The sequence below is a fragment of the Lepisma saccharinum genome, chromosome 7, assembly GCF_977018435.1.
Source record: "Lepisma saccharinum chromosome 7, izLepSacc3.1, whole genome shotgun sequence".
Taxonomy (NCBI): Eukaryota; Metazoa; Arthropoda; class Insecta; order Zygentoma; family Lepismatidae; genus Lepisma; species Lepisma saccharinum.
Window position 1 is genome coordinate 49,745,735 of NC_139235.1, and position 127,736 is coordinate 49,873,470.

At 36.8% G+C, this 127,736-nt stretch overlaps 1 protein-coding gene across 1 annotated transcript; it reads left to right on the plus strand.

Moving 5' to 3' along the window:
• The first annotated feature begins 38,459 nt into the window (after nt 1–38,459).
• On the plus strand, nt 38,460–117,042 carry mAChR-A (muscarinic Acetylcholine Receptor, A-type). The gene is made up of 4 exons (XM_083126155.1): nt 38,460–39,175; nt 51,320–51,464; nt 85,508–85,621; nt 115,569–117,042. The coding sequence occupies exons 1-4, from the start codon at nt 38,460–38,462 to the stop codon at nt 116,463–116,465; spliced, it is 1,872 nt and encodes a 623-aa protein (XP_082982281.1). The 3' UTR covers nt 116,466–117,042.
• Nucleotides 117,043–127,736: the final 10,694 nt, after the last annotated feature.

Consider the following 127,736-nt stretch of genomic DNA (forward strand, 5'->3'; position numbering starts at 1 on the left):
TTGAACCCGGGACCTTTAGCATGGTAGTCAGAAGCGTTACCGACTGAGCCACCGCGTGGGATTATTATTATTTTATACAAGAATTTAATTTGATGCCTTTTCATGTTTACTTATGTACTCTTACACATTCATAGCAAAGTTAAATTTTAAAAATTACTAATAAGCCTTGAAGGGAAATTATGTCTGAAATTGTATAATGGAGTTGCATAATTTGGTTTGATTTTATGTTTATGTCCGTTTTATGCACAGAAGGCTAATCCGGACTGGACCTACAGTTTAAAGTGGGATCCGAACCCGGGACTCCTTGATTGCAATTCGGCAACGTTATCACTACACCATTCGGGAGGTCCTTGGAGTTACATAGGATGTGTGAAGATACCAATATACTGAACAAAAAAGGAGTGACGTAGTATGCGAAATGGTTGAATTCGGCACTCTTGTATTAGTAATTAGTAGGGCTAGAATATTTATGACTTAGCATTTTTTTGGTAAGGGTGATGTGTTCCCTAATTATATAGAAATTCATATTGTGAAGAAACTAATTTAATTTAGGTCCTTTTTAAGGGCATATTTAAGCATTTGACCATTTCTACGTGGTAAAGCATATTTTGATGGATTTTCGGTCATATTCAGCATATTTTCGCTTTTCCAAGAAATATACAGTCATTTTCCAAGGGAATTCGTTCTTACTCCCATGTTCACTGGAGGATTTTTCTTTTTTTTACTACAGCAAAATCTTGTTCATTTTTAATTGAAAATTTACAGAAAGTATTCATTGTGCATTTCAACTCATCAGGGCCCATAAAGTGAACTAAAAAAATAGTATGTATATGAAAATATTTCAGCATAAGTTTGATATTAATGTTTGAAACAGTCTAGTTACATATTTTTCAAATTATAGTGCATATTTTTTAAATTTTTGGTCATAAGAGCATATTTTATTTTGCATTTTTTGGTGATTTTTAGGTCATAAAAATCCTAGCCCTAGTAATTAAACATGCTTTAGTCTCTGTTACAGAAGAAAGTTTAAATTTGTTGAGGAGGTTTACCCCACCCCGTCCAAATCTATAGTCGGCAGTGAAGGAATACACAACACTACGTATCCAACAGAAAGTCAAAGGTCACCTTTGATGTTTGTCCTTGTGGTGTGCCACGTGCCTTAGCGTCAAGAATTCCAGCGGTGTCTGTATTGTATGGAGAGAGGTACTTCCAGTTCACAAACAAAATACTCTTGAAACCGTATCTAGATTCACCATCAAGTTTTATTGTTTCAAATTTAAATGTTTACATGCGTATCGTATCGCGTTGAGTTTGAGGAATGCGTAAGAAATGCAGATCACAGAACTGTCCACAACACGGTTCCGAACGTTATCTGTGATAAGCCTCTGTGCCATCAGGTTGAACAAACAATTTAACTCATTTAGCTGCGTCAACGTCATTCGAAGCTTCTGTAGCTTTCCTTGTAACTCGGTTAACCGCTTAAGGGGAGCAAACGAACTCTCGACTCTAACTCCATGAAAAGTGGAATGCTTTAAGCAGAACTGACGAATATGTCACTGGAAAGCAAATACCCCCAGTCTCTCTGTCCGTTTGTTTCTCTGGCCCCTTTGTCTTACGAACCACAAGGAACGGGAAGCGTCCAGAGGGCAGTGACTTCACCTTTTCTATAGCTGTTTGTACACGATCAAATGATTCACGAACAAGTCGTTGAATTGATCGCTTAAAAGGAAATGACGTCAGAGACAAAGTCAATTTTTTTATTGGATGCTAGGTTATGTGCAAGAATTTCTATTTAGGAACGGTTCTAAATAACGCCATCCAAGCCTGATTGACCACCAATTAGAGCACATGCTATTGAAATCGATTTCGGAAAGAAGCATGGAAGTACAGAATGCTATACATTTCTATTCTGTGGTGAAAAGAAAGCGACACGGGAAGTGTAAACACTTATTTGTGACTTGCGAGAAAGCAAAGGAGGAGCGGTGGAACATTCTCGTCTGCATTTATTTAATCGCAATTATCCAACAAAGAATTATGTATATTTCTTCAGCAGTGAGTAAATAATGTGATAATAAAAATATATTCAACAACCAACCATAAGACAATTTAGATAAACGCACAATGAAAAACAACCTGAGGGGAGCTCCACCATGCAACATACAAATTCAACTTAAAGAAACACACACTGTCCAAACAATAGTGCCTGGCTTTGCATCTCCTGTAAACTACACAAGCTAATAAACCAATATCGTCAATTCATTTTCAAATATTTATTCAAAGATTTACAAAAATACAATAGGAAACAATGTTGAGAGAAGCAAATGAAGCAGAATTTTCAAACGTTGGAATTCCTGAAACTCTTTCTAAATTGTTTTTTTCCTGGAATCACAGCCAAACTTCCGACACCTCTACTTCCACTTGTGGAAGTCTTCATTCCGATGATGTTCCTTGTTCAAACTGAAAATTCCCTTCTCGACCTCAATATTTCATATATTGTTGGATAAGATTGAATTCTCTCTTTAAGAGTTCGAAACTGGCTTTCTAGCGCTTTGAGCTCACAATTCCCTCCCCACACAGTGGCCCACGTAGGATATAACTAGGTAGCTTTATTCAGTACCACATATGTTTGTGTAGTGACTGTATGTAATGCTGATAAGTATAGGATCAACTGAGAGATAACTTCCCCTCCCAGATTTTATTTTCTATCTGCAGTAATGCTTTATCGCCTTTTAATTTCAGTGATAAGAATACGCATTAAAATGGGCGAAACGAGTTGTTTTTCTTTCCACGAGAGTACAGCAGTGCCCTTTTCATCTGCGGAGCCTTAATAAACTGCACGTTGTTAATTGTCTGTCTTGAGTAAGTATATAAGTGAACCCATTTAAAAAACCCCTGCCAACAACCTGTCCTAGGAGAGAAACAGCTTGTGTCGCTCATTTCAACGCATACACATTAACACTGAAGTTAAAGCGATCAAAGTCGTGCTCATTTGCAGGGTGGGAGGCAGGGCTCATCCAGCTGCCAATAACTCTTCTAACCTGACAACGTAGTCCTTATTACAATTATGACTGTGAAAATAATGCATGTAATTTGATTACGAGTGTTACGTTTGGTGCTATCAGTTTTTTTTAGTTGTTTTTTTTTGTGGAGAAAACCGATTTTCGCGAAGGTTAGTAACTGTATGTGCCCCGCACCAAATCCTTCACATCACATGCATGCGCGACTTACCCTCGAAACAACCGTGTCGCGATGTAACATGAAGTACTCTTTTCTCCGTTTCATTACTTTGAAACTGATTGATTGATTGATTGGGTGCGTCGGCACATTAGCACCCGTGGCGGAGTGGTTAGCACATCGCGCTACGACGCCATGGGTTACTGGTTGGATTCCCGGCCTGGGCTTGGATGTATGTGTGTGCCTATTCGTCAATTTCATCATATTATTACTTATCCCCATCTTAGCCAAAAGTTGTACAAAAATCGAAGTGAAATAAAGGAAATCAATTAATCAAAGCGTTCGCACATTTGGCCATTTTGTACTCTTCAATGTATGCGGGGAAAATCCCCTTTTCTAAAAGCCTTTCCTGAAAATTAAAAGAAGGATGTAAAATGCCTCTTGAGAAAGGTTGTAAAAGGGCTTGCATAGGACAAACACAATACATTAAAGAAGGTAAGGGTAGTTGTACGACTTCAGAAACAGTGGAAAACGCCTGCTCTTCTCAAAAATAAAAAAAAAGATCGGCTAAATATGAAACGATAATGTAAGGGTATAAATACAGGAAGACAATGGAGTGAACTGTCTGCCGCCATTGATTGTACTCGACAGCGCCATTTTTGTGGAATTTCTCCTAAATAAGTCGGATATCAAGGCCTAAAAGCTTGAAATGCTTCCCGCGCAGGCACGGGTCCTCCCTACTTCGCCGGCAAGTTCCTTCCTCGTTTCACACTCCAAGAAGCCTTTGATTTGATTGATTGATTTAGTTTATTTTACTTCGCGTTTTGTGCCTCTTGGCTAATTTGCGAAGATGAGGATGAGTGATGAAATGATGAAATGGATGAAAATGGACATTCACAAACAACCATACCCGACCGGGATTCGAACCCGGGACCCTTGGCGTCGCAGCGCGATGTGCTAACCACTCGGCCACAGGGTCGGGCAAGAAGCCTTTGAGAAATCAGTTATCGAGACATATGAACAGCTTCTTTCGGATGTTCGTTTCTTATGTGTGTTCAGAGTAACAGGAAGAATCTTCGACCGACTGAGAACTAGGAAAATAACAAATTACCTCTATTTTGGAGTCCAAGCAGTTTCCTCAACATTGTTATTACATAATCAACTCTTTTTTTGAGGGGCTATTTAGAAATTGGATTTCCTGGTACTCTGAAATATTTCCTGGATGAAATTTTTTTAATATATCTTCCACAAAGGAATACATTTTATGGATATTACATTACGAACATGCAGCTACAAAAAGATTATCATTAGGGAGAGGTTTCAATATGCTTTCGTTAAAAGCGACACAACCATAAAACCAAGACTTTCTACAAATAAACACTGGTCTCAGTCCGTCAGTCGATATATAATATGTTTGTTATAGGTCACTGTATGGTGTGGTTTATGGCATGGTGGCATCATCGAACCAATCTTTTCCAAAACGAGGTAGGAGATGCAGTTACAGTGACTGGTGAGCGGTACCGATTGATGTTAACAATTTGTTTTGGGCAAATTTAGATGAGATTGATTTGGAGGACATGTGGTTTCAACAAGACGGTGCCACATGTCACACTACTAATGCCAGTATCGACGTATTGCAAGAACAGTTTGGTGAAAGGATAATTTCAAGAAATGCAACTGTTAGTTGGCCTCCAAGAAGTTGTGATTTAACTCCTTTAGATTGCTTTTTGTGGGTCATTTGAAATCTATAGTTTATGCAAACAGACCACGAACCCTTGATGCATTAAGATTGAACATCGAACGCTGCATTCGTGGCATTAGGCCCGAGTTATTGCACAAAGTCATCGAAAATTGGGTTCATCGAATTCACTCGTGTGCACGAATTCAAGGTGGACACTTAAATGATGTGTTATTCAAAACATAATGTAATAAACGATGCTTCAAAATAATATAAAAGTTTGGTTGTATCTGAAAAAGTTTTTATTTTATTTCATTTTAAAATCATATCGTTCTTATTGGAAAACCCTATATTTGTCCTACGCTTTAGCACTGAAGCACTGTGACACATCTTAGTATAGTAGTGAAGAAATAGTTTAGTGAATTGATGTGAACCTTCTCTGCTCTATAAACTTTGAAATAACGTCTTACAATACGTTCAAGGAAAAAGTTTCCTTTTTTTTTTTTTTTTGAGAAAGTACGAGCCCGATAAATGAAATGAAACTAACAATGTGTTCTTTCATCTTTCCTCTACATTTACACACAATGCAATGTTCGTGCGGGGTAACGCGCATGCGCGGCAAGTGATTAGCGTGAGTCATGCAGTGAGAAACGTGCCGTGGCCATAAGGAGTAGCCATGGAGTAGCGAGTCATGGCTGAACAACGTGTTTTGGCGGTGTGGAGTAAAGAGGAGATTCGTTCTGTGATCCGGTATGAGTGGGCAAATTGTCTTGCTCTTATCGACATCCACTGGAAGCTGGTTGTTGTTTATGGAGACTCTGTAATGTCAGTGTCAGTCAGGTTTCATCGCGTTGGGTCCCACGACAACTCACTGCAGAACATCTCTCATGTTGCCTGGCTTCTCTGACCCGGTACCACAATGAAGGGAACAACTTTCTCTGCCGTATTGTGACTCAGGATGAGAGCTTCGTTCATCACTACACTCCACAATTCAAACGGACGTCGATGGAATGGAAACAGACGTGAAAAGTGTTATTCGTTCCCTGGACCCCGAATTTTTTCCAGATGGCTTTCGAAAACTTGTGCAACGATGGCACAAATGCTTGTGCCGTCTTGGAAATTATGTTGAAAAGTGAGAAAGGACCATGCTACTTGGTGCAACTTCATTTTTGTCTGTAACTTAAGAAATACATTTTTGCAACATAGGGAAACTCTTTCCTTGAACGACCCTCGTATTAATTATCAAGGGCACATGCAGGATTTTTTCTCAGGAGGCAGAATAAGTTTTCGTATCTGGTCCTTCCGTGATATAAACTTATATTTTACTTTTATTGCTTTTTTACAAGTCGTAGAATTGAAATTTAATTGTTGTAAAATTCAAAATTGAATTCATTATGTAAATAGATATTGAATTCGCCTTGCTTTCTTTCCATAAACACTTTGTTCAAAAGTTCTCTGTTTTTTAAACTTTTTCACAATGCGCAGATATCAAACATGTGCACTTAATTGTACTTCATCGTACCTGTGATCCATGATTTTACCTTAACTATCACATTTAGTTTACCTAACCAGATGCTCCTAACAATGTTGTGAAATTTTGCTTCTGGAAAAACAGCTAACTCTATATCTTAATACTGGCAGATTGTCCGGCGTTGCCCGGGTATATATTTATCCCAATCTTCTATTAGACAGGAAAATAGTGAATTCTAACTATAGTGTAAAATGAACTTTTAGTTGAACGGCATTGGAGTGTCACTATTCATCTTAGCGAAATCGAAAACTATCGATTCCACTAATATCGGTCGTTTACATGTGACCCTCTTCCCACCCCCACCCCTAGAGTGCCAAATTATTGCCATTCTTGGAGTTGAATGGCATTGGGAGAATCATTATTCATCTTAGCGACCCCGAAAACTATGGCTTCCACACTAATATCGGTCGTTTTCGATTATCTTTACATGTCACCCCCTTTCCAACCACACCCCTAGGAGTGCCAGAGGTATCTTGGAGTTGAACGCCATTGAGAGTGTCACTATTTATGTTAGCAACCCCGAAGACTATGGATTCCATAATAATATCGGTTGTTTTACATGTCACGTTCGGTACCTTGTGATTCGAAAATACTCGATCTTAGCCGAAGAAAATTCAATTGATCGCTGATTCGCTGTTTCCCAGCTGCCAGTTGGAGTTGCGTTCAGTATAATATCGGTCGTTTTACATGTCACCCCCTTCCCATCCCCACCCCTAGGTGTGCCAGGGGTGTATTGGAGTTGAACGGCATTGGGAGTGTCACTATTCATCATAACGAACCCGATAACTATGGATTCCACACTAATATCGGTCGTTTTCGATTATTTTTACATGTCACCTCCTTCCCACCCCCACCAATAGGGGTGCCAGGGATGTCTTACCCCCACAGTATTTCATTCCAGATTGTAAGTCATATGTGTACCAAGTTTGGTTGAAATCGCTCCAGGCGTTCGAGAGTTATGCCAGAACAAACAAACACACACACACACACACACACACACACACACACATACATCCATTTTTAATATTAGATTAATAATATTATACTAAAATTACAGTAACTACCTGGTGTAGTTAAGTTCGCCAAACACACACAATTCATAAAAATATATTTATTAGTAATGAGTACAGTTTTGAAGTATTTGTGGATTGCATACATTCGTCGTTTTCAAAACGCAACTCCCGATGTGTAATGTCCCTGTGTGACTACATGAGCATGTTAGGTCGATCAAGTTCGGGGCTCTTAGCATTCCAATGCACCAACGTGATCTCGGTGTTTCTATTTGTATAGTATTTGAGTAGATTGGTTTTGTTAAGTTTGATTATTTAGTTTCCATTCTCTCCTTTCTTTTACACGGGGCTGAACACTAACTAAAATAACTAACTCTCTACCCTTCTTAAACTCGAAAGTTTGTGGCTGCATCATCACAGGCCGTCCATCTGTCCCTACCCTGAGCAAGATCTATCCACTCTTTAATATCCCTTTAGGTTCATCTCAACGTTATCTCTCCTTCTTCATCTTGGCCTTCTTATTCCTACAGGTTACCCAACAAGAATCCTGTAAACTCTTCTTTCCTCTTCCATTCGTGCCACATGGCATGCCCATCTAAGTCTTCTTGATCTAATAATATGTGGATATGAATACTCATTTTATGTAGTTCTAAATTATGTAACCTTCTCCACTCACCTGTCTCCTCATCCCTTTTAGATCCAAATATTTTTCTAAGGATTTTATTTTCAAACACGCTCAATTTATGTCCCTCCTTCAATGTAAGGGACCAAGTTTCGCATAAATATAATATTAAAGGCAATGTTACTGTTTTGTATATTTTAACTTTTAGTTTCTTAGATATTAAACTAGAAGATAAAAGTTTATGAAGAGAAAAGTAACATGCATTTCCTGAATTAAACCTGCTATTTATTTCCTCTTTAATATCATTTTCATTTGTCAGTATTACTCCTAAGTACTTGAATTTGGAAACTGGTTCAAACGAGATGTTATCAATATTTAAATTTTGATTATTACCTAACACTTCTGGGCTGAACACTTGCATTTCTATTAGTATTTTCTTATATTCCGTCGTTTTTCTACTATTTTCGCTAATCACGACGATGAGGAATTAGGTAAAATTTATGAGGCGATACTCGTGAATAGACACGTGTGTGAAGATTAGGGCTTCAAGCTAAAATCCTCGCTGACACTGCCACTTACGAAACCCACTTTTCAAGACATAATCTCGCACATATTTATATTCTATATTACTGTAAAATGAGCATTTTAATTTGTTTGAACATCAGACTTACTCCCACATTCATTTCCAGTTTTCTAAACCACTTTCTCAGCCTCCTGTGCAATTTGTTCAAATTTTCACATAATGTAAACTGAATTTTCAATATATTATCTGTACAATTTGAATTTTACTGATTAGATAAAAATATCTATAGTGCATTTATGATCTGAAGCTCTGATAGTATTGAAATACAGGAAAATAAATAATAAGCAGTAAATACAAAAGCAACAAAGTTTACGTAATATAAGCAATATGAAACACATTACACATGTTGAAATTGTTTATTCTGGAGTATCAATTCAGAATGCTTGACTCCGCCATATTTATAGCACCCCTTGCTATGAGCAAAAGAAGATGCGCGGCTTCATGCAAGAGAACATCATTTCCAGTCTGCTAATTAGAGGTTTCTGGTCCTACCAGTTTCACGAAGTGAGTTAGGTTACGACAGCCAACATGGTTCTAATGTTGCTGTAACGTACTAGTCAGAAAAAAGAAAACAATATTATTTCTACTGTTGCTGTAACGTACTAGTCAGAGAAACCATTATTATTTATAATGTTGCTGTAACGTATTAGTCAGAGAAACCAATATTCTTTCTAATGTTGCTGTAACGTACTAGTCAGACAAACCAATATTATTTCAAATGTTGCTGTAACGTACTAGTCAGAGAAACCAATATTATTTCTAATGTTGCTGTAACGTACTAGTCAGAGAAACTAATATTATTTCTAATGTTGCTGTAACGTACTAGTCAGAGAAACCAATATTATTTCTAATGTTGCTGTAACGTACTAGTCAGAGAAACCAATATTATTTCTACTGTTGTAACGTACTAGTCAGACAAACCAATATTATTTCAAATGTTGCTGTAACGTACTAGTCAGAGAAACCAATATTATTTCTAATGTTGCTGTAAAGTACTAGTCAGAGAAACCAATATTATTTCTAATGTTCCTGTAACGTACTAGTCAGAGAACCCATATTATTTCTAATGTTGCTGTAACGTACTAGTCAGAGAAACCAATATTATTTCTAATGATGCTGTAACGTACTAGTCTAACTAACTAACTCTCTAGCCTTCTTAAACCCGAAGGTTCATGGCTGCAACAACACAGGCCTTCCATCTGTCCCTATCTTGAGCAAGATCTATATACTCTTTTCCATCCCTACCGATTTCCTTTAGGTCCATCTCAACGTTGTCCCTCTATCTTCGTCTTGGCCTTCCTACAGGTCTCTTACCATCAGGTTTCCCAACAAGAATGCTGTAAACTCCTCTCTCCTCTCCTATTCGTGCCACATGGCCTGCCCATCTAAGGCTTCTTCATTTAATTATTCTAATAATATCTGGACATGAATACAAATTATGTAGTTCTAAATTATGTAACCTTCTCCACTCACCTGTCTCCTCATCCCTTTTAGGTCCAAAGATTTTCCAAAGGATCTTATTTTCAAATACTCTCAATTTATGTTCCTCTTTCAGTGTAAGGGACCAAGTTTCACATCCATATAATACTACAGGCAAAATTACTGTTTTGTATATTTTAACTTTTAGTTTCTTAGATATTAAACGAGAACACAAAAGTTTATGAAGAGAGAAGTAACATGCATTTCCTGAATTAAGCCTACTTTCTATTTCCTCTTTAATATAATTTTCATTTATTTATTTATTTATTTTCAGTAATGAACTCAACAGGCTGGCGCCCAGTTAGAGAGTTCAGAGATACAGGTTTTCATACATGCTTCAGTGACTGTTATTTGATATTGTTTTCATTACACAGTTTTTAAATTGTATATATGGCATAGAGAACAAATCAATTTTTTTGTTACGCTTTTCTAAGGCATTGTAGAGAATACTCATTCTCCAGATAGGGGATTTCTTGACAATGTTTGTTCGCGCTCTATTCACAAAAAAGGTTTGATGATTGGGTCGCGTCTTATTGTTAGGAACGCGTAATTTAAATTGTGAGATCAAATGAGGAGAGCGAAGTTTTCCATTATATATTTTCCAGAGCAGCAGCAGGTCGCGCACTGTCCTTCGATCGTCAAGCCTGTGCATTAGGAGCTCCTCTATTAGATTACTGTACGAATCAAATTTGGGATAAGTACCTTGAAGTTTATACTTCATATAACGTAACATCTTTGATTGTACTCGCTCTATTTATGTAGTCTGTATTATACTGTCAGTGTTCCATACAACAGACCCGAATTCAAGTTTTGAACGCACTAATGAGTAATATAATACCTTAAGTGTTTGGGTGTCTCGAAAGTCTCTGCCCATTCTAATAATGAACCCGATAAGTTTGTAAGCGTTGCCTATTACTTTGTTAATATGGTGAGTGAAAGTTAGCTTAGAGTCAAAATATATTCCTAGGTCCTTTGCTGTTTCAGATTTTTTTTAGATTGGTATTATTAAGTTTATATTGAAAATTTAAGATCGTTCTTTGTTTAGAATAAGTAACGGAATAGCATTTTGCTGCATTAAGAGAAAGACCGTCGCGCAAGCACCACGCACTCAACCTATTTATGTCTTGTTGTAGACACACACAGTCTTCAATATTTTTTATTCTTTGAAAGAATTTCAGGTCGTCTGCAAATAACAGTTTTCTAGAATTAATCAAATGTTCTGGTAAGTCGTTGATTAATAGACGAAAGAGAAGAGGTCCTATGTTGGACCCTTGAGGTACTCCGGAACGTACTAGAAATTCGCTGGATGTGTGGCCTTTATACGAGACATATTGTTTTCTATTCATTAAATATGACGCCATAAGTTTCCTGAGGGGAAGGGAAAAGTTGAAAGTGCCCAATTTACTTAGTAGTACATCATGATTTACAGTGTCAAAGGCTTTGGAAAAATCAGTGTATATTACATCCACCTGCCCCCCATCATCTAACACCGTGCTTATATAATGCAGTTTCTCGCCAAGGTTTGTTTCTATTGAGCAGTTGGGCAGAAAGCCATGCTGGTATTCAGAAAAAGGTTTTTAGGCATGGTTATATATGTGGCAATATAAGATTTGCTCAAATATTTTAGCAGGGGCAGATAAAAGAGCTATAGGACGATGGTTTTGTATGTTTCTGTTCTCCGAGGATTTCGGTACTGGACATACAGCAGTAACTTTCCACCGTTCGGGAAACTGCGTGGAAGATAATATCGCATTGTAGATAACAAAGAGTGGAATTTTTAAAATGTCTACACATCCTTTGAAGATGTAGGGTGGGATTTTCTTTGGCTTTAATTTTTTTACAGCTGCTTCAATTTCAGACATACTGATCATCTGAATGTTGAGTGAATCTAGCGTTTTGCACTCTGTGTGCCCCGCCATGATCTCGAGGTTATACTTTGCCGTATTGTTTGCGTACACAGATTGAAAGTATTTCGCAAATTCATCAACGACGGTATTCAGGTTTAATATGGGTTCATCGTTTGAAGAAACTGGAAACTGTTTGTTTTGCCTGTTGTGATTTATGTACGACCAGAAAAGTGACGGGTCACTTTGAATATTGCTTTCGATGTCGAACAAGTAATTATTATGGGCGGCTGATATTTCTTTTTTGATTGCTTTTCTGAGTTCTTTAAATTTGTTGCCATGGTGAACTGGGTTACCTACGTTTTGCTTCCATTTTTGGTGGTGGTGAGCCTTTGCTTTTATTTTTTTAATTATATTGGCGGTAAACCAGCATGGATATTTAGTAGGGGTTATGCGTCTCAAGGGGATGCACGCGTCAAATGCTTCGTATATTATGTTGTAAAACATATCTGTAATTTCGTTTACGTTATCACAGAGTTTTAGTGTATCCCAGTTAACGACCGATAGTTTGTTGTATAGTTTGTTAAAGTCAGCTTCTTTGAAATTGTACGAGAGGTTGTTTGGCGGATGGTTACTCTGTGTCCTTTTTCTGTGCTTTATTTCAATTACGAGACAAGGATGATGCTTATCCTCAGGCACGAGTGGCTGAGTTTCTCGTGTCAACTGCATGCCAAAAACGTTACTTAGCACAAGATCGAGAGTTTTGCCGTTACTATTTTGAATGTTATTTACGCTTAGTAATTGAAAAAAGCACATATGATTGTATAAATCGAGACATACAGGAGTGGCGTTAACGAGGTTGTATTTGTTGCTTGTTATGCAAGGGATATTGAAATCCCCTATGAGGAGAATGTTATGTGTGGGTCTACAATGCCTTTCAAGAAAATTATAAAATAAGTTGTAAGACTTGTCATTACAGCATGGAGTAAAGTAAACAATACAGATGTATAAGGTAGGCAGTCCATGAATTACAATTTTCACAAGCAATGAGTCGACGTTAGGGTCGTCGTCAAATTTGCCTATGAGCGTCGCTGCGTATTTGTTATGAATTGCTAGAAGAGCACCCCCGCCCAGATTTTTCCCAGAGTCGGTCGCGTTCCTGTCAGATCGGAACACGTTATAGCGATCATCAAAAAGTTCCGTGCTTAGATGGTTTTCATTAAGCCAAGTCTCTGTAATTGCTACGATGCTGTAATTGTTAGATAATATGTTCTGAGAGAACACTTGCATTTTGGTACGCAACCCGCGAACATTTTGGTACAGTATGCTAAATATTTTAGTCTGAGAACTTACGTGTTTATGTATCCTACTATGTATACTATATCCAAATACTCCTAAGTATTTGAATTTGGAAACTGGTTCAAACGAGTTGTTATCAATAATTAGATTTTGATTATTACCTAACACTTGGTTTCAGCCTGTAAGCATATATTTAGTTTTCTCTTTGTTAACTTCAAAACCTATCTCTTTAGCAGTTTTGAAAAATATTTTAGCATTATTCTTAATTGTATTCACATCATCCCCCAGTAAGTCTACATCATCTGCATATGCTAACAACTGAGTCACACCATTTAATTTTAGTCCTTCTTTCAGTGACGTGCGGTGACGTCGACACTTGGGGTAGCAGTCAGTGGCATGGTCAAGGGGGGGGGTCACACCCCTCCCCCTTTATGGCCTAGTAGCTATTTCTAAAAAAAGAATGTCAAGAACAGTAAAAGATTGCAAAATGATGAATGAGTACTAAAAAAAAGCATACGTAACCCCCACCCACATTCGCAAATAAAAAACGATTTGATTTGACTACTAAGCCAGAGATCCATGGGTATTCTTTTTGTGTGTCCCTTCATCAATTTTATCGTATCATCTTCGCGATTAGCCAAAAGTGGCGGAAAAACGAAGTAAAATAAACCAAATCAAGCAGTCAAAAAATTATTTGTTTTCATTTTTGTTACTTAGCGTCGCTTTTTGTCACATTTGGTTAATTTCGAAGATACGATAAAATTAATGAAGGGACAAACACAAAGAACACCCAGGTTGGGGTTCGAACCCGGAACTCCTGGTGTCGTAGCGTGCTGTGATAACCACTCCCCCACGGTTGGTTGATTTGGTGTTTTAAGTACACTTTACGCACAGAAACAAAACAGGTAACAAAACACACTTTTTTGTAGTTTCTTCAATAATATTCATTTGGCTTTTTGTGTACTGAGATACATTTTTCATTCCAAATTATTTCATTATTCACTGCAGAGTACAACACACAGGACAAGAATGTGCACTCATCAAGGGTTCGAATCCTGGCCTGGATTGTTCATATGAGGTCCTTTCATCAATTTCATCATATCATCACTTATCCTCATTTTCGCGATAACCAAATGTGGCAGAAAAGCAAAGTAAAATAAACGAAACCAACAACAATATGAACACGTATTCTCTTGCCGAAAAAAAAATACATCCGTATTTATGACTGTTAGAGGCCAAGAGTAGTATACTTAAATAAAACACTACTAAAACGAGAGCGAGAGAGAGCAAATATTTGTAATTTAATCATTATATATTCCATATTTGAAAAAAAAAAGAAAAAGAAAGCATAACATTATTGTCTGCACATAACACGTTCCCATTTCATAAATAATAAAACTACAGCCCATATATATTGTACAACGTGTAAAAGTTTGTGTAAATACAGAGAACATAAGTACTGCAGAAAATTTTACCCTGCGTTCTTTAGAGGATTTACAAAAAAATCTATGAGAAACCAATCCCCTATCTGTCCTATAGGAGATAGACTGGGGGACCTGAAAGCCTGGGCTTTCAACCATTGCAGCGGGGAATGAGGGGACAAGGGAGGTAGACGTAGAAATTTTCCTTTTCCTTCGGCCGGCCGTTTCTACCTGAAAACTGGTCAGGCGGAAGAAGAGCGAGCTAGGGTAACCAGCCAGCCTTGCCCGCACCGATGGACGAGAAGCGCGTGGAAAAGAAAGTGTTGCATATGAACTGTGGCTTTAACAAGACAATAAATGTTGTGATTTGAATATAATTCGAGATGTGAGATTGATTGATCTATCTCTGCTAGACTAGCTACTCCTCAGTGCACGTCACTGCCTTCTTTAGTTTCTTTTACCTTCCTAACACCATATAATAAGGCAAAATTAAAGAGCAATGGATATAATGCATCTGCTTGTTTTAATACATCATGAATTGTAAATTTGTCACACATATTAATACCCACACGAATTTTACTTTCTGTTTCACTGGTGCATATTTTTATCATACTAACAAGCTTCTTAGGTATTAAAAAAACTCTACTAATATATTATGTAATTTATCTCTTTTGACCGAATCATATGCTTTTTTGAAATCAATGAAAAGCTGATGAACATTTTGATTATATTCCCACTTTTTTCAAGTGTCTGTCTGATGTGAAACATTTGATCTGTAGTTGATCTGTTACGTTTAAATCCACATTGATAATCACCTATAATTTCATTGGCATATGGTGTTAGTCTTGTTAAAAGAATGTTAGACAATATTTTGTATGTTGTTGAGAGTAGAGAAATTCCACGGTAATTATTGCAGTTCATTTTATCACCTTTTTTAAACACAGGAACAATTATGGATTCTTTCCACTGTTGAGGGATTTCTTCTTTATTCCATATTAAACAAATTAATTTATGAATTTGACATATTAATGAATTTCCACCATATTTAATTAACTCAGCTGGTATTAAATCAGTGTCAGGTGCTTTGTTATTCTTTAGCCTTTTCATAGCATCTTCAACTTCAGTCAAGTTAGGTTCTGGAACTAAAGGTTCTGCTGTGTGTACTTCATTTACTTCTGATTTATCTCCTACATGGACATTTAAAAGGTCATTAAAGTAGTTCTTCCATCTATTTAGAATATCGCTTGGGTCAGCTAGAAAATCACCGTCTTTATCTTTTATCAAGTTTACTTTAGGTTGCCACCCCTTTCTAAACTCATTTACACCTTTATATAAATCTCTGATATTTTTATTTTTGCTGTTTGTTTGAATTCCGTTAATTTTGCTTTTCAAGTAATCTCTGTTTTTACTTCTAAACGTGCGGTTAACTTCTCGCTTTATTCTATTATAATTGTTTAGATTTGTATCATCAGAGTTATTTAACCACCTAAGTCTAGCCTGATTTCTTATTTCTATTAGATTATGACATTCATTATCAAACCATGGCTTACTTTTTCTCGGTTTATGGTATCCTATACTTTCTTTAGCTGCTGATTCTATTGCATTACTTATGTGTTCCCAATTCTTATTTACGTCTGTTTCATTTATATTTTCATCATCATTTAAATCCTGCAAAACATCGAATCTATTTGACAGTTTAATTTGGTAATCTTTCTTAATTCTTTCATCAGTAAACTTTTCTGTATCAAATTTTAGAACTTTTAGTTTTTGTTGCTAATGATTTATCACTGAGAGTCTTTCTCTTAATTTAAAGTAAAGTAAAAAAGTAAAGTGTTCCCCTGTGCATAGCACCACGCCATGAAGGCGTATAGGGGGTGTGAGGGTAACGCCCCACACTTTCTTGATCCGGTCGTGAGTGGGAGTGATGTGATCAGCATCACGCCCCTGACCGCCTTTACCCCCCAGGGTTTCCCCCAGGTACCCATGTTATTCGACGCTGGGTTGGCGCCGGGGCCTCTTCCAGCGTTAGAAAAGTTCTCGGATTTGAACCGGCCGGGGATCGAACCCGGGACCTTGAGCATGGTAGTCAGAGGCGTTACCGACTGAGCCACCGCAATTACTAAATAATGGTCACTGGCACAGTCAGCACCTCTATGTGTACGAACGTCAATTATACTATAGCTCTTTTCAGTCTTTACGGCGGGAGCTCTAGAAGCTGGCAGGGGAAGTGGGGAGCAGGGAAGCGACCAATCCAGCACAATAAGAAACGTAGCGGCCAGTAGAATGCGTTTCACGTAGTACTTTTCCCGGCCGCGTCCGTGTCTCTCGGCGCCACTGCTGTTGTCTGGTTGGTCTCCCCACTTCCCATGCCAGCTTCTAGAGCGCCCGCCGTAAGAACTGAAAAGAGCAATAGTATGCCTTCTCTTATCAATGAGAATATGATCTATCTGATTATGAGTTTTACCATCTGGAGAAGACCAGGTATATTTATGGATATCTTTATGTTTAAAAGTGGTACTTTTCACAATTAAATTCTTTGAGGTTGCAAAAGTAATCAATCTTATACCATTATCATTACTTAATTCATGAAGACTTTCTTTACCAATCGTGGGTTTAAATGTCTCTTATTTGCCAATCTGTGCATTACAGTCACCTAACAGAATTTTCATATCATACTGAGAAAATTTATCAAAGACCTGTTCTAACTCTGCATAAAAATTATCTTTAGTATTATCATCTTTATCTTCCGTTGGTGCATGTATGTATATTAATATAATTTTACACCACCTACCCTGTAAAACTGCATATGACATCCTATCATTAATAAATTCTACTGTTTTAAGAGCCGAGATAATTCTATTATTTATGAAAAAGCCTGTTCCAAAATTATGATTTTCAGTACCACCATAGAAAAAAGTATAATTTTTAGTTTTACAATTCCCTTCTCCTGGCCCCCTAACTTCCTGGACAGCTACTACATCTAATTTATACTTAACTATCTCATTAACTGTACACTGAAATGCCCCAGGCCGGTAAAGGCTCAGAACATTCCAGGTGCCTAATTTAATATCCTTATTCCTAACGTAGATCTTATCCTTAGTCCAGGGACCTCCCAAAGTAGTCCCCACCCGGAGATCCGAACGGGGGACTATTTTACCTCTGGAATATTTTACCTTGGGAACATCCATGGCCTTATATTGCTGATTCTTGACATGGCTTTTTACAGTGCAGAGTTGTCAGCTCTACGCCTAACCCCCAATATGCATGGAGGAACTACTACACAAGACAAACACAAACACATTAGACAGCACAATTACTACACAAGACGAACACAAACACATTAGACAGCACAACTACTACACAAGACACACACAAACACATCACAACTATAACACAATATAAACACAAACACACCACAACTACTACACAATATAAACACAAACAAACTACACACCACAACTACTACACAAGACAAACACAAACAGATTAGACAGCACAACTACTACGCAAGGCAAAACAAACATACTAGACAGCACAACTACTACACAAACATACTAGACAGCACAACTACAACACAAGACACATACATACACACCACCGATACTACACAAGACAAACAGAAACACATTAGACAGCATAACTACTACACAAGATAAACACAAACGTACTAGTCAGAGAAACCAATATTATTTCTAATATAATTTCACCATTCGAATTATACCCTGTCTCAGCTAACTGTGGAGCCGTCTCGCGTCACTACTTGTTCGCCTGCTCTGCAGTTAGCTGGTACAGAGTATACATGATTTGTTTTTCAGATATCTCAGGGGACAGGTTCCCCATGGACCCCTGCGGACGCACTTGTTACAGAATTAGTTGCATTATCAACATTGAAACACTAGTTTCCTCTTTCCCATCTTATATTCTTTAATTTTACCTTGGTTCCAGGAAAAATAATTATGAAAAGTTAGAAAGATTTACAAGTGCGAGCACATACAGTGTGAGGTACAGCACAAGTGCTTAACTGCACTTCTTGCGTGATGTATTTAATACATTCTTGCAGCTTTATAAAGAGTTTCTGTCACTCACGTACAATCATGCTTTTCCGGAGATTCCCGATAATTCGATTGCTTCTCGAAAGCCGGGCACATCCTGAGACAGTTTCCTCTAGTAACAACATTTCGGATATTGTTTGTAGCGGAAAAGACGAAAACCAGAAGCGAACCTTCCACTGTCATAATCTAATTTCTTCTTCTCCCAGGAGGTGGAGGTGTTATGCTGGAAATCGAATGACGGAGAAAGTGAAAAATGGATGAGCTGAGTAGACAGAAAAGAAAATGGCATTAGAGCTAAGATATTCAAGTGAGAAAAAGTGTGCTCAATATACAGGGTTTCCGGATTTTAACTCAGAGTTTTTAAGTAGTTATTAATTACATTTCAACAAACCAAGAATTTTGTTAACAAAGCATTGCAAATGCAATAGCATATTTATGAGTTTGGTTCAGTAAATTTTCATACATGTACAACTAGCGATAGCGGCACTAGTGTCGCTCAAACAAAAATGGCGTCAGTACAGGAAAAACCACACGTAGCTCACGGAAGTCAATACGGAAAGCAAGCAGGCAGCTAGGAATTCCAAGGCCCACTGTTCATACAAGGTGCAGTTATTGCACGAAATTAAATCAGATGGCAAGAAAAAGAAACATTCATTAGACATTGACTTTCTGCATAAGGTTGATGTTACCCCTATAGACTTCTTTCTTTTGGGGCACATCGAAGACATGGTGTAATCTGGCCAAAATATAGATGATCTACAAGAACTGAAGGACAGTATGCGGAATGCTATTGTTTCTGCAACTCCTCAGATGCTGCAAAACACGTGGAGGGAGATTGAACACAGGCTGGACATTCTACGTGCAACAAACGGAGCTCATGTCGAACTACATGTATATAGAGCTACTCCTTACCATATTAAAATAACACACTTTTAAAAAATCAGTCCCACTACGGACACCCTGTATTACACTGGCAGCATTTACTGTACAAAGGCGTGTGTTATTAACCTATTTATAATTTTCAACTCACTCAAAAACTGTACCAACAATCACTTTCAAATAAAAGTTATGGCTGAGCCGATACCGATATAGCGGTATAGGTATCGGAAAGTATCGGTTGGAGTTTATCTACCGATGCCAGCCGATACTTTTCAAGCATTTTGGTATTTCAAAAATGCCGCGCGACACTCTCGCAGAGTCTAATTATCGTCGAAACAGTGGCGGCGATTAGGAGGCGAGGGGGCAATTGCACCTCCGCCCTTTTGCCACTTTTGACCCAGAACTATGCGAAATCTTATCTACCAATACAAAGTAAACTGTACTTGCTCCCCCTCCCCCAATTTTGGCACATTGCCTGCCTAGTTTTGGAACCCAATCGCCACCACTGCCTGGAAATTAGGTAAAATTCAAACTTTCTTCATATTTAGCACGAATTTTGCACAATAACTATATTTTGAGATTACAAATATCTATTTTATTAATCTGATATAATTTTTGAATATTCTAAAGCACATTTCTTGGTAATTTGATGCATATTATTTACACAACAATAAATTTTGAACAAATTTTAATTATTTGAATTTTCAAATATCGGTAGCGGTGGGAATCGGTAAAAGTATCGGCATCCAGTGGCGGCGATTGGCTTCCAAAACTGTAGGAGCAATGTGCCAAAACTGCGGGGCGGGGGGCAGGGACAGTTTACTTTCAGTAGAGGTATTGTATACGTTCAAGTCCGTACTTGTTACGAGGCCTATTATTTTCATTAATTTAAGCACAATGGAAAACCTATTTTGACGATGTTTTTGTCGATTTTATGCTATTGCAACTCTGTGATTTTTCATCTCGTATTTCGTACGAGTGTCATAATTTCTTTCGAGTTAAAGTACGTAACGCCTACACCCACGCACACCTACACCCACCCACACCCACACCCACCTACACCTATTTACTTCCGGTCCACTTCCGGTCTACTTCCTGTCTACTTCCGGTCCACTTCCGGCCTACTTGACAGACACCTGTGGGTTTTTCCAGTTTTTTTTAAGTATACAAGTACAGTAATTTTGCCGATTCTAAGCCATACTTGGTACGAGGCCTATTGTTTTTATTAATTTAACTACAATGGAAAAAACCTATTTTGATGATGTTTTTGTTGATTTTATACTATTGCAAATCTGTGTTTTTTTCACCTCGTACTTGGTACGAGTGTCATAATTTCTTTCGAGTTAAAGTACGTAACACCCACGCATACCCATGCACACCTACGCATACCCACACCTACACCCACGCATACCCACACCTACACCCACGCATACCCTAGCACACCCAGGCACACGTACACCTATACCCACCCACGCACACCCACGCACAGCTACGTTATGCAACAAGTTATTACGCAATATTTACGCAACAAGTTATTACGCAGACCCGTATCTAGCGTGTTGTTGGTTATGGCGTAATGGGTGTCTTCTGATTGACTTACTGTTTTCGGATGTTTTCATCCGCGCTTAGGTTACTTAAAGGGTTTTCGCATTACAGATCAGTCAGTATTGTGAGAGTGTTTTGCAGAGTACGGATGTGTTGTTGCAGTGTTAAAAGTTAAGCATTTAATTTATTTTAAAGCTACCTACTATTTTATTATTTTTAAGTTTAAAAAGTGTATCAAGTGATTTTTTCCATAGTAATTTCGTTCAGTTTGAGTTTTGATGTGATCAGATGTTACTTGTTGTCTCCGGAAATTCTGTATAAATAACATAGTTGAAAATTTTATCGTAATAGCTAAAACTATTTTATTTTGAAGGTGGTTCAAGTTGTTTCTCACACAGATTGAATTTGTATAAATTTGTATTTGTATTGAATTTTGTAGTTTTTCCAGAGAAAATTTATATATAAATACCAGAGCTGAAAAAAATATTATAATTATAACTATTGTTTTTTTAAGTTACATTCTATCAATTATCGCAAGTTTAAAAGTGCTTTTTTTAGTAAATACAATCTTATTGAATTTTGAGTTGATTGTGCGTCTTATTATTATTTACTTAAAGCATATTAAAAAAAATGTCATCTACCACTTTCATCGAATGTGCTATTTGTGGGAAATTCATCTCCTAAACTAATATTAGCAAACATAGGGCAAGATGTAGCGAAACAGGTTCAAAAATAAATCGTTCGTTACCTACTAAGCCTTGTACTCAATGTGGAAAAATAATTAGCATTACTAATTTAAATAAACACATGAAAATTTGCATTGCATCAACCGGACATGGAACATTGAAAAGAAAAATTGATCATCCTGAAACTGAAGCTTCTACTTCCAAACAAATTAAGATGCCTAATGACCAAAAGCCGATTAGATCTGCATTCAACAACCAACAAAATTACATTAGTAGAATCAGAATTAGATACCGTCGTTTTTCATCGATTATCTGTCATTTTTAATTATGATTAATGTTCTTTTAATTCAGTATCGAGGGTGACGCTATTGTTATTTAATCTATCGCCACGTGTCGTGGGTGGAGGAGGAGATGAGTCATCGATGACTCATGCACACGTGTGAGTTTGAAATTAATGGTTTTCCGTTAGTGCACAAAATATACTATTATGTATTCCGTTTTCGGCCTAAGCTAACCTATTGTTGTATTTTATATGTGCGTTTCTGGCGGATATGAGTCATGGGTGCTTTATGCACACGTTGGAGTTTGGAATTAATGGTTTTTCCATTAATGTACAAAAGACACTTTCGGCCTATTCTAAGGCGTCACGTCCGGCCATTTTGGCGTCGGTGGTGAGTCATATTTAGTATAATTAAGGATCCGTATTTACCCGAATTCAACCGGTGCCGACGCGTTCGATCGGAGGTAGAAGACATTATAACACATGTTCGCTTTAAAGGCGAAGAAATTGAACGATGTAGCCTATATGAAAACGAAGTATGCGAGCAGAAGATATGTTATTAATATTAACCTGTTACGCAAGAACCTGCTTCGAGTTTGCATTCTTCGTCACCCCAAACTGCGAGCGTTCATGGACACGTGAGGGGGAAGAAAGGTTCTCCATTGTTACGGCCCCCGTCGCTCTTCTTCCGTAGTTGAATGGAAGCCTGGTCCCACCAATTCTTTTACACACGAGTATTGATTTTCTTTGAGGTTCCAATTTTATTTTATTTGGCAGAAGTAATATACGCGTTCTTTTTTCTTCTGCCTTTCGTAACATTGCAAAGATTATTTAACCTAAGGCGTAAGGAATTTGGCTGAACTAGGAACAATAAGTTCCTGTATCTACAGGTTAAAGTGGATGCGAACCACTATTTGCCCTTATTTCTAGCTTGCGAACCACGGACCCTTTGATTATTGGGTTATAAACATCAGGATTCACGTAAAATTGACCAGATGTTTTTACTGCGAGGGCCAATATTTCGCATTTTTTGTGTATTTTTACTCAGAAAACGCTATTTGAACGATTCAAGCAAGAGTTCGCATGGCAATTTAGACACACAAACTGTGTTTGTTCAACTTTAGCTGAAGTTTAGGTTTATTTTTTACTCTAATATCACAATTTCATCTATTCTGGCAGGAGTGTTTATTGCAGTTTAGACTTGCAAAGATAATTTTTTCAACTTTTAACTTGCTATTTTAAAAGTTTATTTCCATTTTTTACTCTAATATCACAATTTCATCTATTCAGGCAACATTTTTTATTAAATTTTGGACTCACAAAGACATTTTTCAACTTTTAACTTGTTATTTTAAAAGTTTATTTCCATTTTTTACTCTAATATCACAATTTCATCTATTCTGGCAGGAGTGTTTATTGCAGTTAGACTTGCAAAGATAATTTTTTCAACTTATTTTATTAATTTTTCTATTTATTGCCTTTTGTATCCTATATTTTTTTAATTTTTAACTTTGAGTTTTGTTCTTTATTTCAAAATTTCTCTAATCACTAAGGAAGAAGTACTTTTAAGTAAAACTGTACACACAAACTTTATTATTACTATTATTATTAGTATTATTATTATTATTGTTGTTGTTTTTGTTTTGATGAAGTTGTTGAATCTTGTTGTTGTTGTTAGGGTTTATTGACTTCCACTACGCTATTTTTGGTTTGCTTCGTAGGAAAGTTTGTTTATTTTAGAGTTTCCTCGGTATTTTCTTACTGTTAGGGTAGGTAAAGTTTCTTAAATATATGAGTAGGGTTCCATATATTCTTGTTCTTGCATGTTTTTTTCATATGATGTGATCACAACAACTCTCCAAGTGCTTTTACTGCATGTTTCCATTTTTATTGATGCTTAGTGATTCCTAGAGCCACTTTATGCATGAGAGAAAGCTTGAAAATTTCGATCTCAGATAACCATCAACCTTATGTCAGAGTATTTTCGAGTATATTTTAGACTTATTATGGGCCACTAGAATATCACGGCTTGCTTAATTTTTAAGTATGTTGCGCAGTTATTGTATTTTTGCTTTTGCTTACTAGATAAACTGTATGAAATGTTTAATATTTGTACTTTTTTTGCACTTATAAGAGGCCAAACTTTTACTGTAACTAAAATTATTATGTCTCTAAGCACTGAAACCCCTTTACCAAGAGTACTATAACTGAATGTTTATTAATATTGTTTCTTCCATCCCTTAAATATAACAATTTAACAATATAATGACAAATCACAGGACAAGTCGATGTTAGCAGATGACTACGTGGCTCTTAAGTCCACCTGCCAAACTTTTCTTACCATGCTATTTAGCCTTATAGTCTTTTATTCGGGGTACGTTTCAAGTACTATTGACTTTTTTGAGTGTTTGATTAATACCAGGGGTTATTTGTATCTGTTATGCTGTATTATTCGAGGCTTCTATTTTTTATTCTACAATCATTATATGTCCCTGAGAACTAAATTCCACTGACTGAAGCTTAAAGCTTAGGCTCTACAGCATGTTGAATGGTTAAGCACTGGTCAATATGAATTTTACAGAGGCTAGTAGGAGGCATAGGAACACACGCCAGAGCCTTATTAACGTGCAAGAAGCACTTTCAGGGAGTACTACGAGGAAACGAAGTTGATTTTTTGAGTGCTTTACCAGTTACACAGCCAATATTTGCTATTTCAAGTAACTACATGTACCAAAACATTTTACAGCCCAACACTAACTAGACTTCAATTTATACTTTATTTGGTGCTAAATATAGCAAGAACACTGATTGTACATACTTTTGAGAATCCAACTATATCAGGATTTTTTCTATGCAAGTATATTTTTATTGATTATTAACTTTAACAGCCCAATCAGGAAGACGACAAAATTCACTAAACTTAGTACTATAGTGTAGGTGATTGCATGAAAAGTAGAAATTATAACAACCACAAGATTTCGCTTTTTTGCTTTTGTGACTAATCGTGACGCTGAGGATGAATGGATGGCCAAAAATCTTAAGGACTGGATGTATTTTACCACTACAGACGCCTATGTAGAAACACTAGAGTACTGTTAGCTTTCAAAATTGAGGTTATACTGTACTGTTTCTTAAATATTTTGTATTTGACACGTTACACTTATATCCATTTCAGGACAAATATTGCTAAAACTCTCAAATTTACTGTGTACAAGTTGATATTTCTGCTATCTGAGGAATTAACAACCCTATTTTACAAACAAATGGTATTGTTTACACTTTATTTACTTCAATCTGAAACTAATATTTTACAGTAATTGAATCATTCAGCCCTAGTCAATACTTTACTGCATCAGAAAGTTTGTTATTAATCTAATAAGTATGCTATTTTGTGCTATTCTAAAGCAAACGTTGTTTAATTCACTGGTTATAATGCAAACTTTTGCACAAATTCGATATATTCACTACCTTCAAACCAAACAATTGTACTTATTTAGAGCATTTCATTTATATTTCTTGTAATTAACTTATGTTTCTTATAATTAACAAACTAAACTAATTACTTTGGCATGTTAAAAACCTTATTTTTTACTATTTCCTATTCTATCAGGTTCTATATTGCTGTTTTTATCAATTTATGTAAGACCACACTCTGGTAAATACACATATATTCTCTTTTATACACACGCACGCCACACACACACACACACATTTACACACTTATACGAACATACAACTGACGATTTTCAATATTTTGCTATGAAGTTTGCATCGACGCTATTCAAACAAGGGCAGGCAATGTAGTATTTATGAGTATTAGTAATCCCAAAGTGCTGTTTTTTGGGAGTCCAAGTTCAGATGAGAGTCTGCTATGTGCCTTTTGCAGGGGATTGCATGTGAAGTGTATGCATATTGAGCATTATTGAGTGTGTATGCTTCCAAGTTTTTCTATTATTTTCCTATAATTCTGCGAGACTGTAGAGAGTTCTCCCTTTTCAAGCAGTTTTATTTCATGGATTGGATACTTTTTGGGAACTTAGCAGTTTTTTATGTTATGAAGCAGATTGTTGTAGAATATTTTGCATAGTCTTTTGTGATATTGAGTGGCTGTTGTAATGGTAGTAAGTATCTTTCCTTCTTGTGTTGATGTTCTTGTGTAGGTTTCCTATTTTCGGTCAAGTTGCAGTACTTAGAATAATCGCTATTGTCTTATTGATCTACGAAGCTCCTTTGAATAATCATTTGCATGCGGCCCTATACTCCACGCTGTACTTTGTTCTGGGAGCTATCTTTTGAAGCCTTAGCATTCTGCTAGTACAGTATTATTAACCTAGAGGTAAATTAGTTCGTGAAAATATGTATTTTTCTGATTAACTATAGTCGCTTAGTTGTTCTAGCAGGTATAAGTAGTCACTGCTGATGTTGTTAATTTCCTATTCGCAGGTGCTATGTATGATGTAGCGTATTTGGGTAATTATAATTCTGTACTGTAAATAGACTTGGCTGTCCCTTTTATTCTTATGTTGTTGAGTTTCTCCATAAGCATGCCCTGTTTTACTCTATTCTATGCCTTGTTGCTGCTAGATATCTGAGGTATGTTGCTGGTTCATATCTGAGTTAGCTTGTATGACTAGCTATTATTTTTGCTATGGCTGTGGGTATTGATGAAAAAATTGTACTTTTAAAACATGAACCAGCAACATACCTCAGATATCTAGCAGCAACAAGGCATAGAATAGAGTAAAACAGGGCATGCTTATGGAGAAACTCAACAACATAAGAATAAAAGGGACAGCCAAGTCTATTTACAGTACAGAATTATAATTACCCAAATACGCTACATCATACATAGCACCTGCGAATAGGAAATTAACAACATCAGCAGTGACTACTTATACCTGCTAGAACAACTAAGCGACTATAGTTAATCAGAAAAATACATATTTTCACGAACTAATTTACCTCTAGGTTAATAATACTGTACTAGCAGAATGCTAAGGCTTCAAAAGATAGCTCCCAGAACAAAGTACAGCGTGGAGTATAGGGCCGCATGCAAATGATTATTCAAAGGAGCTTCGTAGATCAATAAGACAATAGCGATTATTCTAAGTACTGCAACTTGACCGAAAATAGGAAACCTACACAAGAACATCAACACAAGAAGGAAAGATACTTACTACCATTACAACAGCCACTCAATATCACAAAAGACTATGCAAAATATTCTACAACAATCTGCTTCATAACATAAAAAACTGCTAAGTTCCCAAAAAGTATCCAATCCATGAAATAAAACTGCTTGAAAAGGGAGAACTCTCTACAGTCTCGCAGAATTATAGGAAAATAATAGAAAAACTTGGAAGCATACACACTCAATAATGCTCAATATGCATACACTTCACATGCAATCCCCTGCAAAAGGCACATAGCAGACTCTCATCTGAACTTGGACTCCCAAAAAACAGCACTTTGGGATTACTAATACTCATAAATACTACATTGCCTGCCCTTGTTTGAATAGCGTCGATGCAAACTTCATAGCAAAATATTGAAAATCGTCAGTTGTATGTTCGTATAAGTGTGTAAATGTGTGTGTGTGTGTGTGGCGTGCGTGTGTATAAAAGAGAATATATGTGTATTTACCAGAGTGTGGTCTTACATAAATTGATAAAAACAGCAATATAGAACCTGATAGAATAGGAAATAGTAAAAAATAAGGTTTTTAACATGCCAAAGTAATTAGTTTAGTTTGTTAATTATAAGAAACATAAGTTAATTACAAGAAATATAAATGAAATGCTCTAAATAAGTACAATTGTTTGGTTTGAAGGTAGTGAATATAACGAATTTGTGCAAAAGTTTGCATTATAACCAGTGAATTAAACAACGTTTGCTTTAGAATAGCACAAAATAGCATACTTATTAGATTAATAACAAACTTTCTGATGCAGTAAAGTATTGACTAGGGCTGAATGATTCAATTACTGTAAAATATTAGTTTCAGATTGAAGTAAATAAAGTGTAAACAATACCATTTGTTTGTAAAATAGGGTTGTTAATTCCTCAGATAGCAGAAATATCAACTTGTACACAGTAAATTTGAGAGTTTTAGCAATATTTGTCCTGAAATGGATATAAGTGTAACGTGTCAAATACAAAATATTTAAGAAACAGTACAGTATAACCTCAATTTTGAAAGCTAACAGTACTCTAGTGTTTCTACATAGGCGTCTGTAGTGGTAAAATACATCCAGTCCTTAAGATTTTTGGCCATCCATTCATCCTCAGCGTCACGATTAGTCACAAAAGCAAAAAAGCGAAATCTTGTGGTTGTTATAATTTCTACTTTTCATGCAATCACCTACACTATAGTACTAAGTTTAGTGAATTTTGTCGTCTTCCTGATTGGGCTGTTAAAGTTAATAATCAATAAAAATATACTTGCATAGAAAAAATCCTGATATAGTTGGATTCTCAAAAGTATGTACAATCAGTGTTCTTGCTATATTTAGCACCAAATAAAGTATAAATTGAAGTCTAGTTAGTGTTGGGCTGTAAAATGTTTTGGTACATGTAGTTACTTGAAATAGCAAATATTGGCTGTGTAACTGGTAAAGCACTCAAAAAATCAACTTCGTTTCCTCGTAGTACTCCCTGAAAGTGCTTCTTGCACGTTAATAAGGCTCTGGCGTGTGTTCCTATGCCTCCTACTAGCCTCTGTAAAATTCATATTGACCAGTGCTTAACCATTCAACATGCTGTAGAGCCTAAGCTTTAAGCTTCAGTCAGTGGAATTTAGTTCTCAGGGACATATAATGATTGTAGAATAAAAAATAGAAGCCTCGAATAATACAGCATAACAGATACAAATAACCCCTGGTATTAATCAAACACTCAAAAAAGTCAATAGTACTTGAAACGTACCCCGAATAAAAGACTATAAGGCTAAATAGCATGGTAAGAAAAGTTTGGCAGGTGGACTTAAGAGCCACGTAGTCATCTGCTAACATCGACTTGTCCTGTGATTTGTCATTATATTGTTAAATTGTTATATTTAAGGGATGGAAGAAACAATATTAATAAACATTCAGTTATAGTACTCTTGGTAAAGGGGTTTCAGTGCTTAGAGACATAATAATTTTAGTTACAGTAAAAGTTTGGCCTCTTATAAGTGCAAAAAAAGTACAAATATTAAACATTTCATACAGTTTATCTAGTAAGCAAAAGCAAAAATACAATAACTGCGCAACATACTTAAAAATTAAGCAAGCCGTGATATTCTAGTGGCCCATAATAAGTCTAAAATATACTCGAAAATACTCTGACATAAGGTTGATGGTTATCTGAGATCGAAATTTTCAAGCTTTCTCTCATGCATAAAGTGGCTCTAGGAATCACTAAGCCTCAATAAAAATGGAAACATGCAGTAAAAGCACTTGGAGAGTTGTTGTGATCACATCATATGAAAAAAACATGCAAGAACAAGAATATATGGAACCCTACTCATATATTTAAGAAACTTTACCTACCCTAACAGTAAGAAAATACCGAGGAAACTCTAAAATAAACAAACTTTCCTACGAAGCAAACCAAAAATAGCGTATTGGAAGTCAATAAACCCTAACAACAACAACAAGATTCATCAACTACATCAAAACAAAAACAATAATAATAATAATAATAATAATAATAATAATAATGATAATAATAATAGTAATAATAAAGTTTGTGTGTACAGTTTTACTTAAAAGTACTTCTTCCTTAGTGATTAGAGAAATTTTTGAAATAAAGAACAAAACTCAAAGTTAAAAATTAAAAAAATATAAGATACAAAAGGCAATAAATAGAAAAATTAATAAAATAAGTTGAAAAATTATCTTTGCAAGTCTAAACTGCAATAAACACTCCTGCCAGAATAGATGAAATTGTGATATTAGAGTAAAAAATGAAAATAAACTTTTAAAATAGCAAGTTAAAAGTTGAAAAATGTCTTTTTGAGTCCAAAATTTAATAAAAAATGTTGCCTGAATAGAAGAAATTGTGATATTAGAGTAAAAAATAGAAATAAACTTTTAAAATAACAAGTTAAAAGTTGAAAAATGTCTTTGTGAGTCCAAAATTTAATAAAAAATGTTGCCTGAATAGATGAAATTGTGATATTAGAGTAAAAAATGGAAATAAACTTTTAAAATAGCAAGTTAAAAGTTGAAAAATTTATCTTTGCAAGTCTAAACTGCAATAAACACTCCTGCCAGAATAGATGAAATTGTGATATTAGAGTAAAAAATAAACCTAAACTTCAGCTAAAGTTGAACAAACACAGTTTGTGTGTCTAAATTGCCATGCGAACTCTTGCTTGAATCGTTCAAATAGCGTTTTCTGAGTAAAAATACACAAAAAATGCGAAATATTGGCCCTCGCAGTAAAAACATCTGGTCAATTTTACGTGAATCCTGATGTTTATAACCCAATAATCAAAGGGTCCGTGGTTCGCAAGCTAGAAATAAGGGCAAATAGTGGTTCGCATCCACTTTAACCTGTAGATACAGGAACTTATTGTTCCTAGTTCAGCCAAATTCCTTACGCCTTAGGTTAAATAATCTTTGCAATGTTACGAAAGGCAGAAGAAAAAAGAACGCGTATATTACTTCTGCCAAATAAAATAAAATTGGAACCTCAAAGAAAATCAATACTCGTGTGTAAAAGAATTGGTGGGACCAGGCTTCCATTCAACTACGGAAGAAGAGCGATGGGGGCCGTAACAATGGAGAACCTTTCTTCCCCCTCACGTGTCCATGAACGCTCGCAGTTTGGGGTGACGAAGAATGCAAACTCGAAGCAGGTTCTTGCGTAACAGGTTAATATTAATAACATATCTTCTGCTCGCATACTTCGTTTTCATATAGGCTACATCGTTCAATTTCTTCGCCTTTAAAGCGAACATGTGTTATAATGTCTTCTACCTCCGATCGAACGCGTCGGCACCGGTTGAATTCGGGTAAATACGGATCCTTAATTATACTAAATATGACTCACCACCGACGCCAAAATGGCCGGACGTGACGCCTTAGAATAGGCCGAAAGTGTCTTTTGTACATTAATGGAAAAACCATTAATTCCAAACTCCAACGTGTGCATAAAGCACCCATGACTCATATCCGCCAGAAATGCACATATAAAATACAACAATAGGTTAGCTTAGGCCGAAAACGGAATACATAATAGTATATTTTGTGCACTAATGGAAAACCATTAATTTCAAACTCACACGTGTGCATGAGTCATCGATGACTCATCTCCTCCTCCACCCACGACACGTGGCGATAGATTAATTAACAATAGCGTCACCCTCGATACTGAATTAAAAGAACATTAATCATAATTAAAAATGACAGATAATCGATGAAAAACGACGGTATCTAATTCTGATTCTACTTACATTGACTTATAGTTTACATGGTCTACTGTAGACAATGCAAACAACGGGGAAGAAAGAAATCCCAGTGCTCTTTCAAAGAGAAAGTATTCTTTTCTTCAAAAATGTCTGTAATCTGGGCCTATTAAGACCATCCGACGTAATGAAAGTTATCGAAAAAGGGGAAAGGGACTACCGGAAGAAAACCTAATGACAGCCGTAGTGAAAACTGACATTATTTTTTACACTGACAAAAGAGAAGGCTAAAAATAGTTTTTTGTCTTATTACTGCATAGCGAAAGCAGATTTTTCCACGTGTGAAATGGTGGGAATAGAAGTAAAACAAATCTTGTCATTCTACGGACATCGAATTTTTTGTGGGTATGTCCGACTAGTTTATTTTACAGTTCAATTAATACGTAGTGAATTGGTTGATCGTAAATAAATACTTAAAACACTTATTTGTGGACAGTGAAATACTTCACGCTCTCTATGCCCACCTGCTGATGCTGGTTGCTGCTTCTAGAACGATGTACGTGCCTTGCACGGAGAACGCCGAGCGCGTCATGTTGTCTACGTTGATTACGTAGATTACACAGTTTACATAGTCTTTATTGTCTACACGTAGAATGTAGACAATCGTTGTTTACGCGTAGAGGCACATCACTGCGTGAAAGTTAAAAAGGGGGTCTATAAAGCCACTTGGGAAATATTAAATACTGCATGGTTGTAAAGAGACCTCTACACGATATACACAGCCTGTTATAAGATAAAGAAACGCTATAAAGCTTTTTCAGAGACAGTGTAAAATACCCATGCGTCTCAAAAAGCTAAAAAAAACACGTATCATCATCTTCCAATGTGGATGACAAATTGACAAGTAGTCAGGAAGAAGAAAAGTTTGTCTGAGAACATTAAAATGGGCATATTCGATAAGGATATGCGAACACTTAAGGCAACGTTACAGCCCTTGCACCAAATGACGACTTGTGAGATAACTGTGTCCATTGCGAGGCTGAGTTGGGACGATTGGGACGGTACTAGAAACGTCATGCATCAATTGTGTGTTTCTTAGAGCAAAGATTGTTCCCCGTAACCTCACCTCAATCTTCCTGGCAGGTGTCAAGAAGGGAAGAATTAAAAACATTAGCCCCGTCTACTTCGCTGCACTTTTTGAATCTCTCTGCACTCGCGCTTCTAGTTGGTTACACGGTGCAACACCAACTCGTCTACTTCTTTGATTTGGTGTCAGGCAGTAGCGGCTTCTGCCTATTCGCACATTCGCACGTGCACACCCAAATAAATCTGTAACGAAAATCACTATTATTATACTTATTTATTGAACTCTATCTCCTTCGAAACATCCAGTGAGATGGTGGAGAATCCTGCGATCAGTGATATCAACCCGCGTAGACAAGGCCTCGATCGGGGCTTGAACACAATGGTAGTTCCGCTCGCTATGACGCTGTTCCAGCAGTCGCGTAGAGGACGCTGATTGGGTGTTTTTGTTTGAGCTCCGTGTGAGGGGAGGTTTCATCATTTAGGAAGGCTGTGAACGCAGCGATATGTGTGCGAGCAAATGTAGTGTTGCAAACCCATTCCATTGGAGATCGTGTGACGGAGTCGATGCAACCCATACATCATCGCAAATTGAGGGATTTTGTTTTTATGAAAGGGAAATTTCGATGGTATATTGTCCCGAGCATAACAGGGGAAGAAAATGAGGAGAGGGGGGAGGGCAACTGAAACCAAAACGGGTGTTTTAAGCATTCCTTTGCTTCGTGCATCTTGGTCAAAATAAACGGTCTCTGTGGCGCAGTAGCCAAATTAGCAACCCGCGGGGAGGGAGCGTACATAAAGTAGTCAGCTGTTTTGCATTGTGTGGCTGTTACTGCGTTACAATATTATTTAACGCTGTCAAAAGGTCGTTCCTGTTTCAGTGCAAAGTGTTTGATTTCATGATGAATAGGGAAACTGTACATAGCGATAGCAGACTTCACGTTATTGAATTTTTGGAGGGAAGTTAGCAACAAAGCCTGTAGCAACTGCAGTAATATATGGATACGGCGAAAGAGAAGGACAATTCTGAAGTACGATTACGAAGCAGGGCAGTGTGAACTTAGGGAGTACTGTTATTTGTTTTAACATTTATTATTCTCTTGACTTCGCTTGATTTGCTTGGTTTGATCAGGCTGTCATTAGAAATAAACAACAGCTAGATAGATTACAACTGATTTCCTCCATGTGGTAGTTGGATCGGCTTCTTTGGTGTACGCCAATGTTATTATTGTCCTTGTTCATTAATATCAGCAGAGCGGGGGAGAAAGTTTTTACGAAATATTTTGCAAATCGACAATAGTATTGATATTGTAGATCGGTATTTCTATGTTTTGAGTGGTTTTGTCAGGCTATCGAATGCTGAATTACATACTGCACAATAACATCTCTCTTCTCGTGATTGGCTGGATAATTTCCGAAATATTTGCAATTTGTAAAAAAAATTGTGTGAAAAAAATCATGACATACGTATAACTCTGTCATAGGCCCATTTTCAGTGAAAGGTGATCAAAACTTGGGTTGCCAATATATTAAGGTTCATTATGTACGCAAAAACGGGTGTGAGCCGCCACTGGTGTCAGGTAGTGTATTTGGTGTCTGCATCGTTTGCACTACGTTCTGGAGCGGTGTAGTGTGTGGTGTATGGTCACGTGGTGATTGATAACTAATCAAATGAACGCTTAAAACATCAGACAGGCATTTGATGAATCTTATGTACTTGAACACCGCTCTCCGTCTACTTGGTTGAACCTCATTTCCTTGCACCAGCCCGACACCGGGATACACCTAGTGTCATTACACTAGTGCATTACACCTAGTGTCAAGAAGTTCAGCAAACTGTAGGCCTATTCCTGGCAGAACGTAGACGAGAACATTGCCTTTGATAACCACATGACTGGAGACTAACGTTGGCGGATATATCATCCAAACGATATATCGCGATATTGAAAAAATATCGTCCAGTCGATATCAACTAGACGATATATCGTCACGATATTTTGCCGATATATATCGTCACGATATTTTGTTAATTTATATCGTGTCGGCGATATATCGTCACGACAGTTTAGCGATATACATCGTGTCGGCGATATATCGCCGATATCACTATACGGAAAAAATATCGTATCGTATCGTCTATGAAAATATTTTCTTGACGATATATCGCGATATCAAATTTCCGTACTGGAGACCCAGCAGAAGCGGAATTCGGTACTGACAGAGAAGGGCACGAGCGGTCGAAAAATGCGCTGCCCTAAACGATGCGTGGAAAAGGGTGATTCTAACGTATCGAGCCCAGGAATCGAATCCCAACAAATGAGGACTCTTTGGGAAGTGTGAACTTCATCACAAACTCTTAGGACTACATAGAGTTCTGCTGTGTAGATGGAACAGGCAGGATTTAAATGGTAACTTTGAGAGCCAGCAAGATAGGCACAGCTAACTGATTCGAGCGATTTGGATCCATCCATATAAAATATAGTAAATATGACCCAGTGTGTGAATTAACGGGGAGATACCAGGGATTTCTCCCTCCCCACCACAAAAAAATTATACGCAGCAAAATAAAATTATTTTGTCCCTGAGAGGAGTAAATCTCTCCGAGCAGAGACAACTGCAGGCTGTTTTAAACTTAAGTTTTCATGGCACAGTGCTGATATTTTACATACGTATATTGAAGGGTTCACAATAAACATGTAGGTAAGTTACATGGACATTAAGTTTGCAATAGGTTGATTGATTTGTTGTTTTAAGTCCACTTTATGCACAGTAAGGCTAATCGGAACTGGACCTACAGTTTATAGCAGGATCCGAACCACTATGTGCCTCCATCGGGTATTGGACCCGGGACTCCATTGATTACAAGGCGACGACTCTACCACTGCGCCATCGGGGAAGCCACGTATGAGTTTATTTGTCTTAATATATTGAGATTATTTGAATTTGCATTACATTTTTTTGGGTGCCTCAGCACTGAGGCTATTTTGCATCCGTCACACTATACGGGGTCCAGCCCCTTATCATAACAAAAATAAAAACGTGTCTGAAAACTAAAATGTCCTTACCTTGGTTAAAAGCTGAGGCTAAAAGGGGCGCTCAGCACAAAAAAGGACAAAAAACAAGACGACACAGAATTATACTGGCCATAGGGCCAGTCGCCAGAGCCTCATTAGTCTGTAGTCCAGGGTGTACTATGTGGAAGTGAGGTTTACTATTGGGTGCACTGCGTGGAAGGAGCACCCCTTACACCCCTATTAAGATTATAATAAGGATGATTATTTATAGATTGTTGTTGTAATTACGTGTCAATTTGAATGTAATGATATTTAACTGCTTGGTTATCAATTTTTTGACAAATATGCTGGGGTCCAGAACAGTTGTTTAGACTTAATGACGTATGGAGTGTTGTGAGGTGAGCGTATGTCACAGCTCTTTTCCACTCTTACGACGGGCGCCCTACATGCTGGCAAGGAAAGTGGGGAGCGGGGGATACGCTGCAGACCAACCAGATAACAGCGGTGGCGCCGAGAGTTACGACGTGGCGGGAAGAAGTACTGCAAGCACACCGTTCTACAGGCTGCTGCGTTTCTCATCGCGCTGGATTGGTCGCTTGCCCGCTCCTCACTTGCCTTGCCAGTGTGTAGGGCGCCCGCCGTAAGACTAGAGAATGAAGTGTTGGTGTGGAAATATTGGTTAGGTTAGGATTCGATTTGGCATATCCGGACCATCTGCACTCGCTCTGGATTCCAGAACTTGGACTAGACAAAGCATTTTTTCAGGGTTCGTAGTTAAGGGGAAAAGGTGACTTAATTCCATATCAAATCATCCAGAATATTGTGAAAATGCCACCCAGCATCTTTGATTTTGATGAAATTTAGTATACTTGTAGACCTTTTGATGCTGATTCCAAATATGACATTTTTTTTTTACAGTGGTCAAGGGATTCAGAAGTTACGCGCTTTTTAAATCTCTGTATATGCCACATGCGGCTCCACATTGATTGACACGCATTAGGCTATAAAGTATCGTATCTTCCTTCAGGTTTTTCTTCTTTTATTCAGAATAATGTAACCTTTCATTTAAATGAGGTTTCAGATGAATGTATAATTAAACATGTATTTTTATGTATAATGTTATGTATTTTCCTAAGAAAAACAAATGACTAACTTCAAAATCAAATTTCATGCAATGCGCCCCTTTATTTTCTCCCAAATTTTATATGTAGGTAGTTCAGAGTGTCTACTAATGCCTGATGAAAAAGTTGGGTTGGGCGGTTAAGAGACAGGGTCATAAAAATAATTTGCATCAAATGATATTAAATATTAATCTTATTAAAAAATGCTTATATTCTAGGAGAGTCAAATGAAAGCCTCAAGAGTCCAATAAAAATTTTAGGTCAGACTATACAGATGAAATTTACATGAGGTACCATACAAAACGACCTCAAGGCTGTAACACTAATCAAGTAAGCTTCACAATGTCAGTTTTGTTATTTCAAAGATGGCACCTCCTATACAGACGCACCAGCGAAGAGGAGTGGTTTCTTGCCCTCTGTCACCCTAAAACTTACAGAAATTTCTCGTCAAATTAAAATTCAATATCTCTGTGCATGCTTACCACACCTGTAAGTTTACTAATGGAGGAGAAAGTTCGACAATGGCCTACTTTCGCAGGCAGATGCAGGCAGATGCGCGGAAAGGCCTTGGCAAAATATTTATTTATTTATTTAAAGAAATGACACATCAGGCAAATGCCCATTTACAGTGTCTTGTATTATCACAATGTTTGTTACACAGAATATGCAATCAATAGAATCGATCAGGTACAATAATATGATAATATGTGTTAAAGTAATATAAACATTAATGTAAAAAATAATATGAATTTTGATTTGTTATTATTTTAAGTCCACTTTATGCACAGTAAGGCTAATCGGGACTGGACCTACAGTTTAAAGTGGGATCCGAACCACTTGTGCCTCCACCGGGTATCGAACCCGGGACCCCTTGATTACAAGGCGAAGACGTTACCACTGCGCCATCGGGAAGGCCCTAAAAATTAATATGAAGAATAATATGAAAAAATAATAGAAAGTTGCAACCTGACAAGTGAGGTTAAATCTTACTCAGGATATGACAAGAATAGCAACAGAGAAAAACAACCAACCAAGAAAAAACCATATGAGCCACACATTACATATAAATAATGAGGTATAGAAATAATGATAGTAAATAGTAAAAACTGGTCCTTAGCATTAATTCTTTAACCTCAACAAACTGACTGCACTACTAAATAACGTCAAATGTTATTTTGAAAGTAAGCTTCAATTTCCCTTTTGAACTTTCGTAAACTTTGGAACCTTATCATATGATTTTGCAATTTCGTTGTACAACCTACACATTTTCCGAGTGGGTGCCGCATTGGCTGACTTTATTAGAGCTCTCGGTACCTTGGAAGAGCTCTCTCCGCGGTCTTACCTTACTATAAGGTATAAGAGGGATTTCTGAGAGCAGTTGAGAGGAGTCTAATGAGTTGCTTAGAAGTTTATGTAAGAATAGCAACTGATGTACTTCTACTCTTCTATCATATAGGGATTGTACGCGGAAGTGTTTTTTTTTTTTAGGATGTCATATGGAGTATACTTGGGGTAAACGCCGTCTTTTTTCAGTTTTAGGAATCGATATGTAGATCAGCAATATGTCTGTGCTAAAATCCAGCTTTCTTGTGCAACCCTACATACAGAAATCTATTAGATAAGAAACAAAAACAAATTAAGGTTTTAATTTGACTCTTCCTTGTATTTGGCGCACAGCTTGAAATACAATGTATTTTAGCGTATAATATTCAAAATTTCTATTCACTATGTGTGAAGGTGGCTGTTATTTCTTTACAGGTGAGAAAGATGGCGGGGGTGAACGGCACGGAGTTGGATCTAGGGGTGGAGGTGAAGAGCCGATACACGATCGCCGAGATGGTCATCATAGCCTCCGTGGCCGGTTTCCTCAGCCTGGTCACGGTGGTTGGGAACTGCATGGTGATGATATCCTTCAAGATAGACAAACAGCTCCAGACAATCACCAACTACTTTCTGTTCAGCCTCGCCATCGCAGACTTCGCCATAGGCCTCATCTCCATGCCCCTCTTCACGGTCTACACGGTGCTCGGGTACTGGCCCCTCGGACCCCACGTCTGCGACACGTGGCTGGCGCTCGACTATCTGGCCAGCAACGCATCGGTCCTCAATTTGCTCATCATCAGCTTCGACCGGTACTTCTCGGTGACCAGGCCGCTCACCTACCGCGCCAAACGCACAACCAACAGGGCGGCCATCATGATCGGCTGCGCGTGGGGGATCTCCCTGCTGCTCTGGCCCCCGTGGATCTACTCTTGGCCCTACATCGAGGGAGAGCGCACGGTGCCAGACGGCGAGTGCTACATTCAGTTCATCGAGACCAACCACTACATCACTTTCGGGACGGCCATCGCCGCGTTCTACGTTCCCGTGACGGTGATGTGCATCCTCTACTGGAGGATATGGCGGGAGACGGAGAAGCGGCAGAAGGACCTAACCAACCTTCAGGCCGGGAAGAAAGACAACAGCAAAAGATCAAATTCCAGGTACGTAACCCTTTATAAATTTTCACATTCTCCCATTCCTGAAATTGTATTGTAGTTTTATTTTTTACACACCACAGTCGTTGACTGATTCAGAATGCCCCTCGTATATATACGAGGGGCATACTAAAAGTAATGAGTAGACCTCAGATTTTATGTTTTTAACCTATTTTTTCCTTTGCAGGTAAATAAGAAATAACAAGTTATATCGGCGTTTCATAAAAAAAGGAAACAACTAAGTTTTATAGTGCCTAAAATAACCTATTTTGCTTGTTAGGACCTATTTTAGGTTTATGTGCCTAAATAAAACCTTTTTTAGGTTTTACTGGATCTTTATATCTCTCAGAGGTATTTACTAAGTTTGGTGGCGAAATAATTCAATGACTGGCGTGTTTGAAACATGTTTTCTGTCGATTTCCCTCCCTCCAAGTATATGATGTTTATCAAAGATTTAAACAAAACAAGAATGTCTGCCGTCACTGTTACCTGCAGACAGTGGCGGCGAAAGGGAACAGTTCCATCCTACTTTTTACCCCTGCACTATAGACTCTTAATGCTAAGCCTTGCCTACTAAGATAAAGTAAACTGTCCTTGTCCCCCCCTTCCTCCTCCCCATTCTCAGTTTTGACACCCAATCGTCTCTACTTCCTACACAGTTCCAAGTGCAAACTTCTGATCTGTGTGGTCTTACTCACTTTCGAGTCAGTTTGGTCCTTTTTGGCATTTACGCCTTGCGAAGTAATATTTCAGCATTCAAATTAGCACTACTGACTATGTTTCTGTTGAAAGATAATTTTCAGCACATGAAATGATACTCACAGACAAAAGGTGGAGTTTGAGTGTGGATAACGCAAAAAGATTCATGGTGGTCACTAAGACCATGATAAAATTCAAGTATAATTCCAAGGTGAAGTTTCCAAAAATTCAAGGATACGAGCAGACGTTTTCTCTATTCCAACCTTACGTATTACCGACTCTCGCCCTCCCTTCCGCACACAAAAATATTGACAATATAAAGGGTTTGTATGATTCCAATGTAACAAAAAATTTACCTAATCAACATCAAGATATATTATCTTGTATAATAATCTTCCGTTTGTCAGATAGATTGTTATGTAAAAGACACTAGCAAAGTAAACGGATTCAGAAAATTTTGTTTTATTTTCTGTTTAGCTCTCTTTTTCATCCTCAAAAAAATGAATTAAATAAAAGCTAAACTGGGAGAAACTTGCCTCAGGGCATTTATAAACATGTATACATTTAATGGGATATGGATTAATAAAAGTTGCAATTTTTCACGCCTACGGAGAAAAAATGGAATAGAGAAAATATCCGCTTGTACCTTATTTCATGTCTTGCCAAAATTCATGAATATTCCCAAAGCCAATAATTCACACATAATTTTCGGTGCCAATAATTCACGTGTAATTCCCGGAATTGAAGGAATTCCAAGAGTGTAGCCACCCTGATATCGTAAAGCAAATTATACATATGTAATTCATTTTTCATATCAACAAGTAACTTTTTCTAACAGCACAAGTGCAGTATTATAATAATTTGTAGATAATTTTCAAAATGATATAAAGAAATGAAAATTTGTTTAGAAAATTAATATTTGGTTGTTACAGTTCTTGTGAAATTTTGTTTTTAACGATTGTATCTAATCAGTACTTTTCGGGAATTTTGTATCAAATTAAGTATTTTTGCAACCTATTTCAGGATTTCTCGAGCCTAATTTAAGGTTTTTAGAACCTAATTTAAGGTTTTTAGAATCTATTTTCGGATATTTAGAGCCTATTATAGGAACCTAAACCTTTTTAGAACCTAAAAATCCGAGGTCTAGTAATGAGCATCAATTTTTAAAAACATCAGAATCCATCATTACACGCAAAACAAAGTAAATCATCGCAAAATATAGACTTTACTGAACGCCTCGAGGTAGTGTGACGTCATTAGCTTCGATCGAGTGAGCGCAGTCAGTTGTTTAAAAATCGCTGACAGTAATTTTTTGTTTCGACAACGTGCTGTGATTGAATTCCTTGTTGAATTCAGCTTCGGGTGCTAGCAGTGTTAGAGGATGGGTAAAACATTTTTAGAGATGGAAACACGAGCATCAAAGATCAATCTTGGAGCATTCGCCCACGAACTGTCTCCATGGAACGCAACATTCAAAGCAGAGGGATGCATTCTGGTTGAATTTCTTGAACCTGAGGTAACCATAAATGCTCGCCATTATATCCAAACACTTCACAGGCTCCGTCGTACATTACGGTATAAATGTTCTGAAAGAAAATCATCCTTCAACATGAAAATGCACACCTGTACTCTGCTCAGTTCACCTGGGAGGAAATTGGGAAAATGGGGTTGGAACTTATGCCTCACCCTCCCTACAGTCCTGGCATTGCACCCTCTCGCTATCATCTGTTTGGCTTTGTGAAGGAACAGTTATGAAACCAACGGTACCAAACGACGGAGGACATACAGAAAGCAGTGTGTCAGTGTCTGCGAGCAGCTGGAACGGAGTTCTACCGTAAGGGTATTTTCAAGCTTCCAGAAAGGTGGGGAAAATGCGTGCAAGGAAATGAAGACTTTGTTGAAAAGTAAAAAAAAGTCTGTAGATTATGATGTAGTATGTTTTTCTTTAATTAAACTAAAACTCTGTTCATGAAAAATTGTTGCTCATTACTTTCAATATGACCCTTGTATATAAATGCAAACTAGCTTTCAATATAACCTATATTACTTATATTTAATGAGTTTTTCTTTACTACCTCATTTCAAAATGTGTATGATGTAGGCTAACAATCAGAAACCATGGCATAAGAAAAAATATCAGACGCACATAAAATGTCGGCGCTTGCGTCTCCTGACAAAATTTCGACCTGCAAAGGTGGTATACCCTAAAATGGCACTTTTTCACTTAACCTATATAACCATCAGCTCAAAATCCATCAAATGTTGCAAATGACAGATTGACATGGCATCAGTCAACAGACGTCTGATATGACCATTTGATAATTTATTCCATATTTTTCTCGCCGAAAAGTGGCATTAAAAAAAAAATTAAGGCTGCCTTCCGCCAGTTTTTAATTTATATAATTTTCTGAAAAAGCGTAAACTCATAACATTAAGCGCTACAAATATCTTAATGAAAGCTTTGTAATGCAGAAAATATATGTAAATATATATCTTACGGCTTTCAAGATATCAATATTCAAATTCGGGTTCCGCGACCTTGGAAACACTCTATAACATAGTCTCATAGGCATGTTCTATATGTCTGTAATCATTCCAAAGCAATAATAAGGGCTGGCGGAATGTGATATTCTATTGTTGTTGTATCGGATTTTAACTTCTAGACGCTATTTTAACGGTTTCTCTTGTAACCATTTGCTCTTGAATGGTGGTGACAAACTTTTGTAGTCTTATCGAAATTGGTACTTCGTTTAATTTAATTACATAACAGAAGTGAGAGAAAATTATAAAGTTTTCATTAGTTCATATTATAATTCGATGCCTGTGACATCTCCCACCCCCGCCCGGCCGTATTTAGGATCTGTAGACCCCTAGGCTGAACCTGTGGTGCGGGCCCTACCGTGGGGGAATTTTTTTAAAATAATATTTCATTTGAAAATAATATTTTTATTTTAAAAATAACATATACTAATTTTAAGTAAACATGTTTAGCAAATGCATCAGTTTTTGGATTGCTACAGTAGTTCAGATTACCTCCGATTGGTGTCTCTGTACACAATATGCAAATGGTGGACAATGGCATGGTTGTTTTGCTCTATTTTTACAGCAGTTGCAATTTATAAAACATTGTTCTTTGAACAGTTGCGGTATTTTCCATGTAATTTCGATCACTTTCCACCATTTACACATATAATGATATAAATTACCTAACCTACAGCATGCATTATTTTAAATTTCTGAATTATACACTCATTACATGTATAAAGAGTGCAATTCTTATTTAATTACCATATTTATAGTAAATAACCACAGTTTAAATATCACTGAACCATTATGAGTTCAATTTAAAGTGTGTGTGCTCAAGAAGCAGCTTGTAATAACTATTTTATCTGAAAATATAACAGTTTTTAAAGTGATACCACAGTTGTAATATGTATATTTGCTAAGTGTGCTTGTGTACGCACGTGCCCCATCCTTAATCTATTTATGGAAATTATGACCTGTAGTGGAAGAGTGTATGAATAAAACGATAGGTTTTTAGTTGTGAAATCTGCTATCCATTTATATGTACTGCCCGCAATATTAAATTGTTCCTATTCACTATTACAGTACAATTAAGGAGCTTTCTTCCACCGTATAACAACAAGTCATTCATAACGAGTCTCACTTGACTCTATGCTTCACCAACTGTTCGCGTTCTTCAATGAAGAAAGCCACACAACTCCATGTAGAATGATGGCTGTCGTGCTTCCTCGTAAAATAGGAATTAATGTCATTTTATTTCCCTCGGCAGTGAAGTTTTATATTGGGTCTTACGGTCTATGTATATCGATGTGGTTATAAAAATTTATATAATATATAGTATAGTTGCCACTACTAAAAAATCAGCCCTTAGATATATTTCTTCGTATTTCTTGTCCTGGTCATTGAAAAAGTTAAAGCAAGTATAAGGATGAGTTTAGTAGCTACCATCAATGTTACCTAACCTGGGACATATCGTAATATGCGACCAAAGCAGTTCCTTTGTTTTTGCTGCCTCTTGAAGACTTCTTGAGTTTGGGAGAAAGTCTACATGTACGTACATTTTGTGGTCAAAACAAGCAAACAAGCAAAACAAGTCATTAGCATATGTTCACAGAAGCCTACTAAAAGTTTATTAGTATTTGATATAATGCTTAAGAATACATGCACGTTTAATTTTTTCCATTTTTTCAACATCTCAGCCCCTAAATTTCATTCCTCACACGCTCAGCACAACTAGATGGCTAATCCTTGCGGCAGCTGTGCACATTGTTTAGAGTTCTCAAAAATGTCAAATTGACAAAGTTTAGTGACATTTTACATAACAAGATCATTTTTATAATTTTGGAAACTCATGGGTATATTTACTCTTTTAATTAGGAACAGAATAAGAAAATAGGAAGTTTTTTAGACTTAAATTACATCTTTTCTTTGTTCATTCTGCTAGAGGACGAAATGTACGGAGGTTTTTGTCCTGTTATGTTCTATCAAAATGTTTTTCTCTCTCTAATTCTAAATTTACAACGTTGTATTCCAGGGGCTTAACTAAACAGTTATCCCTCTCTTCTTTCGCAGCGTTAACACATTCTACACTATTAACCGAAAAACTGAAGTTGCTTCATGTTCAACAAATTGTGCCTTTTTAACGGATTATCAAAAACTGAATTTTCACACAATGATTTGGGAGCTACCTGGTATAATTTATGCCACTGGCAAAGTAAGAAAATGCCACCCTGCTTGCTTTATTTCCCAAAGTTGAAATCTACGTTCAAGGTAATGAAAATTCAGGAAATAGTTACAGGATCTACAGAATCTGCACATTTTCTACAGAGAATACTTTTCTGAAAGCGTTGCAAGACACGAGCAAACGTTACGAGTGGAAATATTGTTTTGCGTTTTCAATCGCTTTCTTTCCTCTCTACATTAGTCACGATGATGAAGATGAATTGTGATTTGACGAAATACCCAAGATTCTAACCTATTGGCCTCCCCGATGGCGTAGTGGTAAGGTCGTCGCCGTGTAATCAATGGGTTCCGGGTTCGATACCCGGTGGAGGCACGGTGGTTTCGGATCCCACTGTAGGTTTAGTCCCGATTAGCCATTCAGTACATAAAGTGGACTTACAACAATTTAATCAATCATAGTATCCATATTTTCTAGCAACTCCGTTATGGAAAGTGTCTGCCTTAGGAGAGGTGTATAAACGTTACAGAGGCTGAATAAGCAAGCATCTCGGGTCATTCTATGTGAAATTAATCAATGAAGAGACACCTTTCTACATCATATACGAGGGTTGTTCAATAAATACGTTTTTCTGTGTCATAAAAATTATTGAGTGACACTATATACATTGTTGACGAGCTCTATCTGTCGTCTTCAAGGAACGATAGGCATTTCTCCAGTAGACGTGAAGGCGCATGCGCGCAAAGGGGAAGGAAACGACAGAACATCGTGAAACGCCGGGCTCGCGCCATTAGAGAGGAGGGCAGCATGGCAGGTGCACGTGTATTGGACAGCTGGTGTCAGGAAGACGTGCGTGCCATGATTAGGTACGAATGGGCAAATGACTTGATATCCACAGGAAGGTGGTTGCTGTCTACGATAACACAGTAATGTCTGTGCAGATGGTCAGAATGTGGTGCAACATTTTCAGCGAAGGCAGAATAGGGATTTTTGATTAAGTTTGATCTGATCGTCCCTCAACTGGTTCCACTGATGAGAACATCGCGAAAGTGGTTGAACTGATCCGGGGAACAGAAGAATCAAGGTTCGTGAGGTGGCCAACACGTTGAACATTTCCCTTGGGAAATTTCACATGATGCCGAAGTCCAGGCCGTAGTAAGACGAGTGTTGCAAGGCCTGAGCCCGGACTCTTTTGCTCAGGGCTTGGATAAGCTTGCCTCAATGTGAAAGGCGATTATATTCAAAAGTAGTACGTACTTATCTAGACATGTAGAGTTTGCATGTATATATCACCAAATAAAAATAATATTACAACATAGGAAACGTATTTCTTGAACGACCCTCGTATTTTGATTTATTTAAAATTTGTCATACTGAAAGGGCCACCTTCGTATCTTTTGCAATTTCGCAATTACAGGGGTGGAAATTATGCGATATCGTTCAATTTTTTCACTATCTTGTTGATTTATATTGCAATATTTCCAGCCCGGTAACTAGATACTTTGACGCCCTAGGTAGAAAAGTGGTTTGGCGCGACCTCACACTACGAAGAACCGACATTTTATGTGCATTCTTCGATATTTTCTTCTTATGCCATGGTTAATATTTACATGCAACAAATGTTGAAATCAGGAAACAAAGAAAACTCATTAAGTATAATATTAGGTTATTATAATGATTCGTGGCTTACGATTCTGATATTAAAACTTTTAGCATATTTAATAATATTTCTAGTATATCTTAGTGTCTGATGAACATATTTAAAAATGTCATATTTCATGTATGTATCTCTATATAGGTCTGTAGATTCTTATCAACCTCCAAAATCGAAAAGGATTTATGATAGAGATCTTTGCGTGACGTGATCGAACAAGGAACATGATGTACGAGTTGAAGGTGACATCAATTTTTACATGGTGGTCTCCTAAATGAAGTATCTTGGACATCGTTTCTCAACTCATGGGGCGCGATCCACTGCCGGGTCGCGAGGGGCGTTTGGTGGGTCGCGAAATCGGGCTCGAAAATTTATTTACTGTCTCTTAAAAATCTAATCTGTGTGATATCAGCTATGATTCTGGCATTAAAACTGAAATTTTAAATTCAAACTTAACAAAGTTTTAGATCTCTCTAAGAGGTGAGTATTCTGAATTTTCGGATGAGGCATTAAAGTTGCTTTTGACTGTGTGAAAAGGGATTTTCATCTCTGATTCAAGTGAAAAGCAAGTACAGAAATACACTTGACGCGCACTAAGATTTACGACTTAAGTTAAGCCGGCCCCGGTGGCAAAGTTGTTAGCCTATCGCGCTACGACGTCAGGGGCCCCGAGTTCGAATCCTGGCCTGGGCATGGATGTTTGTGAGTGTCAATTCATCAATTTCATCACATCATCACTCATCCCGATCTTCGCAAATTAGCCAAAAGTGGCACAAAAGGCAAGTAAAATAAATCAAATCATCATCATCATCATCATCACGACTTACCCCATTGAACCCAACATACCCCAGCTTATGCGGAACCGTCGCATTAGTTCAGCGAGTAAAAAAAAAGTTTTTAATTTCATCATGTGTGTTTAGTTAGATATTAGACTAGAGTAAATTAGTATTTTAAATTACATATTTACTTTTCTAGAATGACGTATGTGTAATGTTTTTAAGCAAGCTTAAAAGATGGCTTCTTAAAGTATTCGATGTTAGCAAAGATATGATTATAAACTTGGTGCACAACCCTACAAGTAATTCTGCCGACGCCCATGCTTATGGGTTCCTTGAAGTGTAATATCCTTCAAGGTAGGTCCGCGGACTAAAAAAGGTCGAGAAACACTGATGAAGGAGCCACTTATAAAAAAGGAAGAAAAGAAAAGAGAAAAAAACTTTGAATGGCACCTTCTGATCATGTCGCCCTAGGCTTTAGTCCCTCTAGCCCACCCCTCGCTGTTGGCTTGAGCATTTCGACAATCATGGCGATGGCAGTGATTCAGATGCCTTTGGAAAGGTTCTCGAAGAGCTCTTTCACACGAGGTGTTATACCTATTCCTGTCAGGGAGGAAAATTTGAGAAGGTGATGTAATCTACATTTGGGTAGCCATTTTATCAAAAACGACTCTATTAACTTTTTCTCAATAATTATAAAACATTTGAAAATGGAATTCAAAGTTATGTTAGATTTAAGTTAGATCAGGGCAGGTTAGGCAATGCATGATATCCTATTGTGATAGAAAACTTCCTATAATTTAAAAGTAAAAGTTTTAGCTAACTAACTACTAACTCTCTTGCCTTCCTAAACCCGAAGGCTTATGGCTGCAGCAACACAGGCCTTCCATCTGTCCCTATCTTGCGAAAGACCAATCCAATCATTTCCATCCTTACCGATTTCCTTTAGGTCCATCTCAACATTATTCCCCCATCTTCGTCCTGGCCTTTCTACAGGTCTCTTACCAACAGGTTTCCCAACAAGAATTCTGGAAACTCCTCTTTCCTCTCCCATTCGTGCCACATGGCCTTAGAGAAATTCAAATTAAATGTAGAAACAATACTCTTGGAATTAATGCACTTGAAGCTGATATTTACATTTGCAACTCCTAGAAGAACTGCGTGTTCCGCTTAGAGGATCGAGAAATAAATGCTCATCGTTTAAAAACAAAAGAAGACATTGTTGTGATTTTCATTTTACAAGATACAGAAAATCTCCATGTTTATACACAAATAGTGAATACGTGTGCTTGCGCATGAGCGCCAATGTCTAATGCGGGAACACGCCTGGCACTATTCAGCAGAGCAACAGTATTTAAAAGACAAGAACTTAATTCAATACCGTTTAGATGTCTGCAAACCAACTCAAGGCGTACACATCGAGTTGCATTGACAACTTTCCTAAACTCGGAGAGGTGTGTAAAAAAGGTGTGTTAATAAACACCTATTTACACTTCAAATTATCTCAATACCTCTAACCCATCGTTTCTCAACCTATGGGGCAGGACGCACTGCTGGGTCCCGAGCAGGCGTTTGGTGGGTCTCCAAGTAGGGCTCGAAAATTGATTTACTGTCTCTTAAAAACCTATGACATTTAAATTACTATGATATATTTTTTTAACAATTTAAATTCAACCCGCGTTGTACAGTGTCTCTCAAAACTTTTAGGACAACGAAATTTTGAACTAGGCAACCCAAATTACGCAAGGCGCTGGTGGGTTGCGTGTAGAGTTAGGCTCAATTTCAGGGTTGCCATACGCGCAATAGATATTTATGAAATACGAGAAGGGAATGAAACCAAGTATTATTGTATAAAACTCTAAGAAAATATCAGTATTACATCTGTCGCAAATAAGATATACTTTCTGAAAGAAAGTAGTATTTTATCGCTGATGAGTCTACACTAAGGATAGGAGGAGAGAAGAAACGAAAGGGGACAACAAATGAGAGGAGAAAAGAGAGAGCGAAAGGGGAAGAGGAAAAGTAAAGGAGGGAAGAAAATATAGGACAGATGTGGATAGGAGAAGTAATGAGGAGAAAGGGAAGAGATGCGAGAAGAGATGAGGAAAATAGAGCAAACAGGAGCAGAGAGGAGGGAAACGAGATGAGAAGATGAGAAGAAAACGTGAAGTGGGGAGTTGAGAGTAGAGTAAAGGAGAGAAAATGAGAAGAACGAAAAGAAGAGGAGAAGAGTGCAATGGAGTCAGAAATCTAAGACAGGAGAAGAGATAAGAGTAGTGGAGAAGAATGGGATGGAGACAAGAGGCGAGAACAGGAGGGAAGGCGATATGACATATAAGTAGAGGAAATGAAGGGGAAAGTAGAAGGAGAGAAGAGAAAGGAGACGAGAGACGAGAGGAGAGAAGAGGTATTTGCAGAAAATATCGTCTCCGCGTCAAGAATTGATGCATTGAGCAAATTATCAATATGAAACATTCAATAATATTTTAAAATGTAGTGGAGAATAAATTATATCGGTGCAAAATGCATTTTGGCTGAGTTCAGACCAAGATAAAATCTTCCACGTAAGATCTTTGATTTTATCTGCGATTATACCACTAAAAACATGAATGTAATTTTCATATTCATAAGAATCATCCTATTTTTCTCCAAACACAGTTCGTTGAAATGGAGGTTTTGTTATTTAACATTTCTCCTCCCGCCCACATCATTAATTCCAAACAGAATCATTCCGTTTCACACTGCGTGGACAATGAACACAATAGGATATGTCTAAAACGTACGAAAATTTTCTGCCAACAGAGGGGTTTGAACCTACGACCATCAAGTTCACAATCCTTAACGGTAACCACTACCCTACAAACTTTCGTTCTTGAGAGTAGCTAGGAGCAGCTGACCGATGTGAAATGTAGATGCAACTCTCCTCCTACATGTAATGTGCAAAGAATACTTGTTTGTAACAAAGAAAACGAAGGTAGTACGAATCGGCGCAAACATTTAATGGAGAATTTCACACGATGAAAACTTTTCATTCGATATTTGCGGAGGTATCCTTGCATTGAACTGAGGTGGGCAAAGGGGCAAAATTATTATGTCCTGAATTACCACAAATATAAATAGTTATTTCATTAATATTTGTCAATGTCTTTGAAGCAGTACACAATTGTCTTTAGAGTATCATAATTCATTTAAACATAAAACATTTTATTCATACCTCAAAACATGCTGCATTTGAGAACTCTTGTATCCTTGTATGTATCGTAAAACGACACTCTTGAGTGCAGTTTACCACCATGAATAATACCAAATCACGGTGACTCGACATATCTTAAAAGGCACCGGGATCGAACCATGGGATGCGTTACTTCCCAAGAATTAACTTTGGCTTTAGTAGGACATGCGAAGGAAGTACAATTAACATAAACTAAATAAACACTGAAATGAAAGATGGCACACGCAGATTGCTTTATATATCTTCACGACTGGACCCGCATGGTCATTTTCATAAAATAGTTTGCCTGTCTCGTGCAGCAAGCCTCGTCAAATAGGTGGTCCTTAATCTCACACACACAGAAAGTCTGTTTAACTGGTTGTTGATAACTCCAAATGACATCTCTCTGTTAGAGTCAAAAACTTAATGTTCCTTCTGGACTTTAAACGACAAACTCACTCCCAACTTTTCCGTAAGATCAACCCTTTCTCTCTGTTAATCTCCCAAGCAACAACTGATCCTTTCAATCTCTCAAGCAACAACTCATCATCTCTCTCAAAAATCACCACTTCTTAACCTCTCTCCTACTCCAAGCATTCGGTCATTCCCCTCAATAACTTCTCCTCCCTTCTCCTCTTACCATTCAACACTCCCAACAATGTACAATCTTAGTTAGAATATTCTTAACTTTTCTGCCAGGTGTACTCGTAGAATGACTGAACTATACACTAATGCTTAAGAATGATACGGCATCTCATTACCAAAATAATTTCCTTTGAAATTTTAAAATTGAACAAATATCTAGCTAAAGTTAATCATTGGGGTTGATATGTGTGTGTGTGTTCGGTCCAGTCGAAAGAAATAAAAGGTAGGTTTATTGCAACAAAAATAAATGAAAACACAAGACAAAACAAAACAAAAATATCCAATACCAAGATAAAAATATGTATATTTGAGTATCATCAGCATATTGGTTATACTGATGATACTCATTTGGCACCCGGATTAATAGCATTGTCAAAACATTTTTCCCAATCTTATTGTAACTGTTTGTCCATTAGTTCATAAAAATACATCTACAATGACTTGTTTATCTTCGTTCCAGCGAGGAGGCAGTGGATCTGGAGGACTGGAAAAGATCCCGGTCCGAGTCCAGCACTGGAGCGAATGATCTGGAGACTACTTACGTACCTACAGCTGTCTGCATCAACTCGGAGCAGCAGCCACACCAGACACCGGTACGACCTTATGTATGTCTGCTTATCTTACTATTTATCATATGTGTATTTGTGTACTCACCCCTTATGTGTACGTGTTTTTCAAATATATTAAAGTAAAACCTCGTTAATCTGGACTAAGGGGGGGGGGATAAGTTGACCGGTTTAACGAGAGTCCGGATTAACTGAAATAACCTAAGAGAACAGTAGAAAGTTCATTAAAACTCCGTTTATAGCAACAAAACACGTTTATTATGGTGCATTTAAGGGCATAGGCCTAAATACACTATACACTACAGTAGAAAGTCTGCGGGAAACAGAATTTTATCAGTGGTTGACTGGTTTTCTTTGGGAAGTTCTCTCTTGTTGACTTCTATCCACATTTGAAATCTTGCATTTTGCTTTCTTTTTTGCGCCATTTGCCTGTCCGGATTAAGCGAAGTCCGGCTTATCGGGGTTTTACTGAACTTAAATATGGACGCTTGTTCTAATATCTTTCACAAAGGAATTTTTGCTCCTGAACTAGGTTTGTCAAGCCGAGATTCTTAATTTTTCAAAGGAACGGAACAGCAAGGTGGAAAAAATCATGACTTTTGTTTAAAAAAAATCATTTTTGTTGAATTCTTAAATTTAAATCGATTCTTTATATTAAAAAAGTGCCTAAAATTGCTTCTTTGTTTTTTTGGCACCATACATATGGATATCTCTATCTTCATAGAAAGGATTTTTCTTGTAAACGGCCATGTGAACACTTTAATTAAAGCAAATAAAAATATATCTAAATATACATTCTTCTCTTTCTGATAATGTATAGGATGAAATTACTATGGAAATGTTTGTTGAGTGTGTTAATGAAACAATAATAATTTCTGTAACTTTTCTTCTAGTGATAATATAACATTCTGGATGTACAATATAATTGTAACATAAAATATTTTTTATAGCCTTTGCAGCTCAATTTTGGCAATCATTTTAATGATAGTTTTCAAAATTTCAGATGCCATGTTTATCTACAGTTTAATTATAATGACACTATCTACTGTTCAACATGATTAGTATTTTGTATATTTTTCAACACAAAATGTTTGCTATTTTTGCCCATATCAATTATTGAATTTTAAATTAAGAGAAACGTAAGTGTGTTTACAGTTTACATATTACATTTCCTTTCGTATGAGCTTCACCCCATCAGCACATATATTTTCTTTCTTTCCTTTATTTTCCGCGATGGCGTAGGGGTAGCGTCGTCGCCTTGTAATTAAGATGTCTCGGATTCGATTTCCGGTCGAGGCACGTAATGGTTTAAACTGTATGTGCATTCACGACTAAGCTTACTGTGCATAAAGTGGATTTAAAACATAAACTCAATCAAACTTTCATCTCCTTTCTTTGAACATAATAAACATAATTAAATGGAGTTAATGTACTTTCACTAAAAGTGATTCTGATATGTACGAATTCCTTATGTACATTATTCTATAAATTATTTTTTCAAGTGATTTAAATCAGTGATTTAAAAAAGAAACTCAAATTTAAAAAAAACTGATATAAATCAATCCTTCTTGAGCGTTAGTTATCGATTTCATCATCTCTGCCGTGATTTGAAAGAAAACTAGGTTATGTCGGACATTCAGGCACCAAGTGTAGTCTCTCCCCTTGAAGATGTGGCTGGGTGGATGGTGGAGCCCTGCTGTTTGAGATATGGCACGGTCTGTTCATTTTTAATGCTCTCGGCGTCAGTTCTTGATTGGAAGCATAACTTGATATTTATCGATCCTCCGCGTCAGATAGTCACGGAAAGTACACAATTCTTGTCGGATTAAACCCTCTCTACCCAATCTAGAGATGAATAAATAAAGCTGACTCCAAGGTCCTGCTATCAAAATGACTTTCGTTGCGGCCACGGGCAAAGTGAAAGAAATATGGCCAGCAAGGCACAGTCCTTCCTACATAATTCAACATGATCTTCACACGTTTTTCTGTAAGGCCACATGTTGTTCCTTTTTAGCGTAAATCTACTTGAAAACGTTGACAGGAGTTAAATAAATAGAGTTCAAAGAATTGGTAGAGTGCAATTCATTTTATATATAAAATTTTGGAAAGAAATATGCATCTCACTTCCAAAATTTTTGAAATGTTTCCAGCAATTAGGTTTGCTCAATGGAACACATTTTAGCCAAAGAACAAAATGGCCTTTACATTTTTGAGTGGAAACGTTAAATGTAGTATATCAAGAAAAAAATATTTATTGTAACGAAATAAATAGTAAATATAATACATTCGTAGTTTTCAAATAATAATAATAATGCGCCAAATGCGCTGTCAGCCGATAGTCATTCAGTTCGTTATCAGTTCGTATGTCTAACCATGAGAAAATTAATTGTTCTCCTCGAAAGTTCTAAGAACAACCACATAGAAGGTAAAGAGGTGATTTTGATTAGAATATTATTGCTTGTGGATAGGTTAGCGTGCTGTTACTGAGAAACGTCTACTACATCTATTAGCTTTTCCCTATGCAACGTGGATTTGTCTGTCATAGCTCGATGGGGTGATCAAAGTTACCCAGAAGTTCATAATAATAATATTAAATCAAGTATTTCACGCGATTTTTAAATGGTAAACAGTCCACGTAATTCATGGTTGACATGAGATTTCTTTACAAAAGTTCTTGAACATGTTAAGAAACATACTAGATGTAGAAAAGATAATAATTATGTTACTAATGGATAGCCTTGAGGTACATTGTACTCTTGACCTATTCTGTTTGAGAAAGAGAATGGACCAGTTCTTGTAACATTGAATGCATGGACTCCAACCACTAGATGTTGGCCTGATGGGAACTTTGTGGCACAAAATTACTAGATGATATCCAATCCTAGAACACGCCTAACTATTCACGATTGGCACATTTAAGAAACAAAGCCTAGTTAACTTCATTTACGCGAAGAATATTATATCGGCATTTGCAAAGCCTGAGCTATGGCCCTTCTCTAAAGATTTTGAACACGTCTATAACTAGCACGAAGCGAAGGTCTTATAAAATAATAGGACGTACATAATATTAAACATTTCGTTAGTGTCTCATGTCTGTTTCAATGTCCCCCATGCAGTGGGCAATTTTGAACATATTACCGATGTTTTGTTAAACGCAATTACCTTGCAAAATAACTTTCATTTTTGTGTGCAAAAGTGTTACATGCACTAGAAGAACGTTTTTGCATATATCTATGTCCCTGTCTCCCCTTCTTGGACTGCGGAAGTCGAAGAATATAAATCCATCCACCCATTGTGGGTTTCTGGGGAGTTGTATCTTCCATCTGGTTAATATTCATCAAAAGAAAGGTAACTCTGAACGTTTGCGAAAATTATGTTGTAAATCAAACATTAACCCACTTTGAGAAGCATAATTTCTCTTACTATATTTCTGAGGGATCGAATGAACGTGGTTTTAAATCACCGAAGAAATTGAAGACAATATTTTGTTCGAAAAATTTATTCAAACATTGTTTAATTTGCTGAGAGTTTTACTTGATGAAATGATTCCAACTGCTTGCTCGAATTCTAATGAACCATAGAACTCATTCACAGATTTTCATCAATCATTATACATATTATTTTGTATCATCTGATCCCATTGCAGTCCCAGCATGATTTTTTTATATGTTTTAGAGTATGGCATAATGTGCCGAATATATTTTTTCACGGTTTTTGGCGATGAAAAGTTTTGAGGTTTTCAAGGTCATGGGACAAAATTTTCTTTTTCACCAAAGGTAGGGTTGTTACATATCATTTGAAAGCTTGTTCAATTCCCTGCACAATAAACTTTATTTGAGCTTCCGAGGCCAAATAGAGGCGGAGTTACAGCACATTTAGGATAGCTGAACGAGCTCGGAAAGGGCAATTTCTGCGAACTTTGACCTTGAATTATTTGACAATTGCAAGACACATGGAACTCAAAAATTTTCACAGTTACTACGTTTCATGCAGATTTCATGAAAATCTGAAATAGCCAGGTCTGTGCGCTGTGTTGATTTCGTATGGAATGACTCATAGGTTTAGTTATTAACATAATGCAAACGCTTGGAATAAAATAAAAACTATTGTAAAATAACATTTATTTTTACATCATAATTAACACTCTAACATAAAAAAACGCAGGTTATTGCAAAACAACAACCTTTGACTTGTCATTCTCCTAAATCAATGACATTCCTAATTTTTTCTAATTTTACTTTGATAATATTCTCCTCTAGCCCTCTTCTCTGAGGTAATGAAGATTATACTGTACTACAAAACTCTTTTGAAATTAATTCAATTTCGCTCCATATTCTGTTCAAAGATAATTTCTTAATGATATTGTCCTGGTAACATTGAGTGATTTTAAAATGAAGTAGATTTTGAACGATGTTCTAATTTCAGAATCCATGATTCACAAGGATTGAAGTTAAAATATTTTAATTTATTTTATAGTTAGTAACTGTGGTGTATGTGCGCAGAGGTTAATTTATGTACACACGTAGGTATTCATAATACCTAGGTATAATGATTATCACGAGAATTTATAAAAACAACGATTTAATACTAAACTTACAAAACCATTTCGAAGATGGCTGAATTTACAATTTCGTAATCAACAACTTTACAAACAATGGAATGTTGACTCACATATTATGCACACTTAAGAGTAACATTGATTAAAAAGAAGAAACGCTTGTGAAGAGGCTTCATATGAGCTTCCTCTCGTAATTTCAGTGTTCATGTTAATATAACACATGTCTATAATTTGCTACATCAGCTACAACAATATGAATATTTATTAATATTTTTATTATTATTATAATTATTATTATAAATGCATGTTACCTCTCTCTTCATAAACTTTTGTCTTCTCGTTTAATATCTAAGAAACTAAAAGTTAAAATATACAAAACAGTAATTTTGCCTGTAGTATTATATGGGTGTGAAACTTGGTCCCTTACATTGAAAGAGGAACATAGATTGAGAGTATTTGAAAATAAGATCCTCAGGAAAATCTTTGGACCTAAAAGGGATGAGGAGACAGGTGAGTGGAGAAGGTTACATAATTTAGAACTACATGATTTGTATGTATGTCCAGATATTATTAGAATAATTAAATCAAGAAGACTTAGGTTGGAGGCCATGTGGCACGAATGGGAGAGGAAAGAAGAGTTTACAGAATTCTTGTTGGGAAACCTGATGGTAAGAGACCTGTAGGAAGGCCAAGACGAAGAGGGAGGGACAACGTTGAGATAGACCTAAAGGAAATCGGTAGGGATGGAAAAGAGTATATAGATCTTGCTCAGGATAGGGAGAGATGGAAGGCCTGTGTTGCTGCAGCCATGAACCTTCGGGTTTAAGAAGGCTAGAGAGTTAGTTTAGTTGTTATTATTATTATTATTATTATTATTATATTACACTCTCTCTCTCTCTCTTTCAGACCAATAATTATATTAACAATGACTTGCTTTTTTAATTAGGATGCTGTGATCGGCCTTAGAAAAGTTAAAAATAACATTTTGTTTTTCTCTACAGCTATTCGCAGAAGTTGGATAATTTTTATTCTCACTTCCCATATGGCGTTGAAAAATGTTGTGTATGAGGCAAGGGACAAATAAAAGCCACGTACTCTTGGTTATTCATCTTATTGAAATATTTGCTGCACTATAGGATTGGTCATGAAATTAATGTTGAAAAAAAAATGTCTTCGTTAGTAGGACTTTTATCTGGACTATGTTTAGAAGAGACCTCGTGCTGCTCCCTTCCTGCTGTGGAAGGATTTGCACCCTTTCCTCCGCCCACATTTTTGTCTAACAAACAACAAGTCCGACTGGAACCGCCGTCCAAAGCGTAGAGTTTCCAAAGTACATCAAAGAGAGTCCCTTGACGAAAAATTCTCTGCTTGCAGGGGATTCGGTTTCTGCAGCGACCAAACTTTCGCTTTGAAAGTTCAGCTCGTATCACATCAAGTTCTCGGAAACACAACTTTATGTTATTTACATATAATTCCTGAGACAAGCAGACAACTTCCACATCTTCAAACTTTCCTTTGTTCAAAGCCCGTTTACATGTTTACGTGGTTTAAGTGCTTCTTTCTCGTACTAAAGAAGTAGCATCGCAATTTGTGCTCAAACAATCCCTTTATTTGAAACCGAGCAATGCAAGGAAATATTCTAATAGATGACTTGGTATCAGTGACAATAGTTATGGGGTATTACATATAAAAGTGCCATATGAACTTCAATTTTTGAAATTCAATGCAAGGCTTTAACTTTGTCCCATTTTATGAGTGATCAATCTAAAATAGTCATTTCCATGAAAATTCAAGTATCATGCAAGTTAGAAGGTAGTAGATATTTTACATATTGTTTCTTTATTTTAACTTTTCTGATTTAGTTGTGTTTTCTATTCTGTCTGACCCGTGTCACCAAAAACAATTAATTCATCCTTTAACTATTATTACATTTCCCCTTCAACTCCACTTGAATATTCAATGGTCAATTACCTTATCGTCGTAAATAATTTATTTCTCATCATTTGTCAATTCGCAGAAATTAAAATAAATGTCTTAAGTGAAGAGGCAGTGTTTCGTCTGTCCCGTGACACAAAATTGTTCACTTATAGCTATAAAAGTATTTTAAGGGTAGTTATGTTTAATCAAGCGTGTTAAGTTTCAAATTTCATTGCACAGAAACTGTAAGAAAAACGATTCTTAACTATCAATAGAACAGTTGGTTTAATATCAAAAATGTAGTCTGCATGTCCCACGCGTGACCCTCCTGAGATTTCTGGAAAGAGTTAATGTCATTCGAATGGTGAAATTCTAGAGATATTTTATAACAAATAGTATTTCTTTCTGTGACTTACAGGCAACTGTTATTATTATTATTATTTGAAATATGGTTACATTTAGGCGTACAGTCTATTTTTACACTGATTATCTAACTACAAAAAACAGCTTTTTGTCCTACATGAATTAATTTTAACTATACAGTTATGCAAATTGTATATTGGTATACAGAATGTGGAAATTACAAACGTAGGTAATTTTAAAGAACATAAGTAGTAGTAGTAGTAGTAGTAAAAGTTTTTTCTGTGATTGCCTTCCCTGAGTAAAATCCTGCGGATGTCCTTGAGTGACAATGGAATGTGTCTTATGCATTATCATGAAATCTTAATTTAAGATTTATATGTGGGCATATCTAGACTATACGTGGAAAAGACTAACACAAGAAACACAGAGGAAAAAACAAGGCGAACATCGAAATTGTGAGGTTACGTAAGGAAGAAATCTTACAAAATACACAGAAACACGGCGCAGCAAAATGAACCAACCTATAAAGAGAGGAAAAATCAAATCAGGAACCCTCATAACCTTATTCATTAAATACAATTATTATATTAATATAAGTTCAAACAAATATGGCGACAACTTCTTAGGGAAATGGTAGCAACTTGTCAAAAATTTGTTTAAGTCCAATTTATGCTCAGATAGGCTAATCGATACTGAAGCAGTACAGCTTAAAGTGATATCAGAAACACTGGTGAGTGTCCCTACACCAGGAATCGAACCTGAGACCCAATAATTAGAAGGCGACTGCATAACCACTGCAAAGTGGAAGATCGTTGGTTCAAAATTGCTTCTTGACAGAAAAGTTTTCGCAAGATAAACTGCAATGGACAAAATGCTCATCTATTTCCCTGAGAAATTTCCGTTGATATCTCTACAATTCACATGTTAGGACATGTTAACAGTTTCAGCATTTCCGGAAGACTTTTGAATCGTAATAGCCAATTAGATGCCACGTGAAACGTGCAGAAGTTTGTGATGTAGCATATATTCTGATGTGGGTAGTTGTAGCAGAACATTTTTGTTGAAATTATCATAAGGCCAAGTTGAAATACGACAAATATTTTATTGTCCAATAACTATTGCGCCTTCGGTTTACATGCTTATAAAATTATATTCCATAGGAGGAAAAAAGTCATATAAACCTTATTCGAAAGCCTCAAGTATCTACCTTTTAAAAGGCGTTGTCAGAAAATTATTATTCACTCCATTTTCTTATTGTAACAAACAATTCACTAAAAAGTGTAAGTTTGTCTTCCATTTTGCAACAATGGGGACATTAACACAGTATAATTCATAATCAACTTTATATATATATATATATATATATATATATATATATATATATATATAATATTGAGGTTCTGTGTACTTCAAATCGGACTATGTTTTCTAGCTCAACATATTTGATCCACAGCCAGAAGTTGGACGTGTGTATCTCAAAACGCGAGATCCGAATTTTTCAATAGCACAATGAGCAAAGATGAGATATGGAAATTTGATTTTTATTCCATGACCATCATTGTGATGTGTATTGAATTACACCTGAGCTCACAATCACCAAGATTGCAACATTGTAATTATGCATTAAGTGTGGCTGTTCCACATTTATTGAACCGTTATACTACCTATGTGATCCACATATGATTCTGAATGGAAGAAAGTTTTGTGCCTTAAATTGTGTCAATCAACCGAATAATCATTGGGCTTCTGGCAGTACCGTAGCTAAAAGGGGCCCAGAAAGAGTACTGCCCACTGTGAAATTTACAAACCGATACATATCTGTGTGTACATACACATTTCTGACATAATTTCTTACATTGAAAAAAAATGTTGCCCACCCAACTCTAGGATCGTGACTGTGATACTGGGAAGGCTTGTGATGCTGCAGCAGTAAACATTCGTGTTTAAGAAGGCTAGAGAGTTAGTTAGTTTATTTTTAAATTTCTGTAAAACATCTTTTCCACGATATGTGGAATGTACGAAGTTTTTAATATTGTAATATTTGTATAATTCTATTAGATTACTGTAAATACTTATGTCATGCATAGCCTACTTTGAGGAATGCTCTTTTCAGCTTTCTTTAATTTTTTCTCTAACCCAATACTTATCAGAAGCCAATGCCTCAGTTACGATTTTAGAGTTGGGCGGGCACTATTTTTAGCAGGTATCTGCAACCAAGAACTTTTCACGTGCCTTGTTCTTATAATGGCCAACTGAATTCGTACCTTTACTTTTTGAATACCCTTCGCACATCAATTTAAAGTAATATCATCTCAAAAACTGTATATCGTTACGAATGAAACATGTTTTCAAATGTACATGAAGGTTATGTCTTCTTCGTTATATCTTGGAAAACTGAACTGGAGAGTCTGAAATGCAAGGTGTAAAATCTGCGTTATAATACAACGCCGACATATATGTTTTGATTCATAACTTCGGAACTAAGAAAGATAACGTCCTCAAACAACTTTCAAAATAATTATGAGAAACTATACTTTACTTCTTATTATAATGATATTTTCAATATGATTGAAATTTACCATGTTATGAAACAAAATATAATTTCGAGAGCGAGAAAAATATACATCTAAAAGTTTTTTTCTACCTAGGTATATTCAAGTGATAACAAGAAAACGTAGTTTGATGTTAATTTTATACTTTGTTGGAGCTTTCTCTTTTGAATGGTACCAGTTTTGCAAATCTGTATAGAATACTAACGTTTTTATCGTGAGAAATAGTAAGCTAAGTGTATTTAACTTGCCACCAGTTTGTACATAATATGGCGGCCACCGTCCCAGGTTGCGAAGTTGGCAACACCACTTTTTTAGCTCTCCATGATGACATCTTTCAGAAAAATAGTGTTTCCGGTTGTGGCGGTGACGTTCCCACGAAGTGACAAGTTTTGGTCAGTTTGTCGTCCTACTATAAGCTCTTCTTTCCTCTCCAATTCATGCCACGTGGCCTGCCCACCTACGTCATCTTGATTTAACCATTCTAATAATATCCGGACATGAATTCAAATTATGCAGTTCTAAATTATGCAACCTTCTCCACTCACCTGTCTCCTCATCCCTTTTAGGTCCAAAGATTTTCCAAAGGATTTTATTTTCAAATACTCTTAATTTATGTTCCTCTTTTAATGCAAGGGACCAAGTGTCACACATATATACTAGAGGTAAAATTACTGTTTTGTATATTTTAACATTTTGTTTCTTAGATATTGTACGAAAAGATAAACGTTTATGAAAAGTAACATGCAGTTTCTGAATTAAGTCTGCTTTTTATTATTTTATTTAAAAATAAATAATGTTTGAACGGCGTCGATAGCTTTCACACTGGAGACAAGGAACATTCTCCATCCATACCACACCAATATCAGAAGCTCCTCAAATATAAACTAGGTTACTTGTCGACGACTTCAACCCGCATTACAAATGTTCTTCCCTATTGACCTTGCAACTACATTCCAGTTCAGCCAGACATAAAAGAAAAGGTTGATTAGGGATGCCGCAGGAGGTACGACGGTACGTTCTGGTTGTCTTTTGAAGTAGCCTATTATGGATATGAGTCATGAAATCGTGCTCCGATTCTTGCGATAGAAAGACTGTAAAGGTGTATCTGAATAAATTGAACATGAATAAAAGACTAGCAGTGATCAATTACTAATCTCGGCACAAAATTGCCTAGAACTAAAGAACCTAATACTCTATTATGACAGATTTGCTGACAACAATCTTGTGTAAACCGAACCGAATTCTGCGGTGAGCACGAAATGATATCGAGAAGCCGATGTTTGTTATTTTTCTTTTAAACGGTGGCGCTGGTTGTTTAGAATTGCACTAAATTAATACAGTGTCCCTCTGGCTTCCTGAGAGGTAAATAACCTAATTAAATACCAAATATTGACGGAATGTTTCTTCCGTCATGCATCGAGAACAAGTTTTGGATCGATGTATCTCTGGAGAATTCGACATGCTTGTATAGTTCAGCACGCACACATACAAACTCAGAGAAAGAGAGAGAGAGAGAGAGAGAGAGAGAGAGAGAGAGAGTTGATTGATTGAGTTGGTGTTTTAATTTCACTTTATGCACATTAAGGCAAATCGGGTCTTGATACACAGTTTGAAGTGGGATCCAAACTACTGTGCCTCCACCGCGAACCGAACCCGGTACCAGAGAAATAGATAGAGAGAGAAAAAGAGAGAGATAAAGAGAGAGAGGTGTGTGTGTATATATATATATATATATAGAGAGAGAGAGAGAGAGAGAGGGGGGGAGGGAGGGAGGGAGGTAGAGAGAGAGATAGAGAGGAATAGACAGAGATAGACAGAGAGAGGGAGAGAGAAAGAGATAGAGAGGAATAAACAGAGATAGATAAAGAGAGGGAGAGAACGGTAGAGAGAGATAGAGAGCGATAGAGATAGATTGAGAGATAGATAAAAAGAGAGAGAGAAATGGAGAAAGATAGAGAGATAAAGAGAGAGCGGGATAGAGAGAGAGAGAAATAGAGAGAGAGAGATAAAGAGAGAGGGATATAGAGAGATAAAGAGAGAGAGGGATAGAGAGAGAGAACGAGAGATATGGAGAGATAAAGAGAGAGATAGAGAGGGATAGAGAGAGATAGAGAGATAAAGGGAGATAGGGATAGATAGAGAGAGGCAGAGAGAGAGACATAAAGAGAGAGAAGCATACATGGAGAGGTAGAGAGATAAAGAGAGAGAAGGATACAGGGAGAGGTAGAGAGAGAGAGAGATAGATTAATAGAGAGAGAGAGAGGGAAAGAGATACAAATAGAAAGAAAGAGATATAAATAGAACGAAAGAGAATGAGAGAGGGGGTGAGAGAAGCAAATAAATAAAATAATATTATGTATTGAAAAAAAATTGTTTTAGAGTGTCCGTGATTTGTTCATTCAAATTACATGCTCAAACTTCTCAGCATGACGTAGGGAATGTCGGGCGAATAAAATGCTTATAATAATGAAAGCCCAACCCCGTGGCGGTGTGGTTAGTCTCAGATTCGAATCCCGGCCTTGGCATGGGTGTTTTCTGTGAATGTCTCTTCATCAATTTAATCATCTTCTTCCCGATTAGTCAAAAGCGGCAAAAAGCCAAGTAAGATATACAAAATCAAATCACTTATAAGAACGGTATAACGATTTGTACAAACAGCATCTGGTTTGTTAATAGACTTCATTTCCAAAAATTTGATGGCTGCATCGCAAGACACCCTATGAAATCGTTGTCACCCAAAACTTAGCCACTTAGTTAATTTTGGATAGTTCTGTAAAACTTTTAGTTAATTCCTAGTAGTGTATATTGGACAGTTCCACGCCATCCCAAGTAGATATCCCTTATTTCTATAAATTTAGCCTCAGTTCTATAATATTATGACGATTTTTTGTGGATTTTATGGCGTTCGAAGACGTTCCAGTACAATTTTCACCGCAACTCGTTTTTCTCCACATCATCCTTTGTAGGTATGCTACGATCTTATGTGATATAACTTAACCTATTCACTTTTTTACGATCTTTCACGAGAGCGTGGCTCTTACACTCTAGTTGTAACTTGTCAAGAGGGCTTTTTTTTAACGATCTTTTGAGGACTAAACTACAGTAGAGAGGAAACACCAATTCCATTCAAACTGCTAATTTTCCCTCACTGAAAACCCTCGACCAGTGAGTTAATTCCTATTACCCGACCGGCTAAAATGTGCCGCATTGAGATGAATCGATGGAAATTCAGTCAATGAAAGTTGGGTCTTATCTCATACCGACTCGAATATGAGAGTTGTTGTAGGTCGAAAAATGATAGCTTCTTCCCTTTCATACTATTTCTAAACCTACATGTATATAAGCGTTTAATATATTTTTTGTATTATTCTAAACATTTTTCTTACCCGTTTTTCTTGCAACTGCCCGAAAGTTGGCCCTCAACTCGCACCGGCAAGTGTTCATTTCGAAAATGATAGCTTGTCCACTTTCAGGCTATTTCTAAACCTACATGTATGTATGTATATAAGCGTTTTTGTATCACTTCTAAACCTTTTTGTCCTACTTACCTGTTTCTCTTGATGAGAGTGGGATTGTGAAAATAGAGAAAATAAACGACCGTTTCCTTTCGTTCCCATTTGTAAACCTATGCGTGTGTATATATAGCCGTTTTTGCATCACTGTTTAAACTTTTTTTCCGTTTCTCTTTTCTTTCTCCTGTCCCATTCTAAAAAAAACATTTTTTACAGAAGGGTCACGGAATTTTGATGGGCGACGACAGAGCAAAACATTGGAACTCTCGGATGTTGGAATTTTCTGCCAACTTTTTTTTCAGTACGTCAACATTTTTTCTTCTTCTCTTAGTGAATGGGTTAGGTGACTTGCAAAGATGAAGGCCTTCCAGCAACACGAACTGCGTATTTCACTAAAACATGTCTTTAACTATTGTCATTTAGGAACCGCCATCACCTTGTGGTTAATTTGGTTATGGTCAATTTTCAAATTGAGATGGCAATTAAAAGTTGGTAATTGGCTAATAGTTAGAGGTTTCCCCAATCTAGTTAGATAGGTTAGTTGAAATTTCCAAGGTGTATTTTGTATTTTTTTGTTACAAGGAATGGCAATGTGGGAAAATATAGGTATCGAAAAACAGCAAATTCTTCATGAACCTTGGTTAATTAACATGGATGAATGGAATGTGTGATAACTAAAGTTGCATATTTATTTTTTTCTAGTGTGATAGGAGGGAAAAAAGTTGATTTCTGCACCTTAAAAAAGAAAAGAAAATTAAATTTCTTTAAAAATTATATTCACAAGTAGCATTAGTGTAAAAAACATTTTTAATCGCTCATCCACATTGGAGTACTCTATGGTATTGACCATCATTATTTATCCTCGTCATTGCGATGTAAAGAGAAGATTTTTACATGAATGCTAACATGAGTTTTTGTATTGTGAATTAAAGAAGCATCTTTAAAATCAGAAAAAAAACTGACATGGGTTTTTTATGTTATCTGTAAAAAGCATGGACTATGACGAGAGTGGGAGCCGTGTCGGAAATAAAGCTTGCCCCCTATTGAACATTCTCTCTCCTCTGGTGTGCGTGCATTCACTGTTTATTTTATTGATTATTGAACATGCTTTTTTATTACATATTTTTCTCTTGCATCAATCGTGACGATAAGAATCTCAGTTTGGACAATATAGACTGTGAAAAAAGCAAAGTATTATATTCCTCGTCCCTTTTTTATCCTAAGGTTTGTCATGTACATTCAGACCCCGTGATGTGAGGTAATATGATTCGGACAATGTATATCTTCCAATGGAACTATTAGTTGGTTATATTATTATCTCATCATCCCAACGTGCATCCCAACTTCGCATTATAATTTAAAGTCTTCATGACCATGCTCTAAAGTTTCATTACTTTATTTCTGTTTGTGAATCCTTGTTTAAACAGAGATTTGAAAACACCAACAGAATTAGGAACTCGCTTGCAACATGGAACTATTAAAATTATCTATATATGCATTTTTTTTTCTAATTGAAGTCAGAACGAGAGGGTACGGGGGGCATGTGTGTGAAGAAAAGATGACACCGAACGAGCAAAAGCAAGATTGTAAAGAGTAAACATCGTGGCTGTGGATATTAATAATGCATTATTAGTTTGGAAAGAAAAAAAAAAAAGAAAAATTTTCTTGCTCTCCAAGAGTCATATTATATCAGTACTTATTACTACTACATCAGACAGGCAAACGCTTACTCACTAATAATTCATCAATGAATAGGCTCTCTTAAGATGAACTCCGACTTTCACCTACGACAATAAACCATACAAAATACAGTGTTTTATTTTGCAAGTGTTCCTAAATTCTTTTAGAATTGAATGAAATGATTTTTGGTAATACAAATTTTAATTTTCTGTTTTGTCAAACGATTGATTAAACCAAGTACCAAACATTATCGAAAAGCAATTCTCGAAAACGTTAGACTGAAATGTTAACATTATTATAAGTGTCCTTGCATAGCCGTTCTAGTCTTCACCGGTTATAATAGAAAAAAAGAGTGGATAGACAGATCTTCCTTCACTGCAACAATTATTTCCATCTTTTATTGTTATCTGTTTTCTAACTGCCTGTAAGAGGAGTCAGAAATGATCCCAATTCATACGAATCAGCAAACTCAACAAAAAGAACATTGAACATTAGAAACCTGTGTGCAAATCTCGCCCATTAACAGTCTTTCATGTATTGTAAACACTGAAGTGCAATCGCTGCATCGACAAGTTTTGCGGGATCACGGAATTAATTCAAGAGTTTATTTTTTAATGGAAAATTGTTATTATTGCTGTACGCTTGTGTCAGTATACAATTACATCATGCCATTTTTTTATTTCTCTTTGCAAACATAGCAAATCAACAGGCCTCAGACTCGGGTGGCTCCCCTATATAATGTGTATCACCTACAGCGATGACAGAATATAAATTGATTTAACAAATATAATTCGTCTAGTTAAAAGATCATAAGTTGTATCTCGTTCCTGCATAGATAAGATAGGGGCGGTCAAGTTTACGATTTAATGTAGTTCATAACATAATTTTAACAGCGACAATATGTTCTTCCCCCATGTGAAAATTTCGAATCTTTCAAGTCCACCAAAATTCACAGGTTAATCATCATTTCATACGACAATACCTTTTGTGACGTACACGTTCCGTTCTGAAGTTTTTTTATGATCTTTGACCTAACAGGATTTAATATCGTTTACAATAATACCTTCAGTTTAAAGCGCAATGCAGTAAACGTCCTTTGTTGCTACTTTAATTCAAGCAATGAGATTTGAACGCCAACTAATTTTGATGATGGAGGAGGGCGGCACATTCGTATCCATGTCCAAGACCCCATCACCTGTTTGCAAAAAAAAAAGAGGTAAAAATATTTTATACTGTAGAGCCCAATCCATACAAAGAAAAAAACTCAACATAAATAATATTGAACTTTATGTAAATCTCATTCATTGGCAAGGTGAAACAGAGAACGTGGCGAATGATTTATCTCTTCCGCCGTCGATGTAAAAAATAAGAAAAAACATTCATTTGTATGACCTTCAAACCTTGTTCCGTGGTAGAAATGTCAATAACTGTCACTTTAAAAAACTATAGCTTCATTTGCGATTAACTTTTTACTATACATAAAATGAACTTTCTTCTTTAAGACTTTTTACAATTCTTCATGCAGCATATGCAATCTTTTAATTTCACACATAATTACGATGACGATACTTTTTGATAGCATGTTGTAGCTTTTAGGGAAGAAAGATAAACAAATACATTTTCATACCCCTTAGCTTCAAAAATTCCACTCAATTATTTTTCTTAGTGTCTGTGACAGTTAGCAAAAGTGTATAGAAGTATGTTATTGAATCATATTCTCTTGGCGTGATGTGGCACAGAAGTAAATTATTAGCGTGGAGCACGCACATACAGGCCGAAAAAGAGAGACTGAGAGTGTAAACTGCACAAAGTTTGGCATCCTTGAACTTGTTGAATTGATAGATTTATTCGGAACATGCAGTTTTTATAGTGACGTGCACCTTCGCCAGGTATCAAAGATTCTACATTACAAAAATACATTAGAATCACGTACTTTTTGTCTTGGGTTATAAGTGTATTCTACAAGTGTATTATTCGATACAAAACTGTAAATTCTCATCAATATAAAATTTTTGAGCTCCACATTATTTGTACTCCAACCGATGATTGTATGGGGGATAATACAAATGGGTGATTTGATAGTAAAGAATAAAACGTTGCAAAAGTTGATCCTTTTATCCCCTTGTCTTCGAACCCCGACAAAAGGAGGTTTGTTTCTATCACGATAGGGAACTCAAAATGTAAAATTTTCATTATCCTCTCTTACACATTTTCACTTTTCTCACGATCCCACTCGCATCGATCTATCTTGATCAATTATCTCCCTACCTCTTAGAAACATGTTCTCTACCCCTCTGCAGTCGACTGTTGTCCGTCACAGCAAGGGAATAATATTTCTCAAGGAGGGGCGTGGTGGTTCAATTGTTGCGGTTTGACACATATGTAGGTTACTCACAAAAAGCAATCGTAAAATGCCAGTGTGTATTACCTGTTGCGTCAGTTTCCAAATTCAAGTACTTAGGTGTAATACTAACAAATGAAAAAATGATAGTAATGCATGCAAAGCAGGATTAATACGGAAAACGTGTGTTACTTTTCTCTTCATAAACATCAATCTTCTCGTATAATAATTAAGAAACTGAAGGTTAAAATATATGCAAAGCAATTATTTTGCCCGTATTATTATATGGATGCAAAAAACTTTGTCTCTTTCATTGAAAGAGGTACGTACATTAAGAGTGTTTAAAAAATAAAATCCTGTTGCATTGAACAAAAAAATAAGAACAACGTTGTTGCTTGTAGAATTGTTAATACGAATATGAAACAAGATGAGAGGGAGATAGTTAATAACAACAGTTAATGTAAAAGGGAAGAATGAATAAGAGAATATATGTATAATATCGGAAAAACTAAAATTCTTTTATTATAAATACATAAAATCCTAAGAAGTTGGAAGACAGATAAAAAGAAAATTGTGTCCCCTAACAGATCTTAATACAACTAAATGATGAGACAATAGTATAACCAACTAATAATTCCATTGGAAGATATACATTGTCCGAATCATATTACCTCACATCACGGGGTCTGAATGTACATGTACCTTAGGATAAAAAAGGGACGAGGAATATAATACTTTGCTTTTTTTCACCGTCTATCTTGTCCAAACTGAGATTCTTATCGTCACGATTGATGCAAGAGAAAAATATGTAATAAAAAAGCATGTTCAATAATCAATAGAATAAACAGTGAATGCACGCACACCAGAGGAGAGAGAATGTTCAATAGGGGGCAAGCTTTATTTCCGACACGGCTCCCACTCTCGTCATAGTCCATGCTTTTTACAGATAACATAAAAAACCCATGTCAGTTTTTTTTTCTGATTTTAAAGATGCTTCTTTAATTCACAATACAAAAACTCATGTTAGCATTCATGTAAAGATCTTCTCTTTACATCGCAACGACGAGGATAAATAATGATGGTCAATACCATAGAGTACTCCAATGTGGATGAGCGATTAAAAATGTTTTTTACACTAATGCTACTTGTGAATATAATTTTTAAAGAAATTTAATTTTCTTTTCTTTTTTAAGGTGCAGAAATCAACTTTTTTCCCTCCTATCACACTAGAAAAAAATAAATATGCAACTTTAGTTATCACACATTCCATTCATCCATGTTAATTAACCAAGGTTCATGAAGAATTTGCTGTTTTTCGATACCTATATTTTCCCACATTGCCATTCCTTGTAACAAAAAAATACAAAATACACCTTGGAAATTTCAACTAACCTATCTAACTAGATTGGGGAAACCTCTAACTATTAGCCAATTACCAACTTTTAATTGCCATCTCAATTTGAAAATTGACCATAACCAAATTAACCACAAGGCGGTTCCTAAATGACAATAGTTAAAGACATGTTTTAGTGAAATACGCAGTTCGTGTTGCTAGAAGGCCTTCATCTTTGCAAGTCACCTAACCCATTCACTAAGAGAAGAAGAAAAAATGTTGACGTACTGAAAGAAAGTTGGCAGAAAATTCCAACATCCGAGAGTTCCAATGTTTTGCTCTGTCGTCGCCTATCAAAATTCCGTGACCCTTCTGTAAAAAATGTTTTTTTAGAATGGGACAGGAGAAAGAAAAGAGAAACGGAAAAAAAGTTTAAACAGTGATGCAAAAACGGCTATATATACACACGCATAGGTTTACAAATGGGAACGAAAGGAAACGGTCGTTTATTTTCTCTATTTTCACAATCCCACTCTCATCAAGAGAAACAGGTAAGTAGGACAAAAAGGTTTAGAAGTGATACAAAAACGCTTATATACATACATACATGTAGGTTTAGAAATAGCCTGAAAGTGGACAAGCTATCATTTTCGAAATGAACATTTGCCGGTGCGAGTTGAGGGCCAACTTTCGGGCAGTTGCAAGAAAAACTGGTAAGAAAAATGTTTAGAATAATACAAAAAATATATTAAACGCTTATATACATGTAGGTTTAGAAATAGCATGAAAGGGAACAAAGCTATCATTTTTCGACCTACAACAACTCTCATATTCGAGTCGGTATGAGATAAGACCATTGACTGAATTTCCATCGATTCATCTCAATGCGGCACATTTTAGCCGGTCGGGTAATAGGAATTAACTCACTGGTCGAGGGTTTTCAGTGAGGGAAAATTAGCAGTTTGAATGGAATTGGTGTTTCCTCTCTACTGTAGTTTAGTCCTCAAAAGATCGTTAAAAAAAAGTCCTCTTGACAAGTTACAACTAGAGTGTAAGAGCCACGCTCTCGTGAAAGATCGTAAAAAAGTGAATAGGTTAAGTTATATCACATAAGATCGTAGCATACCTACAAAGGATGATGTGGAGAAAAACGAGTTGCGGTGAAAATTGTACTGGAACGTCTTCGAACCCCTTAAAATCCACAAAAAGTCGTCATAATATTATAGAACTGAGGCTAAATCCATAGAAATAGGGGATACTCTACCACTGCGCCATCGGGTAGTCCTCAAGTACACACGAATATAATCGTATGTTCCGAGAACGTGGCTCCCAGTCGTAGTACATGAACACGTTACCCAGTAGCTGCTCACTCATTGTTTTTGTGCGAACAGTATTTTCAATGGTACTATGATGTGATTTGGGGTTAAGTATCTTTGTGTAAGTATAGAGCGTTCGAAAAGTCCCCGCATTCAAAGTTTGAGAATTTTTTGCTTCTAATTTATTAAACTTGTCAACATAATGAATAAATACATATTTTAACTATATCTTTAAATACACACAACAAGATTGTAAACTTACTGTGATTAATACTGCAATCTTTGTGCTCGGTAACACACTGACATGGCGGGAATCAATTTCCCGCGCGTTAAAATACACAGAAAGAATATTGAAACTAAATTTGAAACAATCATCCGTTGCGGTTTTAGCTGGTGCAGGACCATCGTTAGATAGACTTCTCCATTTCTCCACACATCTTTCATTTGACGTACTCAAAATATGCTTCCAACATAGCGATTCGCTTTGTGCGTGTAAAGCTTAACGCCCACTTAGACGAGGAGAAACGCGGCAACAGAACGCAACTGACGCGTTTCCGGCGTCTCATTGGGCGATAACCCTTAAGATATCCTGCAGATTTCTAGCCGAAAATTCCGTGCTTTCCTTCCGCATTGTTTTCCTGTAGTGGTGGGAGTTACACAGTTCGATTTAAATAGAAGTAGAGAACAGGAGCTTTTTTTGCCGCATTTCTTCGTGTTTCCTCGCGTCTAAGTGGGCGATGTGCATAAAACGCATTGTTGACATACTGTGACTGTACGTCTCATACCGAGGACTGTAACAGCATCACTGCTGTAAACATAACATAAATATCTTTCTTCAAGTTCATACCAATCCTTACTGACAGTCTTGCCAACTCATACTTTTTTTTAACCCTGGAACCCTAACTGGGATTACCAGTAACCCCAACGAAAAAATAAACTCTGAGTTATTAGTGTTGGAACTATTATGTATTCCTCCTCTACTGTTTGCACTTTTATATGTTCGAGTCATTGATTCCTATCGTTCACGTCAGTAAGACCTCTTTTTGTAACAGTTGCGTTCTTAGGATGATAAGTAGACCTCGGATTTTAGGTTTTTAACCTATTTCTTCCTTTACAGGTATGTAAGAAATAATAAGTTATGTCAGCGTTTCGTTAAAAAACGGAACAACTAATGAAGTTTTATAGTGCCTAAATAAAACATATTTTGCTTGTTAGAATCTATTTTAAGTTTTTGCGCCTAAATCATGACTTTATTTACGTTTTAATATATTTTTGAATATTTTACAGAATTTTATGTCACACAGAGGCATTTGCTTTGTTTGGTCACGAAAAAATTCAATGACGAACGTGTTTGAAACGTACTCTCTGTCGATTTCCCTTCCTCCAAGTCCATGGTGATTTTTCAAAGCTCTAACCGAAGTAAAATGTCTGGAGTACTGTCCAAAGTGCAAACTTCTGACCTTTGCTGTCCTGCTGACGTTATGCAACATAGTGCGTATTTCAGGATATAGGTGTCCCATTGTCATTGCCGGTGACTATACCTAATCAGCATTTTCAGGAATTTACAACTATTTTAAGTTATTTTGAACCTACTTCAAGATTTTTCGAGTCTAACGTAAGATTTTTGGGACCTGTTTTAGAATTTTTAGAACCTTTCTTAGGGTTTTTTGCCTATTTTAGGATTTTTAGAGCCTGAAAGCACTTTTGCCACCATCTCCAAAGTTTGGTTTTCAATATTGTGTAAGAGATCTTTCAACCCCTGTGCTGGGCCTTCCAAGTGCAGCAAAACAACCGTGAATGTGCTTCATAGAGAAAAAAATAAAACGAGGTGTGTAAACTGCGGTACCCCAATTTACAGTGAACTTGGCCATGCCATTTGTGAAAAATGCTTATATACTGTACACTGAATTTTCATTATATTATATTGTATTTTATTATATTACGTTTTATTTTCTTGTATCTTATTATTGCTTTCGTCATTACTGGTTGTGCCCTGGGTGAGGAAATCTGCAGTGCGAGAAACAACTTGATATTTCGTAAACATTCTTGTGATCTGTCCTTTTATTGTATTGTGCTGTATTATATTGTATTGTTTGTTGTATATCTAGTAATGAAGGCATGAACAGTTGAAAGTAGTCATGGAAACAATAAACCAGCCTGGTGGGATTGCTAAAACACATAACACTTCATTGTATTATGATTACACCTCGGATTTTTAGGTTCTAAAAACGTGTGCTTTTAGGTTCCTAAAATAAGCTCTAAAAATCCTAAAATAGGTTTGAAAAACTTAAAATAGGTTCTAAAAATCCTAAAATAGGTCCTAAGAATCTTCCGTTAGGCTCGAAAAATCCTGGACTAGGTTCAAAAGAGCTTAAAATAGTTGAAAATTCCTGAAAATGCTGATTAGGTATAGTCTCTGGCAATGACAATGGTACATCTATATCCTGAAATACGCACTATGTTGTATAACGTTATGTGTGTTGCCTAACCCTACGGCGATGGCAGAACTTACCCTTGGAAATTTGCTATTAAAATCCACTCTTCGCCGTATAGTTAGGCAACAATCTCTTTCATGTTATCCACACTCAAACTCAGCAATTTTGTGTGTGAGGATCATCTTATATGTTGAAAATAATCTTTCAACAAAAGCATAGTCAGCGGTGCAAACATCAATGCTGAAATTTTAGTTTGGAAGGCGTCAATGCCGCAAAGCACCGAAGTGAAGTGAAAGTGAACAAGACCACACAGATCAGAAGTTTGCACTTTGGACTGTGCAGGTAATAATGGAACCAGACATTTTGCTTTGTTTAGAGCTTTGAAAAATCACCATGGACTTGGAGGAATAGAAATTGGCAGAGAGTATTTTTCAAACACGATCGTCATTGAATTTTTTCGTGACCAAACAAAGCAAATGCCTCTGTGTGACATACAAATCCTGTAAAACCTTTAAAAATATATAAAAACCTAAGAAAAGGCTTGATTTAGGCGTGTAAACCTTAAATAGGTTCTATCAAGCAAAATAGTTTATTTTAGGCTTTATAAAACTTCATCAGTTATTGCGCTGATATAACTTATTATATCATATATACCTGTAAAGGAAAAAGTTTGTTAAAAATGTAAACTCCGAGGTCTAATTGTGATGTATTTTCTATTATTGCATTCGTGTATTACTACTCTTTTATTAGTCAAAGAAACAAACGCCCCTTAAGTGTAGAAGCTATTTTATGTACATTTGAAGCAGGCCTGCTACAAAACTAAGGTAGACCTTAGTGTATATTTAAGTGGGGTTACAGGCGACCCCATATTAGTGTTAGAGAGTGCTAATTTCATGTTAGGATTCCAGGGTTAAAGTATGAGTGCGGCAACTTTTCGAAGGCAATGTACAATATCTTTACTCTGTTTGGAAACGGTCAATAACAGTTGTCTGAGGGTTGGATAGTGCCCAGAGCTGTCTTTATTACAGTTGGGTATTCGGTGACGCAGGGGAACGAATACTTCCATACGCCGCTTCCCTCTGTAGGGGAATATAAAGAACCCCAGAGAGGTTTTTTCCTCTGCGGTTAAGCCTGTTATTAAACCCTCGCTTATTGAACGCATTTCTAAGAACTGATGATAAAAATTCTCCTGCGCTTTCCGTTGCCCGAAGGTGGATTTGATTTGGAGCATCCCTCCACCTCTGTCTCTCTCTCTTTCTCTCTCTCAAGATTCCGTGGCCTGCATTCAGCACATTTAATTACTCCTTTCCTCTGTAGGCGTGGTCAAAGCCTTTCTTCGTCTGCAGAAAATATAAGGATTTCACTACCTTAGGAAGGCAAAGAAAAATTGAAAATTCAGTTTTCACTATCCTTACGTCGTTACTAAGACATTGTTCAAATCAGGGTTGTTAAAGGTCCAGGAATTTTAAATAAATTCAATTCCGGTCCAGTTAGCAAGCTTAAATTGGTTCTGGACCGTAGAGAACTTTGTACAAAGTATTTCAATTCGGTCCAGGAACCTTTTTTTCAGCTGAATTTAAATACGATTCAGGAACCCTTTTTCCGAATGAATTTAAATACGGTCTAGGAACCGTTTTTCCGGTTCATTTGAAACGGTTCAGGAACCTTTCTTCCAGCTCAATTTAAATACGACAATGGACCCCTTTTTTGCGGCTCAATTTAAATACGGTCCAGGAACATTTTTTTGGATGAATTTAAATACGGTCCAGGAACATTTTTTCGGATATATTTAAATACGGTCCAGGAACCTTTTTCCGGCTCAATTTAAATACGATCCAGGGACACATTTTTTTCGGATGAATTTAATACGGTCCAGGAACATTTTTTTTCGGATGAATTTAAATACGGTCCAGGAACCTTCTTTCCGGATTATTTTAAATAGGGTCTAAGTTCCGTATTGAAATGAAACAATGCAAAATTTGGAGCGAATATAAATTGTGCGAGAAAGAAGGTTCCGGTCCTGCAGAGGAGCCCAATAGATCCCATTAGAATTTATGGGTTCCTGGACCTTTAACAACCGTGGTTCAAATATCGTGCATATCACTGCTCTGAAATCTGCTTCTTGTACAGAAATAGGAAAATCATACGTTTAAAATATTCAGAACTTTTTCTATCTACAGTTGCAGATTAGCAAGTTCAGGAAAAAATGAACAACCAAGTCAATGTCTATTGTTGACATTACAAACTTTCCAGTTTCCTAAAAAGGTCGAGATAACCTTTACACACGTTGATAGAAGTATAATTTTTTATGTCATTTCTTGTCTATAGAGTTTCTGATTTGATTTATTATTTATTTATTTATTTATTTCTGGTTGAGAAATATGCTGCAGTACTACCATCAGCATTTGTAGGGCCTATTTCATCCGATACACTTCTGGCAATACTACGTAAAATGCGTTACTGCCATTTCTAATGACAATCTACAACTCCTTTATTTAATATTCGGTGTACGTGTGGGCTGCGGCACAGATTATGTTCTGAGAAACAATTATTACTGTTAAAGGGTCCAATATCGCAACTTATAATAGAAAGTAATTTTTTAAGTTCTTGCCGCTGTTAATTACTATATAGCAACTCAGCTCCCTTCGGGAACAAAAGAAGGACAAATAAGAAAAGATGTAACGTTCAAACGAATACGACCAAAATATCCAATCAACTTTATTTTCTAAAAATAGTTCATTCACTTACTAGCATTGCTCATGGATCTTTATGCAAAAATCTATTACATCCAGTGGCGGCGATTGGATTTCAAAACCCGGGGCGCAAGGTGCCAAAACTGGGGGCAAAGACAATATATTTCCCTTTGTAGATAAGGTTTAGCATAGTGCTGGGGCAAAAGTGGCGAAAAGTGGGGGCTACTGAACCCCCTTCGCCTTCCCTAATCGCCGCCACTGATTACATATATGATCTTGGCCGTTAGAAATCTTATTTCTAAAAAAGAGTACATATAATGTAAGGTATTGTATGAATCAACTCAATCGATTATTACATTTTAAACCAGCCATGATTACAAAACACAAGTATAATTTATCTAAGGCTAAGCTAAGTTTTTCCTCGTGAAACACAGCTATTCCTTCTTACTTTAGGAACGTAAAACACTATTTACAGTATCCTACATATTTGTCAGTTTCCATTAGGTAATATTTTTATACTCTTTCACCTTAGACAGGCGTTACACTCTCACGTTCCTCTTGAATTCGTACGCACCTTCTGTTTCAATTGTCTGGCGTTCCCGTCTACGCATATCTCCTTTATACAGTTACTAAAATAATATATCCAAAGAAAACAACGTGTTGACAAGCGTCTCGATGCAAAAGTAATCACAGGGAACTTTCTACTGGATAGAAACCACAATATCAAATACGAGGGTCAGTCAAAAAGTAAGTTGTACATTCCCATGACATTTTGTCGGAAAGTTACATTTTGATTAACGTTCCTGGAAACACTGCTCACACTTCCCTTGCAAAGGTGGAATAGTGGCCGGATGTTATGTCAGGTGGAAGGCCGTCCAAACCGGAAGTGCGAGCAGTGACTCGCTTCCTGTGGGCAAGAAGGTGATAAAGCAATTTCCTCTCATGCGATTGGCGTTGTACGAGAATGGACGTACATATATTCAGGACGACTACCAACAAGATGCCTGTCAACTGCAACGACCAGGGATAGTGTTGAACATGTTAATGAACTGATTCATAGACCAGACCTCGTGCGATATTCATACCTTTGAGCCTATGCAAGAAGAACGTGCGACGCAACGATATCATTTCGATGAGAAAGTTAAAACCGCAATGGAAGAATGGTTATCGAAAGTTGAACGGGAATTCTTAGAACAAGTATAGAGAAACTTGTGTCACGCTATGACAAATGTTTGAACAGACTTAGGGATTATGTGGAAATATAGTTTTGGTAGTTAATTTCACGTGTGTATATATACGAACTGTCCTTCACATTCCATATACTATTTATTTCATGCTAATGCAAACCCACGATTGGTGAAGAAAGTCTTCATGAATTAAGTAATGATAATGGTATAATATTAATTACTTTTGGAACCTCAAAGAATTTAATTGTGAAAAGTACCACTTTTAAATATAAAGATATTCATAAATATACCTGGTCTTCTCGAGATGGTAAAACTCATAATCAGATAGATCATATTCTCATTGATAAGACAAGGCATACTACCTAGGTAGTATAATTGACGTTCGTTCACATAGAGATGCTGACTGTGCCAGTGACCATTTTTTTGGAGACTAAAATTGGTAAACGCTGTAAGTGCCACAATAATTGAGGGGTCCAGTGAGAGAGGGAGCTATGCCACAAATCTTAAAAATTTTATTTTTTGGCCATTTTCAGTCTTCTCCTACCATCTGTCATCTATCATGTGAACTACAACCATGTGGCATAGCTCCCGCTTGTTCTGCAGCAGATTTTATGAGTTCTTGAATACGTCCTCATCAGTATTTTGAGTGAGAGAAGGAGCTATGCCACTTACTAATAGTGTCTGCAATAGGAGTGGCAGAGGTTGTGTTGAAATAACCGGTGCTAGATTTAATATCAGCCCTGAAGTTAAAAGATCTCATGGCAATAATGCCTTATATTCCTCCAGTTCTTCATGGTGTTTACCAAAAACTAAAATCCACAGAAACAATGGACAGTGAAGATCCTCCAAAAGACATATAAAGTTGTCTTTATGTAGATCATATGTAACCCTGTGAACATGATTTCCACTTGTGCAAAAGTATTTAAGTCTTGTTCAAAGTATTTGATGTGCTACATTGATTTTTCCACATGGGTATACTACAACAATATACCACACATGTTCATAATAAATGGTATTTATATTGAAATTCATATTTTTCCTTTTGAATAATTTACCTAACAATATGTTCAGAAAAAAAATACCCTTTGTTATACAAATTATGACTCAACGCAATGCTTTAGAAAACTCAATTTATTTCCATTTCTTGTCAAAGTGGCATAGCTCCCTCTCTCACTAGACCCCTCAATTCAAACACCGTTTTCCACGTTAAACTGTGAAATGTGCCATGCTTTATAATGTGGCAAACGTGAAATGTGGCTGGTAGCCCTCTAAGTAGTTCAAAGAGCGTGTAAAGAGGTCACTAGTCTGCACATTCTTACGGGCTGATGTGCGGAACAATGCGATTTCCCAACACTTTCGCTTTTGGCACTTACAACGTTTACCACTTTTAGTCCTTATTTAGTAATTGCTAAATTAATAGAAAGACTCTCAGTGATAAATCATACGCAACAAAAATTAAAAGTTCTAACATTTAATACAGGAACATTTTCTGATGAAAGAATTTAGAAAGATTTCCAAATTAAACTGTCAAATAGATTCGATGTTTTGCAGGATTTAAATGATGATGAAAATATAAATGAAACAGACGTAAATAAGAATTGGGAACACATACGTAATGCAATAGAATCAGCAGCTAAAGAAAGTATAGGATACCATAAACTAAGAAAAAGTAAGCCATGGTTTGATAACGAATGTCATAATCTAATAGAAATAAGAAATCAGGCTAGACTTAGGTGGTTAAATAACTCTGATGATACAAATCTAAGCAACTATAATAGAATAAAGCGAGAAGTTAACTGCACATTTAGAAGTAAAAAAAAGAGATTACTTGAAAAGTAAAATTAACGAAATTGAAACAGACAACAAGAAACAAAAATATAAGAGATTTATATAAAGGTGTAAATGAATTTAGAAAGGGGTGGCAACCTAAATTAAACTTGATAAATGATGAAAACGGCGATATTTTGGCCTATCCAAGCGATATTTTAAATAGATGGAAGAACTACTTTATTGACCTCTTAAATGTTCATGTAGGAGATTTCATGTAGGAGATACGCGTAAATCAGAAATAAATGAAGTACACACAGCAGAACCTTCAGTTCCAGAACCTAACTTGACTGAAGTTAAAGAATAACAAAGCACCTGGCATTGATTTAATACCTGCTGAGTTAATTAAATATGGTGGAAATTCGTTAATATGTCAAAATCATATTTGTTTAATATGGAATAAAGAAGAAATCACTCAACAGTAGAAATAATCCATAATTGTTCCTGTGTTTAAAAAAGGTGATAAAATGAACTGCAATAATTACCGTGGAATTTCTATACTCTCAACAACATATAAAATATTATCTAACATTATTTTAACTAGACTAACCCCTTATGCTAATGAAATTATAGGTGATTATCAATGTGGATTTAAAAGTAACAGATCAACTACAGATCAATTTTTCTCATCAGACAGACACTTGAGAAAAGTGGAAATATGATCAAAGTGTTCATCAGTATATTCATTGATTACAAAAAAGCATATGATTCAGTGACAAGAGATAAATTATATAATATGTTAGTCGAGTCTGGAATACCTTAGAAGCTTGTTAGTATGATAAAAATATGCACCAGTGAAACAGAAAGTAAAATTCGTGTGGGTATTAATGTGTCTGACAAATTTACAATTCATGTTGGGTTAAAACAAGGAGATGCATTATCTGAATTGCTCTTTCATTTTGCCTTAGAATATGCGGTTCGGAAGATAAAATTAACTAACGAAGGACTAAAAGTAAACAGTGTGACTCAGTTGTTAGCATATGCAGATGATATAGACTTATTAGGGGATGATATAAATACAATTAAGAATAATGCTAAAATATTTTTCAAAGCAGCTAAAGAGATAGGTTTGGCAGTTAGCAAAGAGAAAACTAAATATATGCTTACAGGCTGAAACCAAGTGTTAGGTAATAATCAAAATCTAATTATTGATAACAACTCGTTTGAACCAGTTTCCAAATTCAAGTACTTAATAGTAATACTAACAAATGAAAATGATATTAAAGAGGAAATAAATAGCAGACTGCATTCAGGAAATGCATGTTACTTTTCTATTCATAAACTTTTGTCTTCTCGATTAATATCTAAGAAAGTAAAAGTTAAAATATACAAAACTTTTGCCTGTATTGTTATATGAATGCGAAACTTGGTCCCTTACATTGAAAGAGGAACATAGATTGAGAGTATTTGAAAATAAGATAAATAAGATCCTTAGGAAAATATTTGGACCTAAAAAGGATGAGGAGACAGGTGAGTGGAGAAGGTTACATAATTTAGAACTACATAATTTGTATTCATGTCCAGACATTATTAGAATGATTAAATCAAGAAGACTTAGGTGGCAGGCCATGTGGTAAGAATGGGAGAGGAAAGAAGAGTTCACAGGATTCTTGTTGGGAAACCTGATTGTAAGAGACCTGTAGGAAGGCCAAGACGAAGATGGACGGATAACGTTGAGATGGACCTAAAGGAAATCCGTAGGGATGGAAAGTAATATATAGATCTTGCTCAGGATAGGGAGAGATGGAAGGCCTGTATTGCTGCAGCCATGAACCTTCGGGTTTAAGAAGGCTAGAAAGAGAGAAGGAATGCAACTAAGTTTTGATCGACCCACGTACATTGGCATTTAATGAGATATAAAAATTTGTTAAGTACAACATTCTTACACCTTATATCAACTAGAATGTTCAAGTTTCTTCGGTGGCACAAAATACGTGAAAACAGGTTCGCCTGTTCCCCCAATATACTGTATAAGCTTGACAGTTTAGTCAAATGTAAGGGCCGACCTTCATAGCACAACGTGTTATGGCTCCAGGGGCTCCGGTCTCGAATCCCGGCCTAGGCATGGATGTTTCTCGTGAGTGTCGCTTCGGTAACTTCATCACATCATCATTCATCCTCATCTTCGCAAATTAGCCAAAAGTGGCAGAATAGCGTCATAAATTAAACCAAATCAATCAAGTGTAAGATTTGTGCTGATTTTTCACTAGAGGTTGTAGGGACGATTTGGGCGTGTCCAATGGTGAACTAAGCACAAGTATGGCCATGCAAAATTTAAAACGTTGTTATGAAACGTTTGAAAGAGGTGTTAGAGGGCACCAGGGATATGTGGTCGCACGTCTGGAAGAAATAAAAGCAGGGTTGTTAAAGGTGCAGGAATTTGAAATCAATTAAATTCCGGTCCAAGAGAGAAAATCAGCAAACGCAAATTGGAACCTTTATTTCTGTAAAGTATTTCAATTCGGTCGAGTAATCTTTCTATCGAATCAATTTAAATACGGTCCCGGAACCTTCTGTACGGATCAAAATAAATACGGTCCAGGAAAGTTTATTCCGGCTGAATTTAAATTCGGTCCAGGAATCTTTATTCCCGCTGAATTTAAATACGGCCCAGGAACCTTTTTTTTTCGGATAAATTTAAATACCATCCAGGAACATTTTTTCCGGTTGAATTTAAATTCTGTCCAGGAACCTTTATTCCGGCTGAATTTAAATTAGGTCCAGGAACCTTTATTCCGGCTGAATTTAAATTAGGTCCAGGAACCTTTTTCCAATGAAGCAATACGGAATTTGGACGGAACTTAAATTGTGCGAGAGATAAAAGGTTCCGGTCCTGCAGCGGAACCCCAATAGAATCCATTAGAATTAATGGGTTCCTGGACGTTGAACAACTGCCTAAAAACCAGAAGCCAATACTGGATAAATTCTTGCATTGACTTTGTGACAAAATTTTAAGAAACGCGACATTTTAAAGACAGTAATAGTTTCATCCCTTCAATTCCTGCGACTAAGCGAAAATTTTACTTATTCGCTTCTACAATATCCGCACTTGTAAAAGCGACCGAGAATAACACGAAACCTCGAGAACAGGGAATTTCTTCTTCCAAAGAGCAGCGTTTTGCAGGGACCATGTAGATGACAGCACAGGACAACAGCGATGCCCGAGGGAGGAAAAATTCCTGTGGGATTATTGGCTGCCAACAAGGAAAAATATTTTCAAAGGGAAGAATTGGTGCTGAGGTTACTGAAATATTTGCAAAGGCCTCTGAAATGTGGTTTTAGTTTCATTTATATTAAACCCAGAGGAGAACAAATTTTCTGCCTTTAAAACTCCAACATTAATACTAGAGTTATAAATACATTATGTAAGTTTCTTAATGTTTTTATTCCTTTAATTTTGTTATCAATGAAAATGCAATAAGAAATACAATACATATATTTTTAAGTTCGAATACATTAAACTTTTCTATCGGGTTTATTCATGTCAAATGTGTAGAGAATTCAATGACTAACTAACTAACTAACTCTCTAGCCTTCTTAAACCCGAAGGTTCATGGCTGCAGCAGCACAGGCCTTCCATCTCTCCCTATCTTGAGCAAGATCTATATACTCTTTTCCATCCCTACCGATTTCCCTTAGGTCCATCTCAACGTTGTCCCTCCATCTTCGTCTTGGCCTTCCTACAGGTCTCTTACAATCAGGTTTCCCAACAAGAATCCTGTAAACTCCTCTTTCCTCTCCCATTCGTGCCACATGGCCTGCCACCTAAGTCTTCTTGATCTAATTATTCTAATAATATCTGGACATGAGTACAAATAATGCAGTTCTAAATTATGTAACCTTCTCCACTCATCTGTCTCCGCATCCCTTTTAGGCCCAAAGATTTTCCTAAGGATCTTATTTTCAAATACTCTCAATTTATGTTCCTCTTTCAATGTAAGGGACCAAGTTTCACATCCATATAATAATAATAACATAATAACCCATAGCTCTACAGCCCGTGAGGGCCTTGGCTTACCTACCGACTGCTGGTCTCCCTCCCACACTGTTCCTCCGTCACCTGTTATAGCGTGGAGATCTTAGACCAGTATTGGAGTGTCGGGGGATCAGCCCGACGAGCCCCCAGCCGTTGCAGGTCTTCTCGATCGGGTTACGCTCACTCACTCGGAGCTTCCCAATTTCCTCACGATGGTGGGTTGCCACCGGCCCTATACGTAGGCCGAATAAATTCCGACCAGAGCCGGATTCGAACCTACGCCGTCCCGCAGCGAACGATCTCAAGACGAGTGAACGCCTTAACCCGCTCGACTACGGAGGAGGACACATCCATATAATACTACAGGCAAAATTACTGTTTTGTATATTTTAACTTTTAGTTTCTTAGATATTAAACGAGATCACAAAAGCTTATGAAGAGAGAAGTAACATGCATTTCCTGAATTAAGCCTACTTTTTATTTCCTCCTTAATATAATTTTCATTTGTTAATATTACTGCTAAGTATTTGAATTTGGAAACTGGTTCAAACGAGTTGTTATCAATAATTAGATTTTGATTATTACCTAACACCTGTAAGCATATATTTAGTTTTCTCTTTGTTAACTTCCAAACCTATCTCTTTAGCAGTTTTGAAAAATATTTTAGCATTATTCTTAATTGTATTCACATCATCCCCCAGTAAGTCTACATCATCTGCATATGCTAACAACTGAGTCACATCATTTAATTTTAGTCCTCAATGACAATTCACCCAATTATGTATTTTCAATTTCAATTTCCCTTTATTAAAGGGCGAGATTCAGCCTACCTGTTCTACCACCTAACCCCGATGGATACAAATACATACTAAATACATACTAAATACATTCTACATACTACATCCCCCGATTTCACGCCTTGCGACTTTTACATTTGGAGCCACATGACAAGACAACGGTAAACTTGCAACAAGAGCTCAGGGAGGGGATCTCAACAGTTGGTCAACACATCAAGGACAGCATCACATCACGATTTAAGAGACCAAATGTCAGTAAAAACCTGCGTGCCTGCATTCGTAACGGGGGTGCCCACTTTGAGCAAAATGTATAATGTTCTTTAATTGTATTGTTCATTGTTTCCATTCACATGAAGATGAATGAAGTATTATTTCTTGTACACAAATGTGAATGTTAGCAACATTTGTTCCTTGTTGGATAGCTGACGACTCAAGGAAGTAATTTAAGTAATTTGTACGCTTCGTGTCATACCATTTTTGTTATTAATACGTTGCCAAGTAAACTAGGAGTGCATTTTTTTATCATCACTTGTAAGTTTAGACCCACCCGTTACTTACATGTGATTGTTACTTGGGAAAAACTTTTTTTTTCAACGAACCACTTATTTGTTAGCTATCAGAAAACGCTGAAATATGTTCCATACAATGAGCAGTTTTTTCTCAATTCATCTTTTTATGTGGAAAATTGTAATTTTTTAAAAAAACAATTGAAATTCGATTATCTCGAAAACTACTAATTTTCGGACGGGGTATCATATGGTCAAATTTATTGAAAATTGTCTCTACTTTAACCCCTTTCAGGGAATACATCTAATTACCAGTCACCCTGTATATATATATTAAAGATCAATACATATGTTTTGTCACTGCTGTTTACCTACTAATTATTCATACTGTGCTTTGGCTCTATTTTAAAGACGGAGTCTCATACTCGATCTCGTGTCCCTAGGCTACGCAGGATCTGATCTTGTTCTTCAATGTAAATTAATATCAAGATGTCCGTCAAAATAGACCTTTCCGATAAACTATGGTATTTGTGGTGAATGCAAACAGCGAGTGACATTAGAGTCATGCGCTTACTAATATGCTACACTGGTTGTTCTCTAAATTAATTCTTCTTAAAATGGCATTTCAAATTATTAACTAATAGTTATTGTCAGTTTAAGAGCATATGTGCTAAAAGGCTAGAGGCGGCTGCAATGGTAGGACCTCTTTCTATGGATCACGTAAAATTTGAATATCAAAATATATTTATGTAAAGATGTGGTCTACCCAGATCTTTGACAGATTTGACAGTAGTTCTCCCACGCAAGAAAGTCTGGCGCTATCACTGCTGTTTACCTACGACCTTGGGGTATCCGCCAGAATGATCAGATCTCTTCAAACGGCATATGAAAAAGTTAAGTTTTGCGTAAAGTGCGGGAATGAGGGCGTTACAAGTGCAAATCAATCAAAACTGTGGGTGAAGCAGTAGTGCGTTCTCTCCCCTCTGCTGTTTATCCTCTTCATCAACGATATCGTGGAGGAAATAGCGCAGAGTGACACGGATTCACCAACGATATCCGACATAAAGGTACCGCTTCTGTTGTACGCAGATACTGGTACTGATTTCGAACACAACAACGGGTCTACAGAACTGTCTCGACACATTACATGGATATTACGGGAAGTGGACCATGCGAGTAAATATCAAGAATACCAAAATAATGGTATTTAAGAATGGGTATGTATTTGGTAAGGATGAACAATGAAAATACGGAGAGACAAGTGTCGATAGGGTGAAACAGAACCATTATTTAGGCATGATGATAACAATAACGGCCAGGTGGGCAAGGCACGTACACAGGAATAAATGTAAAGCAATGTTTGCGTTGGAAAAAAACAAGAAAAATAAAATACAAAGTAGAAAATATACCAATCAAAATTCTGGAGGGGTCTACGGGGCCACAGTTAAGGCGACACTGTTCTATGGCATCGAAGTATTGGTCTGGGAGGGAGGAGAAACCGTAAACGTCGTACAGTCTAGATTCCTAAAACAAGGGCTAGGAGTAGGGAGGGGTGTGGCAAACATGTCATGTGGGGCACTTAGAGAAATAGGAAAATTAAGAGAGGAAGTGGATGCCAAAATGAGGAGCATTTAATACTGGGCAAAACTGATCACCATGGAGGGCGGAAATTTGAAGAAACTCTGTGTACAATCGCAGATAAGTGGGGTAATGGGAGGCAATGGGTAGGAAAAATAAAGACAGAATTATACAGTATAGGGCTGGGATGGGTGTGGGAAGAGGGAATAGAGAGGAGAATTGATATGCAGATGCTAGGGGCCATACGTGCCAGACTGGAAGACATTAACAAACAGAAAATGTTGGCACAATGCGACGCAAAAATATCATTACCTTCAGCGAAAATAGTGGATAGCCTACGGACCGAGAATGGGGAAGGAGGAACTATGTGGATTTATGTGGGGAAAAAGAAAGGGCAGGATTGGCCTGGTTCGGACTGGGGGATGGGCACATGTTAAACTAAAACGGGAGGACGGGAGCGTAGAATGCGGTGAAGACGAGACAAAATTTCACATTCTCCTCCAGTGCAAAGATACAGGGGAGGCAAGACAAAAATATATCAAGGAAATAAATGAAGATAACATTGAGAATATAATGACAAGCGTTATTAGGAAGGAGAGACCGAGAGGGTGGGGGGAGACGAGAATAAGGAATCTGAGAACTTTCCTACACTACGCCAGGGCAAAGAGAGCAAAGAAGCTCAGTGGAGATAGCGAAGATGTGTGAAAAGGGGGAGAGTTACTAAATAAATAAATTAATAAATGAATGTGAGAAAATTTAGGAATCACTCAGGTAACAGTGCAAGTATAGGGAAAGAGTTGAAATGAAATAGTGTTTGTGAACTCCCAAGCAGTGTGAATGTGGACGTAGACTGAGAGGAGGAAGGGTGTAGGGAAATTGTACAAAACTTTTTCATCCTTGTATGGTATGTACAGCTGTAAAAGCTAATACTTGAAAAAACATATTCTATTCTATTCTATTTTACTAACTATTCATACTGTGCTTCAAAAGCTGCTTACTTTTAGGGAGATTTCATATCGAAGCAACACGCGACAAGCGCCTCTTGGTAACTGGCTCTCAGTAATAAATGCAACTAACCATTCAGCTTGTGTTGTCTGTTGCTTGTGTGTCCCTCGGACTGAGTTTTCATACCGTGCATCATGTCCCCCTGGCGTGTTGTTCGCGCATGGGCAGTGAATATTTTGCTTTAGACGGCGTGAAATATCCGTGTCGCTTGGGAATTTCACCAATTGAATGTAGGCATGTGTCACATGTTATCCCACAGCTATGTGAAACGTTGCTGTTGACTGGCTCGTTCCCAAGCGACACGGAACATTCACATTAAGCAACAGGAGCCTATTCAGTCTAAAGTAAAACATGCACGAACAGCAAACCGAGGCGACACGATACACGATATTGAGAGAAAGGCCCAGTCCGAGCGACATGCGACACGAGTAGCTTCTTTCAGTCATGAACAAGCTATGAAGATGTAATTGAATTCATTGTCACTCGTCCTCTTAGGGAGACCTCACACCGGAGCGACACGCAACACATGTCGCTTGGGAACGAGTCAATCAGCAGCAAAGTTTCACACCGTAGCGGTATGACAGGCCGCACAAGCCTACGTTCGATTGGTGAAATCCTCAATCGACACGTGTCACCGGTCACTTGTCGTTCCGGTGTGATTTCTCCCTCCATCACGATTAATGTATTCACATAATAGCCAAAGTAAAATATTAATGAAACTAGAATTAAAAAATTTGCAAGATGTGGGTTCCATTATTATATATAACTTAACATTACATATAGTATAATTGAATGTGCAGTGAATTATTTTTAGAATTTAAATATCTACCTTCAGCATAGTTGTCTTACCTCTTCATGAAATAGATCGCTGTTCTCTAAATGTGAATGTATTGCCCAAGCGTGTTCTTTATATAGACACAAATTGTATTTTTAAAATGCGTTGAAGTTAATGTGACTATAATTGAAATTATATTCAGAGATCGAGACGAGAACGAGAGAGCGTTTACATAACTTGGGACAAGAACAAGATTTATAGTTTGAAAGAGAGCCAAACTGTCTTACTTCCTTTCACTGTAATTTCTGTAGGGCCTCCCAAGGCACGTATCTAGAAATACACCGAACCAATTGTGTCATTAATAATAATAATATTATGTTTAAGTTAAAATAAGTAAAAAGATCGAATAACAGCACGTATTCATTATCTAGCTTACCTGTAGTTAAGATCGGCACAATCTGCATAAAAACAAGTGGCCTGGCAAAGAAATTCATTTCAAATTGATGAAGAATTGAATATTTATTGAATGAAAGAGAATGTTAGATCCGGTTGGCGAAAAGAAAAGTTTCTCATTAATACTATATGCATATTGTTATAAATAGTAGCGTTCAAGCATAAATCTTTGGTACTGTCCTTCGAAGCTCCATGATTCCAATCTATATTCCAATAGGTTCAAAGAGTGGGCTTCCTTGATGGCGCAGTGGTATCGTCGTTGCCTTGTAATCAAGGGGTCTTGAGTTCGATACCCGGTGGAGCCACGTAGTGGTTCGGAATCCACTTTAAACACTAGGTCCAGTCCCGATTAGCCTTTCTGTGCAAAAAGTGGACTTAAAAACAACAAATAAATCAATAAGTTCAAAGGAAATTATAACCATCGATTATGTAATAAATGCTTCACAAGGATATTTTCATTATTAAAGTTTTGCACTCCGGACCCACCTCTCAAATAAATCCTTGAGTTTCCTCGATGAAATTAGTAGTAATTATCTGGCCCTGTATTCAAGTAGTCTCACTTTCGATCCCCGGTGGAACTACACAGTGGTCTGGATTCCACTTTACCCTGTAGGCCCAGTCCCGATTACCCTATTTGGGCATGTAATTGACTTAAAACAAAATTTTGCTATAATTTATGTAAGATTCAATTGGGACAGTCTCTGTATTATTGTATTTATCCTTTTGGAAAATAGAAATAAGACAAATGAAACACAATAAAAAAAACAGTTGGGTGAAGGAAATAAACTTTGGATTTTCTGAAATGGGCGGAGCACGGTCAAAAGCCGCCCCCAAGGGAAAGGACAATGCCAAGGGTAGAAGAAGAAAGCCAAGCCAAGCCACTGTAGTAAAACCTGGTCAGAGTCATCTATCGGCAGATGGCTGAACTTGTAGGACTTGAACGTAACACCACCAGACCCCGCTATGGCTCGAATAAAGCCATTCTCAACGGACATAACATGTTTGAAAATGCATAAAACTGTTTGCAATGGCGTATTGTCACAATGGGCATCTGAATTTGAAAAAAATAAAAACCAGTTTACTCAGGAAGGATGCAAGAAAGCCTTGCAATGTTAAATTTTGACACGCCGATCCAAAGACTGAGATACTTGACAGCTAATATCTTTTAAAATATAAAAGTATTAAAAAAATTTCAATATTCACTGTTAAGATTCATTCTTTCTAATCAATGTACCACACAGCTCATTCAAATGTCTCAAATGGTTTTCGAGTAAAAATATACTGAATGAAGGTCTTTTTTCCCGCTGCCCATGATATGGCCTCTTTAATTGCGGAATAATGATGTAGGTGAGGGAACGTCATTAGTTTTATGTCTGATAGCATACTTGTCAAGAAATCAACAGCAGTAGCAGTATTTTGCTGATGGAACTTGCAGTGACACAATGTCGACTGTTGTCGTTACACTGCGAAGGTTTGGACCTGTTCTGTCCATAGCCTTGTCATAATAAGTGATTAAGATAAAACTGTAGCTGGAATAGAGACTCTGGAAATAGTTTCATGTTTGTCAAGACATCTGAAGAATTAAATAAAATAGAATTTAGTGAAACATCGAAACGACATAACAGTTGTTTAAAAGTAACAATGGCAATGCACGAAAATTGCAACAACATTTCAGTAATGAACCGTAATTGTTCCAGGCTGTTCAATGGCAGTTGATTGCAGTCAACTAACGGGACTTTAGGGACACCCTGTGCTTTGCCGTGTGTCAGAGCGTTGCTGTTATTTTAATATCTAGATACCTCACGGGACGTAATTTGCATTTCATTGGTCAACAAGTTTCAAAATGACGCATTAAAATTCTACAACGCTTTTCGCTATCGATGTGTGATATAGCTATTTAACAATTTGTATACGAGTCACACCCGTTTTGAAATTTATCGTACAAAAACTAACCTACATTAAATTTCAACTCTTTTCTTTCAGCTGAGTATTGATTGAATAAAATAGCCACATGTCGGGCACACCTCGTACTGCCGTCTAACGTGAAAAATGTTGCCAATACACCTCGTAGTTTTGAATAAAGCATACTTTTTTATGAATATACCATAATTAACCCCATAAATCGTTTCTGATGCATAAAATGCGTAAATATTATCTTTCCTTTATAAATTGTATAATGCCGGCCCCCGTGGTGGACGGCAGGGGTCCGGGTTCGAATCCCGGCCCGGGAATGGTTGTTTGTGAATGTCCATTCATCAATTTGATCATATCATCACTCATCCCCATCTTCGCAATTAGCCAAAAGTGGCAGAAAAGCGAAGTAAAATATACTAAATCAATTAAATGAATCAATTGGATAAATACTCACATCTACCACCGACACACATCGAAAACTTTTTGCAAGCTACCCGCAGTTGTCCAGGCTTGTTTTTATTTCGTAGAAAACTCTTTTACACCTTAGTAAATTCTTCCGCATACTGAACGTTCATGCAGAGCACGATTTTCTTGTTTAATGTTTCAAAAATATCCACATAGACAATGTTAAAGCCAGTGAAGTTTCAAGACTCTATTTCTTCGTACAGTCACGGACACTGCTGGGTTGTAATGGATATATTGATTGTCAATGCAATCGTTACAACCCAGCAGTGTCCGTGACTACAAGAGTTACGCACGTTTAATGCAGGCTTGTTGAAGGTCCAGGAACCCATAAATTCTAATGGGTTCTATTGGGTTCCGCTGCAGAACCAGAACCTTTCTTCTCGCGAAATTTAAATTCGTTCCAAGTTGCGTATTGTTTAATTCAGAAAAGGTTGCTGGACCTTATTTAAATTGACCCGGGAAAAAGGTTCTTGGATTGTATTTAAATTGAGCAGGAAAAAAGGTTCCTATACCGTATTGAATTTGATCTGGAAAAAGGTTCCTGGAACGTATTTAAATTCATCAGGATAAAAGGTTCCCAGGGCCTCCACGATGGCGCAGTGGTTACGTAGTCGTCTTGCAATCAAGGGGTCCCGGGTTCGATAACAGGTAGAGGCACATAGTTGTTCGGATCCCACTTTAAACTGTAGGTCCAGTCCCGATTAGCCTTACTGTTCATAAAGTGGACTTAAAGCACCAAATCCATCAATCAATCAATAAAAGGTTCCTGGACCGTTAAATTGAGCCGGAAAAAATGTCCCTCCGCCGTATTTAAATTGATCCGATAAAAACGGTTCTTGGACCGTATTTCAATTGAGCTGGAAAAAGGTTCCTGCACCATACTAAAATTGATCCGGAAAAAAGGTTCTTGGACTGTATTTAAATTCATCAGGATAAAAGGTTCCTGCACCGTACTTAAGATGATCAGGAAATAAAGGTTCTTGGAACGTATTTAAAATGAGCTGAAAAAAAAGTTTCTGCACCGTATTTAAATTAAGCCGGAAAAAGTTTCCTGGAACGTATTTAAATTCATCAGAATAAAAGGTTCCTGGACCGAATTGAAATACTTTACAGATAAAAACGTTATTTACGGTCCACAACACATTTACGCTTGCTGTTTTTCTGTCCTGGACCAGGATTGAATTTATTTAAAATTCCTGGACCTTTAACAACTCTGCTTTAAAGTGTAATTTGAGTGACTTTTCGGGCAACTTGTACAGTGTCTCTCAAAAGTTTTAGGACAACGACATTTTAAAATAGGCAACCCAATTTACACAAGCCGTTGGTGGGTTGCGTGCAGAGTTAGGATCAATTTCAGGGTTGCCACATGCACAATAGATATTTATAAAATACGCGAAAGAAATATAAACAAGTATTATTGTATAAAATTATTAAAAATATCACTATTATATTGCAAATGACAAAATTCTTTCTGAAAGAAAAAAATAGGTTTTCTAGTATTTCATCGCTAGTGAGTCTACAGTAAGGAAAAGAGGTGAGAGGGAGCGAAAGGTTACAAGGGAGAGGAGAAAGAGAAAGCGAAAGGAGAAGAGGAAAAGTGGAGGAGAGAAGAAAGAGAGGATAGACGAGGAGAGGAGATGTAGTGAAGAGAATGGAAAAAGATTCGAGGAGAGATGAGGAAAAAAGAAGAAAGAGGAGAGAAGAGGAGGAATACGAGACGAGAAGAGAGGAGGAGACGAGAAGAGGGAAGTGGAGAGTAGAGTAAAGGAGAGAAAAAGAGAAGAACGAAAAAATAGAGAATAGTGCAGTGGAGTCGGAAATCTAAGACAGGAAAGGAGATAAGAGGAGTGGAGAAGAGTGGGATGGAGATAAGATGCGAGAAAAGTAGGGAAGGCGATACGAGATAAAAGCAGAACAGAAAGAGGGGAGAGAAGAAGGAGAAGGAACTGGAGAGAAGAGGTAGTTGCAGAAAATATCGTCTGAGCGTCAAGAATGGATGCATTGGTCAAATTATCGACATGAAACATTCAATAACATTTTGAAATGTATTGGAGAATATATTAGATCGGTGCGAAATGCCTTTTGGCTGAGTTCAGACCAAGACAAACTCTTCCACGTAAGATCTTTGATTTTACCTGCGATTACACCACTAAAAAAATGAACGTAATTTTTAATATTTATATAGAATTATTCAATTTTTCTCCACTTCTCGGTTCGTTGAAATGGAGATTTTGTAATTGAATATTTCCCCTCCTCCCATAGTTAATTTCAAACTGAATCATTCCGTTTCGCACGGCGTGGACAATGAACACAATGGGATATGTCTAAAATTTACGAAAATTTTCTTCCACCGGAAGGGTTTGAACCTACGACCATCAGATTGACAGTCCTGAACGGTACCCACTACCCTACAAGCTTTCGCTCCTTTTAAAGCAAGTAGAAGGAGCTGGCCAAAATGTGAAATATAGATGTAACTCTCCTGCATGTAACGTGCAAACAAGTATTGTTTGTAACAAAGAAAACGAAAGTAGTACGACTCGGCGAAAACATTTTAATGGAGACTTGCACATGGTGAGAACTTTTCATTCTATATTTGCGGAGGTATCCTTGCATTGAACTCGAGTGGGAAAAGGGGTAAAATTAGCATGTCCTGAATTGCCACGTAGTTATATCATTAATATTTGTCAATGTCTTTGAAGCAGTACACAATTATCGTTAGAGTATCATAATTCACGATCTTATATATAAAAATTTCCCGTTGAAAGTGTGTCAATTCATTTATTTGTTTACTATTTTTTTTATAAATTCCATATGCAGAACAATGTAGCCACTATATACTGCTATTACAAATAATGTTACCATGCTCTTGTTTAATGGAAGGGAGTTTTTTTTAAGGAACATCTAGTATGGAGGATCGAACGTTTTGCAAGTCTTGTGTGCAGTACAGTCTTATGAAATATATTTGCTGTTGCGTAAGGTAACACGAAATAATTACACCGTGTGCGAACTACCAAATCTGCGCAACGTTATACGTAAACAGGCTGAAAATTTTATTAATAAAATCATCTCACATTTGACAGTTTTAGTCAAGAGAGACTCGTGGGACACTGTGTTAAGGTGCTGGACTAAATCCTTCTTATTTTTCTTCCTCGAAGAACAACAATTTGTAAGGAAAAGCAACAGTTATGCTCTTTCTTATTTCTTTTAAATTATTACACATTCCTTTAATTGGGTTAAAATTAAATAAGAATATTGCTTGCATTTCTGTCATTGACGTAGACCAGGCCCGTACGCAGGATTTATTTGAGGGAGGGGCCAGACCCAATTATATTACAAAATAGTTCAAATAGTTCGAGCGCCATTAAAAAGTCATGATAATTCTAGGTTTAGAAAATAATATATTTATAAATTAAATGTTGCGTACTTAGAATTATTCATACAATAAAGAACATGTCTAATTGTGAGTTTACAAAAAAACAATAATAAAAAAGAGACATTTTCGCATCACGATTGCAGTTCGAAAAAGTCGGGACATGGATTGAAAGTAACGCACTGTCCTGACTAAATCGGTGAATCGGACGTCTGGTAGCCTTGCATCAATGATTATAAAACTAAACCCACCCAATATTGCAGCTTGAAGACTTTTGCGCAAGAAACAGATTCATTTATGCAAGAGCAAAATTGAAATTTTTACACATTTCAAAAATCGACGATGTTATTTTCGTATTTATTTATTTATAGGTTCACATTTAAATATTTTAGGGTTCAAGGGGGGAGCATGGCCCACATGGCCCCTCCCCTGGGTACTGACCTTACGTAGACAGTGGAAGAGAAATTTTGGAGAACCTTTCTATTAAATTTCGTATTTACATTCACCTTATGCTCAGATAGGTTAAACCGTTTATTGACAATCGTGAACTTTTCGTTTAATAGATAATATTTGGTTTTAAACGACGGGTGAACATTGGTCGAATTTCCTTTCTTGCTCTTTTGAGAGAATATATACTTCTACAATAGCAATCGCGTTCGGAAACGGTGGAAAAAAATGACTTGGTTTTCAAAGGCAAACAAGCTTGGTAGCGTAGCTTGCTCGCGTTCAAAGTTACTCACTCACGCTAATCAAGGTCGCTTCTTATCGCAAAACACAGTGCTTCGATGCACAGTGTCTGCACCCAGCACGTTACAAGTGACCAGAGTCGAATTTTAAAGAGAATCTGAACAATGGTAGATTTCATCAGAGGCGGCTAGGTAGGCACCAGCTCAGCATGCAATAGTTTAAGTGATAATTCCTGACAAACAAAAAACCGTATTGAATAATTATTGGGATATACGCTCCTTTTTAACAATGTAAGCTCGAAGACAATCTGTATTCCATTTATTTATATTGGCAACTTGGTCAACCGGAGGTTATTTTATCGCCTTCGATAATCGAATTGTCTGATCGATTATTTTTTGTTTACCCAGGAACATGCCCCATAGGAGATTTCCGAGACCGGGTTACGCTACTCACTCGTAGCTCCCCAATTTCTTAAAGATGGTGGGTTGCTACCGGTCCCATACACAGGCCGAGAACCTAGGGAGTGAGCATAGGCGGACTCGAATCCATACCGTCCTGCAGTCGGAGTCCAAAGCACAGCTGCTTAGATCGCACCCTCACGGAGTAGGACTTTTCTTATTTTACCTTTGGCTAATCGCGACGATGAGGATGAATAATGAAAGAAAAATAAAGAAGGTCACGCACCAAGTAGAGGACGATCTTCAACCTCTTAGGTGACGAGTTCAAGCCCTAAATATGAAGATTTCAACTTTAGACGATCTGAATTTCAAAATTATAAACAAAATGCCTACTTACACTAAACTTCTCATCAAGGCCAAAATAGTTTGTAACTGTGAAACTACCCCTGAATACAAATTGACATTTTTTTTCCATGTGAGTAAGAATTAAATGTGTCGCATACAGAGATAGATGATACCTTTTGAGAAATAGTTAACTGTACCCTGTCGCAGCATCTCTGTAGCAAAGCCGCGCATAGCGGAAGAGAAGTGGAGAGAGGGGAGAGGGGATCGAGTGGACAGAGCGAATCAGTTAACGCTGCTGGAAAGGCTGGTAACCGAAGTGGCTTTCCTCCCTCCAAGCAATCCCATTCCTCTCACGTGTTCATCGCTGCTCAGATACTTGTTTTCGTTCACCTGCTCCAGAGATAAGTGGGACAGAGTGTAGTTCGCATACATGTAGCAAGTAAAGAAACTTATCCCAGAATGAAAATTCCACATAGTTTTAATTTTTTTGTTTAAGCAATGAATGACTGGAAACGGATCACACATAATTCCCTTGCCAAAATCTAGTGGTCGAAAATTAATTTCAAGACGTTTCATATCTATTCACCAGATTCCAAGTTATAAGGTACTATTTCGTAGATGTTCATGAAACCGTTATAAAATTACAAATAAAATATATTCACTAGCTTAGATATACTAATACGAAGAAAGAAATTCAGAGTTAAATTTCAAATGCATGTGTATAGACCGTGTTAAAAATGTAAACATAAACATTGGTGAGGTCTTGCCCGGTCCCCCCGGAACTTTCGGTTTAGGCCAGTCCCCGTTGTTGCCAGTGCAGTTTCACCGGCATACGAAGTAAGAAATGAGCGCTTGTTTTCATCAGTTGTGCGACGATAGTCAAGAAAGGTATTTGTTAAAGTTTTACTATGAAGGAGTGGACGTCTAGAATCCGTCGGATGATCAACTGCAGAGCAGATTATTAAAATATGATGTGTCTTTGTGGCCGCCAGTTGTATAGCACACTACGTACTACAGAATCTACGTACATACAAGTATCTCATATACACACACGACGAACGTTTAAATATATTGAATTATTTTGTAAATGGAAAAGTGAAAGAAAGATAATTCTATAAAACAAGTGATATTATTATATTATAAAGTATGCTTAAGTGAATCTTTGCCAACAAATCTGTCGCCTTTCCGCCTGAGCGATTTAGGGAAAACCTATGATATGGCATGACACTTTCACTTGTACGAATTTACTTCAAGCAAGAGAGTTTTCAGATTTAAGTGACAAGCGATATCGGGATTTCGCACAGAAGCATTCGATCTAAAGCAAACCATTCGCCAGTCACGCTTGCGCAAATAACAGGCCGGGCCAACACAATGCACGGTATTGATAAAGCGGCCCAGTCCGAGCGACAAGCGACACCTGCAATTTGTCGTTCGGAAGGTTTTGTTTATTTTTTAATATTGATTTCCAAGAGACACGTATCGCTGCAGTCTGAAAGCTTCCTTACGTGTCGGTTGGACTGGACTTGTTTTCTCAGTACCATACATCGTGTCGCCTCGCTCTGTTGTACTCGTATGCAAGATGAATTGTTTCCTTTAGAGTAAAGGGGCTGTTGCTTGTCGCTTCGGTGTGTAATCTCCGTGCCACTTAAAGTAAAGTGAATCCTCCGTGATCAATGAAATTTTTCGAACCGAAGTGACGCACCAAGCTGCACGTGTCGCTCAGATTCCCAATGGCGTGCATTGTGTCGCCTGAGACTTGATTTCCCATGAGCGGTAAATGCTTATTTATAGACTAAATGGGCCTGTGTTGCTTGTCACTTCGGTACGAACCACTGCTGTTGCGTGTCGCTTCGGTTTGAAACCTCACTAAGAGGCGTGCTTTTCACCACAACACAATACGCAGATAAACGATCAACATGCTTGTAACAAAATGCAAGTCGTAAAAATCCTTTCGGGGCACCAGTCCTTTCTCGTTCTGCTTGTATCAACAGGTTTCGTCTCTCTACATCCTTCAGAAACCTACGAAGTGATACTTGACTCAATAAATTTGTTCCCGATCGAACTGTGCAACCATATGCTACACAGCTGACACCCTATTTCCTTGTAAAAGAATCTCCACTTTGCCCTTTCATATTAACGTCCATAGCATCCTAAGCGTAACCGGATGTTCGAGGGGGCCAGACGAGTGCGCATGCTCGGCAGTAGCTCCGCCTTTAACACCGTCTATAAAGTAATTCTAGAAGTACAGAACTATATCTGAGTATTTAACTTCTTTCTTGCAGATAACGTTTACAATATTGAGGCGACAGAATAATTAGGAACTGTAGCTCCAAGAGAAACAAAGGGCGTAGTGTATTGGATACAGTTCTTGAAAGCATTACGGTCCCACGTTCGATCCTCCATACTAGATGTTCCTTAAAAAAAAAACTCCCTTCCATTAAACAATAGCATGGTAACATTATTTGTAATAGCAGTATATAGTGGCTATATTGTTCTGCATATGGAATTTATAAAAAAAAAGTAAACAAATAAATGAATTGACACACTTTCAACGGGATATTTTTATATATAAGATCGTGAATTATGATACTCTAACGATAATTGTGTACTGCTTCAAAGACATTGACAAATATTAATGATATAACTACGTGGCAATTCAGGACATGCTAATTTTACCCCTTTTCCCACTCGAGTTCAATGCAAGGATACCTCCGCAAATATAGAATGAAAAGTTCTCACCATGTGCAAGTCTCCATTAAAATGTTTTCGCCGAGTCGTACTACTTTCGTTTTCTTTGTTACAAACAATACTTGTTTGCACGTTACATGCAGGAGAGTTACATCTATATTTCACATTTTGGCCAGCTCCTTCTACTTGCTTTAAAAGGAGCGAAAGCTTGTAGGGTAGTGGGTACCGTTCAGGACTGTCAATCTGATGGTCGTAGGTTCAAACCCTTCCGGTGGAAGAAAATTTTCGTAAATTTTAGACATATCCCATTGTGTTCATTGTCCACGCAGTGCGAAACGGAATGATTCAGTTTGAAATTAACTATGGGAGGAGGGGAAATATTGAATTACAAAATCTCCATTTTAACGAACCGAGAAGTGGAGAAAAATTGAATAATTCTATATAAATATTAAAAATTACGTTCATTTTTTTAGTGGTGTAATCGCAGGTAAAATCAAAGATCTTACGTGGAAGAGTTTGTCTTGGTCTGAACTCAGCCAAAAGGCATTTCGCACCGATCTAATATATTCTCCAATACATTTCAAAATGTTATTGAATGTTTCATGTCGATAATTTGACCAATGCATCCATTCTTGACGCTCAGACGATATTTTCTGCAACTACCTCTTCTCTCCAGTTCCTTCTCCTTCTTCTCTCCCCTCTTTCTGTTCTGCTTTTATCTCGTATCGCCTTCCCTACTTTTCTCGCATCTTATCTCCATCCCACTCTTCTCCACTCCTCTTATCTCCTTTCCTGTCTTAGATTTCCGACTCCACTGCACTATTCTCTATTTTTTCGTTCTTCTCTTTTTCTCTCCTTTACTCTACTCTCCACTTCCCTCTTCTCGTCTCCTCCTCTCTTCTCGTCTCGTATTCCTCCTCTTCTCTCCTCTTTCTTCTTTTTTCCTCATCTCTCCTCGAATCTTTTTCCATTCTCTTCACTACATCTCCTCTCCTCGTCTATCCTCTCTTTCTTCTCTCCTCCACATTTCCTCTTCTCCTTTCGCTTTCTCTTTCTCCTCTCCCTTGTAACCTTTCGCTCCCTCTCACCTCTTTTCCTTACTGTAGACTCACTAGCGATGAAATACTAGAAAACCTATTTTTTTCTTTCAGAAAGAATTTTGTCATTTGCAATATAATAGTGATATTTTTAATAATTTTATACAATAATACTTGTTTATATTTCTTTCGCGTATTTTATAAATATCTATTGTGCATGTGGCAACCCTGAAATTGATCCTAACTCTCCACGCAACCCACCAACGGCTTGTGTAAATTGGGTTGCCTAGTTTAAAATGTCGTTTGCTTTTAAACTGTGCTTTGGACTCCGACTGCAGGACGGCATGGATTCGAGTCCGCCTATGCTCACTCCCTAGGTTCTCGGCCTTTGTATGGGACCGGTAGCAACCCACCATCTTTAAGAAATTGGGGAGCTACGAGTGAGTAGCGTAACCCGGTCTCGGAAATCTCCTATGGGGCATGTTCCTGGGTAAACAAAAAATAATCGATCAGACAATTCGATTATCGAAGGCGATAAAATAACCTCCGGTTGACCAAGTTGCCAATATAAATAAATGGAATACAGATTGTCTTCGAGCTTACATTGTTAAAAAGGAGCGTATATCCCAATAATTATTCAATACGGTTTTTTGTTTGTCAGGAATTATCACTTAAACTATTGCATGCTGAGCTGGTGCCTACCTAGCCGCCTCTGATGAAATCTACCATTGTTCAGATTCTCTTTAAAATTCGACTCTGGTCACTTGTAACGTGCTGGGTGCAGACACTGTGCATCGAAGCACTGTGTTTTGCGATAAGAAGCGACCTTGATTAGCGTGAGTGAGTAACTTTGAACGCGAGCAAGCTACGCTACCAAGCTTGTTTGCCTTTGAAAACCAAGTCATTTTTTTCCACCGTTTCCGAACGCGATTGCTATTGTAGAAGTATATATTCTCTCAAAAGAGCAAGAAAGGAAATTCGACCAATGTTCACCCGTCGTTTAAAACCAAATATTATCTATTAAACGAAAAGTTCACGATTGTCAATAAACGGTTTAACCTATCTGAGCATAAGGTGAATGTAAATACGAAATTTAATAGAAAGGTTCTCCAAAATTTCTCTTCCACTGTCTACGTAAGGTCAGTACCCAGGGGAGGGGCCATGTGGGCCATGCTCCCCCCTTGAACCCTAAAATATTTAAATGTGAACCTATAAATAAATAAATACGAAAATAACATCGTCGATTTTTGAAATGTGTAAAAATTTCAACTTTGCTCTTGCATAAATGAATCTGTTTCTTGCGCAAAAGTCTTCAAGCTGCAATATTGGGTGGTTTTAGTTTTATAATCATTGATGCAAGGCTACCAGACGTCCGATTCACCGATTTAGTCAGGACAGTGCGTTACTTTCAATCCATGTCCCGACTTTTTCGAACTGCAATCGTGATGCGAAAATGTCTCTTTATTATTGTTTTTTTGTAAACTCACAATTAGACATGTTCTTTATTGTATGAATAATTCTAAGTACGCAACATTTAATTTATAAATATATTATTTTCTAAACCTAGAATTATCATGACTTTTTAATGGCGCTCGCACTATTTGAACTATTTTGTAATATAATTGGGTCTGGCCCCTCCCTCAAATAAATCCTGCGTACGTGCCTGGTCTACGTCAATGACAGAAATGCAAGCAATATTCTTATTTAATTTTAACCCAATTAAAGGAATGTGTAATAATTTAAAAGAAATAAGAAAGAGCATAACTGTTGCTTTTCCTTACAAATTGTTGTTCTTCGAGGAAGAAAAATAAGAAGGATTTAGTCCAGCACCTTAACACAGTGTCCCACGAGTCTCTCTTGACTAAAACTGTCAAATGTGAGATGATTTTATTAATAAAATTTTCAGCCTGTTTACGTATAACGTTGCGCAGATTTGGTAGTTCGCACACGGTGTAATTATTTCGTGTTACCTTACGCAACAGCAAATATATTTCATAAGACTGTACTGCACACAAGACTTGCAAAACGTTCGATCCTCCATACTAGATGTTCCTTAAAAAAAACTCCCTTCCATTAAACAAGAGCATGGTAACATTATTTGTAATAGCAGTATATAGTGGCTACATTGTTCTGCATATGGAATTTATAAAAAAAATAGTAAACAAATAAATGAATTGACACACGTTCAACGGGAAATTTTTATATATAAGATCGTGGATTATGATACTCTAACGATAATTGTGTACTGCTTCAAAGACATTGACAAATATTAATTATATAACTATTTGTATGTGTGGCAATTCAGGACATGCTAATTTTACCCCTTTTCCCACTCGAGTTCAATGCAAGAATTCCTCCGCAAATATAGAATGAAAAGTTCTCACCATGTGCAGGTCTCCATTAAAATGTTTTCGCCGAGTCGTACTACTTTCGTTTTCTTTGTTACAAACAATACTTGTTTGCATGTTGCATGCAGGAGAGTTACATCTATATTTCACATTTTGGCCAGCTCCTTCTACTTGCTTTAAAAGGAGCGAAAGCTTGTAGGGTAGTGGATACCGTTCAGGACTGTCAATCTGATGGTCGTAGGTTCAAACCCTTCCGGTGGAAGAAAATTTTCGTAAATTTTAGACATATCCCATTGTGTTCATTGTCCACGCAGTGCGAAACGGAATGATTCAGTTTGAAATTAACTATGGGAGGAGGGGAAATATTGAATTACAAAATCTCCATTTCAACGAACCGAGAAGTGGAGAAAAATTGAATAATTCTTATAAATATTAAAAATTACGTTCATTTTTTAGTGGTGTAATCGCAGGTAAAATCAAAGATCTTACGTGGAAGAGTTTATCTTGCTCTGAACTCAGCCAAAAGGCATTTCGCACCGATCTAATATATTCTCCAATACATTTCAAAATGTTATTGATTGTTTCATGTCGATAATTTGACCAATGCATCCATTCTTGACGCTCAGACGATATTTTCTGCAACTACTTCTTCTCTCCAGTTCCTTCTCCTTCTTCTCTCCCCTCTTTCTGTTCTGCTTTTATCTCGTATCGCCTTCCCTACTTTTCTCGCATCTTATCTCCATCCCACTCTTCTCCATCGCTCTCTTCTCGTCTCGTATTCCTCCTCTTCTCTCTTCTTTCTTCTTTTTTCCTCATCTCTCCTCGAATCTTTTTCCATTCTCTTCACTACATCTCCTGTCCTCGTCTATCCTCTCTTTCTTTTCTCCTCCACTTTTCCTCTTCTCCTCTCGCTTTCTGTTTCTCATCTCCCTTGTAACCTTTCGTTCCCACTCACCTCTTTTCCTTACTGTAGACTCACTAGCGATGAAATACTAGAAAACCTATTTTTTTCTTTCAGAAAGAATTTTGTCATTTGCAATATAATTGTGATATTTTTAATGATTTTATACAATAATACTTGTTTATATTTCTTTCGCGTATTTTATAAATATCTATTGTGCATGTGGCAACCCTGAAATTGATCCTAACTCTGCACGCAACCCACCAACGGCTTGTGTAAATTGGGTTGCCTAGTTTAAAATGTCGTTGTCATAAAGCTTTTGAGAGACACTGTACCATGAACACGTCATTAGTTGTTGTTTTTTTAAATTTAACTCAGAAACGCCTGTAGGTATGCAACCTTCGTTTAGTCAGTGCCATGTTTGTTGTCAGCATACAAGGCGCACGCACATCTCTACCAGTCCTCAACGGCGCCAAGAATATTTTCCAAAGTCATATCACAGACAAGTTGATAGGGGAATTGCATTTCGGTGAAGATGGTTTGCTACCTGGGGTAAATATCAGCCTATTAACTTGTCTGTGGTTATATTCTCTGGAGCAAGTGAAGGATAACATGTCTCTGCGCAAGTATTGACGCGAGACGGCTCCACCAATGAACAGTGAGAGGTAAAAGGATTTTGTGGAAGGGGAAAGATACTGCAGTTACCAGCCTTTGCAGCAGCGTGTACTGCTTCGCTTTGCTCACTCGATTTTATCCCCTTCTCTTCCGCTATGCGTAATCAGTGGGGCACCTTGTGACGTTCACAACTCAATCATTATACTGTGACGTTCACAAGTCAATCATTTGCACGATTACATTTCGTTCATAAATATTTGAAACTAAAACGCGAAGGTGAAGATACAACTTCTATGGGTCTATTCTATTAGTGAAATAACTGAGCAATATGCAGTTCACTATTCCCTATATTTCCATTTTTTTGTCACACATATTACCACATAATGACTATTGATTCTCGTTGCTATAGCAACGTTAGAATTCCAAATATCTCGTTTATACAGCGTATAGTACAATTAATAACATAAAACATAATTAACGTTGTACAAAGTAATTGTACAGTTTCAAAAGACGATATGCATGAACTAGGGTAGTGGATGGGACGTTTGGGCTATAAATGGCTCTAACATGACATTCAGAACGAGATCATTGATATATTAGGGAGATCTGTTTTGCGCTCCGTGGTAGCAGATATTAAAAATCTGGAATATTTTGCTATTATAGTTGACGAAACTTGTGACATATCCATCTGTGGACAATTAATATTCTGCATTAGAACTGTGAATAAAAATTTTGATATTTTTGAGGAATTCATGGGCTTTTATGAGATTTCGAACACTGAGGCCAAAAATTAAAAGACTTAATTTATTTCAATGATCAGAGCCCCCCGAATAATTTTGACAAGTCGGTGCCCCTGAGGGGGCCTCCTCGATGGCGCAGTGGTAGCATTGTCGCTTTGTCATCAAGGGATCCCGAGTTCGATACCCGGTGGAGGGACAAGTGGTTCGGATCCCACTTTAAACTGTATGTCGAGTCCCGATTAGCCTTACTGTGCATAAAGTGGACATCAAATCAAATAAGGGCTGCAACATATTTGCTGTGGTGTTTATGTCACTTTTCATCACATCCAATGGTATGTTGTCAATACCTGCTGCTTTACCATTACATATCTCTTTCAGAGCCTGTTTAATTTCTCCTACTGTTGGAAAATCAGTCCTAATTCTTACCTGTAGTCAACATCACCATCATTATCATTTTCCTCTTCCCCATGTGGTCTATCTGAACATCCACAGAGCGATTAAGGATTACAGAGAAGTGCTTCTTCCGTTTCAGTTGGTCCTCAATATTCGTAAGGAGGATACCATCTTTACTTCTTACTCGTCGATTTCTTTGCATCTGTTTCCTTGACAGAACTTTTGTGATGTTGTATAGTTCTTTAAGATTTATCTTTTTTGCTGCTTTCTTCCGCCTCTTGGGACAGATTGTCTACCCAATTTCTTTGATCCCTATGAACACTACTCTTTACTTCTCGATCCTTTGTTTGCAATACTGCCTTCCTTGCCCTTGTCCTGCTTCAGTTCATTGCCTCCTTAATTATTTTTAGCTCATTAATTTTTTTCCAGGTCTGCAGAGACATCCAACCTTTTGCCTCCTATCCTTAATCCTTTTAACCTACTCCTTTTTAACCTGGATTTTAAAATAAAAATAAAAACATCGTAAAAATAAATACAGTCCAAAATTAAAGGTATTTGTAACAGTATTCGTTATACCATCCTGACTTTAGCTTCAGATGTGATTTTCCTTAGTTGCTTCAGGCAAATGTTTGTATTGCATCCTATGAAGGATGCAAATAAGTTTACTGGCATTTCCACGTTTCCTTATGTCTGTAGTTTCCTCTATGGTTGTTGAAGTTTGTATTCCAACAACAATTACAGTGAAACTCTGATTTTACATTTTTCAGGAGATTAAGGTAAAAAAAAACTTACAATGTGGTTAAATGTAAAATATGGAAACATTTTGTAACATTTTGCTGTGTCGGCACCATTGAGGATTGAATGTATAATGCAGGAAAATGTGATGTTCAAGAACATAAGATTGGAGTTCCACTGTATATTGTACTATAATTTGTAATTTGAGTTGATATATCATTATAATTTAGGGATGGGACGATATGAAATTTTGGCCGATACTGATTAAGTACCGATATAAAATTTACCGATACCGATAACCGATATTCTACCGATCTGATATAAAATTAGAAATGGTTCTTAAAGAACCTGAAAGGTTCATTGACCTCCTTAATAAATGTGTTATTCAAGGTGACTGCAGTGAAAAAGAAATTACATATTAAGACATTAAGACTTGCAAACTCACTACATTTATCCGCAGATGCATAAAGGTTACAAATATAAATAAAAGTTTTCTGCTTTTTACGGTACTTTTGATTAGAAATTTATGAATATGTTTTTTGATTTACTAACAATTAACTGATTGGCATTTACCATGTGTCAAGTGATCTGCTGCCCCTTAAAGAGATCAAGTGGTATGTAGCATGAAACTTTTTAAAGAAACAGTTTGGCTCTATACGTAGAAAGTATAACTTAGGCTCATGTAAACATGACTGTTTATGGACCCTGTTTGCCCCCAGGCTTGTCACTCATGTATTCAAACCTTTAAAACTCCAAAGGAGCAGATTTGTCTTAGATCAAGTCAAGGCTGATGACCAAATTGTATCTGATACCTCCCTGTGCTTGTCTGAATGCCTATGGAGACTTGAGGAAACTGATTCCTGTATGAAACCATGCTTCTGTGTGTAGTAGTTTTCTGCTTTCAAAAGAAAGCGTAAAGTCCACTTGATTCAGCTTAACCTGATCACACTTTATGTAAAGAGGAAGAGGATCGTTGAGAATGAGAATGTAAGTCAATATTATAGATATACTGCTTAATGTTTACATTTTCTTTAAATGTTTTTTCCACTTTCGTTATTTTAACACTCTTGACACTGAGTATGTCCATACTGTCAATATTATACTTTTTCAAAATTAATATATTGACACATATGAAGTTCATGTCACCGATGTTCTAAAACTATTTCAGGACAAATTTAAACTTGTTTAGTGTAATGCCCAAAGTCTAGCAAATTTATCTGAAACTTGTATGAAAATTTTAATAATGCACAAAAGCTTCATGACTTTTGTGCTTGCTTAACTTGGAAAAGAAAGCTTTTGTGACTGCTCTTTCACCATTTGACTGTTTATAAAACTAAAAAATTTCGAAGGAAATATTTTACATATGAACAATTACTTGGGTCAGATTAATTCCTAGAATAATACGCAAGCAACCTACAGATATGGTAAAATTGATTCCAGAGAATACATTTGTTTCCTTTATAACCTAGAGAGGAGGGGTGGGTCTTTTCCAATTGAGATTTTGTGAATAGGTTGCAACTAAGAATAATCACGCAACAGAATTTATAGAGCACACAAACTGAATGCTACAGTATATCAATCAAATCTTTGAAATGAAGAAAGTATATTGCATACAAGGAACAAACTGAACACACCGAATCATGTTAAAGGATCTTTACAAGTATGTGGATACCTACACATATTTTCATTTATTCTCTCCAAATAACAAAAATCATTATTTGAAACCTACTGTGTTTAAGCCACATGAACTTAACTTACTTCCTGGCAGCATATTCCTGATCTGCAGTGACTGCTACAAGATCGACCTCATCTTTCTCAACTGCCTTTAAACATTCATCTGAATCCATTTGGAAGCAGACCAGCTCTGGCTCCACTCCATATGTTACAGCTGCTTCTTTAAGCCACAAGCATTTTGAATTTTCAATGTTGGAGGAAGTGCAGAATCTTATTTTACCAAGAGGATTGCAATGAGTTCTTTGGTTTGCACTGAGGAAGCCAGGCACTATAAAATAATTACATGCAAATTTACATAAATTCATATGCACTTAAGAGTGTTCTCATACTAAAATATATATATTCAAGGTTATACAAGTACAATACATACAAGTACATCAACAAAGGAGGATTCCATTTATCATTTAATACTGCTTAGGTATATTGCAAATTCAAATTTTACATGTATTCCACTTCTGGCATATTTTGGTATTTACAATATTTTTACTGTCACCACTATTAGGCAGAGTGATTTTTGAAGCTTTCCTGGTCAACATATCAACACAAATTTACATATCCGAAGAATGTAAATGCAAACATGTGATTCATGGATGAAATAAATTAACTAATCATGAGAACCTTTTGAAAATAAGTTAATCACATTGATAGTTGAAATTGTTAAAACAACATGTGTCAGAAGTGAAATAACTAGTTTCCACAGGATTTACATTCTGCATTAGTATGCTAGTATGGAAAGTCCAGCGGCAGCTCCAGGGGGAGTGCCGCCATGCCATGGCACTACCCTCAGAAGAAATGCAAGTATTGTTAAATTAATACATTGATAGTTTACAGACAAGGAGATTCGAATCTTGCAATCGGTCAAGCTGACGTGATGACCGCCCCAACCACAGACTAGATATGAACCGCCCCAACCTCCTCACTGCATCGCCAGCTGTTTCGTACCCTCAGCGAGGCAGCGATCCGCACCACGCAAGAGCTGGCCTAACCAAGTTGAAACACATGCAGAGGGTTGGAGAAGTCTCAGCGAGTAACATTTCCACCATGAGCCGGGAAGAAGGTGGCGGTGTTAGCCAATTGGGTTAGCCCATAAGACACCAGCCGTGCCCCTTTTCGCTTTGCACAGCAAGTGAACTTTCGCAGTGTTGACACAGTTGCCATCTTCAGAGATGGGTCGCTAAATACAACTGATTTGTAAGACCCGTTGGGGAAGTAATTCGTGGAAAAGGTACTATCTACTTTTCTCCCAACTTTTGGAGAAACGAACCTAGTATTTTTCCAAAGTTAAATGAACATTTTGATAATAGATAGATGCGCCTAGAGGGCCATCCAGACTTTTTAAAAATATAAAAAGTAAAAAAATCTATGATGATGCGAGTTTCCTTTAGCATTTCGACAATTTCTTTTTACATCAAGTGTCTAGAAAATTTTCAACATCCAGTTGGAATACGTGTGCATGGGAAGGGGGGAGAAGGTGAGAAGATTTGTTTTCCCTTCCTCTTGTAATTGTGTTTTTAGTAAAATGTCCTGTAGTGTATAAAGATAGGTTAGTGAGTAAAGATGAATCGTATTAGTGTGTTATTACTTAAAAACACACTGTTTTCCACGTTACCAAACAAGGATAAACATCTTAGCCAGTGGAGCAACCTCAAGTAGGGGGCGGAGTTTTTTTGTTTTTTTTTCGATTTCTTGATCACGTTTGCACTACCCATCATACTTGCCACCGGCTGCCACTGGGAAAGTCTACATTTTAAATGAAGTATGTGGTTTGCCTTAAGACATTTCATTTGTTCTTTCCTCTTTTACAAAGGATATGCCACCTTAGGATGTATAGAGGGATCTGAATGTATGGGAATGTGATATATAGTGGAACTTCAATTTTATGTTCCCCGATTTTAAATTTTCTTGCATTATGGATTCAACCTTCATGGTCCCGGTGTCGCAAACTGCTATAAAATGTTCCCACATTTTAAGTTTTTCACTTTGGTCTCCTGAACTTTTGAGGTTCCAGTAGTCTGAAAATTGCTGTTACAGGAAAGTAGCTAAATATTCCTACAGTTTTTCTCTACCCTGAAAAACATTATTTTATTCCTTCAGATTTTTAGTTACTGGACTATCAAAATTGAATATGTCTTTTAGGAATCTTAGGGTATGCTTTAATAATTCCATACCCACAACCATTTAGATACACACAAGTTACTGACATTGTTCAAGTCAAATCTAAGTGGCTGAAGCTTATGTTCCAACGAAACGTAATGATCTGAGAAATATAAATGGGTATCGTCTGAGTAAAAATCTGGAGTGATTTTTCTACGTTGACATTGTACTCCTTTTTAATATAAGTAGGATTAAGGAAAGTGAAAGTGTCTCGCGGCATTTTTGCGCGAACCTGTGATAGACCATAATGACGGAAAAGTATCGGCTGGTATCGGTAGATGAAGCAAAAGGGGGAAATTATAGTTAAATACGACAGCAAGGGAAGAGAAAATTTTCGTCTGCTGGGAGTGGGAGAGGAGAAAACAAATGTAGTTGTGCTGTCTAGTATGTTTGTGTAGTAGTTGTGCTGTCTAGTATGTTTGTTTTGGGTAGTAGCTGTGCTGTCTAATTTGTTTAGATTAGATTACAAACTGTCTTTTAATTTGTTTGTGTTTGTCTTGTGTAGTAGTTGTGGTGTGTTTGTGTTTATATTGTGTTATAGTTGTGTTGTGTTTGTGTGTGTCTTGTGTAGTAGTTGTGCTGTCTAATATGTTTGTGTTTGTCTTCTGTAGTAGTTCCTCCATTCATATTGGGGGTTAGGCGTAGAGCTGACAACTCTGCACTGTAAAAAGCCATGTCAAGAATCAGCAATATAAGGCCATGGATGTTCCCAAGGTAAAATATTCCGGAGGTAAAATAGTCCCCCGTTCGGATCTCCGGGTGGGGACTACTTTGGGAGGTCCCTGGACTAAGGATAAGATCTACGTTAGGAATAAGGATATTAAATTAGGCACCTGGAATGTTCTGAGCCTTTACCGGCCTGGGGCATTTCAGTGTACAGTTAATGAGATAGTCAAGTATAAATTAGATGTAGTAGCTGTCCAGGAAGTTAGGTGGCCAGGAGAAGGGAATTGTAAAACTAAAAATTATACTTTTTTCTATGGTGGTACTGAAAATCATAATTTTGGAACAGGCTTTTTCAAAAATAATAGAATTATCTCAGCTCTTAAAACAGTAGAATTTATTAATGATAGGATATCATATGCAGTTTTACAGGGTAGGTGGTGTAAAATTATTTTAATAAACATACATGCACCAACGGAAGATAAAGATGATAATACTAAAGATGATTTTTATACAGAGTTAGAACAGGTCTTTGATAAATTTTCTCAGTATGATATGAAAATTCTGTTAGGTGATTGTAATGCACAGATTGGCAAAGAAGAGACATTTAAACCCACCATTGGTAAAGAAAGTCTTCATGAATTAAGTAATGATAATGGTATAAGATTGATTACTTTTGCAACCTCAAAGAATTTAATTGTGAAAAGTACCACTTTTAAACATAAAGATATCCATAAATATACCTGGTCTTCTCCAGATGGTAAAACTCATATAGATCATATTCTCATTGATAAGAGAAGGCATACTAGTATAATTGACATTCGTACACATAGAGGTGCTGACTGTGCCAGTGACCATTATTTATTAATTGCTAAATTAAGAGAAATACTCTCAGTGATAAATCATAAGCAACAAAATCTAAAAGTTCTAAAATTTGATACAGGAAAGTTTACTGATGAAAGAATTAAGAAAGATTACCAAATTAAACTGTCAAATAGATTTGATGTTTTGCAGGATTTAAATGATGATGAAAATATAAATGAAACAGACGTAAATAAGAATTGGGAGCACATACGTAATGCAATAGAATCAGCAGCTAAAGAAAGTATAGGATACCATAAACCGAGAAAAAGTAAGCCATGGTTTGATAATGAATGTCATAATCTAATAGAAATAAGAAATCAGGCTAGACTTAGGTGGTTAAATAACTCTGATTATACAAATCTAAACAATTATAATAGAATAAAGCGAGAAGTTAACCGCACGTTTAGAAGTAAAAAAAGAGATTACTTGAAAAGCAAAATTAACGAAATTGAAACAAACAGCAAAAATAAAAATATCCGAGATTTATATAAAGGTGTAAATGAGTTTAGAAAGGGGTGGCAACCTAAAGTAAACTTGATAAAAGATAAAGACGGTGATTTTCTAGCTGACCCAAGCGATATTCTAAATAGATGGAAGAACTACTTTAATGACCTTTTAAATGTTCATGTAGGAGATAAATCAGAAGTAAATGAAGTGCACACAGCAGAACCTTTAGTTCCAGAACCTAACTTGACTGAAATTAAAGATGCTATTAAAAGGCTAAAGAATAACAAAGCACCTGGCATTGATTTAATACCAGCTGAGTTAATTAAATATGGTGGAAATTCATTAATATGTCAAATTCATAAATTAATTTGTTTAATATGGAATAAAGAAGAAATCCCTCAACAGTGGAAAGAATCCATAATTGTTCCTGTGTTTAAAAAAGGTGATAAAATGAACTGCAATAATTACCGTGGAATTTCTCTACTCTCAACAACATATAAAATATTATCTAACATTCTTTTAACAAGACTAACCCCATATGCTAATGAAATTATAGGTGATTATCAATGTGGATTTAAACGCAACAGATCAACTACAGATCAAATTTTTCACATCAGACAGACACTTGAAAAAAAGTGGGAATATAATCAAAATGTCCATCAGCTATTCATTGATTTCAAAAAAGCATATGATTCGGTCAAAAGAGATAAATTATATAATATATTAGTAGAGTTTGGAATACCTAAGAAGCTTGTTAGTATGATAAAAATATGCACCAGTGAAACAGAAAGTAAAATTCGTGTGGGTATTAATATGTCTGACAAATTTACAATTCATGATGGGTTAAAACAAGGAGATGCATTATCTCCATTGCTGTTTAATTTTGCCTTAGAATATGCTGTTAGGAAGGTAAACGAAACTAAAGAAGGACTAAAATTAAATGGTGTGACTCAGTTGTTAGCATATGCAGATGATGTAGACTTACTGGGGGATGATGTGAATACAATTAAGAATAATGCTGAAATATTTTTCAAAACTGCTAAAGAGATAGGTTTGGAAGTTAACAAAGAGAAAACTAAATATATGCTTACAGGCCGAAAACAAGTGTTAGGTAATAATCAAAATTTAATTATTGATAACAACTCGTTTGAACCAGTTTCCAAATTCAAATACTTAGGAGTAATATTAACAAATGAAAATTATATTAAAGAGGAAATAAAAAGTAGGCTTAATTCAGGAAATGCATGTTACTTCTCTCTTCATAAACTTTTGTCTTCTCGTTTAATATCTAAGAAACTAAAAGTTAAAATATACAAAACCGTAATTTTGCCTGTAGTATTATATGGGTGTGAAACTTGGTCCCTTACATTGAAAGAGGAACATAAATTGAGAGTATTTGAAAATAGGATCCTTAGGAAAATATTTGGACCTAAAAGGGATGAGGAGACAGGTGAGTGGAGAAGGTTACATGATTTAGAACTACATAATTTGTATTCATGTCCAGACATTATTAGAATAATTAAATCAAGAAGACTTAGGTGGGCAGGCCATGTGGCACGAATGGGAGAGGAAAGAGGAGTTTACAGGATTCTTGTTGGGAAACCTGATGGTAAGAGACCTGTAGGAAGGCCAAGACGAAGATAGAGGGACAACGTCGAGATGGACCTAAGGGAAATCGGTAGGGATGGAAAAGAGTATATAGATCTTGCTCAAGATAGGGACAGATGGAAGGCCTGTGTTGCTGCAGCCATGAACCTTCGGGTTTAAGAAGGCTAGAGAGTTAGTTAGTTAGTTTAGTACAAAGTAATTATTATACATTTTTTTGAACCGTTAATATAAAGTGATTTGTATAATATGAAATTAATAATTTCAATAAACATATAATTAATTATATTGTGAGGATCCACAGGACCGTCACAACATGAAACAAAAAGCGGCAATGTCAAAGGTTCAAAGTTGTAAAGAGACTTTGTGGACATTCTGTATATAATATAATATACACTACAAAATTAATAATTTATTTCATCACATAAATTAGTTCCCCAAATTCTCTTGTTATTGCATTTGTTAAGATCGAAATTGGCATATCAAACAGCAACTGCCCTATTTTAACATTACATTCATATGCAATGCAGTACAGGGCGAGACACAATCCGCTTACCGCTCTCATAAAATCAAATTGGGCTATGCCTGGCAAGATTAGATATGATAGAATTATTGGATTTGATGCATAAGTTCGTAGCGTTTGTGTTTGGTATGGCAGCACTGCGGTGTTAGGAGTTCCTTTATCCTTTAATGTTCATCAATTGGAGTGGCATTGTTGCGCTTGTGAATACGCATTTAATTTTACAGATTTGAAGACAGACGGTTTTATTAATGGGCTAAAGAACAATAAGTGCCCAGTGGGGAAAAACATTTCCGGCATATGTCTCTGTCTGAGTATAACATAGGGGCAAAGACAGCGAAGGCGGATCGAAAAATTTGTCCCTTGTACGGGGAGAATGCCAACGGCGAAAGCAGGGTAAGGTAATGGTTTTGTCATTACTAAGAGGGCATTTTTGAATTAAGCGTTTCTCCACGTTCAGGAAGGCTGTCAAGCTTTAATGAAGACAATTAGCAAATGTGATGACCTGTGACCATTTAACCAACGTTCGACACTTGCATTTCATGGGTAAGGTTCAGGATACCGCATGCTTTAAATGAAAACAAACAACTCAGCGAGTAGACCAGGAAGACAGCATAAAGTGCTGCGACACGATAATGCACACGCACACTCCGCCAACATGATAAAAGCTGCTTTATAGCAGATTGGTTTGGTAGTTTTTCCACGTTCTCCTTACTCCCCCGATCTTGCGTCCTCGGATTGCTACCTTTTTAGCTCTCAATCCATCAATCTTCAAGGAAGCTGCTTTGGTGACGAGAATGCTCTTGACACTTGGCTAGACGACGCTTTTAGCCCCGAATCAGCTGATTTCTTCAGGCGTTGAATTGAAAAACTGCCCCAGCGTTGGTAGACAGTCATAGACAATGAAGGAAAATACATTACTGATTAATTTATGTCTTTTGTTCATCTAAAATTAGTATCAAATAAAATACTTTTGCCACGGTGAAAAAAACGCTACGAACTCGTGCATCAATCCAATATGTTACTTCTAGTGCTATTTTTTGGATACGTGAGGAGGACGACCACCTTCTTGAATTCAACTCCTTTTTTAAGGAGTTATGAATAAAATGAATTTGTGATCTCATTTTGAACCTATATTTAGTCAATAATAAGATATGAGGGAATTAATGTTACCGATTTATAACCGATGTTAGGAACTCTCTTAACCGTGAGAATGAATGCCAGGTAATCTTCATGTCTACGAAGATAAGTACTGATATATTGCAAATTATTATAATCAGAGACATCCGCACGGGGAACCCGTGTCTCATGCGGAACATGCACGATCATTGCACAAGTTCCGAGAAACTGAATCAGTTGACGATAAGCCACGATGTAGACACCTCGAAACATCTACCTTTGAAGAAACAGCGATATAAGAACAGATATTATTTGCTGATAGCTATAGTTGATGGTGGTGACACTTTTCACCACTTACGATCTGAAGGATTGATCGTTGAATAACACATAATTATCTTGACAACTGACGTCTGGAAATGGGCAAGTTGTGCAAAGCAGTTGTGATGACTGCCAGCAGAACGCAGATTGAGAAGCAGGCTCCGCAATAATATAGGGAATTCATAAATTATTCGCCCCATAACAGATCAAAATATATTTACTGTAAAACGTTTCCCGGAAACAACAGAAATGGAATTACATTCATTGAATGAAATAATCTTTAGTTAACTTACTTCTCATTATTAAAAAACCACTATGTGGACATACTGAGTGGCTTTCACAATATCAAGTGTATTGATGAATGCACTCCACGTTTTGCAAATCAAATCCACGGTGATTGATGACGCAGGCTCCTCTATCCTGGGCTTCAATTCCATCAAGCCCGTAACTTCCTTGTCCTTCTCGTAACCCCACATATAGAAATCTAACGCTGAACAGTTACAGGAGATTGTGTTTCCCACAACAACAACACACACACATTGCCTTTTCCTGCACCGTCGCCATTTCACTGTTTTACTGTTTTTCCACAATGCATGATGGTACCGACTGTTGCCACGCACATGGAATAATTTTGTTGAGATGTTCTTCGTGTTAATACTAACAACATCCACTTCACTTCCATAGAATTTTTCTTTACTTTCTTTATGGAATAATATTTGGACACACAAGTTCTGATAAATGAGAAAAAAATACCATGTTTGTGAAATAATATACCACTTACTTTAATTGTTGACAGGTTCTTATAAAAATTGAAAACTCCTGTCGATGTTCCTTCAGGATGTCGGTAAGGTCGTGTTGGAGAGATTCAGATCCTACGTCACTATTCATTTCATTCGCAGTCGCTGATCATGGAGCGGGGTCTCTCTACTCGCACAACGCTAGGACAACCTTGCGTTCCGACGTCAGACGAGGAATGCGTACGTTGTTAGGTTAGGTTCTCTTAGCATAAATACAGTGCAAATGTATTATTTATGCTAAAATAATCTAACTAGCCTAACCTAACAACTTAGATATTTAGCCTAACAATAATATCATTTCCTGGTGACGTCAGAACACACGTTTGTCCTAGCGTTCTGCGATAAGGGAGGCCAATGAGAGCGACGTTGTCTTTCACGGACATGATCTTTCACCCTTTTTATAGCCTGGAATGATTCAGGAAGTTGCTTTGATTTTATTGTTGATGTTGATGAAATTTTAACACAGTGTCGTCTTGTTTCAGGTGTCGAGGTTTTCCAGATTGTGGCGAAGGTGCGTTTCGTGGTGGAAACCAGGAAAAGAGACTGATCTGGAGCTGGAGAACACGCCCAGCGAACTCGGCTATGCAACCCCAGTGTCTGTGGAGACCCCCTTGCAATCAAGCGTTTCGCGATGCACTTCGCTCAACGTCATCCGAGACCCTTACGCGCAAACTCCAACGCGGTTGCGGCAAGACCTCGTGTTCTCCTTGCTGGACCGCGGCCACTACGACCTGCCCGCCGCCTCCCGCCTCGCCTCTCGCTCGCTGAGCAACGACTCCGTGTACACGATCCTCATTCGCCTCCCTCCGGACAGCAGCAACAGCGACGGCGACCAACCTTCCATCAAGATGATCCCGGAGCCCGGGGACACCCCCGTGCGTCGCATCGGTCGGGTGGACAGCGCCACGAGCGTCGGTCACAGCGACTACAGCCTGCATCCTGCGGGCAGCGCCTCCCCCGCGGCTTCCCGCAGGCCTTCGCACATGCCCGACGTCCGGATCCCGCTCAACGCCAAGATAATCCCCAAGCAGCTGGCCAAGACGGGAAGCAGCGGCCAAAAGAAGAAGAAGAAGAAGACGCAGGAAAAGAAGCAAGACAAAAAAGCAGCAAAGACACTGTCCGCCATTCTGCTGTCGTTCATGATAACCTGGACGCCATACAATATATTGGTGCTGCTGAAACCGTTAACAACTTGCACAGACTGCATTCCGGACGAGCTGTGGGAGTTCTTCTACTACTTGTGCTACATTAACAGTACCGTGAACCCAGTTTGTTACGCACTCTGCAATGCGTCCTTCAGAAGAACATACGTGCGCATCTTGACGTGTAAATGGCACAATCGTAACCGCACGGCTATGAACCGTGGCTTCTACAACTGAACTTGTGTAGTGTAGTCCTGTGATGTGTCCTACGGGTAGATATTTTCATCTCAATGGAAAAGTGTCAAAAATTGGTGTATTTTGGAGTAGATTTTTTGAAGTATTTTTTAAAGTACTGTGTCTATATGTGAAGTTAACAAAAATCATGTCTGAACCATAATCATCATTTTCTTTTTTTCAGCATAAGTGTCTAAACTTTGCTCAGACATTTTAGTGGGTGTATTTCCACTATGGACATGGTGTTTCTTCGTTTTTAAGTTCGACACCACGCGTGCCAAACATGAGACTTGCTGCAAAATGTGAATTTTTCTGGCGTATAATGGCATATTTCCCCTGCTCTGTGGAAACGTTTGTTTAAAAGCTGCAAATATTACGTACCAATGAAACCTTGCGACAGGCAGATCTCCAAACTGAAAGCAACGGCGAGACAGAATAGTCTTGATTCCTACATGGTTGTCATAAGTAATGGATTAATTCAGTACAGATAAATTGTTTTAGAAATTCCTTGATGAAGTCAAATTTGTTCATAATATTTAGGCCACTCAGAATTGATTGAGACTGTGCCCCGTGTGCCTATATGCCTCAACCGGGAACGGAAGTGAGGGTTGTGTGTAATAGCGGTAACCTTGGACTGTGCACATTCCGAGTTTCATTTCCCTAGCTGCACACAGCGCCACGTGACAGACATTTGTTTCTCACAGTGTATTCGGAGTTGTGCACAAGTAAGCTGCCACCAAGTTAGGGTGTACGATATCATCATGGAAGGTTAATGGTTGACCACGTGGTTGCTGTGGAAAATAGGTGTCCACAGTCACATGCCTATCGTTCATTTTTATGTCAGACACCTGCTGAATCATGCCAGGGCTGGTTCCTTTTTTGCCACTCGCTTTTCCGGCTTCACAGCCACCCACAAGTTGCAAGACTTGGAGCGAATTCACCATATACTGCTTGTAGCGGATTATGAATCATAGCTGCAGGCATATCTTCTTTCCACAGAAACCACGTGGTTCACCTTTGCCCTTCCATGCTGATATCGTACACCTCCACTTGGCACCAGCTTACTTATCCACAACTCCGACTACACCTTGAGAAACAAATGTCTGTCACGTGGCGCTGTGTGCAGCTAGAGAAATGAAACTCGGGCGGTGCACCACCCTCACTTCCGTTCTCGTTTACAGCATATAGGCACACGGGGGCGCAGTCTCAATCAATATCAATTCTAAACGGCCCAAGTATTTTCAAGTCCAAGTATAAGGTAACTAAGTACTGCGTGCTGGTAATTATGCGAGCATTCTGCAAAATATCCAGCGATCTGTTTCGAAACGAAAGGAAGCTTCCGTGGAATCTACAGGAAAAGGAAGAGGTCATGTTTCGCTCAACATTTTTAACCGTTTTTTAGTGTCGGTATGCACTAATTTAACAAGACCTACTCCATAGGTTATATATCTTCCAGAGTTAACGTGGCCTCTTTGAACTTGCAAACAATATCCTTGTCTAAACTTGTGGAGATCTGAATGTCAAAATGTTTCATAAACGTGTTGTCCTTTATGGCTGTGGAGCATCTTATTTATGTAATATTGTAGATATACCCCCAAATTACAATTGTAGTTGTGCAATCAGTCATTAACATGTAATACGTTTCGACGAGAAAGTCACACAGTTTCAACACTTGGTAAAATAGGTTGATTCAAGCAGCCAGTACAATAATAGTCGTCTCAAGCCACTAACAAGAAGTGATCACCAATATCATCAAGTATGACAAAAAACACTATACTGGAACATGTGTTATGCATAACCAACAGTATATTTTTCACGGTGTTTACGAAGGAAAATTTAATGTATATATATCATGATCTACACTAATTTTCAATCAAATCAAATAAAAATTGCGAAAATTCACAATGCTCGAGACAATTTAGCTCATATATCCTCAAATCGAGAGTAAAAGTGTCTCATGGAGTTATCATGTAGAAAATTGCATTCCTTGACATTATAATATTGTAAAATCATAATAGGTAAAATGTTGCATTTAGTAATTATAAGTATTTTTGTACATGGAGGGGAAAGATTATTACATTACAGGGTATTTTCATATTAAATTCTTGGTTTGGTCTTGTGCAGTAGCACCTTTTCAGTGCATCTGACTTGCAAAATTAAATGGCCTTACCCTGTAGGATGAAAAAGTTCTTTTTAACATTGTCGATTTTTCTTAAAGGCTTTCTTTCTAACAGTAGGAACACATTATTTAACTATAAATAAAGTTCATATTTTGCACAGCCGTAGAAGTTTCTATTACATATTTTTACAATGAAAATAAGTTTAAGTAAACTGGTACAAAGCACTCTTTATAAAAGTATTTCATAGAATTTTGGGAATAATATTTTTCCATTACATTAAAAAAATGTGCCAATTGTTAAAACAACGCAAGATTCAAATTCAACTCTGCTACGTACAGCACAATCATTCCAACGTACTACCTCTCCAGTTCTCCTAACATCGACAAGTTAAAAGAGGAAGTACACCTATCAACATTTTATACGCTGAAGCGTAAAAAAATCCATTTCTGCTAAGAATATTGTCATTGAAAGGGCACATTCAAAAATTAAACTGAACCTTTAGTTATCAATTTTCTATAACTAGCGAATTAAATGCTGTATCAGAATAAATTGATATAAATAAAATTGTAGTTTCCAAAGTTATAAATTAATGTAGAAATTGATTAATTCTCTTGGCTATGTTGAAAATATATCAAATTGAATGAATTTTTGTAACGGGCAATCGAGTGAGTTTCTATCCACAGATAAATATTATTAAAGATAAAGCTGATGAGGTTCAAAATTTAGTTAATCCTAATAATTGTGTTCTGATATCCCATTGTAATGAAAACGTGCAAAAATATTAAGACAATTACAATGTAATTCTTTGGTCTTAAACTCTTCATTAAATAGTTCATTACTTTCTGGAAGTATTCAAAGTCTAATAAAAATTCAGCATTAAATGAACATATTAACAATGAATTTTGGAGAAAAATAGGAATTTCAAACATGTGATAACAAATAATTATATAGAATTTAGCTTAGTATTAAAAATTACAAAACATATTTTAATATATTTTGATCAGTATTATGCAAGAAAATTATAATGTTTATAAAACCATTATTACAGAAATTTATTGTGGATACTTTCAATATATTTTCTCCCTGAATTATACTGTATATAGAAACAGTATTTAATACCATTCGAATTTAATAAAATAAAAAAGTTCTAGTGTTCTTAGTGAATCACTTTATCTTAAATAGAAATGCAAGATTTTTTGACAATTGAAGTGAACTGTTTTCCAAGCTTACTCATGATACTATAAATTCTTCACAAATGCAAGATAAACAAAATTTTCCTTAAAAATATTATTCTTTTCAACAATAAGTAACTTCCGAGTTTACAATAGAATCACAGAATACCTGCTCCTACTTCTTAAAATTAAGCAATATGAGTCTGATGAGTGTGGTTTTCTGTTTATCTTTCACTTCTTTGTGTATATACACAAAACTGTCATATCATTCTGTATAAATATATGAAAGGTCAAGAAGTGTCTATTCCTGATTCCTAACATAAACATTCGTTTGGATAGTGTGGCAACATGGAACGAAATTTTACCAGAAACTAGATGCATCCTCTTGATTGTGCAGATATAGTAACTCTTGACAATTCAAGATCTTTTAAAGTTCGTATCAATGTTATTAAAACTTATCCTTTTATAGTGTCAGTATGTGGAAGGGGAATGACACATGCAACTTAAAATGCTTAATGTGTGTAGTGGAAATAGCTATGCGGATTTACCATTTGCAATCGAAGAACCGAAATCCCCGCTTTGCCTCTGTGATAAGATGGCCCAGTTTTCAGACACAGGCACTATCCACCCTTACAGCTGGAAGCAGTTAAGGCAATTTTCAGCAAAATCGAATAATGAAACCATGAAAAAGAACAGTCTTGTGGAATGGTGTATTGTGATGCATCCCGAAGTTTCTTTCTTTAAAACAATTCTAAACTTTTGTGTGGTGAATCCAAAAGCACCGTATATCAAGGCGTCACTGTTGGGTAAAATGACATATCCCAGCCCACAAAAGCAAATTTAAACCTTTCCCATGAAGAAATTCCAAGAATGTTTTTAAGTTTTCTTTTATTGTATAAATTTTATATCAAAATTGTTTGCTTGGAAGAGTTTCACTTTGATATATTAACCATTAGGTTGAAGGGATCAATTTAACATACTGAAATTAATATTTATCCAACTTCTTTTACTTTTAAATGAACATTATCGATTTTTGATAAGAATGCGGATAAAAACTAGAGAGGAACTTTGAAGGGTATCTCTTCAACATGACAACATTTTATTCGTTTCTTACACAAATACACGCTCGTATTGATTCGCTTCACTTCTCTTTTACAACACTATTGTAATCGTTCCAGTGTCCATGCTACTTATAAATTGGATCATATCTATTCTCTGAAAACAAGTGGAAGAGCAGAATTAGCTGTAGTAAAAGAATTTATAACATACTTGCTTTATCTAATATTTTTCTGGATACAAATACTAACATTGCTATTCAGAAGCAAAATTCAAAGAAGAATGTGGTTCTCAGCTTCCTTTGATAGAAGTACACAGTGGCGTAGTAACACATCGCGAGGCCCTGGGCAAGAGGCCCATCCGTTTATAAATTTGAAATCTGAATGTGAATCTATACGGATAAGTCAGCAAATTATCATATTTAAATAATAATAATTTACTGAAGAAAATAATATTTAATCATTTCACTCACCCTAAAAATGTCTTTCTTTGTTTTTGAAATATGAAGCTGTAAGGAGAAAGTAAGAATTGCTTCACATGAGAAATATGACAATAATTTTTAGTTTTTCCGGGCCCCTTAGGCTTAGAGCCTTGTTTATAACTTTTAACTAGAATTTAAAGCCAGATAGAAACATAATGTTTCAATTTCTATTGCCTACAAAAATTAGCCTTTTCCATCTTTTTTCCCCTCACTTCTATTTAATACATTTTTTGTATCAACTCCATGAAACGCGAGGCCCCGGGCCCACCCCTTGCTACGTCCGTGGAAGTGCACATAACATTTTGTGATATTTATTCAGACATCTGTACACAGATGTAAATGACTTTCAAATCACAAATGGGTCAGCATGGATCAAACGTGTGTTTTCTTTAAGGATTGTTGACTATTCTCTAATACATGAGTTCCATGTTTGTGTTCGAAATCAGTTTCAACGAGCAAGTGTGTGACTCAGAATATTTATATGTCTAATATTTAGACAAATTCATGAAGCTCGCTGACAAAATTTGTTCATGTTATAGTTTCGTAACTTCAAAATACACATGATCAATAATATTACATCATCTTGCTTTATCTGCAGACTACAAACAAAAAGGAACAATACAATCCCAATTTATGCAACGCTGTTTTTTCACATGAAGTGTGATTTTCATTACCAGAAAAGACGGATTATTTTGATTCGTATTATCAAGCACCATCATATTTTACCATTAAAAGTAATTTGTATGCTAGTGCTATTGGAGCGTTTCAAAGTAGTACTTAGTAGGTATGGTCTTTTTTTACCAATTGAATATCACTTTTTGACATACTTTGACAATTTTTTGTCGATGTTTTAGCGTTTAGCGATGTTTTAGTACAAATTTTCACTATACTCATTTTTCCCCCACTCGTACTTGGTAGGTATATCATGATGTTACGTGATACAACTTAACCTATCCTTTTTTTACGATTATTTAATTTTTTTACGATCCTAAGTGATATAACTTAACCTATCATTTTTTTTATTTATGTACTGTTTGAACGTTATTATTTGAGGATCATATTTTGTAGGTATTTTTTTTATCAATCGAATATAAGTTTTTGACATATTTTTGACAATTTTTTGTCGATGTTATAGCGTTTAGCGATGTTTTAGTACAAATTTTCACTGCACTTATTTTTTTCCCCATTTGTACTTGGTAGGTATATCACGATGTTACGTGATATAACTTAACCTATCTTTTTTTTTACGATTTTTTTAATTTTCTCACGATCCTAAGTGATATAACTTAACCTATCATTTTTTTTTATTTACGCACCGAACTAACCTACAAGGGGGACTCCGTTTGTTTTAATATTTCAGTATTATAAGGTTTTCACAAATTTTATATAACCTAAAATGTGTTGGATGTTGATTTTTAGTATGTGGCAATTTTTTATGAATTTTAAAACTGTTCCGTCACCCTCTCGTTCTTCACGTCGTGGACGAAGGACTTCTCTGCAATCAGGATGACGCTGCATAGAGTATCGGCAGGCAGCGCGTCGTGGAACTCGCAAACACCCACTCTACAAAAATTCTACTATATGATCTTTCACTGGCTAAGCTAACCTACAAATAGGAATTGGCAGCACTGACTTATAAACCCACTGGGTCTTCTTGGCATGTTTTTTCATGATGTGTTGCCAGGCTATTGCGCATCTTGGCGTATACAATGTATATATTTTGAGAGGGGGGTTATAGCTTTTTATGCTGTACGAATACTAAAAACTTGACAGTGACAACCAACAGAGTAAATAAACCTACATGCAGAAACTAACAACACTAGTTTCTGACAGTGAATTTGAAATAAAATATTAAACAAAATACATGAGTAAGCACTGTGATTACAAATAATACCAGTGTTATTACACATTCATTCTTATTTCTCGAAGTTGAATGGAAGCACGTGTTTTTTACGCTCTCGTAATACTGACCTTGCCCCAGTGATTTTAAATTGCTTCCATCCGGTTTTTTTTTTCCGTGTTATTCCGCGCGCACGCAACATTCGCTTTCAATAGTTTAATGAAACACAGAAGGAGTGTTAGTTTAGCAGGTTTTGAGTTTACAATTTATTAAATTAAACAATAATTTATGTAAGAATATACTTGTACTTACCGAACACAAAATAATAAAAGCACATGTGAATCTTTGCGTGTGTTCATGTTATATGACGACTGAGTAAAAAAATAATGTTGACTCCCCGAAAGATAAAAGTTCCTGGTTCGACATCAGATGCATGCAAATTTTATGTTTTGCTCTCCAAAATCTTGATTTGTGCTATTTGTCATACAGCAGAGGAGAAGAGGGGAGAGGGGAGGGGAGGAGGTACTATTAGCGCCATCTATTAGCAAACAATAGAAATAAAAAAGTAGGGTCAAACTTTTTCAACACCCAAAAATTTTAAACGTCCTCGTTTAGTAATACGATCAGCAGAAGACGTTTGAAAGAGTACTCTTAGTCGAGAAAGCTAATTGCTAGGGCCCATATATTGCTAAAATGTTCTTTGATTTGCATATTTCTCATACCGCCATATGTTGTTCTAGTTGACTTCTTCCAAAAAAATGCTAATTAGCGAGAGTTAATTAAGCAAGGCAAGTAAAAGAAGCAAATAGGACAATATGTGGCGGCGTGGAAATATGTAAAAATTCGACTCGATTCGAATTAAAATTGGAGGACATTTTGCATTTTTTCCTATAATGTACAAAACATTTACCGTACATAATCTTTTCTATTTTTTTGTTTCTAGTTCGACATGAGATACACACAATTTTATTTTTTGAAGTACAGTTAATATTACCTAGGTTAATCTGTGACATACAACTAGCGATCGACACGACCACCTGACACACAGACACAGAGAGAGTGAGCAAATTTAAAATGTGATCTATCGTGAATTAAACTAAGCTCCCTCACCCACCCACATATAGCCTTACAGGTGACTCAAAAGCAGAAATTGGTCATAGCGTGACAGGTCGATCTATCGTGAACTAAACTAACCTCCCCCACTCATACATACACACTATGTCTTACAATAAGTAAGACTGCTATATCACATGTAAGGGCTGACGGTTGCCAACACACAAAATTTATTGCAAATTTTATTAACCTACGACATAAGCCATGGACACACACACACCAAGCCTTCCAGATAGGCTATAGGCAACTCACCTCTTGCAATTGTATAACGGGGAAAATTAACCTACAGCTAGCAACACTGTTTGAGCTGCTTTCGACGAGTAGTGTTACCAAACTTATTTTTTTGCAAATAGGCTCTACAGCTAGAGGCTTTGTCTAACAATTGATTAAATTAAGTACCGAACATTATCGAAAAGCAATTCTAAAAACATTATACTGAAATAACAACTTACCTCATGTAAAAATATTACCTAGTACGGGTTAAGCTGTGACATACAACTAGCGAACGACACGACCACCTGACACACAGACAGCTTATACGCAGTTTTTCCTACACACGTACTGGGTTTAAAAGATAACTTGCAACAACCATTTCACTCACCTCCTATCATATAATAAAATTACCACAGGTTTTTGATACTTGCTGCCAGAACATGGTGGTTTTAAACTGGAAATTCAGCCCGATTATTCTATTTGTGCAAGAGAAAAATGATGATGCCTGCATTTGGAATATATAATTCTTCTTACGGTATTTTGCGTGCCCCAGTAACCTTGCTTTCGATAACGGAAGCTATGACGTGTATTTCCTGTTTTGCGAACATACGAGAACCTTTCACAATGTTGCATCAGATAATATATTCCAAGAGCGAGTTGGTTGTGTATATAAATCTAGTCTTGGGGGAATGGACATGAATATAATGTCAAAATTATTGCATAACTTAAAAGAACATTTATTGCACTGCGCTTTCTAGCAAAGGTAAATGTGGAATGCCCCGGCCCCTCAGAGATTCGAATACTGTTAGTTAAACAGCAAGCATTGTCATATGGACTGACGATTATTATTTTTTTAAAAAAACAGACCTCGTAGTAAGTTATAACCTGAGCTGTCTTGCAAGTCTCTCGAGTTAGATATCTGGTGAAGGAATATGATGCCACTATAAACTGTACACAAGATATACCCAGTCTCTGGCATGAGATGGACGAGGACCTATACAGTTGTACAATGGTTGTTTTTTTTATTAAAGCATAGCGCTTATTTACATGTCAGCGCAACATGCATGCAAAAAGGGAGGGAGACCATAACGGATAATTCTTATTTCGATTTTAATATTTTTGCTAGTCATGCTATCTAGACGAACACTGGAAGATGGGCAAAAGCGAGGGAAAGAAAGAAATGTTATTTTTTGCCCCTCTGCCTGTGTGTGATATACTAGTTTTACATGCATACGGCTGTATCGTGAAGCGAGGCCGAAAATAATTTTTGAAAGCAGTCTCGAGCATCTTCGCGTTCAGCCAACAAGAGAAATAAAATATTACACATGGGTGTGGGGTGCAACAGCCACAGTACGGTAATGTGCATGGATGTTAAAACTTTTGGGTTTTTCTGAATAGACATACATATCAGTTTTGCAGTCTCCAGATGGGACCGGAGCTTATTTTTTATTTGGACAAGGGGGTTTAGATCAACTATAATTTTTGTTCACATCAAAATGAAACAAAGGATTTTACTCCACTGCTTACTTATTCAATATTTTTATTATTGTAAAGAATGGGGCGGTGTGTCTTATTGTATATAGTCTTCCAACAACCACCTCGGGGGCGTAAATTTATGTTTCTGCATGTATGCAAAATGCACTTAACTTCAGTTGTGAAGTTTGTTTTGCTGTTGTGATTAAATACTAAACCAAAATCACTGATGTGATATGAACCCTCTTCACTTGTGTGTATTTGAATATGCGAACATGAGGCATTTTGAATAATCGAGGCGGACAATCACAAAAACAGCTTGCAACGGTATGGAGAGTTCAAACTTCAGACGATTTTTGTTAATCTACGAAAAGCCAAGGGGCGAACGGAGATCACTACGAAAATTGTAACGCGAGGCTATTTTGGCTAATGGCAACGATGAGGATGAATAATGGTTGTTTTTGATGAAATTGAAAAAGTGGGGGCACGTCTGCTTCGAAGTGCATTACACCAACAACTACAATTGTCCCTCTTCCCCACACGAGGTGATTAACAGAGGTGTATTTTTGCCGGTCTACGACTCTGAGGGCTCAAGTTACAATGTTTACCTATAGCTGTACATATTTAAAAATGACCTGAGCAATTAAATGTTACAATACCGATTCTGATTTTTGTCGGATGACGTAGGTTGCAATCCCACCTCCGATGGCGTATAGACTTAAATGTTTCCATAACATGAAATACTGTTAATGGAAATCTGTTGTTTCTAATGTAAAAATCATATAACAAGAAAAAGAAGAAAATAAATGTTGCGAGCAAATACGGAGCCTCAACCCAAACACATAAATAATCAGACAAGATGTCAACGGTGTGTTTATAACTAACAAGTGATTATTCAAAAATTGAAATGGTGCAGGGGGAAACAACCAACTAACTAACTAGGCTTCTTAAACCCGAGGACAGCAAATACAAGCCTATCCTGATCTGAGAAAGATCTCTATCTATTTTTTTTCCATCCCAACCGATTTTTAGGTCTATTCAACCCCTCATGGTACACGAGCTCCCACTGCCCTGATGGTGGAGGAAGCGAATCTATTTGGACATGAAAGAGCATTATGTGTGGGAGACTATAATTTATACATGTGGTTGCTTGGATGCTTACAGAGGATGCCATAGCTCGTGCGATTGAGGCATTTTATTAAGCACATATTTTGATGAGTGTAAAGAATTAAATAAGTCACAAGGGGCTGAGGCATGGTTCGAATTTCTCGATCTAGGTATGGATGCAGACAGACACGAAGTTTTGTGTGTGGACACAAATGATAATGGAAAAATGCTGTTCACCCCGATAGCATAGTGGTAATGTTGTTCTTGTCTTGTTTCCATCGACAACATAGTGGTTACACTGTCCAATATTAAGAAGTTCTCAAAATTATTCAATCACTCTCTCTCTTCTTCTTCTATCATCTCGGTAACAAAAAAAAGGTTTTCTCAAACATTTAGACGACTACGAAAACGTTGAAATGTAAAATATTGTTGTATTGTAATCAAAAAAAAATTTGTTGAATATGCCTAACCTAAAATAAAATTCAAGAATTAATAGAGTTAAACATTTGCCACTCTGAAATGGCGACGGCTATCATAACATCATTTTCAGCAGGATAATAATGACAATATTATATATATTAAGGATTAGGCCCGAGGGATTTTTATTCACTATACTTGTTTCTAACCTGTCCACACTGGAAACCGAAAACACAAGTACGAGACACTAACTTGGGAGAGGACATGCAAAAAACTCTGCGG

Bases quoted from the DNA above. Each gene is read 5' to 3' on its own strand.
- mAChR-A (XM_083126155.1), top strand. From the start codon at position 38,460: ATGGCGGGGGTGAACGGCACGGAGTTGGATCTAGGGGTGGAGGTGAAG. The intron at 39,176-51,319 runs GTACGTAACCCT...TCTTCGTTCCAG, and splicing joins AGCAAAAGATCAAATTCCAG to CGAGGAGGCAGTGGATCTGG. The intron at 85,622-115,568 runs GTATTTAAGAAT...GTCTTGTTTCAG, and splicing joins TCAAGAATACCAAAATAATG to GTGTCGAGGTTTTCCAGATT.